This window comes from Lampris incognitus, chromosome 14 (genome assembly GCF_029633865.1).
Source record: "Lampris incognitus isolate fLamInc1 chromosome 14, fLamInc1.hap2, whole genome shotgun sequence".
NCBI classification, from domain to species: domain Eukaryota; kingdom Metazoa; phylum Chordata; class Actinopteri; order Lampriformes; family Lampridae; genus Lampris; species Lampris incognitus.
This window is the reverse complement of record NC_079224.1, coordinates 16,135,605-16,279,783: the sequence shown is the minus strand read 5'-3', so window position 1 is coordinate 16,279,783 and position 144,179 is coordinate 16,135,605. Positions and strand designations below refer to the sequence as shown.

The window sequence follows — 144,179 nt, the reverse complement described above, 5'->3', positions numbered from 1 at the left end:
CACCAGAGACATGGAGCCTAGATGAGGCAGATGAAGATGCCACAACGCATGAACCAGATGTGGAAGACGACACTGATCCAGATGTTGAGAACTTTATGCCTGGTTATCCTCATCTGATAACACAGCCAGAATTAAATGACCTGGCCAGGGACTTAGATTTGTCAAACGCTTAAGCAGAACTACTTGCTTCAAGATTGCAAGGATGGGGTTTGCGGTCACCAGGGAACAAAATTTTCTATCTTTCTGAACCATCAAGAACATTTGACAAACTTCTTTATGCTGATTGACAATCTCTGTTTCTGCACTGACATTGATGGATTGTTCATGGCTTTGGGTTGTGTGCATGACACACAAAATCCATCCATTATCCAAACTGCTTAACCTGATCTCACGGTCACAGGGATGCTGGAGCTTATCCCAGCAGTCATTGGGCGGCAGGCGCGGAGACACCCTGAACAGGCTGCCAGGCCATCACAGGGCCGACACACAATCACACATTCACACCTAGGGACAATTTAGTATAGCTGATTCATCTGACCTACATTTCTTTGGACTGTGGAAGGAAACTGGAGCAACCGGTGGAAACCCACACAGACACGGGGAGAACATGCAAACTCCACACAGAGGATGACCCGGGACGACCCCAAAGGATGGACTACCCCAGGGCTCGAACCCAGGACCTTCTTGCTGTGAGGCGACCGTGCTAACTACTGCACCACCGTGCCCCCTGACCCACAACAATGGCGTCTTTTTATAGATTCGTCAAAGTTAAGCCTGAAAGCGGTGCTGTTACACAGTGGCAAAGTCCACCCTTCACTACCCAGAGCTATGCAGTACACAAAAACCTACAATAACTTGGAACTGTTGTTGAAACACATACAGTAAAACAGTTACGACTGCAACATCTGTGGTGATTTAAAAGTAGTGGCACTGCTACTGGGAATGCAGCTCGGATATACAAAGTAGGGTCGTTCCCTTTGTGAAGGGGATAGCCGTGCTAAAGAGTCACACTACATTAAAAAGAACTGGCTGCTCCGTAAGCATTTAGTTCCAGGGCAGAGAAACGTGGCTTATAAACCACTGATCAACCCAACAAAGATATTTCTGCCACCTCGTCACACAAAACTCAGATTGATGAACATTTTTGTGAGAGCAACGAAGAAAGAAGGTGATAGATTTCACTATTTGAGATAGATGTTCCCAAGAATAACTGATGCTAAGATAAAGGAAGGCATTTTTGTTGGTCCACAAATCAGACAGGTCATCAACGACAGGAAGTTAGAAGATCTGCTGGTGGGGCCAGAGAAAATAGCATGGGAGGCATTTAAGGATGTTGCTGAGAATTTTCTTGGCAACTACAGAGCAGCAAAACTACACTGAGCTGCTTGACAACATGCTTAAAGCACACAAAACCATGAAGTGCAAACATGTCATTGAAAATCAATTTCCTGCATTCATACTTGGACTTCTTCCCTGCTGATCTTGGTGCGGTCAGTGAGGAACATGGGGGAAGGTTTCACCAGGACATTGGGACCGTGGGAAAGAGGTATCAGGGCAACTGGACTCCATCAATGCTGGCCGACTGTGGTTGGGACACTGACAGGAGAGCCGCCAGATGCTGAGCACAAAGGAAAATCAGCTGCAAAACATTTTAAGCTCAGTCGAACTAACACAATGTGTCAGCATCATTACGCGATTAAACGTGTCAAATCCAATAAAAGTTGTTTTAATGTCTCTCCAGATTCCTACGTGATACAGCAAATCTGGAGGGTTTTTTTTGTGTTCAGCTTGATATTGTCTATCATTAATCTCTAATTTTTTTTCCGGAAGCAAATTGTTTGAACGAATGTGTCGTCCAGTGACCTGCGTTGTACTATGTGGTACCCAACAATGTCTCATGCATAAAGTCTTGATGCATGCTCAATAATCCAGGTAAGGAAATCAAAGCCAGTTGAATCAGTTCATCTGGACAGAGAAACGTTGCATCACTCACCTACGTGACCTCTTCAGTGTAAACCGACTGCAGGTATCCCCACCCTTATAAACGATACAGTCGCACGATGACCGAAAACAACCACCAGTTTCACGTCCAAACCGCCATGACCATTAACTAGCGCTTCACTGGCCATGTGTACTATTCACGTAGGGCTGGGGAATCGTTGCAATGTACAAGTCATGGCAATCCTCCCGGCACTTAACAGCGTACACTATATTGCTCTGTTTGTGCCGGGGGGACCTGATCCTTGGGGCGGACCAACTTCTGGCGCAGCGTCTTTTGTGGTTTGAAAGCAACTGAGACGCGATGTTTGGAAAATACACATCTCAACCGTTCCAACACTCCCGCCAAGTGCCGGGAGGATTGCCGTGACTTGTGCATGGGGAAACTAAACAGATGCTGGTCAAGACGACGGCACAACACAGGAGAGCTAACACGCCAGGCCAGGACTCCACAGTCTACACCATCTACAGGCCAGGGGCCGCTCTTTCTTTCAAGGCCAAGGCTCCACAGTCTACACCCATCTACAGGCCAGGGGCCACTCTTTCTTTCAAGGCCAGGACTCCACAGTCTACACCATCTACAGGCCAGGGGCCGCTCTTTCTTTCAAGGCCAAGGCTCCACAGTCTACACCCATCTACAGGCCAGGGGCCGCTCTTTCTTTCAAGGCCAAGGCTCCACAGTCTACACCGATCTACAGGCCAGGGGCCACTCTTTCTTTCAAGGCCAGGGCTCCACAGTCTACACCCATCTACAGGCCAGGGGCCACTCTTTCTTTCAAGGCCAGGGCTCCACAGTCTACACCATCTACAGGCCAGGGGCCACTCTTTCTTTCAAGGCCAGGGCTCCACAGTCTACACCCATCTACAGGCCAGGGGCCGCTCTTTCTTTCAAGGCCAAGGCTCCACTGTCTACACCCATCTACAGGCCAGGGGCCACTCTTTCTTTCAAGGCCAGGGCTCCACAGTCTACACCATCTACAGGCCAGGGGCCTCTCTTTCTTTCAAGGCCAGGGCTCCACAGTCTACACCCATCTACAGGCCAGGGGCCACTCTTTCTTTCAAGGCCAGGGCTCCACAGTCTACACCATCTACAGGCCAGGGGCCGCTCTTTCTTTCAAGGCCAGGGCTCCACAGTCTACACCATCTACAGGCCAGGGGCCGCTCTTTCTTTCAAGGCCAGGGCTCCACAGTCTACACCCATCTACAGACCAGAGGCCTCTCTTTCTTTCAAGGCCAGGGCTCCACAGTCTACACCCATCTACAGACCAGGGGCCGCTCTTTCTTTCAAGGCCAAGGCTCCACAGTCTACACCCATCTACAGGCCAGGGGCCGCTCTTTCTTTCAAGGCCAGGGCTCCACAGTCTACACCCAGCTACAGACCAGGGGCCTCTCTTTCTTTCAAGGCCAGGGCTCCACAGTCTACACCCATCTACAGACCAGGGGCCGCTCTTTCTTTCAAGGCCAAGGCTCCACAGTCTACACCCATCTACAGACCAGGGGCCTCTCTTTCTTTCAAGGCCAGGGCTCCACAGTCTACACCCATCTACAGACCAGGGGCCGCTCTTTCTTTCAAGGCCAAGGCTCCACAGTCTACACCCATCTACAGGCCAGGGGCCACTCTTTCTTTCAAGGCCAGGGCTCCACAGTCTACACCCATCTACAGACCAGAGGCCTCTCTTTCTTTCAAGGCCAGGGCTCCACAGTCTACACCCATCTACAGGCCAGGGGCCGCTCTTTCTTTCAAGGCCAGGGCTCCACAGTCTACACCCATCTACAGGCCAGGGGCCGCTCTTTCTTTCAAGGCCAGGGCTCCACAGTCTACACCCATCTACAGACCAGAGGCCTCTCTTTCTTTCAAGGCCAGGGCTCCACAGTCTACACCCATCTACAGACCAGGGGCCGCTCTTTCTTTCAAGGCCAAGGCTCCACAGTCTACACCCATCTACAGGCCAGGAGCCATACTTTTTTTCAAGGCCAGGGCTCCACAGTCTACATCCATCTACAGACCAGGGGCCGCTTTTTCTTTCAAGGCCAGGGCTCCACAGTCTACACCCATCTACAGACCAGGGGCCTCTCTTTCTTTCAAGGCCAGGGCTCCACAGTCTACACCCATCTACAGACCAGGGGCCGCTCTTTCAAGGATGAGGATGTGCACCTCCTTGATAGGGAGGAATGCTGGTTTGAATGGGGGAGTCAAAGAGGCCATCTAAGTGAAGAGGGAACAACCATCCCTGAACCGGGGGGGGGGGGGGGGCTAAGAGCACATCTGTCGCCATCTTGCAATGCTGTGATTGCAAACATTCCCCAATCCTCTGTGAATAGTACACACGGCCATTGTATGTCTAGTTAATGGTCACGGCAATTTACATATGAAATCAATAATTGTTTTCGGTCATTATGCCACTGTATTGTTTATAAGGGTGGGGATACCTGCAGTCAGCTGACACCGAAGGGGTCACTTAGGTGAGCGATGAAGCGTTTCTCTCAATACTCCTCCCGATGTCCGGATGAACTGATTCACCTCTCTTTGACTCATGCATAAAGCTAATCTATGATAAAGTAGGATATTTGGCAGATGCTTTTGTCAACACCGCCTCGTTGCAGACTCAAATGCATCCATATTTACCGTAGCTGGCCACAGTGAGACAAGTAACGGCAAATCTGACGATGACAAGTCGCCATCCAACCACCGATGGAGAGTCATGTCGGACTGCCACTTTGGTTTATTCCTCCCTAACTACTCCCCTTCTGCACCATCTGCCACCTTCCTCTGCCCACATCATCCAAGGTAACTGACACGATGCCGTCCTCTACCTGTCCCACCCCTCAGTCTCTTCCTTTTTAGGTCATCTACACCCCCTTTTTGGCGACAACTTTCCCCCAAAAATTGGACCGGAGTGATTTTCAATAGCAGAGTGCATGACTAATGGCAGAAACATGTTAAAATCATTGCAGAAATGTCCTTGGGAAGACAAATGAATTTTCAGCAGAGTAATTAACTTAATTAACAAATTTGCATGCATATTCATCAGGGCCATTGAAGTCTTTCCAGCTCAGCTTGATGAACGTTGCTGTGTAATAACTAGCTCATTTACATTCTGCCATCCACCGCCGTTTCTGTGGATTACTGAGAAAAGGCAATGTGGGTGTCTGTGTGTGTGTGTGTGTGTGTGTGTGTGTGTGTGTGTGTGTGTGTGTGTGTGTGTGTGTGTGTGTGTGTGTGTGTGTGTGTGTGTAAGTGCAGGGGTACATATGCATGCACATTTTCTCCTATCCCATAACATGTTATAGAGCAGCCTTGATGAATTGATTTGACATGCAGGTATGTTGGGTATACACCCCAAGATTGGCCCCAGCTGCTAAACATTCTCCTTCCAGATACACACACACACACACACACACACACACACACACACACACACACACACACACACACACACACACACACACAGAGAGGCAGGTAAATACCTCCTCCTCCTATGAATGTGACCGGTAGGGGCCTTACTCTATATGTGCATGTTTACAAATCCAATTGTCTGTGTGTGTGTGTGTGTGTGTGTGTGTGTGTGTGTGTGTGTGTGTGTGTGTGTGTGTGTGTGTGTGTGTGTGTGTGGATGCATGCTACCCCCACCTCTCCTTGCGATCTCCATGTCCCATCCACCCCCATCCACCCCCACCCCCCCATTCTGTTGGGCAGTTGTTGGCAGTGATCCTGAGTCATAAACTCTCTTGGGTTTGCAGAATGCATGCTGTTAAAAACGGGAGGCCCTCCGTTACTAACCCCCCCACCCCCAACCCACCCCGTCTCTACAGGGCAATCTTTAAAAGCAGCAAGGTGTGACGGCACAGACTGGCAGCTTGGCAGCCATGCCCGAGGATACTGACGCTCTGTCAGCCGTGAACGGGCACCATCACATGGGTTTGCCTAACTAATGCACCCGCCGTACATGTGCCACTCTCGCGCCTCATCTGTGCCAGCTCAAGACAAAGGAATTCATTAAGAAACGTTACACGGGGGTTGTTTTGTGAATTTGCGGAGGTATACTTAATTGGGAATTTCATTAAAGCGAAGGTAACTAAAGGGGGCGATGTACAGATGGCTGCAGAGGAGCTGACCTGCTAGGTGTGTGTCCTGGATCTGCTCGGGAAGGCGAACAAAGACAACACCCCCCCCCCCACAGAAGCTTGTGGAGGATATTTCTCACTTGCTCTGGGAATACTGTTATTTTATTCCTCTTTATATGTTTTTCCCTCTCTCTCTCTCTCTCTCTCTCTCTCTCTCTCTCTCTCTCTCTCTCTCTCTCTCTCTCTCTCTCTCTCTCTCTCTCTCTCTCTCTCTCTCTCTCTCTCTCTCTCTCTCTCTCGTGAATAATCCTTGAGGATGCCCCGGATGCTGCGAGGGACCCATCCTCGACGGCTGCTCGCCAGCCTGTCAGGAAACCGCTGCACCAGCAATACCGGGTTAGCAAACGCATTTGCACCTCCTCCATATCCAATATGGTGCATTACCCCGAGATTTTGCAAGTTGCAATTATCACATCGATTCCAGATTAATAAACAGGTGTTTGAGGGGGGGGGGGAATCACCTGAGACATGAAACCTTCGATATTCAGCACCCCCCACCCAGCTCCCCACCCCCACCCCCCCGGTGATACTTTCTCCTGCGCTTTTTTTTAATGCAAACATAAGAAGTAAGTGTGACACTTGAAGTTCCAATCGCAGCTGGAAGTGTGAAGGGAAATTGTCGCAGTTATGCTCCGTTCCCGCGTGCTGTGACAGGAAAACGGCACTTCAAGTCTCTTCTGACAAGCGGCTCATTTGCCTTCTGCAGAGGGAGGGAGAGAGAGGGAGAGACGGAGGGAGAGAGAGGGAGAGGAGGCCCGGCGCGAGAAGCCTGCTCTGGAAAGCAAACCACCAGTCGCCGAGAGACGACAGTCTTGCGGGTGTAATTCGTGTCTATAAAAAGAATAAAGTTTGAATTGATAGCGGGGCGACCATCTTGTTTATGTGTTGTCCCGCCTCCTTTGTTTGGAAGCTGCCGCTGAACCGGGACGAGCACCCAAGCCCGCCGCTGTGGTCCATTACACCGACCTTCAAACGGGGCCCTATGAAAATCAAACGGCTGCCACCGCCGAGCGGGGGGACACCGACGAACAACCGCCGTGTTGTTTCTTTCTTCTGGTGAAGTATTGTGACGTGGTCAAATAATGGGCTTCTCAGCCAACACTTCAGAGTTAATTAGCAAGCTCTTAATAACCGCAAGCCAAGCCAGTCATAACAGACACAAGTTAGTATTGGTCTTAACTTAGCTACCTTTCTTGGCCACAGAAGCGACCTTATCTATGTGCCTCCTCTTTACCCTCATGGTGGGAAACGGCATGCTGTCTAATACAACTTCTCTCATAACGTCCCCATCACCTTCCACCACATCCCCGCTATCTGTAACACATATGCCCGTTTTTAACGTGTTCAATATCCCACAACACAACCAAAACATCGACACTTCAGTTGCATCATGGGCAATATGCAAATGAACCCCCTGACTTCGAACAGGAACGCTCCAGTAGAATTCGCCACAGTTTAAAGAGGTTGGGAGGAGACGCGCTCGACCTCTTTCCAGCCGTCACCTCTGAAATAACCACGAACCCCGCGCCGCTCATAGATGAGGCAGATAAACCTCTGCGAGCTTTCCCTGCGCGAAGGTCCACCAGAGAACACTGGGAGCGGGATCTGTGTGGACGCGAGCATGGGACTCTACCTTGAGGACTTGCTTTGTTGGCCTGTTGTTGTGATGGTGGCATTTTCTATATGCTACCGCAGCTCATTAGTGCTAAAACCAGTCCTCTGACCCTGGGCTAAGCCACCAAACAAACACACACACACACACACACACACACACACACACACATTAGCGCGGGAAGGGGGGGGCTGCACCCACCACTAAGGGGGGCTGCCCCCCCAGTAGTGGCAGGTGGCCGTGTAACATCTTAGACCCAGCAGTGTGCCTAACTTTTCCTAACGTACAAATGCAAAATGAATGAATAAACAAACTATCAAATAAATAAACAAATAAATAGACAAATAAATAAACAAACGTAAACTACTAATAAGACACGTTAGCCCCTAGCTAACGGGTCTGACCCTTTAGCCGAGCGGTTAGTAATGTCGCCTTGTGGTGTAGTACACCCCATATCGATTCCCGCGTCGGGCAAGAAAATAACCGGTTACACAAATAAATAGATAAAACAGCTTTATTTTAAGCAGTGGGCTGTGTGGAATGTACACGTTTTAATAATAAAGTGAGAAAACACTGCATTCCCAATCTGCTACACGCACGCCTAACAAACAGAACAGTGACGTCATACTGTCGCGTTGACCGTCGGCGGTTCTGCGCTGCGGGAGCGCAATGGCTGATGGGACTGTTAATGTTAGATTTAAAATTGTGTTTTCATGACGTGGTGTTCATGTTGTGGTTATTCTTGTGTTGTCGTTTTGGGGAGGTTCGACTCGGACTAAGTCGGAGACCGTTTACTGATTAGGACCGTGACTGGGACTGAAGCCGCCACTTGCGACATCGGGGGGGGGGGGGGGAGGGGTTACGTTGTTGTCAGTTCTGGTCCGGGGTCGGTCGTGCGGTGTATGGGGCACGGGAGTTGCCTCTTGACTCATTCTTCCACACCGGCTCGGCACAATACGTTTCGTTTTAGTTTGCCCCCCCCCCACACACACACACACACACACACACACTTAAAACATCTGCCCGCGCGCCTGCACACACACACACACACACACACACACACTTTTAATACACAAACATGAAGGCGTTTAAACGGACACTTGGATTTTGACTACCCGGTAAACTCCATCAGAAAACAGCAAACGTGCACATCTAACAGCACCGGAAGCCCCCCCCCCAACCCCCCACCGCACGCTCACTAAAGGCCCCACGCGCTGCTTAAATCGTTCCCATTAGGCGAGGACGCTGCTTTAGTCTATCGGGAAAGCAGTAGAAATGATAAACCTTGTAAGTTCCCTCTCTCCTTTCTTTTGCATGGGGGGTGGTGGTGGATGGGGGGAGGATGGGGGTGGGCCGTGTTCACGGATGCTACCGTTTGATGCTGCAATTGATGAGAAAGTTCTGAAGAAAGTCCCGAAGCCTCTGAGGAATTTGATTACCTCCATCCATTATCTGCACAGTGAGCGATCGCGAGGCTCGCCATCTGTCATCCGTTTCATTTGCATCGTCAACACCTGCCCTGCCTGTTTATGCCCTAAAATATTTTATAAGCTGCCTTTCATGGCCGGCGAAATGTTGACTTTTCAATCTAAACGCATTAATTCCGCGAGTTCAAAGAACATATTGATGGTGAACAACTTGCAAACTTTTGCTCTTTTATTGGCAGATGAAAATAACCCACAGCATAGTGATGATTAAAGACGGATAGATAGATAGATAGATAGATAGATAGATAGATAGATAGATAGATAGATAGATAGATAGATAGATAGATAGATAGATAGATAGATAGATAGATAGATAGAGACAGACAGACAGACAGACAGACAGACAGACAGACAGACAGATAGATAGATAGATAGATAGATAGATAGATAGATAGATAGATAGATAGATAGATAGATAGATAGATAGATAGATAGATAGATAGATAGATAGATAGATAGATAGATAGATAGATAGATAGATAGATAAACCGACAGACACACACACACACACACACACACCACTTACGGGCACAGTTACACACTCGCACATGCGACAGCCTCTTGTTTGTCACCAAAGCATGCTACATGCACCCCATCTTCTGTCTCTCCCTCCCCCCTCCCCCCATCCATCCGTCCCTTCTAGATATCCCCAGGTGGTGCCGACGGCTGCGGGGCCCATTAGCGACAGAATTCCTGCCTCCAGCAGGCCATGCATGTCCCGAGTGACACATTTTTGGATCGGCACCAAGAATATACCCCTCCGCAGGCAGCTCACTTCGCTCTCCAATCACAACAGTGTGTGTGTGTGTGTGTGTGTGTGTGTGTGTGTGTGTGTGTGTGTGTGTGTGTGTGTGTGTGTGTGTGTGTGTGTGTGTGTGTGTGTGTGTGTGTGTACGAGCGACAGAGAGAAGGAGAGCGAGTGAGTGGGAGGGAGGCCCCAAGAACACAGCATGGGTCTCATAGGAGATGGTTGAAAGGCAGTTGGGGACAGATTGGTGATGGTGCAGGATGGACCAGAATACTAAAGGGAAGAGCGGATACGTTCAGTAGCAGGGAGATCGTATATTGATTACACGAGCCGTCTGGTTGGAGGTTTTTGGTGCGGGGATATAGCCGTCAGCAGTCCGCCTTTACATATCCACCCATCAATAAGGCAGCAGTCACCACGTCTTAACGCAATAGATTCATTGTGACGTCAGACTTGTATTCACTCGCCTTTTTGCGCCTTCAACTCACATGTATCAAAATTAATTCTGAAATGAATCCTGTTTCTACAAACTGCTCGTCTTTGGGCAATAGTGCGTCACATGAGGCGTCCGTTGCAGTCTATTCCGCTGCCTACCAACACCGGGATCGCCGGTTCGAATCCCCGTGTTATTTCCGGCTTGGTCGGGCATCCCTACAGACAACAACTGGCCGTGTCTGCGGGTGGGAAGCCGGATGTGGGTATGTGTCCTGGTCGCTGCGCATGCGCCTCCTCTGGGCGCCTGTTCGGGGTGAAGGGGGAACTGGGGGTGGGGGGAATAGCGTGATCCTCCCACGCGCTACGTCCCCCTGGCGAAACTCCTCACTGTCAGGTGAAAAGAAGCGGCTGGCTACTCCACATTGTATGGGGGGAGGCATGTGGTAGTCTGCAACCCTCCCTGGATCAGCAGAGGGGGTGGAGCAGCGACCGGGACGGCTCGGAGGAGTGGGGTAATTGGCCTGATACAACTGGGGAGGAAAAAGGAGGAAAAATCCTCCCCCTCCCAAAAAAAGAAGAAATACTGCGTGACATCTGCAGGTACTATATGCTGCAAAAGGTGGGGTCTGTGTGAGGGCGGTGTGTGTGTGTGTGTGTGTGTGTGTGTGTGTGTGTGTGTGTGTGTGTGTGTGTGTGTGTGTGTGTGTGTGTGTGTGTGTGTGTGTGTCTGCGTGCCTGTGTATAGAAACATGTGACTCTCGGTGGTTGACCAGGATTCTCATTAATTGCAATGAGGAATGATAATGAAACAATACCAGGGCCTAAAAAAGGGCCAGTCTATCCTTTAAGTGTAGATATTAGAGATGAATTCTTGTGCCACGCTAATAGATAGTTAATTATGTACCTAATGACTCCTCACAATAAAGCACTATTTAATTAGTCTAAATGAGCCAAGAAAGTTCTTACACGTACTTACATGTTTAATAATGGCTATTTCTCATTTCCAAACGCAGCTCTGGGTGATGGCGGCGCAACATCCGTCTCCCCGGGCCGCTGACGGGTATTGATATGCGTTGCATGCGTATGCGGGGTACTTGTACACATGTAGATGTTCGCGCTGGTGTTGCCCCCTGTCGACTCACGTCAGGGTTATTTGTGTTGCCCTAAATCACGCTTACAGCCTCAGAGGGGACACACAGGGGAAAACAGGCAGATACAACAACTGTCAATGGGAAAACCTCCTCGACCCGCAGACCCCCGACCCCCCATCCCACCACTCATTTAAAGGCCTTTGCTTATCCCAGCAAGACCAACTGTGGACACTGTAGTCTATCTATCTATCTATCTATCTATCTATCTATCTATCTATCTATCTATCTATCTATCTATCTATCTATCTATCTATCTATCTATCTATCTATCTATCTATCTATCTATCTATCTATCTATCTATCTATCTATCTATCTATCTATCTATCTATCTATCTATCGATCGATCTATCGCTCTATCTATCGCTCTATCTATCTATCGATCTGTAAAACAATACAAGCTCAGTGAACTTAAAACTTTTGTGTAGACGTCATATTAACGTCTCGTGTTAGAATTAATTAGTTAATTGGAACTAATTGTTCTCGCGTCCTCATTAGTCTCCTCCCACACTGCATGGTTCTGTGCTGTTTAGTCAGCTTACAGTTTTAAGTCGAGCACGCTTATTTGTTATGATCCATCCATTCTTAGTTAAAAAGTGCCCGGTTGTTACTCTGTCCCGATGGAGGTGCTTGGGCCAAACGGAACAACGCATCCTCTCTGGGCCGGGTACCGGTGCTCTGCACGGTACCTATTGATTCACATGTACTGAATGCCCCGGCTCGGCTCACTTTGCTGTCTGCGTTCCCAGGATTCACATGCAGTGCTACCGGGGAACACTGAATGGGTCGGCCACAGAGGGCCAGTGGTCTCTTTGGGGGCGGTGGCATCAAACCTGCTGATATATTCTTTGCTATACACGTGCAGTTTATATAGCTCGGGTGACTTATTAGTAATGTTTTTAATTCAACAGAATGGGAGACTCGTTTTGCAGTCATAAAGAATCACAAAAATTGTGCTCAAGCCATCTTTTGCGGTCTGCTGTGCGATAGTTGAGGTCTTTGCAGAAAGCTCTGTGATGGGACAACGACGTGTCTGCAAACCAGCTCAGGCCCTGCACGTGTAAAGCTCCATGAACTGCAGCAACGCTGATCTGAGACCAGTAAGATGATCCTTCTTTTTCTATTTGATTTTGATGTACTCTACTGACCCCCGCCCGTAGGGAAATGATGCTCTGCGTTTCACCCATCCTAGCTGTGTAGCTAGGAGCAGTGGGCGGCCACCGTGCAGCTCCAGTCCAGTTCTTCTTGCAGCTCCAGTCTAGATCTTCTTGCAGCTCCAGTCTAGATCTTCTTGACATGCCTTGCTCAGAGGCACAGACAGGAGTATTAACCCTGACATGCATGTCTTTTTGATGGCGGGCCAAACTGGAGCACCTGGAGAAAACCCCACTGCATGACGACCCCCCCCCCAAGGTTGGACAACCCCGGGGGTTCGAACCCAGGACCTTCTTGCTGTGAGGCGGCAGCGCTAACCACTGCGCTTCCCGCACCGCCCATCATGAAGCGCTTACTATCAGGTGACCTGACCACTAACTCAAAATTAGCCTCTTTTCCCTTCTTCTTTTGGTTACTGCACACTGTGGGGTGACACCACCCCTGGCCCTCCGCTAGACCCGCCCTTGGATGGCATGTAGTGGACCTCAGCTGTTTTAAATCCCAACAGACAGGTCATGTATGGGCGCGACATCAAACATGCACACGCTGAGTAGAGGATGACCGAACTGAGTTACGGGTTCAGAAGTTAAAGGTTCATCGTGGAAAGTTGAACAGGTTCAAACTCTGGTTTCCGTCGCATCTTTCCCAGCGCTGTTCGGGAGTAGCTTACACCACCCTACCCCCCATTCCACTCTACTGTCTCCTATGTGTCTTAAACGCGTACCCACCCACATATCACAACTCAATGTTGAGTGACAGATGCTCAGAGGCATAGTCAGGCTAGCAGGATCTCCTCCACCCACTCTCATACATTCCTCCCCCTTCCCCTCCCCCCCTCTGCTGAAATAGGGTGTTGCTGGAGTGTCAGAGGATCACACCCCTGCATGCTTCCCACCTGCGCCAAAAGCCACAATACACCCTTCCCGTCACACACACGCACGCACACACACACACACACACACACACACTCAGTACCCCTAAACGGAGCGAGGCACAAAGGTGCTGCAGTGACAGATGCTCTGATCACACACTTACCATATTTCCACCATCAAAAATAGTGCCGTTTTTTTTTTACTCTATGAAATTCTAGCAAATCGCTCATCATACCTCTCACTTTAATCCAAGCGCTGCTATTTACTGTACAAATCCACCGCTTCCACGCACCGCGTCTAAACCGGGAGGAGCCACAGCAGCGCCACGGGGCAGGGTCCTTCATCAAAGCACAGCCCTTCGCCAACTTTTATGCAGTCTGACCAAATACTAGAATACATTTACCCCCACCCACCCCACCCCACCCTCCCTCTCTCCTCCAGCCCTTTAGGCCAAGGCTTCCCTCTCCCCCCCCCCCTCCCGTCACCCTCTCTAATATTTCGATGCCAAATTCATAGATAGAGAGAAAGTAGTTCCCGCGAGAGGCCGGGCGGTTTGCCAGGGCGACTGATCCACCAATCTGACATGTTAATGAGATCCTGGCCCGTAGTAGCAGGATGGGGTAGCGACGGGTCTGCTCCGCAGCAGCAACAGATCCACCGTGACCTGCAACACACATAGGCGTGAAAACACACACACACACACACACACGTGCACAAACGCGCGCGCGTGCACACACACAATACACAAAACATGCAGTTTTTTGCATACACATGGAGAAACACACATGCTGGCAGAAATGAATCTGTTATGTTGCAAGCACGCACGCACGCTTTCACTCGTGCACACACACACACACACACACACACACACACGCACACACACAAACACACACACACACACGCACTTACGTATGAGGAGGGGATGGTGTTGTTGGGTGGGGTTCAGCTCCTTAAATCTGTCTAATTAAAACACCAAATCCCTCTGCTTCCCTCACTTCCCCCACCACCCTTCTCAGCCCTATATAGGCTCGGGTGTGTGGGCGTGCGGGGTGGGGGTGGGGGGGGCACCATTCCAAAAGAGAAATTATTATTAGGAATTTAATGGGGAACGTTTCTCTTCCGACGCCATCTGGGGCTTGGGGATGGCATTAAAATTTGGGGACGCTTGCCAACAATGCTGGGAAACATCCATTCCCTTCTTCCTGCCTCGCGCTCGTTTTATAGCAGCCATAGAGGTACCACCAGCAATAACATCCTAATTACCATTATGTAATGACTTATTTTATATTGGTCTTTTGATCACTGAGGTATCGATTGCAGCGGGTGGTGGTGGTGGTGGTGAGGGGGGGGTTGCCTGCCGGCCCATCTGCGGCGGGTTCCTCGGCTCCCGAGAGCCAATCAGAACCGGTGCTGATGATGGCCCTGCAAACTTGTTCCTATAGGAGGTACTGTTTGTTTTCACGTTAATCATGGCGGCGAAGCCACGCGTCCACATGCGTCCAGCCGCACCAGCTCCGCATCAAGCTCCCACTCGTCCCTTTCACCTCCCACACAGAGCTCCACCATATGTTGTCTCCCTTCTCTCTCTCTCTCTCTCTCTCTCTCTCTCTCTCTCTCTCTCTCTCTCTCTCTCATCTCTCTCTCTCTCTCTCTCTCTCTCTCTCTCTCTCTCTCTCTCTCTCTCTCTCTCTCTCTCTCTCTCTCTCGTGTGTTTCTCTGTCAGGCCTAATGAGCTGCATGAAATGAAGGATAAGGGGAGGGGGTGGGTGCATGTTCACATCTGACCCCACCGCACGCCGCCTCGTGGTCGCTGGGCAACCCCTGTGGGTGCGAAATGGAACCCCACCCGTACCCCCTGGCCCCCCCTCTCCCCCTCTTTCCCACAACCACCCCAGAGGGGTTTGAAGCACTCCTTCCCCCCACCACCTCCCACCCCATACACACACACACACACGCGCGCCCGATGGCACCGTGCACCACCCAGCCCGGCAGACACGCGGTAACAAGAGTGACAAGATGAGAGGACGAGGTCAATGAATGGGGACAAATGAGGGGCTGGTGGTGGGCTGGCGGGTTAAGGAGTGGGCTTTTAGGGCTCCGGAGGGACCTCCCCGTGGCCCTGATGATGAGATGGACGGAGACGCCGGTCTGACAGAGACGGGGAAGGAAGCAAAGGAATGAAGGCTTGCAGGACCCCCCCCCCCCAGCGCCTCATGGCCTTCCCCACTGGGTGGAAAAAAAAACTGCCAGCCAAAGGGCCAAACGTGCAAAAACAGAAAGGTGGCCTTTCCGTTTCCGTTTCCGGTTTTCTTCTTTTTTTTTGCACGTTTGGCCCTCTGGTTCTGTGCCGGCATTGTGACAGAGTGCAGCAGTGGCGTGAGTTGAATTCCTGACGTGACTCCACCGCGGAGGGGCCGCCCCGCCCCCCCCCGCGCCCCCCGCTCGCTGCGACGTCCATGTCAGGAAGACACGCTGTTGTATCGAGGACACGACATCCGGGAGAGTAATGATCACGGTGCCAGCCGGCGATAAAAACGCATCACGCACAAACGCAACGCAAATGGCCATTTTAGCGGCTGTCATCGTGAAGTCCACCGTGCACTCGTTGTGTATTGGCTTGTCGAGCTTGCACACTTTTTTGTGTGTTACTGTGTTTTATCACGGGCAGATCGGTTTTCATTTGTGGGAGAGGTAGCTCCTCTAGCTGCGCATGTCTCAGTCGTGACTAAAAAGACCCTCCAAGTCCTCCAGTCCATACGACCACATGGGTCGTAGACCCTCTAATACGACCCACAGGAGCGTTTCCTAAATCAGCATCCCCTTCACTTTAAAACGTCACTATAGGTCGTCATAAGCTGCTTGTACAAACGAGGGGGGCGTTTTTGTTTATTTGGTGGAGGACGGTCTCAAAAGACCACTGTCAAGGGCCCGAATCTGACCGTGTCCGCGCCACTTTTCATTACAGCTTGTGGGAAATTTCTCTATTTTTTTAAATTTATTTTTGTTATTATTTTTGCTATGCTATGAAATAAAACGAGGCCAAGATGTGGTGATACCGACGGTCTCTTGTGGTTCATTTTTCTCCCTGGCTGCCTCCGTCGTTAAGGCCAAGAACAAAACGGAAACTCTGCAAGAAGGCCGAAGCGGAAGCCCCACATTAAGATATAATCCGGATCTGTCCAACACTTAAGTCCAGGGGGCAGCAATGGTGGGGGAAAAATATGACGTCATTGTGTAATCAAATGAACAATATTTCAACTTTTTTTGTGCATTTTCTTCCTTCAAATCTATTTGGTGGAAGAATATCACACACACACACACACACACACAGGCTGTCCATCTCTTGTGAGGAGGGGGGGGGGGTGAGAGCCCCTGGGAACCTGTAGGTGCATTTATCGGGCAGAATAAAAGGTCTTTCTGTAGAAAGGTTGTGTTTGCCAAATTTAAAAACAAAGACAACAACCATAGCAGCAAATAAACGAAATTGAAAAAAATAAATAAGTAGAATAATGCCTCTATAGGAGTTATTTTCTTCTTCTTCTTCTTCTTCTCGTGAATTCACTTGACATTCGTTTAAATCGAACCACCAGTGATGTCATAGTACAACTCGCCGACCTCGTGAAACTGATAAGACGTCATGTGTCGAGTGTGTGTACCTCTGTGGGGGTGTTATTACCTCCCGGGGGGGTTTATTTGGGTCTAGATAAAAATCCAGTCCGGGACTGCGGCGCTGCAGCGTGTTTCTATGAGGCGGCACAATGTTGGACATTTACCTTTTCTTTATTTCCAGGGAATTTTCCATTTATATCCCCGTTATTTATTTTAAATATGTAAATTCAAACCTTACTGATCAAACCTCTTAAAGCAGTAAATTATCAGTAAATGATGAGACTTTCTGATTGTCTGACCTTGTTTGATATTGTCGTGCAACGCTGTGACACGTGTGATGTTAAAACCGAGTTTTGTTGTTTTTGTTTAGTTTCGTTATGTGTATTCATATTACATGGCTGTAAACCGGAATGAAGTGTGTGTGAGTCTGTGTTAACAGAAACGCTGCCGTTCCCTTCCCTACAGGTTAGGCCTAAGCAAGCACGACTGGAAATGACGCAAAAAACCCCCCAAAATAATAATAATAATAATTAAATTGACTTTACCAAGGGTCAAAATATTCCCATGGTTCCTATCGTCTTCGAAGAAAGCTGATGGGCCAAATTAAAAACTCTTAATTGGCTCCTTCATAAGTGACAAACACCGGGCCCAAAACATGCCACACCTTTCCCCCTTCGATCAGTAACCACGCTGTTCAAAACCGCGCGCGCGCGTTTAGGAGGTGCGTCGCGCGCAATAACCGCAAAAGAAACGCATGAAATTATACAACATGACATTTCATTTATCGTTCGTGTTTCAAGTCAAGATACAAAAAAATCAACACAATTTAAGTGCACAATAACCACCGATGTGCAGAAAACAAACAAACAAACAAACAAACAAACAAACATTAAGCAGCCGAGCCTCGTCACGTGTCCCCGTGCACACTTCCTCAACACGTCTCATGAGCCGTTGCATAATTGCTGTTTGCCTTAATTAAGGCAGTTTGTCCGCAACCTGCTGACCCCGTCCAGAGGCGCAGAAGTGATGCTGTCCTCGGACCACGTTGACTCGCCCCCCCACCCCAAAAAAGGCTCGACACAAAGTCAGATGCACAGGGAAATAAATACACAACGATGCAAGTCGAACAAATCTGACAACGTGGGAGATTTTTTCTTTTTCCTTTTTTTTTTTACGACAAAGTTTGAGCTGCAACACCGTTATAATTTACACCGGTCACATTCTTATGTCATACATGATCCACACCCAAATTTATACGGAGGTATGAACAAATAAACAAACAAACAAACAAACAAATAAATAAATAAATAAATACAAGCATGGGTTATACATTTACCTCGTCAACACACCACTTACCCCAATTACAAATGATTTTTTTTTCTTTTTTCTTTTTTCGTTTTAGCTTGATATTCTTTTCTTTTTTTTCACAACAGGTTCACAAGATCGTAGTTCCGGAACCGGCTCAGACCACAGAGCACGTGCATGCTGCCGTTCGGACTGGAAGTTGGAAACCTCTGCTGCCGCTGTGTGAGGAGGGACTGCATCGGGCTGCTTTGCATAGCTACAGTAAAATATCACCTTTATTGCTAACAGACTGAAAGCCAATGGAAACACAACACACGCGTGGATGAGGTTCCCTGATAACGTGAAACGTCTTAAGATTCGTGTTTATATTTTGTTTTCTTCTCCTTAATAATAACGAGCCGTTTGACTTAACTTTGCTTGCGTCTTAGCGGCCCTGGGTCAACTTTTCACAAAAGAAAAAAAAATGTTTTTGACAAAATTCACATCTTTTCCTCCTCTTTCGTCACCGACCTCTAACAACACTGACGTCAGCAAAACAAAACATGGACGCTGGAAAGTAGATGATCACATCGAATGGCGTTATGAACCGGTAGAAACCTGCAAAACGAAATACATTCAGCGGAGACTTTTCTAGAATATGTTGATCCATCCTCGGTATACAGATGGAGAACGCATCCTTTTAACCCCCCTCCCCTCTTCCCCCCTTCCCCCCCTCCCCACCTCCAGTTAATTGTGGAAAGAGCCGTTCATTTCCCCCTGGGCTTGGTAGGACTGGCTGCGGAGGTGCAGCTCGTACGGGAAGCGGGTGTCGGGGGACATCCGGTACATTGAGTTTTGCCCCAGACCCGCGCGCGCCGGCACGCTGCAGTAGCGCACGCCGTAGTGACCGCCCTTGCCGTAGTCGGTCGGATCGTCATGTTTTAGGGAGAATATCCCGTTGAAGTTCATGGGGGGGCTGAGCTGGCCCTCGAAGTGCGGACTCCCCCCGTCGGGGGACGCGTTCTCGTAGTACGAAGGCTCATACGCGCCGCCGTAATTGTAGTGCCGGAAAGACTTGGCGCCGTCCAAGCCACTACCACCACCACCCCCACCGCCGCCACCGCCACCAGTACCGCTGCCGCTGCCGTGGCCGTGGGGGGTTGTGCTCAGGTCGGAGCCGGGGTACGAATACATGGCGTCATAGGGCGATCTGCCGGAGAACATGACCTCCCCGTTGTGATCCGTGAGGAAGTTCCTCGCGTTGAGCTGCAAGCAGCCGGCCACCAAGTTGGTGGTGGGCTGAGATAATCCTTTGCATAGAGTCTGCACGAAGGCGAGGAGGTCCGGTCTCTTCCCCGCGCTCAGCGTCTCCGACAGGGCCCAGATGTAGTTTTTCGCCAGTCTGAGAGTCTCGATTTTGGACAGTTTCTGGGTTTTGGAGTAGCACGGCACCACCTTGCGCAGGCTCTCCAGCGCCGCGTTCAAGCCGTGCATGCGGCTGCGCTCCCGAGCGTTGGCCTCCTGCCGCCGTACCCTGGCCCGGTCCACCCGGCCCTTGGACGGCTTCTTCTTCCGCGGGCCTCGCTTTTTGGGGAGGCCGCTGTCGTCCTGCTCCTCCTCTCGGTCCTCTTCGTCCTCCTCCTCCCTGTCGGAAGGGTCGTCCTCCGTCCCCGGCGCGTCCGAGTGGGCCATCTCGTCCACATGGCGCGGTCGGCCGTGCTCGTGCTCGCGGCTCTCAGGTACGGTGTAATTGGCACCGAGCCGCGGCTCGCGCATCATGTCCGGCTCCTCAAACGGCAGAGTCAACATTCTCCTGCAGGAATCAAACGAGGACAACGGGACAGTGAGGACAGAGTCGAGTTTTTTTTTCTCTCTTTTTTTCTTTTTTTTCCGGAAGGTTGTCAGTTAATTACCTCTTGAATGAGTCGTCCCAAGAGGAAAGGTAGCACTAATTGATAAGCGAGGCCAATGTCATAGGCAGCCTCATTTTCAAAGCCACTCAGCTTTTATTGTCTTTGGGTAAGATGCGCAACAACAAGACAGAAAAGAAGCCGGATAAAAGAAGAAGAAGACGAAGAAAACAAAACCCGAATTACCAGTTCATTAAAACAGACAACCAGCACCGACCAGTACGTCCTATCTGGGACGGTACTCACCTTTAGACGTGTCAGCGTGCAGCGTGCATGGCCCCAAACATCTCCACAAAAATCTGCGCCACGACGTCTTGGAAATAAAAACCAAAAGGAGCCGAGAGGAGAGAACAAAACCCTGCATGTGCTGCTGGAGAAGGTATTCCACTCTCCCCCCCTCTCTCTCTCTCTCTCTCCCTCTCTCTCTGTCTCTTCCCTCTCTCTTTGAGGAATGACACTCATGCCAACTGCCGGAGCGGGTACCCATGCCATCTGCCGCTGACGTCTCATGGCAGCGTGGATCACGTGCTCACCGTCCCGAGGGACACACACACTCCGTGCCGATCATCTGGCAGCTCCGGTAATGGGCACCGGGAGGCCCGCATTTACCGTCACAAACACGGATCCGAGAGGGGTAACAGCCAATACCTGCCCCCTGCAGGGGGAGGAAGACGTGTCCACGTCGCCTGCGTGGAAAAGACAAACTCGACAGGTACACGCGTGGCTGGCTGCTGCGTATGGATGTTTACATTATAGATAGATAGATAGATAGATAGATAGATAGATAGATAGATAGATAGATAGATAGATAGATAGATAGATAGATAGATGGATAGATAGATATATTGATTGATTGATTGATTGATTGATCATCCATCCACCCATCCATCCATCCATACATACATACAGACATGTAATAATAAGGAACAACTGAAACTATGCTGATTTTAATCATATTAGCATGAATTTTGCAGCCTGGCCGTGTGTTCGGGTTTCAATCATAAAGCAGGTGAAGAAATTCCAGAGTGCAGCTCTGTCTTGGAGGATGTTTGGAGAATACTAGAGGGGCTCGCAAAGCATCGGTGGCTCTACTACCTCCCGACCGCAGACATTAAGCACACCCCATGGAAAAGGCCCAATGGCAAGCTGCCAAATCCACACAGGGGCACAGCTGGCACTGGATATGGGTATATGCACTCCCCGGTTGGTGTTGAATACTAACACTCGCACCCACACGTGCGCGCGCGCGCGCACACACACACATACACAGACAGACAGAGGTATGCCTGTGAATGACCTTGGTGCAAGGAGAATCACTTACAGTGACTTATCAATCTCTCACTATTGGACAATACAAAGCATCGATTAGCCGAGCAGCACGCGCGCCACAGCTTCAACTGCAGCAGCATGTGATTGCATCTTGCTGCAGGTTCAGAGGACAAAAGACCTCACCATGGCGACGCCGCAAGCTTCCGGGTGACAATGGCAGCTTTTTACAACGGTGGACGTGCAAACATTTGGACTGATGTGCATCATCATGCGTGATGAAGACGCTTACACTAAATACGTGCACACACCAATACATGCTTGAATGTGGACAAATGCGTTGCAAATGTGCATTTACACACACGCACGCATGCACACGCGCGCGCGCACACACATACTCACACGTACGCACAAAAGATCTATCCCTTCATCATTGCCTTTCCCCCAAAATGCCTCAGCTGGTGTGCTGAGTGTTATGGTCCAGCACATCACATGCACATGCACAAATGCACGCATGCATGTGCATGTGAGAGCACACACACGCACGCACGCACACACACAGACTCGTAACCCAGCGTCTGATGAGTCAAACTCCCCATCTCAAACTAATCAGTTGACTGCACTAATTGCAAATGCAAATATGCAAATTTATATTAATTAATTACTCCACTAATTAGTTCTCTTGTCTTTTCAGGTAATAAATCATGGTATGGTTGAAAGAGAGAGGGAGAAAGAGAGATGGTGTTAATCTTTTGTCTACTAGAATATCTTGTTGTAATGCAGGAACTGAGCTTGTGACATTTTGTGATCGCGTTCTTCGTAAGAGCATTCACACACACACACCCAGTGACCCCCCCCACAACAATCCTCACCTAATTAATTATTATTGCTGATCCTTTATCGGTTGTGCCCCAAGAACTTCATAAGGCAGTTGGAGATTTACAGCAAATAGCAGAGGTTAGTAAATGCGGGTGTCTGATTTTAGATCCCCCCCCACACAGTTCTTGCCTGTCAACTCTTTTTAATTATCACATTATCAGCTTTTATAGACACGGCGCGAGGCGTCGAGCTGCAAATGAAGGTGCCACCGATCGCGCGCTGAGTCGCAAGTGTTTCTCAGTTGATGTCAGCGCTTCAGAAGCGTGGCTCCGCATGATGGGGGCGAGATGACGCGATGGAAGCGTAGGCTGCAGAGGACCTGGCCTCACTTCAGCACCACAGACCCGATCACTCGAGTTGAAATGTTTATTTTTGTATTGGCTTCAAATACGTGAGACTCTGCATTCTTTTTTCTTTTTTTTGGGGGGGGGCTTCATTTGCAATATGCTATAGGTACCCTAGAAGTCACGGCAAGGTTTCTGCTGTACGATGGCGGCTGGTGTTAAAATTTATATTTATTTTTTTGGGGGGGGGCGCAGTTTACCTTGGCGCAGCACACCTGACAGCTGCTTTAATGTCCACACAGTCACAGAGTCATTAAGAAGGACAATGCAGCCTATAGAGTTGATCAGGGTTCGTAGACGGTGGATGATTGACAGTCGAGACGAGGCGTCGTGGTGGGTGTGAACGTGATTGACAGCCAAGAAAATTGTCCAATCACACTAGATCAAAAAAACATTAAAACAACACCAATTCGCTGCCAATAAAAGTGGGCGTGTCTGGGGCGCCTCGTGGAAAATCTGAAGAAACCAATCAGACAGCAGCCTCGGGTCACCTGCTCGCCAAAAAGTTTGAGGGCTTACATTAGGTATCGTAGCGCGTGATCCTCCCTCGCGCTACGTCCCCCTGGGGAAACTCCTCACTGTCAGGTGAAAAGAAGCGACTGGCGACTCTATGTGTATCAGAGGAGGCATGTGGTAGTCTACAGGCCTTCCCGGATCGGCAGAGGGGGTGGAGCAGCGACCGGGACGGCTCGGAAGAGTGGGGTAATTGGCTGGATACAATTGGAGAGGGACCAAAAAAAGGGGGGGGGGGTAAAAAGAAAAAGAAAAAAACAATCCTCCTCTGGGAATTGGCTGCTTATCTACACAGAAATCTGTTCGCTCCACGTGTGAGGGTCTCTAGTCCAACACGGAATACCAGGCTTTACCCTCTCACTGACAGAATGGGTGCATTCTGCGTGACGGAGGTGATTCACATTCTGGGTTTAGGAAATATTTTGCTGTTCGATTCTGTGGACTTCAGGGGATGACGAGTGATCAACTTCAAGCGATGGTTTTATCCCATAAATGAAGACACAGCTGGAAAACAAAATCCCCTCACATAACGTCACGGTTAGAGGACTTATTTGTGATACTGGGCTAAACAAATAAAATTGACTTGACAGGAACCGGTCAATTTGTGGGACCCGCAGTGACGTTGGACATATTAGGCAACGGACGCTGGACCGCCCCCATTCGCATGTAGTATTTTCATTTTTGTTCCTAACCTGATAAATATCAATTTGCAACACAACAGCTGTCATATTTTAGTTGAATTATGGTTACAGTGAGTAAAGCTCACGCAGGCACTTCGGGCAGCTTAGGGGTCCTCTTGGGGAAGCTGCAAGTGGGCGTGTCCAAAAAGAGAGCGGAGGAACACAGCCGTGAGTGCGGCGGCCGTTAGCTGGCGTGGTTGTGTCTCTGTATCGCCCAGGAAGAGAAATAAAAGATCATTTTCTGTTTATTCACACCTGGAAGCACCTTATGTGTGTCCAAGTGTGCAACAAATATTGGAGGCGCCGCTGGGACGTCGCCCCCGTCACGTCCCCCCGAAACTCTGAAGTCTGCAAACAGGCGAGTGGCCTCCTTGTGTAAGGCCGGAGAGAGACTGGGTAAAACCTTGGCTCCAGCTGATCGCAGTACTCGCCTGAATCTTGCTTCTGTGTTCTGGTCAGTGTTCAGTATGACCGCCCAACCACCGAAGGCTCCTTCCTGGTCAGAGCGGCCTTGCGGGGCTTTTCTCCAGCGCATGGCAGCTGAGGCTAGTCTCGTCTGCTGGGAGCTGATGGTGGGCAGGGCATCCAGGGTGGAGCTATTGCCCCACTCATACTCATCCTCCTGGATGAAGCGACCCACGGAGCCATCGCTGCCAGGTACTTCTCATTACGCAGGGGGGGGGGGGCGACAATGACGTGGGAACAGCGGGGATCAGAAGACTGCTTGTGAAGGACTATAGCACCGAGCCTCCTCCTATGAGCTGCCTGAGAGAAGAGCGCTGGACTCCTGGTGGCCACTGACGCCTCCACTCAAAGGAGGACCCGTCTGAAACGAACAGCTCTTCGGTGCTCTGGGCGTGACCCTTCAAGCGAATTGTTTGACATTTCCTGTAAATAAGATTTTTATCACTTGTGCAAAATAAAAATACTACATGCAAATGGGGGGGGGGGGTCCAGTGTCCATTGCCTAATATGTCCGACATTACTGTGGGTCCCACAAATGGCTAGAGCCTGTACAGCTCGGCGGATGAAAAGGGTTGTGAACAGGCCGAAAAAAGGGAAAAAAGCATCTACGCACTAGTGGTACTTTAGGATACTTGAAATCCACTAAATCACATATAGCAGGTGGCATTGCGGGTCGTCTAGTAATCGGAAGGTCGCCGGTTCGATCCCCGGCTCCTCCAGAACTGAGCCACTAACTGCTCGAGGGTGGCGCCTTGCATGGCAGCCTCCTCCATCAGCATATGACTGTGTGTGTGAATGGGTGAATGTGAGGCGCGCTGTGAGTGGTCGGCAGACTAAGGCGTTAAATAGGAGCAGTCCATTTACCATATGTCGGGCCTGCCAGTTCTGCCCCCCCCCAAAGCATTGAGGGGGGCGACAGAAGCCTGAAGGTTGGTGCATTTGGACTCTTGACTTTTCAGACTGACTCTCCCGATCACCTGGAAAATTCTGGGTGGGGTAAGTCAACGAGTAAGTCTTTCCCAAATTTTAATGACCACCATCTATCTCCCAGGTGGGCGGGCGGGGGTTACATGCCAAGGGTGATAGACATAAATTTACTGAAAGAAGAAAAAAAATGAAGAAAATTAATGAAGAAAAACATAAAGAGCGAACGTCTCATTAGCACTTTTGGTTGACAAGCTTAGTGAGGGTTGACGTTGCACAGAGACAAATATATACACAGGTGTACACACACACACACACACACACACACACACACACACACACACACAGTAGAGGCACCGTGGACATGCAAAGGAGTGCTGAGGACCGTGGGACTGATAGGCCAGGTCTGGGAGTGGTGTCGTCCAGCTGTGCTGTTCTACCCAATTAGAAACTCCATATGTTGCCCCACTCAGCTGCCGAGTAGCCGCACCTCTCACCCACACAGGTGGGCATGGACCCTGTGTGTGCGTGCGTGCGCGCGCGTTTTTTTGCACGCGCGCCAGTGCGTGCGTGCGTGCGTGTTGTACTGGGTTTTGTCTTTGTCAGTCAACAGTCTTGTACAAACTCCTCTAATGAGAAGTTAATCTTTATCTCTCCGAGCGTCCGACTCCAGGATTCAGCAGCTTAAAGCAACCGCAGAAGAAGAACGAGGTCCTTTCACGTGGCGGAGCGCTGGCTGAAGACCTTCTGAAGTCAGCGTGTGTGCGTGGTTTACGCTCGAGCAGAGCAGAAGCTGTACGGCACCGCGCGCTCCACGGGACGAGAGTGAAGGACGGATCCGTGTGGGCGGCAGCCATTTGCCAGTATCATTAAAACACAGGCTTATGAATAATGGATGCCCGCTACTTTTCCCGGCAAAAGCGACGGGAGGCCAACATGACATGCTGCTGGAGGCACCTTCCGGTTTTCAAAAGGCGATCTGCTCGCGCACATTAAATACAATCTGTTGCTGCAAAAAGGCGACGCTTTCCACCGCAACACGGGTGGGATAAGCAGAAGGCGTCAGATATCGTGTTTATGTACGTCAAATCACAGCTTGGGTTTTGTGCAGCCACTGCAGGCCCATATCCTCACGTGTGTTAAACGGCGTGGATTATAGTGCAAAAACACGAACTAAGACAGACAGCAATAGCTCGTTATTACCGTGAAATATTCAAACTTCTGTCGGAAGTGATCTTCGTCAGGCCCGCTCAGCTCCTGTTGCAGGAAATGTGTATTTGTTCAGGTGCTGATGGTGGCAATATCGTCTGTCTTCGATGCATCTGTCAGAACAAATATGCAAAGTAAATGGAGGTGGATGAGCCCCTTGTCTCATTCCTTCTCATTCGAGTGAAGCTCGGGGCCACCTGACCTCACACTTTCCCACTGATGGCAACGAACAGGTGACACCGTGATCCGTCCTAGTTGGATCCAGCTAGAGTCGGTCTCCATCCCTCGGGGTGTCGGCGGTCTCAAACCCCCTCCCCCTCCGATTCATCTGCTGTGTGTCAGAATGGAGTGGGTGACAGGCCCACCTGAAGGTTTGGGTTTGGCAGCCGAGCCGCCCCTGCTGACAGATAGGCTCCCACTCGCCACAGATAGGCTCCCACTTCAGATAGGCTCCCACTCGCCAGCCAACGGGAAATAGCTCCTTCCTATTTGTGGGTCGGCCCCGAGTCAAGGAGGAGGGAAGCTTGGCTCTTTAGGAGTTGGGCCGATTCCCAGACTCATCTGCAGCTGATGCCATAAGGCTCTTTGATTCTGGGCGCTCGATCATTCACCCTTAATAGAGCTTGGTCCTGTTTCCAAAGGATAGACATGGTTTAATCCTTATTCTGCTTCTTGCCGTGAAAGGTCTTTGTACGTATGGCGAGACATGGGCAGAGTATAGAGTCCACACTGCCTCCGGATTACCACGGCATCACGGCACCGTTAATGGGACAACGTATGTGTCTGACTGAACACCCATAATGTATAACTAAATATTGTAGCGAATTAAGGGGGGCAGCCCGGAACCGCCACAGCCGGGACGCGAACCCGTATTTCCCACGCCGCAAGCGACAACGTTAACCAGTCGACTAAAGGGTCCGACCCGTTAGTCAAGGACCAACGTGTCTACTTATCCATGCACGTTACACTATACATAAATTCTAAGGGCGGCACGGTGGCGCAGTGGTTAGTGTGGTTACCTCACAGCAAGAAGGTCCTGGGTTCGAGCCCCGGGGTAGTCCAACCTTGAGGGTCGTCCCGGGTCGTCCTGTGTGTGGAGCTTGCATGTCCTCCCCGTGTCTGCGTGGGTTTCCTGCCGGTGCTCCGGTTTCCTCCCACAGTCCAAAGACGCCAGGTGGATCGGCCGTACCAAATTGTCCCCAGGTGTGAATGTGTGGGCCCTGCGATGGACTGGCGGCCTGTCCAGGGTGTCTCCCCGCCTCACCTGCCGCCCAATCACTGCTTGGAGAGGCTCCAGCATCCCGCGACCCGACTGCGGATAAGCGGCTCGGATAATAGATGGAGGGAACATGCACCTGTATGTACCAAGGATAGCAGTAACAGGGAGTTTTACATATGCAGGTGTGTGTTTCTTTGTCCGTGTGTGTGTACGTGTGCGCGTGTGCACATGGGACGTCTGCTGCATATTCCAACACCCACAGGTGTGGTGGCTTTTTCATTTGATGAAGGAAAGGCAAACTAATTAGTGGGCCCGGCTAACACCAGAAGAGTAGTTCCAGCGAGTGGCCCTCTAATTTAATCACACTGAGCCGGGCTCAGGGAGGCAATGAGGAGGCCCCCCCTCACACCTTCCTCCTCCTCCTCCTCTTCTACCCATCACTATTGGAGCTCTATACCCAGGGCCATGACATGAGGTGAAGCGGCGCTTCAGTAGCAACATATAGCAAACACAAAAGTGCATGCACACATGGCCTAAAGTGCTAACGACCAGACACACGTTACTCATAAGTCACCATTATTCTACACATAAGAGATGGTGCAAACACAAGCCCACGAAGACTTAGACAAACATGACACACACACACACACACACACACACACACACACACACACACACACACACACACACACACACACGGAATGTGAGCAACGTTTTATGCATTTGCAGATAAGCTCCCGTATGCCGAATTTATGGGCCAATTACCGCAGGACGCAGCGTCGTGTCAGCGCAACCAACCTTGACTGGAACGGATCCAAGGAAAAGACTCGTATGTGTGCGCTTAGCTTCCTAGCGGCTTGACTTTTTTTTTTAAATATCCCCCTAATGTCGAAAATGAGCTCGGTGCATCAGCAGCAAAACGAAACCACACTAACTATTGGCAGCCTCGCCAAATTCCTCCATCGAGCTGAAAATAAACATTAAAAACTCTTTGAAATACTGTTTATGGCGTTTAGTTAGAGGCCGTCTCCGTTCTCGGGCCCTGGCAATGGCTTGTTTTTATGGCAGGGGACCTAATATAAGATTTCTGTCCTAGTACAAACACGGTGGCCATGGGCACCAAGGAACAGCTGCCGTATAATTGAATTAACATCCGCCTTCTGCTGCGGCTCTCCACATTGTGCCGAGAAGCCGTACACACATCTCTGCGCGAGTTCATCAAACCTGCCCATGAATATTCATGCTTCGTGTTATAAATATGTGTTCTGTGTCTAACGTCGGTGGATTTGCCTATATGCTGGATGGAGAGCAATACAATGACTATCTTGGGAAATTGTCAGCGGTATTCATCAGCGCAAGTTGACGTGTCACTTTTAGTATCGGGGGGGGGGGGTCCTTCGGCGCGGAAGCCATTTGTGTTGGAGAGGCTATTATTCTGAGACTAACAGAGACCCCTGGTGGCTTTTATTTTCATTTCAAACCACTTAGGAGGCTCCATACATACACGACTCGGCCCGCTGAGTGCAATTTGTCCCTTATTGCTTTAAGGAATTAAGGAGATTTATACGTCTCAACGTGCTCCAGGGAGCTGTTCAGCTCGTATGGATGAACTCTGCGGGTCCGCGGCACGGGGGACATATGGTGGATTTGTTTTGCGCATGCGTGTACTTGCGTGACTGCTTCTTCCGTTTAATTGGACCGGTGACGTTGGTTTGACTGAAAACTGCTTTCCAAACTTGTGCGCGGACAAGAAATGTGGCGGCTAGGAATAAACTCACGCGCGTTTTTAAATACCCCCCCCCCCATTTCTCTCCCCAATTGTACTTGGCCAATTAATTACCCCGCTCTCCTTAGCCGTCCCGGTCTCTGCTCCACCCCCCTCTGCCGACCCGGGGAGGGCTGCCGACTACCACACGCCTCCTCCGATACATGTGGAGTCGCCAGTCGCTCCTTTTCATCTGACAGTGTGGAGTTTCGCCAGGGGGACGTAGCGCGTGGGAGGATCACGCTATTCCCCCCCCCCCCTCCCCCGTACAGGCGCCTCGACCGACCAGAGGAAGCGCTAGTGCAGCGACACACCCACACCCGGCTTCCCACCCACACAAACGGCCGATTGTGTCTGTAGGGACGCCCGACGAAGCCGGAGGTAACACGGGGATTCAAACCGGCGATCCCCGTGTTGGTAGACCGCTATGCTACCCGGATGCCCTTTTAAATATTTCCTTAATCCTCTAAGTGGTTAGTTACCATTGCAAACTCGTATTGGTGGGTCAGGGTCAAACAGTTAGTGAAGTGTCCCTGGAGAACGTATCAAGAATGATGCTCAAGAGAAGTAGGGTAGATACCCCCAATATGGGGGACGGGACCCCAGAGGCTTGGGTTCAGAAAGGATCTTACCGTCAGCTGTCATGCTGCTGAGATTATAGGTGACCCTAACCCCCGTCTGTAATTACTATGGATTAATAAAATGAGGCGGGGTTTTTCCTTCTCCTTCTGTCCGCCAGTCAAAATCTTTCATGCTGGTATTATTTACTAAGCAATCATCAGTGAATGAAGGTGCACATTGGTCAGAGACTCACACACGTCCGACAGCTGCTGGGCTGGTAAATAGATACTGCCTCTGAGATTGGCAAGTGGAATTATAATAGCGGGTGTTTACAGGTTGGTCTCCCGGGTCGGAACAAACGGATTAACACACTGGGCCGTTGTCTGAATTGGTCTTCTGTGTAAAAGCTCAGTCTGAAGGATGAGTAATGAACGGTTGCATAATAAGCCCACGTGTGGGTACATTGCTCTCACTATGTACAAGCCTTGATGAGCAAACCCCTAGACCGATTCCCTGCAGTCGCGGCCTTGCGGAAATGAAGACAGGAAGACATGATCTGAGCCCTTTGAGTCCAGATTTATTGATTACGGCTGTGCAGACGCGTAGCGTGATGGCGCACACACAGCCGCCCGGCCGGCATGGGGGGGGGGGGGGGACACACACACGCGTGCACGCACATTCACACGCACGCACGCGTGCACACAAACACTCTCATTTCCACTTCTCTCTTTCATATACACACTTACTCAGAAAGAGCAGGTCACAGTGAGATCAGAAACACACGCGCACACGCACACCCCCTTAACATCCATCTAACCTCGGGTCACCAAAACAACATGTCATCAACGGTGGGAGGGTGGGTTTGGACGAAACAAGCGTGTTAAACTAACAGTTGGGACCATGTTCCACGACAACCACGGCGACACACCGTGTTCAGAAGGCTGCAGGCGTCATCGATAAGCCGCATCTCACGTCGAGACTGGTAGGAAGTCCTTTTTGAAATGTTCACACAGTAGGCTATCACAGTGGCGAGTGAGGGATCAGAGGACGACAGGATCACTGTGCACACGTCGGTCCCTTAGCATGGAAAACCCGCTCCGCTCCCCACATCACTGATCCAGCAGGCTTGAAGATGTTCCAGTAACTTCCCCCATCAGGACCGCTGCACAACCCAGTTTCCCCCGATGTACATTAAAAGAGCTTTCAGCTGAATCTGAAACCAACCTTCTTTTGACATTCAAGTCGTTTGAGTAAAACACAGCCTCCAACACACACACGCACACACACGCACACACGCACACACGGAGAGCTTCAGCACAGGACGGACTGGATGAGAAGCCATGACATGATGCTGAAGGGCTCCGAAGACTTTTGCTGTTGTTGTTGTTGTTGTTATTAACCCTCCATCTTTTGAGTCACAAAAGGAAACGCAAAATAACAACATGGTATGCAACAGCAGAGAACCAATTAAGAAAATAAACAAGATTACATGAGTGCAAAAAGTTAAGTGAAAAATATACCGGTTTTAGTTCCCAAGTGCTGCTCTGCAAGATGGACGTATGCACAGCAAACCATTCCAGTGCAGTTTTGGAGTGAGTAAAATAAAATACGGGTAAAACGTGTCTTAAGATCATCAATTAACATTGTTTTCTAACTTATAATCAGACTAGTGCAGATATACTGTATGCCATGACAAGATATATTCGCCCCACAGCGAGGATGTGAAATGATAAATACATATGTAGGCACACGTTCAGCCACCTGGTTTGTCCACCGCTGACTGGCAGAAGGTGGCATGATGCGGCAAACTCCCATACGACTCATAAACATGAAGAGGCCGGATAAGACCCCCCCCCCTCCCAATTTGTATCCGGCCAATTACCCCACTCTTCTGAGCCGTCCCGGTCGCTGCTCCACCCCCTCTGCCGATCCGGAGAGGGCTGCAGACTACCACATGCCTCCTCCGACACATGTGGAGTCACCAGCCGCTTCTTTTCACCTGACAGTGAGGAGTTTCACCAGCGCGTGGGAGAATCACGCTATCCCCCCCCCCAATTTTCCCCTCCCCCGTGAACGAACACCCCGACCGACCAGAGGAGGCGCTAGTGCAGCGACCAGGACACATCCCAACACCCGGCTTCCCACCCGCAGACACGGGTCAATTGTGTCTGTAGGGACGCCCGACCGAGCCGGAGGTAACACGGGGATTCGAACTGGCGATCCCGGTGTTGGCAGGCAACGGAGTAGACCGCTACGCTACCCGGACGCCCCCTACATATTGTAGCGAATTCAGGGGGCAGGCGGGAAGCGAACCCGGGTCTCCCGCACCACGGGCGACAGCGCTAACCAGTCAACTAAAGGGTGCGACCCGTTAGCCGAGGGCTAGCAAGTCTAGCATCCGTGGTTGTTACGATATCATAGTTCTAACATGGTTTCATAAACTGTATATGTAAAATATTACCCCTCTTTTAGATGTGTTTTACATGCTAGCATCATTAGCTTACACCAGCACAACACAAGTTCCAGCCTCTTGATTTTTGACACCATCGAGGACATTTGCAGTTGAAAATATCGTAGAACTGACGGCTAAACATTTCTATCCGTCAAAAAAATAAATAAAAAGGGCACAATCTTTAAGAGGACACATATCCGCTGTTTTGGAAATACTGCCAAAATAACCGTCCTTTCCATATGACCGATACAGGGAAAGCTGAGCCAGCATGGCGGAAGTACAACATGTTACATACGTATGCACAGGAAGTAGCACAATGTTCGCCTCTTCGCTACACAACGTGTCTCACAAGACTTGCAAACAACCCGGCCGAAGCAGCCGAGTAGCGGCAGCTGCAGTTTGGACTCATAGCTTAAGGTGCACAGCCGTCTGCAGAAGCGTGACGCGTTCCTCTAGTTTAGGAGCTGCACACAAACAGGAAGACAACGAGACACAACGACCAGACATCACGCCGACAACCTAGAGGGTGAAGCCATTACAGGAGCGGGAGAACTGAACAGGGACAAACAAACAAACAAACAAACAAACAAACAAACAAACAAACAAACAAACAAACAAACAAGCAACTCCTCTAATGCAGCCACAATGTGGATTTTTGCTACAGCGTATGTACACGTCAGAAGGCGTCGAGAACACAGGTCTCGTCAGAGGAGTGCTGAGAGGAAACGTGACCTTGTCGAACACACACAACAGAAATAAATCTAGTGAGGGACAACAGAATACAGTGCAGCACGCATGCATGCACACGCACGCATGCACGCACACGCACACAAGCAAAGAAAAAACAACTTTGTATTACAAATAATAGCATTACAAAAACACAAAACTAAGTAAAAAGTGTGTGTGTGTGTGTGTGTGTTATAAAAGCTCTACATGGCTGAAATGCAATAGTCTGAACTTAAGTCTGAGAAACTTGATGACAGATTTTACATTACATCCAAAAATATACGTCGGTGGAATGTCGACTCATGATATTTGTACCCTACGAGATGTGTAGACGCACAGCCTTTCAATAAAAAACAAAAAGACAAACGCACAAAAACTGATGTAAACCATCACGTAAAACACAAAAGACACAAAGGAAATGGAAGTAAACTTGATGAGAGGACAACTGGGGCAAAAGCTGCGATCTGTGATAGAAACTATTTTTTTGGCATTATTTTTATCTTTATTAGATAGCGATGTGGAGGCAGACAGGAAGTGGGGGGGGGGGTGAGAGAGAGAGAGATGACATGTTAAAAAGGTCACTAGCTGGATTGAAACCAGCAACAGTTGCAAACTTGTGGCCAGTACTATGGAGACGCCTAATAGAAACCTTTTTATAGTGTAGTGTAGTGTAGTGTAGTGTAGTGTAGTGGGTTTTTTTCTGGGAAGAAGGGAGAGGAAACAGTGAGGGGTCCAACCCATAACACTACAGCATGACGTTTCTCCATGGAGCGCAGGGGCTCCTGGTCGGGACACACTAAGAAGCAAGAAAAGAAATGACAGGAACATGACCTGTACTTACTCTAAAGTCACATATTTTCTATATTTTGCAGTCTTTTGTGTGGCATGAACTGGTTTTCATGTTACACTGCTTGCTAGTTAAAGGCTGCACTGTAGAACTCTTGGTTGTTACACTCGCCATTGTGGAAGTCATCATGTGTTTATTAATTGTATGGCAACACAAGAAGGTCATTTGGATTACTTCGTATGTACCTGTCGTAACTGTAATGTCTAAACTGCAGAACCCAGATTTTAATTCCAGTGGACGGAAGTTACCGTCTCATTTACACAAAGGTACAGGTAACAGCAGCCACTCTAGAACTAGTCATTATGTGACATCATGTGTGTTTTGTGTGTGTGTGTGTGTATATATATATATATATATGTACATATTATATTATATCATATTATATATATCCAAGATAACTATAAGAAAAAAATTATTTACTTTCTTAAAATTTGGTTTGATAAGCTAAAATGTTCCGCATTTAACTAGTAACCAGACCACTTATTCTAACTTCCGACGTCAGCATGGCGCCAACAGTGCAGCGGTTGTTGAGTAAGCATGATGTAAAATGTGGCAGGTGCAGAAAAAGCCAAAAACAAACAAATGAAAGCGTAATTTTAACCATCAGAGGTTATAAAAGCCTCCCCCTTAACCTCTCGGGGTAACTGCTGTTATCTTCAGATACAGAAGTCCTCACTTGCTTGTAGTGTATTCACCACTGGGCAGGAAATGAGGAAAAGTGCAGGTGTGCATGCCGGGAGAGCTGGGCCAAAAGCTGCAGATATGTTCCCAAGAGCGTAAAACAAACTGGGAGCAGAAGTAAAATCAGCGAATCAAAGAGGGACGTTACAAGCGATGGTGGCAGTTTTCAAATCAGTCTGTAGAGGGCGACACAGTCCCAGTAACGGCCTCCCCTCTGGTGTGAGTCAGTCCTCCTCCGGGAGAGCAATGATGCAACAGTTAGGCCATCACCTCCACACCCCCTCAGTCCATCTCCACCTCTGCTGGGGGAACCAAAGAGGGAAGTGTTTTGCTCAAACGGTACCCCAACAGTGGAGGTTTGTGGTTGTAAACTACACACGCTGACGCAGTAACGTCACTTCCTCCCCCCAACATAGTCTGATACAAGGCCCACTGGTCCTGCTAAAAAGGGCCCTGAATTCACAAAGTATGCTTAAGAGAGTTCTTCCAAAATATACACTTATCTTAGGCTGAAATTTAATAAATAAATAAATAGATAACATTATATATATATATAATAGTTATATAATAGTTATATAATGCACACACACACACACAAACATGTATACGTATATAAAATTAAAGGTTGTATGTGCCAAATGTTTTTGTCATAAATCTTTTTCTTAACTTTTCACTTTTAATTTGATTTTATTGTCCTTTAATGACTAAATTTCTTTGCAAAAATAAACAGAAGGCTATTGCATTTGTTAACATTTTAATTATTGTGAACGTAGTACATTTTAGTAAATTTGAGGTGTGAAGAGCAAGTCCAGAAAGTCAAAGTGCTAATCATGTATTTGCTCCACCCATGTATTTACTTCACCCATGCACTACACAAACTGATTCTGACCAATACCAGTCTTAAGCAAGTTTGGGGGAACTGGTTTGTGAAATTGGCTGGTTTAGTGTAAGGACACAGCAAATACACAGTTATGACTTTTACTCTCTGGCCTGGCAAATTTGCTTTTAGATTTTAACAGCGATTGGATTTGCTCTAGATCACACTTCCACTTCTGTCAATCAGCGTTTGACTTATTGTGCCAAATGTGGACATGAACAGAAAATAACAGAGCAGATGGTCTTTGACCAGGCTATTTTTCAGTCTGCTCATTGCAATTTCTTTTCTTTTTTTGGATTTTTTCCCCCTTTTTCTCGCCAGATGTATCTGGCCAATTACCCCACTCTTCCAAGCTGTCATGGTCACTGCTCCACCCCCTCTGCCAATCCAGGGAGGGCTGCAGACTACCACATGCCTCCTCCGATACATGTGGAGTCGCCAGCCGCTTCTTTTCCCCTGACAGTGAGGAGTTTCGCCAGGGGGACGTAGCGCGTGGGAGGATCACGCTATTCTCCCCAGTTCCCCCTCCCCCCAAACAGGTGCCCCGACTGACCAGAGGAGGCGCTAGTGCAGCGACCAGGACACATACCCACATCCGGCTTCCCACCCGCAGACACGGCCAATTGTGTCTGTAGGGACGCCCGACCAAGCCGGAGGTAACACGGGGATTCGAAGTGGTGATCCCTGTGTTGGTAGGCAACGAAATAGACCGTTCTGATACCCGGAAAGCCCCTGCATTTTCTTTCTTAAGCATGTTAGATGCATTATATCTATTGTTATTATTGCTAACTGAACCGCTATGCCAGATTAAATGCTCTGTATATCTACTTATGAATAATAGGTCCACGGCTGTTTAACTGTACATAGATCATAGGAACAATGCTCTTGGTACTACTTTATCAGTCGGTTAAGCTTAATGACTATGTTGATCCGTACAACAGCAGACTGTTAATAAACGGTAGGTACATTATTTAACATTTATCAGTTTTCCATAAGCCCACTTTTGTACCAGATGACACCTACAACATGGCTCCATTTACGTTTTCTGTAAACATTCTTTAGAGGGCATTTAAGGAGTTCTTAAGATCATATTTGCAATGTTCTCAAGATATTCTGGAAGAACTGCAGTTAAGAAATATCGTACAAACACTTTCATTGTTAAAGAGAGATTATCAATTCAGACCCTGGCCCCAGTGTTTGCTCCACGGCCAGCAATCCCCCATACTGTTGTCATGCAAATGTGGCCTTTTTGCTATTGTTGTCCTAACCTAATTCAGTATGACGTGTAGACCAGTTTCCTCTGTTCCCCCTTGTTGGAGTCAACAGCACCTCTAAATACACATTTACAGAGACATGAAATCAAAAAATCAAATTGCAAATACAAAGCGATTCTGTTTCGATAGGCTAGCAGGTCCTCTTGGTAAAAGAGTGTGCAAACCACTTATTTGGTTGTAGGTTAACACTGGTCTACACAGACCTTGTGGTTTGTTTTCACATGACTGATGGTGGCGTCAGAACTTACCATCCAGCGTGTTATTTTTCTTGTCCTCAGTCTCAAGAGATTCTGCACCTTCTAAAAACTCCCCTGAAACATCAGATGAGTCATTTTCTTATAGTCATATTGACGCAGGTAAAGACAGTGACAACTAAGCCATGTATGACCAAAAATTAGAGAGGAAGGATTCGTGTATGTGATATGTACAGCGGATTAATGATATGTGTGACAGGATTGTATAATTAGCAAAAGAGACCTACCATTCTGCAAGGGCTGATTTTTGTGTGCGGCACTCTCAGGCTGTGCTTCCTGATTTGTTTCGTCTTTGTTACCATCTTGTGGTCCATTGACATCACTCGACTCTGGCTCTTCACCCTCCACTTTTTCCTCCTTCGGTTCAGGCTGTTCTGATTTTGTCTGGACCTCTTGAGGCTCCATAGCCTCTTCCTGCTGGGCCTGCTCCTCTGCTTCCTTCTTCGCTATCTCCATAGCCTCTGTAGTAAAAGACATGTTGTTTCAACATACGGCATTCAATCATAATATGCACTGGATAACTTGGCACAGATCATACACTTTCTATCCTCAAACATCAAGTGATATTTCTCTCTGTCACTTTTCAGTCTCACTAGTGACGATGACCTCCGGGTTTTGAAATGAAATGTCTTATCATTTCAACATTAGTCTATCTCCTCAATTTACTGCTGAATCCTCCCAAAGGGAAACACAGACAGTTTAAATTCTTCCTCCAGGGGTAAGCTGACAATAATAGGTGCCGCATCACTTTTGCAGATCATGACCCGTCTGCACGTCTCTGTAAATTCTGCTGTGCTTAGAAAATTTGATCCATTTCCCCTATAATGCTGTACGAGACAATTTTATACATAAGCAGACATCTTGTTCCTCATGTGGCCTTCCCATACAGATCCTTACAGAGGTCATGGACCTGGTGGGGCCTAACATATTAGCAATCAACAGCTAGCAATTGATTCGCAAATATCAATAGCCTGGTTGGCAGTGACTTTCCCCCTCCTTCATCAAATATGCTCTGGTTAATACTCTCATTTAAAAAAAAACATGTCTTAAAAATAGCATGTTGAAATCCCCTAGACCCATGGGTGGATTACTGAACGGGCCTGCCGGGCCTAAAGGCTCAGGGGACCCCTAAGCCAGAGCCTCCGCATGACATCGCTGTTATTAACTTTGCATTTCTTGTCGCATAGTCAAAGGTCTTAGTCATTCATGTCAATAACAGAGCCCCAGAAGTCCTACTGAAAAGCTGAAGGAAGCCGCAGGTTTCATTAACGCCGTTGGCGTATGTAGGTACACTATTAATCCTATTGAGGTACAGGTGAATTTACTTACTGTGCTGTTGGCTGCAAATCAGGGTATCTGCCCTGCTGGGGTGGGGTGAGGGGGCTTTATCTGTCCATGCCCAGGGGCCCATTATCTTCTAACCCACCTATGCCTAGACCCATCAACATGGGTCTAGGTAAAGGTTTTATTTTACATTTAAGTGAGTTTAACAAAAACAATTTTCAAATCAAACATCTCTTGCGAGCCAACATTTTGGGAAACACTAATCAGGTTATAAATGACCTCAAATACCAAATCTGCTCTTCCTTAAATTACAATTAACCCAAATTAGCAGAAATGGGGGATATTTCTGTTTTAATCCCTTTAAGATTGCAACTCAGCCATTGAAGCCATAGGCCACAAAATCCTGGTAAATCACGCCAAAAACAAGTGTTTTGATCATTGGAGGAACTTGTGACTGGTTCAAATGCTGTTTTACCCAAAAACCCCTAATCTTCACCTCCCTGTTCCCCCCCATGCTCCATTTAGCTTATGTCAGCTAAAAAAAAAGCACAATGTCACCTTTAACTGTGCTATGCTGATGATGTACCCCCTTCCGTACCAAAACACCTCCACCACCAGTCCACAAAAGCAGCTGGCAGTGCCTTTGAGTGTGCCGTACCTTTATCAGCCTGCGCCTTCCACCGCTCCCTGTTCTGGTGGACCTCTTCATTCCACAAGGCCTTGAAGTTCTTCAGGTCCACCGTCAGCAGGGAGCACTGAGCTGGCGAGTTGCCGTCTGACCCTGTGCTCTTCACACTGCCCCGCTTAGCATCGTCCTCTGAGCTAATACTGTTCAGACTGGAGGGCCGGTCGAGAGAGGGAAGACACCAAGAGGGTTTACAACGAGGGCTTTCAGAGCCAGAGTGTTACATATTCATTTATTTCTTTTTTAATCATGTGGGGATGGTGTTGGGGTGTGGGTGGGTGGGGGGGGGCAGAGAAGTAAGATGAGATGGACAGACACAGAGCAGGCATAATGAGACAGGTGATTAAAGAGGCAATAGATGCTGTCAAACAGCAGCCCAAATAAACCTATACACATCCAGGTGTGGTTGCAGACAAGGAAAAGAGATCACGCTGGAAGCTGACGGAGTCGCGTTAATGACTCCTGTGCTGAAGACCAGGGAGCCTGTTTATGAATGAGCAGCTGGAACGGGAGATGTAGAGTCTATCTTCCTCAGCAGCAGTTCGTTTTTTTCATCCACACAATCTGGGAGACAAACCCAAGTTTAAATGAAGGAGAAGCTAGAAGACAAACGATTGACGGTGTCTATGTAATGCTGAAAGTTAAACCATGCCATGGAAGAGAGAGCGACGTTTGCATTTAACATTGCCAACAGCGAGTGAAACGTTGGCTCTTCTTTGAAAACTCGGTATAGTGACGTGTCACAGAAGCTCGTTCCAGTGCACGACTTAAAGAAAACAGTTTGGCAACATTGTCGAACCACGGGAGACAGATCACCTCCTCGTCCATCGTAAGGATGATTATGCATGCTGAGCCAACGCTGAGGCCCATTCACAGATCATCACGCCCAGGCAGACCGGCAAACTAGAAAAGGGTAGCTCCCAAACATCAATTTCAAGGTGTGTGGCTCTGTCAGATGAGCGCTGGAGGCAGTTAAGTACGTAAAGTTGGACAACTTCATTATTTTGACGGCTGCACCCTGTTGTAGCAGCGGAGATGATGAGGTTCAGCCATGTCATCCAGCGCCAAGTGAGAAAGTGATGTGTATTTCTTTAATGGCTTGGAAAGGCAATCAGGAAACAGTTCTTCTTCTGAGCCGTGCTCAACCCCGCGCGGTGGTTATGAACTCATTCATCCCTACAGCAGCGGGCCAGACACAGGAGTGGCAGAGGTAGGACGAACCTGATTTCCCCAGTGGGTCTGAGTATTTCAAACTGGAAAAAGGAAGTAACCTCACCTGGAGCGTCGGAAGCTGGCAAGCCTCGAGTGGGAGGCTTCGTCGATGAGCGGCGTAACAATGCGCTCTGTCATGTCCGTCAGTACAGTGAAGGTGGGCACCACGATGAAGTCTATGAATCCTGGTGACGACAAAGGGGATTAGGGTGTTCTGACTGAGTATCATCACAATCATCCCCCCCCAACCCCCTTTTCTCCCCAATTGTATCTAGCCAATTACCCCACTCTTCCGCTCCACCCCCTCTGCCAGTCCACCACGTCCCCTCCGATACACGTGGAGTCGTCAGCCGCTTCTTTTCGCCTGACAGTGAGGAGTTTCACCAGGGGGACGTAGCGCGTGGGAGGATCACGCTATTCCCCCTAGTCCTCCCGCCCCCGAACAGGAGCCCCAACCAACCAGAGGAGGCGCTAGTGCAGTGACCAGGACACATATCCGGCTTCCCACCTGCAGACACGTCCAATTGTGTCTTTAGGGACACCTGACCAAGCCGGAGGTAACACGAGGGATTCAAACCGGGATCCCCGTGTTGGTAAGCAACAGAGTAGACCGCTACGCTACCCGGACGCCCACCATCATCTGTTTTAATATACATGTCCAAACTATGTCAGACTAATACTCAACAAACCTGTGACAGGTACAGTCTGAACATAAATATTGGAAGAGTTGATTTCAAAAGTATTAAAATTTGAGTTTTCATCATGGACGTTATCATTACATATATGATATACCATAGAGAGGATGCATTGTTATCGTTTTTTATTCAACCAATGAATTGTGTAAGCAAGATGCATACCTGAAATGCTTTTACTGTTCAAACACTTTGCCTTTTTAAGTATACATAGTTGACTGAGATAAGGGTGGAATGACTGCTGAAACCAGATATGGGTATGACTGCTGATATCATGTGTGTGTAGGCTTTTTATTCTGCAATGCAAGAGTTGCTTCAATTGGGGGAAGTTTAGGGTCACAAATTCAATCTCATAATCTCATGTACCTATACAGCTTCCACATGCAGTTGGAGAGTGTAAAAAAACGGTTGGCGTAGCGGTCTATTCCTTTGCCTACCAATATGGGGATCGCCGGTTCGAATCCCTTCCCTGTGTTACCTCCGGCTTGGTTGGGCGTCCCTACAGACACAGTTGGCCGTGTCTGCAGGTGGGAAACCGGATGTGGGCATGTGTCCTGGTTGCTGCACTAGCGCCTCCTCTGGTTGGTCGGGGCGCCTGTTCAGGCGGGAGGGGGAAGTGGGGGGAATAGCGTGATCCTCCCACGTGCCTTGTCCCCCTGGCGAAACTCCTCACTGTCAGGTGAAAAGAAGCAGCTGGCGACTCCACATGTACCAGAGGAGGCATGTGGTAGTCTGCAGCCCTCCCTGGATTGGCAGAGGGGGTGGAGCAGAAACCGGGATGGCTCGGAAGAGTCGGGTAATCGGGGGTGGAAAAATCCAAATGAAAAAAAAAAGGAAGACACACTTACCGATTTGGGACTGTGCCACCATCGTGGACTTGCGGTCACAAAGTGGTGAGAACGGCAGCCCAAGCTCTGCCTCCTTATCCCCCTGCAAGAGGAGACAGCCTGCTCAGCCGGTCACGTCCATGTTTACACAATGTTCATAAATACATGTACATGCACACAAAGACAACTGTAGATACACAAAAACCAACACTGATAAATGAAATGTCATAGCTCTCTCCGTTGCATCCCCCCCCCCCCCCGTGTCCTGTCCTGTCAGTCAAAAGGTGCTACAGCGCCCCACTGCTATCGACAGGTGTTGAACCGGGTCCCCCCTTCCCCTTTTCTCAGCCGCCTTTGGGCTGCGTTTTTGTTCCCGTTTCTCCGGGCAGATTCGCCATAAGATAACACGGGGAAGTCGAGTGTGAGCATTTTTTTTTTCCAAGGCAGCAATTTATCACACGCCGATCTCTACCGAGACACGAGCCCTGCAGAGGCAGCCTGTAGCAGTACAATAGCGCTGATCACAAGACCGACAACGATTAATAACGGGAGAGGGGAACGCAATATGCCGTCGCTTTAGCTGGTGTCCTCCTTACTGATGTTGGCAAAAATGCAATTTATTATTTATAGCCGCTCTTGTTTTGTCGAGCGGGCAATGTTCTACGTTCTAATCTCCCACGGCACTTGCTCTCGCAGTATTTAAAAAAAAAAAAAAAAAGAAAAGACAAAGGAGCAGAATGATTGCCAGTTAGCCTGTTGGGAAAATGACGCTCAGGACTGAATGGCCGACTAACCCCACTCACTAATGCAAATGCCTTCAGGGAAGAACCGCGATTAGGCATATTAAAACAATCAGTCACCATCATCATCATCACCCCTATTTTAACAGTGTCATTGTGTAGGATTCAGAGGATAGTCATGTGGGAAGATATGAAATTGGTTGTGGAGAACATAATGTCAGAGACGGGGCTAACAGTTAACTGATACGAGGGGAGGGCCTCGACATAGTGTGAGTGTTTCTGATGAACTGGGGAGGGCCGTAAAGCAGACAAGAGTGAATAAAGTCACCCCCCGAGTCCCTCCGACTCTGTCAGGGACACTTTGTTAGCTCTGGCCCAAAGCAACAACTAAAAGTATACAACAGTTCTGTAAGTGAGTCGAACGTTTTCACCCAAGCAGGCACACATAAATCCTAAACAGTCTCAAGAATAGGAAAAGAAAGAAAGCCACTTTATTTGACATCATACAGGTTATGATGAATTTGTCTTCTGCATTTAACCCATTCTGGGGCATCCCGGTAGCATAGCGGTCTATTCCGTTGCCTACCAACACGGGGATCGCCGGTTCGAATCCCCGCGTTACCTCCTGCTTGGTCGGGCGTCCCTACAGACACAATTGGCCATGTCGGCGGGTGGGATGCCAGATGTGGGTATGTGTCCTGGTCGCTGCACTAGCGCCTCCTCTGGTCGATCGGGGCGCCTGTTCAGGGTGGAGGGGGAACTGGGGAGAATAGCGTGATCCTCCCACGCGCTACATCCCCCTGGTGAAACTCCTCACCGTCAGGTGAAAAGAAGCGGCTGGCGACTCCACATGTATCAGAGGAGGCATGTGGTAGTCTGTAGCCCTTCCCCCTCCCCAGATCGGCAGAGGGGGTGGAGCAGTGACCGGGACGGCTCCAAAGAGTGGGGTAATTGGCCAAGTACGATTGGGGAGAAAAAGGGGGAAAAAGTCCCCCCCCCCTTAAAAATACTAATGTATAGGAACAATGGGCAGTTGCAGCACCCGGGGACCAACTCCAGTTCTTCTTTCCATTGCCTTGCTCGGGGGCACAAGCAGGAGTATTAACCCTAACATGCATGTCTTTTTGATGGTGGGAGGAAATCAGAGCACCTGGAGGAAACCCACACAGACACGGGGAGAACATGCCAACTCCACACAGAAAGGACCTGGGACGGCCTGGGGTTCAAACTCAGGACCTTCTTGCTGTGAGGCAACAGTGCTAACCACTGGACCAGCACACCATCCTCTTGTTTTCCAACACATGGTCCCATCTGACACAGTTTGAAAACTAGATAAATGGACAATATTTTCCAGTCTTGCTGAATTATTTACAATCCAGGCGAGCCCCATGGCTTCCAGCTGTCTGACATGCCCATCACCATGCCTGCCATGCCAGAGTTTCCTCCTAGAGGTGGGTTTTACGAGGTGGATTTGCTTGAAATGTTTCAGGCAACATTCAGAAAACATCAGCCTGAAATAATCTTTTATCTGGACTTGTTATCTGAAATTGCATATCTGTCTGAATGGACCCATCTGTTTGAATTGCATCACCATGACCCAATCCAAACGAGAAAAAAAGAAAAAAGAAAAAAGAAAGAAAGAAAGAAAACAATTGTTGAAAGTCATCTTTTATTTATTTATTTATTTTTACTTTGGAGGGGTGGTACCAAATGGATATACAGAGGTGTTATTGCAAGGAATGATGAAATGTTGCAGCTCAACTTGAGTTTTGGAAAGGAAAGTGTTTTGAAGTCAAACAATGACTTCTTTGTGTTTGCTTTAATTGTGCTGTCTGCAGTAAGGTGGCCCTCTGCACCGGGGTATTATGAGCAAAAAAGAGCGGGGGGGGAAAGACTCATTGTCAACGCTGAAGAAATCTACAGGCTCATTAAAGCGAAGCTGAAATACTCAGAGGAGAAGGCTGCTCTACTAAGAGGGACAGTTTCTCTATTGCCTGTAAGCTCTCGGCTCCTCACTCACTACCTTTACCCCTCCCCTTTTTTTTTCTCCCCAATTGTACTTGGCATATTATCCCACTCTTCTGAGCCATCCCGGTCACTGCCCCACCCCCTCTGTCAATCCAGGGAGGGCTGCAGACCACCACATGCCTCCTCTGATACATGTGCAGTCACCAGCTGCTTCTTTTCACCTGACAGTGAGGAGTTTCGCCAGGGGGACGTAGCGCGTGGGAGGATCCCGCTATTCCCCCCAGTTCCTCCTCTCCCTCGAACAGGCGCCCCGACCGACCAGAGGAGGCGCTAGTGCAGCAACCAGGACACACACCCACATCCAGCTTCCCACCGGAAGACACGGCCAACAGGGATACCCAACCGAGTCGGAGGTAACGCGGGGGACTAGAATTGGCGATCCCCATGTTGGTAGGCAACGGAATAGACCACTACGCTACCCGGACACCCTAAAGAACTCCTTTATCTTTAAGCATGTTTAATTGATCAAAAAAATTTCCATTTCAATACACTTTGTAAAACATTAATTAATAACACAACACAAAATGAATTGTTAAAGATGTCACAGTAAAGACCTGGGGTCTCATTTATAAAACAGTGCATAGGATCCTTACTAAAAGTGTACATGCACACAAAAGCCGAAAATGGCATGCGGCAAAAAAAAAAAAAAAAAAAATCGCACTTAAATGTGTGAGAGGCATCATTATACAATCTGGCTTCAATTCACCACCTCACCATCTGCGCTTACGTACCGGTGCACACATTCTCCCGTCAAATTTGTTTTTATAGATCACAACTTTTGTGTGGGAAGTGCCGTACGCCTCTTCCAGGCTCCATTTTGTGCGTATGCAACAGTTATAAATGAGACCCCTGGTCTTAATGCTGCTGTAGTCGTGGTTGTAACACCTGTAAACATTCCCATCCTATGTAAAGCATCAGTTAACACGCTGCTCCATGCTGTATGTACTGTGAAAGCTCCACGGGCGCTCCTGCATACCTGTCTGAAGAACTCCTCCAGGAGGGAGGTGGTCCAGCGGTGGTGGAGGTCCCAGTTTTTGGCCGGGTGGCTGATGTCCGCGGTGTGCAGCAGCAAAGACAGGGCCTTGGGCTTGTCAATGCTACAGGAGAGTAAAGACACAGTGTCATTTGCTGCCATGTTTACTCGAGCCATTGGTCAGCGTGCAGTAAACAATCCCAAAGGTTCATTTTCAATGATCCTGCACAGGCCCCGGCCAATCATGTCACAGCTGGAATCCTTCCAGTACTCAAGGTCTTGGTTGGATATGAGCAAGGCTCAGTGTTTTCGGTTTTTACCGATTTTCACGGAAAAATACCCAGATTTTTTTAAAAGAAGCAGATCGGATTTTATGTTTCCACGGATCCAAAAGTTGTTTCTGTTCGTGTGAGGTTATGTAACAGTGTCCTCTTGTGGTGAAATTCAGCATGCTGGATGGCCTTGAAAAATAAAAACTGAAAACGCTGAGCCTTGGATACGGGGGAAATTAAGTTGTCTAAATGAGCAGTGCCACTGCTATGAGGGAATGTCAGCGTGTTGTTGAGGCTTCAGTTGTCGTATGTGCATGCTATATCATGACGCCCAGCTGCACCTCTTGCACAATGGACTGAACAAACATGCTACCTTGTCCTGCACCACCATATGTGTATGTAGCCTACTCCCTTTACCATCTGCCGTCTGACTTCAACTTGCCTGACCGCTGCTATTTTTCTTCTGTGATCATTCTGATGCTTACTATGACCGCCAAGCTCACGCTCATTTATGTCCCTCTGTGTCCATCCTGAGTCAACCCAGCATGGCAAGGCGGCAAAAAGCTTCAATGGTACAGTTTGTCACTCTAAGTGTACATCATTAAAAGGCATTTCTAAATTTGTACTACTTGATCTTTTTTTATTTTTTTTATTTCCCCTTTTCTCCCAAATTGCTCTTGGCCAATTACTCCACTCTTCCGAACCGTCCCGGTTGCTGCTCCACCCCATCTGCTGATCTGGGGAGGGCTGCAGGCTACCACATGTCTCCTCCGTTACATGTGGAGTCACCAGCCGCTTCTTTTCACCTGACAGTGAGGAGTTTCTCCAGGGGGACGTAGTGCGTGGGAGGATCACGCTATTCTCCCCAGTCCCCCCCCCCAAACAGGTGCCCTGACCAACCAGAGGAGGCATTAGTGCAGCGACCAGGACACATACCCACATCCGGCTTCCCACCCGCAGACACAGCCAATTGTGTCTGTAGGGATGCCTGACCAAGCCTGAAGTAACACAAGGATTCGAACCAGGAACCCTGTGTTGGTAGGCAATGGAGTAGACCGCTACGCTACCCGGATGCCCCCGCTTGATCTTTTAAGAAATTTGGTAGTCACATCAGTGGCTATGCAGTTTCAACATCTCATCAGTGAGGCCTAATAAAAATGTTAAGAAGAGTGACATTGGGGGAAAAAAACCCCACAATAATTACAATGAGTGTTTGTTTTTTTTCTGATCAATCATCTCAGCCCTGGAGGTAAACTATGACACTAACACTGTCGGTGGGGAGGGGTTCGGTTCAGACTCCAGTCATCTTGGTAACAAGGACACAGTGTCATAGATGGGAAGTGCAGTTCCACCGTTATCGAGTCTGAGCCAGTAAGGACTTGCTGAACTTGCATTAGTAGTAGACCCGGACCGTGTGTCCACTGGAGACTTGTAAAAAAAAGCATTTCCTGTGTATATGTACTGTCTTCTATAGGATGGTTGTGCGTTGAGTGTGCATGACCCAGTGCAGGGACCTATTGTTAGAGCTATTTCTACAGTGGAAACAATACGACGTCCTGCTGAAAAGCACAGCTCATCAATATCACTTCCACTTCCACCAACCAATAAAAATGAAGGACGGCAGGACCAGAAGGAAATAACAGCTAGATGTACTTTTCAGAGGAGAGAGGAGAAAGGAAATTAAACAAATGAAAATGAATCAATTAACGGTACTGATAACCAGAGACCCCCATTTATGTTAAATTCTCTATGCATGTCATCACTCAGGGATAGAGATAAAGCAGGAGGAGGATTTCTTCAACTGTTAAACTTTTTCCCTGCATGGCATCAGCTACCAAGCAGCCCCCCCCAGCACTCACCACCCACACCATCCAAACGCTCACCTCTGGCGGTGGCAGTGTGTCTTTAACACTGCCACCACCAGAGGCATGGCGTAAGTGCAGGTAGCGTGTGTCCAAATCCTCTTTTGCTAGTTTAACGGCGGATAATCTGGGCGCAAAGTAAGGCGCATGGTCCAAAGGGTTTGTACTTAGTCTCTCAATTAATCAGAGGTATGTTTTGGGCATAACAGGAAATAAACCAGTGCCGTCATCAACAAAAACAACAACTTAATTTTGTATTCAAGGAACCCAAGGACACTTTACACTAGATAAGAAAAAAAAGAAGATTAAACCAAACATCAAAAGTCTACAGACCATAGGCCTTATTAAAAAGGTAGGTTTTCAGTAGTCTTTTAAAACTGTCCAACGAAGCAGTGTTGTGGATCTCTGCTGGAGCTGCTACAGTAAAGGCTCTGTCCCCTAAAGTCCGCAGGCTGGTGTGGGGGATGGAAAGCAAGCCCTTGTCTGTGGACCACAGATTCCGGGACAGAATATAGGGGTTGAGGAGGTCTAATAGGTAGTGGGGGGTATGGGCATGGAGGGGTTTATAGGTGAGGAGGAGGGTTTTATAAGAAATGCGGGACTTGACCGGGAGCCAGTGAAGGTGGACAAGGGCGGGAGTGATGTGTTGCCTGGGCTTGGTGTAGGTGAGCACCCTGGCAGCTGAATTCTGCACATACTGAAGCCTCTCTAGGGCTTTGCTAGGTACCCCAGACAGGACTCCGCTGCAATAATCCAGATGGGAGGCGACTCCCATATCCTTTACAAGCCAGGTGCGCTTGCACCTTGGTGGATTGCTGTTCTAATGACAGATTTGCCAAGTAGTAAGCACGTTCTGCACCCGCCTGTGTAGGTGCATGTCACTGTTTTAATAACGCGACCTTAAAATAACAGTAAAATACTGCGCCACTGACTTAAGACCCAGTTTTTGTTGGTCAATTCCACAATCGCTTTCCACTGCCTCAAGATAGTGATTTGCCAACAATGCACCTGACCACACCTCATTTTAAGACCAGCATGCCCATGGGCGCTCAGACGGGCACACGTACATTCGCTATTTAAACAATGTAGGTAGGAAAACGACAACTGTTTCAGTCTGAAACTAGACACTTCCACTGCGCGGCGTAAGCTAGAGCCCAGGTCTCTAGTGGACACAGGACCTTATTCTACACGTGTTCAGTAAGCGTTAGGCTCGGCAGGTCATATTTCTCTAGAGCAGCAACCAGTTCGTAGCAGCAGGAAAAACTGCATGAATAATTTAAGGGTGACTTTTAGGGTGCCGATACTGAGTACTGTCTTTTTGTGTCGAACTTGCAATTGTTCAATGTTTTTCATAATTTCTGCGTTTTCATCTTTTCAAGCTTGTTTTTCAAGCCTCACTGAGCGTGTTTTTACTTTGGTAATAACCCCATCCCACCCACCCTTAAAGAGACGGACGAGCTAATCGAAGGTGTGTGAAGTAAGCGAGCGAGTTCCTTGGACTGCGTCACATCTAAAAATAAACAGACTTCACAGAGCCTTGGAAGTGTCTTCTGAATGACACACGGTTATTTTAAAACAAATACTGTTTTTAGGAGACAGTGGATCCTTAGGTTCAACCCCATTAAAAGTCAAGTTCTCTGACAATCCGCTGTGGAAATTTCATCAGCTAGAAGACCAAAATGTCAACGTGATAAAAAAGGGTTGTTTCTAAGATCACGAGAGAGAGAGACAAGGTTAAAAGACATAAAGCAAAATACATGGGTTTTTTTTGCATCTTTTTTTTTTTAATTGAGAATAGGAAAAAAAAGGCTTACTGAGTCCAAATCTGAACCTATATCTTTATGAACTCATAGCTAAATGGGTGAGAAGAGAAAAGACACACACACACACACACACACACAGTGGGTACGGCACAGAGTGCAACCTCTGAGTGCTCCAAAAATACCCATTTTATGCACAAACATAAATCACTGACATGCACAAGGTTAAACACAGGTGAAAAGGATTTGCTCAAAATTTCCCCGTTTTCCATTTGTGGCAGACTTGTTCTGAAAGCGTGATGTAAGCACGCCTGGAGCGCAGGGACTTGAATTACATTATCGTACATTCAGTATCACGGTTTTCTGTAGACTCAGCAATTGTTTGTTTCTGTTTGTGAGCTGTGTGGCTATCTACGTTGTGTGTGTGTAAGCGCAGACATTCACGTCTACCCATTTGTGGAAGTGAAACATGGAGATTACCTCCTCCAGCTTGATGACTATGTTCTACTCACAGCTCCAGTCACTGAACGTTAACCTTGCTGCTGCTCCGCAACACCTTGCCTGGGGCTGGCTGTTCAGTGTCAACGTCAATTTGAGGCATACTATTTACAGACGCAGCCAGCGTAATACTGTCGAATGTCAACATCCATCCTCAGGAAGCAGCTTCTCTCCATATCGCTGCTTTCGGGGGAAATGTCTCAGGCAGGTGCTGTGCATTATCAGAGGGAAGACGGCTGGAATGAAGGTGAACAAGTTTCTCAAAGTCTGCTCTTGTCAGCGTCGCTGCTACGTCAGCAGGGACGATTTATCATCGCTGTCATTTGATCGCTTGATTGATAGCTTCTTCCCCAACGGTCCTAAAATCTGTACACACAGTGTCTGTCTGGGTCTAAATCTAGCTGTTAGCGGTTATCTTATTAAAGACCTACAGGAAACAGGGGCTGATATTGTCAGATGTGATATTATCAGATGTGATATTCGTCACTAACCAAGGGAGGAAAACTAAGGAGACCACAGGAAAGCAAACAGGACAGGTCCGCTCAAGCAATACAGAAACTGCTGGCCAAACCTAAGCCTCCCACCTTGGAGGCTAACTCAGCACTGGACTCACAGTGCACAATACCAAGAAGACATTTGCTTGGCTCATTTGTGCCTAACCCTTGAATTATTTTTGTGTTATACTTGATGAAGCCAAAGACAAAATGGGCCATTACTATCAAGCAATTAATGACCCGTTTCATGTAAATTTACTTAATGCTAAGTAAAAGACCAGAGAAATTAGTCTTCTCATTTGTTTAGATAACGCAAAATAAGCCTCTGTTACAAAACATTATCTCTAATTTCTCTTGAGCCCAGCCGCCAGGGCAGGATTAATGGCTAATTGGTTCATCATCGGCGGTCACTCAGGGTCGAGTATGACTGTCCTCCCTCTGGGTCCCTCTGGGTCCCTCTGGGTCCTCAGGTGGGTGTTGAGGCCGAGCTTGGAGCAGCATAATGGGAGGACGCCTGCGCATGACAGCTTTTTACGTGGAGTGGCTGATGCTCCTGCAGCCACCACATGGTCCTTGGCAGGGGGTGGCCAGAGTCCAATGGCACAGAGAAGCAAGACGACTGGGGACCACCCTCTGTTGCAGCCTTCATTCACCTTCACTGCCGTTGTGACCTGGAGACATCTTCTGCCAGTTCCGCTGTTGAGGTCTCTGTTGGATCGCGCTTCATCTGGAACCTCCCACTTGACCTGTCCGCCTGTGGTGACCCTACCAGGAGCCAAGATCCAGGTGGCAGCAAGCTTCTCTACCATGGCAAGATGGCGATCCAGGAGAAGAGGCTAATTGGTTAATTGAGTTGTGCTGGTCAAGTTAGTGAACGGTGGTGGTGGTGGTGGGGGGGTCAGTGTCAGTGTGGGGTTAATAGGGTCAAGAGCATGGACAAATAGACACAAAAATACAAAATGACCAGCCTCTCCTGCTGTTCAAGGGTTCAGTGAGTTTTATGTGTTAAGAGATTAAACAGTGTTGTTACTATGCAATTGGTTTCAAAAGATGTTTGGAAAACAAGTGGAAAAAGTGGAGAAAAGTGCCTATTACTGATAAGCTGGGGAATGATTTCTTGTGGCATATTGCGTTAGTTTTCACTATTTGATTCTGTCATGTCCACTGGCTGGAAATCTAAAATCCGTGCAAATACATCTATTGAGCACAGAAGTTTTACTTGCAAAATTTATTTTTTCTGCAGTTTTACTTGCAAAATTTATTTTTTCTGTGCTCAAAATTTCCCATTGGTCATTAAAAATCTCACATTGCTCACTCAGCAATGAGGCACAAATATAACGCCATAGTGGCAAAAGAGCATTAATATATGTTATGTGTTATATGGTAAAGATATAATTTTTTACTTAGTAGAATATGTTTTATTTTTTGAATGACTTCATCCAAGCCTCTCCTTGAGTGGGTGATTTTCATTTATCTATATGGCACTTAAACAACAACATACCGTATCACCATCAAGCCAATACATATTCAAAGGAAGGTCAGTTAGTCTAGAATTGTAATCCTTCTTTGGAAACCTAACTTTCAGTAATTGTGATTTGAAGTTTTGTATTTGTATTATTTGTAAAGTGCTTTGAGTGGCTGTTGCAGCTAGAAAAGCGCTATATAAAATACAACTTGATTGATTGATTGAAGAGCATGTAAATAATGGAGTAAGGACTGTAACCAACCCCTCAGGCTGCTGCAGGAAGTTCTTCATGGCCTTGACCTGCTGAAAGTGGCAGGACATGTCTGTAGCCAGCACCATCTCCACCACCAGGGCCCGCAGCTCTCTGGACAAAGACAAAGCAAAAAGTCCTCGAGCTGGAACTTTCTCATGAAGTGTGGGATGCTTAATGAATTCTTAATAGTGCCATAAATTCTCATATGCACAGTAAAAGGCTCTTAGTTTCTGAATCCAGTAAAGAAGACAAAGGCTGCTTGTGTTCATTCAGATTCAGTTTTGCCTTGAGCTATTTATAATATCTACTTTGTCGAGCCTTGGTGTACACCATGAGAAATCAGATTGACACTGGCTCATTTGATGTGGTGTCATATGTGTAACAGAACCACACAATAAAAATTTATTGGATTATTGAAGGCAATGCAAGACTTTAGCTCTCGATTGTTTTTACCACCGGCAGAGAACAGACATTTTGAGCGAATGAAACATGAGTTAAAGACGTGTGATGTGATCAACGTTGCATTACATGATTTTGATGCCTCTCTTTGCCTGCCTTTGTTTCTGCCTCTACCTCAAGTCTTTCTTAGAAATAAATTGCAGTCAGAAAGACTATAAATCAATGTTTTTTTTTCTGTCCGACTGCTTGGCGGCCTGTCGCTCCATCTCCCTTTTCCTCTACATCTCTTTCATTCCCTTTTGCTCTCCATAAGCTGCTTCATCATGTTTCCTGTCCCCCCCCCCTATTCACTTTCACTTTATCTCTGTCTTTCTCCCTCCCTTTCTACCTTATCTCTCTCCCGCTCACCTCCAGTCATCCTTGGAGAGGTTGTAGAGGATATTCATTTCATCATCATCTTGCAGTAGGCGGTACGCTGCGCTGACATGGTGACTCTCCAGCACCGAGCGGTCATTGTACAGAATTGCTGTGTCTGACCTGTCAATGAAGGCCAAACATGAGCAATTGCTTTTTCGTAAGATCCCAGATGTGAAAGAGACAGAAATCAATGGTTGACCCCCTTTACATTGCTACTACAGCATTTTATCCAATGTATTCTTTATTAATGGTATTGCTCACCATTGACATGAACTTGCTATGTTGTTAATACTGTGTACTATGCACATTAGGACAGGCTAAACTTACAAAGAAACTATTGTGCTGACAGCCCACAAGGTTTTATTTTCATGGAATAGTTTGCCCTTCAATCTGTAAAGAACATTATGTGTTTTCTTGTACCAAGGGTGCAGAGTTCATATAGACCACCTCTTGCCCACTGTCTGCATTGCAGGGCTAGCCTGATGTGGAGGTAAAACCACTGCCAGGTGCTCAACCCACCGGCTGTAGAGGAACATATTGATTGGGTGAGCCAGTGCCATGCATTTTTGATTGCATGATCCATTACCTTGTCTGAATGTGGAAGTTGTTTGTGGTCCCTGTGTGCTCATAGTCGTGTACTGCCGCTGCAAAGATCATGGCAAAGATCTCCAGCTCTGTCAACCAATGCTGGGGGAAGGAAGAGAGGAAGGAAGGAAGGAAGGAAGGAAGGAAGGAAGGAAGGAAGGAAGGAAGGAAGGAAGGAAGGAAGGAAGGAGGAAGAAGAAGAAGAAGAAGAAGAAGAAGAAGAAGAAGAAGAAGAAGAAGAAGAAAAGCAATGGGAGAGAGTTAGCAGAGGAATAGAGGAGGGGAAGACGGTTTGGAGGAGCAGTGGGGGATATGAAGGGGAGAAGACAGGAAAAGACAAGGATGTCGAAGGCAGCAGCGGGGAGGTCAAGACAGAGAGGGAGGAGAGGGAAGGGGATAATGAACAGGGGAAGAAAGAATGAAAGGAAAATGCAGGAAATGGAAGTTTAGTGGGCAAAAAAAATGTCAAACATTCTTACAACGGTGGCAAAAAATGGCACAAAGAATGCAGTCACAAGCGTTGTTTGCAGAAGGGTTACATAGCCACTGGGCAGATACTCAGAGAGGAGACTGCAGAGAAAAGGTCAGAGAGGCAGAGAGAAACCCTAAGATAAGTGAAGATATTCGAGAACCACATTTCATTCTGTCATGGTCACTCCCCGCCTGTTCATTTTTCCTGACTGACAGTGCTTTTGTTCTGTCATTGCTGCCCCCCCCCCCCAACAAGTGATGCTTCTATTTTGCATCACTCCCCTAACAAGGCAAGCCCAAAAGTCATACTTTGTCACTGTTAGGGTAATGAATGCAGTCTAATAAGTGTTTTCTCCTGTTTATTCATCGTGGGTCACAACTACTGCAAAATAAAGGAGGCTATTGTCAAAGATAGAATAGAATAGAATAGAATACCCTTTATTAGTCATTTTGTACATACATACATACAAATGAAATTTACTCTCTCCATTTAACCCATCCTAGCTGTGTAGCTAGGAGCAGTGGGCAGCCGCCGCGCAGCACCCGGGGATCAGCTCCAGTTCGTCTTGCCATGCCTCGGTCAGGGGCACAGCCAGGAGTATTAACCCTAACATGCACGTCGTTTTTGATGGTGGGAGGAAACCGGAGTACCCACAGGGGAAACCCACACAAACACAGGGAGAATGTGCAAACTGCACACAGAAAGGACCTGGGACGACCTTGGGTTCAAACCCAGGACTTTCGTGCTGTGAGGCAACAGTGCTAACCACTGGGCTAGCATGCCGCCCATATATAGGATCCTTCTATTTCACTTCTATCTTGTTAATTAAAAAAAAGCTTTAATTGTTTTATCATAAAATACACACCCTCCCACAAAATCAACTTAAATCTATCATCTATAAATTTAAGATCAAGTGATTGAGGACTGGAACTCTATGCACGTAACTTGGACCCGAATTTGTATGTCAGTATTGACTCATGTGTGTGTGTGAGTACGTACAGCATACAAGCACATTTGTGGGTGGTTAGTTTCCAGTGAGATATATACGCTCTGAGTGCAATCACCTACACACAGAGAGATTAGTGCTGGAGGCCCAATCGATAGCAGTGACTAATCAACAGCTGTCTAAGGGGTAGTCATTCAGAGCAGGGAGCAAGATGGCTGACACCCCACCCCACCGCTTCCCAGCACATTTTCTAGTGGGCCTGCTTTATGAATGACCTGTTGATTGCTGATTTAATGGAGTCTGCAGGGCCTGGAAATGATAGATGCCATGCTACTGCTCTCCCAGCAGCCTGGGGCTCAAGCCGTAATGCAGTTTACTCCACCAGGCACTGCCCTGCGAAACACACCATGTCAACAGCTGTCGCAGCCACCTTATTAAGATGATTAAATAAAAACACAAGGAGCAAGGAACGTCTGGCTGGCTAGTACTGAATAAGGCTTTGGTGAAGCAAATTTTGTTTTGGAACAAATGCCGCATCAGAAAAGCCCTAAAGTTACTGGTTTGGGTAATTATGACCTCTGGGTCACCAGATGGAGTGAATGAATTATGAAATATGGAGGAAAAGAACAAAGATTCAACTCTGATGTTATTGGGTAACTCTTAGATATGTAACAGCACGGGGAAATATCTGAACTCGGAGTGCAAATTCTGATATAGCAGTGGTCGACAATCACACCGCCACATTTTAAAAGATGCTCCTCTTCCCTTGAGCAAAACGAGGGTTAAGGTAGGATTCTCCTTGGACTTGTTTTTCTCCCTTCAAAAAGGATTACCCATTGATTCTCCCGAGGACAAAAGAAGCCACATTCAGAAGGCCCATGTCAGTCAAAGCTGCATTAAGGCAGCAATGCGGCAGATGACAGAGATGTTCTGAACACAAAGTGCATCAAACCCCACTTCCAACTTACCACCGTGTTCTTCTGCTGTTTCTCCACCCACTATATATACTGTACTCTCATATAGTTCCTTTTTTTTTTCTTTTTCATTTGTATTTACTTGGTATAATCAACTGTTGAGAACATCGTTTTTTTTTCTTTCAATACATTTTCCCCCTTTTTCTCCCCAATTGTACATGGCCAATTACCCCACTCTCCCAAGCTGTCCCGGTCAGGCTGCAGACTACCACATGCCTCCTCTGAAACATGTGGAGTCACCAGCCACTGATTTTCCCCTTAGAGTGAGGAGTTTCACCAGGGGGATGTAGCGCGTGGGAGGATCATGCTATTCCCCCCAGTCCCCCCCCCCCGAACAGGTGCCCTGACTGACCAGAGGAGGCGCTAGTGCAGCGACCAGGACACATACCCACACCCGGCTTCCCACCCGCAGACACGACCAATTGTGTCTGTAGGAACGCCCGACCAAACCGGAGGTTAACATGGGGATTCAAACAGGCGATCCCCGTGTTGGTAGGCAACGGAATAGACCGCTACGCTACCTGGACGCCCCACTTGTTTTCTTTTTTGTTGTATCCTATTTCTTTGGTGTGTGTGCTACTCACCACCATGCCAGTCTTGAGCAGAAGGTAGTGTACTGTCTGTGTGACATCGGCAGCATGCATCAGGTTGTGGTAGGGGTTTTTATGTTTGCTGTAGCCCACCTCCAGGGCTTCCACGAACGACACCACCGCAGAGATGGGGATCTGGAGGCAGTCAAAACACCCCAAAAATAATTACGAGTAAGACACAGGTAAGAGTTGGAATGGTCTTTGGTCAAGTGTTCGATTGAAAATCCTGCTGCAATTTGGATAAGTATACAGCTTCCTTCTGCATCTGTAACGGACATTGAAGGACCGCGAATCAAACATCATTCATGAATCTCAGTGGCTCTCAACAAGTGCCATGATTACACTTTAATGACACCTCAGTCGTCTGTGCTGTTTACCATGATACCGTTCTCAGATGCTTTCACGCTAAGTGAAGTGTCATCACCATGGAACAATACGGAAGAGAAGCTGCACTACAATGCACTGAAGGCTGAGCTCAGATGTGGAAACAGCCCAGCCAGACCTCTCTTGCAATATGCTCCAAATGTCAATGTTGAAACTTGAACTCACAATCTGACAGTCAAGAGTAATACCACGGACCCTCAAGGGGTTGGTGGTACCTCAAAATACTTACTTACATTCAGTACTAGAACGCCATCAGAGATTAAGAATAATGAAGTGGCACTGGAAATCTCTTCATAACAAGTGACGAATACTCTTGGGTTTGTCACTGATTAATGATCCGGAGAAAAGGCAAGACAGCGGACCAAGGAGATTTAACTTGTAGGTACTTTACCTTGTAGCGGCTAATGAGATCGTATCTTGTGAGCAGCTCATAGAATATGAATTTGAGAGCGTGGTCCCCGCTGGCCTCGTTCAAAGCAAACACATCGAATGACCACTTGTCCACATTCTGTTTTGGGGAAACACAGTTGAGACAGATGTGCATGCTTCATCAACAACATGCTGTTTAAGACAGTGTGGGAACACAGATGGTTACTGTTAGCATGCACATTCAGGAGTGTTTGCTGATTCCTATCTCTGTGAGCAAGCATGCCTGAGAGGCTTTGGTTAAGTTGGTTCTTCTCCTTAAAGTTCCATCCATCCATTATCCAAGCCATTTATCTGAGGTCCTGTCACAGGATGCTGGAGCCTATCCCAGCAGTCATTGGGTGGCAGGCGGGGAGACACCCTGGACAGGCTGCCAGTCCAGCACAGGGCCGGCACACACACACATTCACACCTAGGGACAATTTAGTATGGCTGATTCACCTGACCTACATGTCTTTGGACTGTGGGAGGAAACCGGAGCACCCGGAGGAAACCCACGCAGACACGGGGAGAACACGCAAACTCCACAGAGGACAACCCAGGACGTCGGACTACCCCGGGGTTTGAACCCAGGACCTTCTTGCTGTGAGGCGACCGTGCTAACCACTGTGCCACTGTGCCTCCTTAAAGTTGTTTTATTAAATTTTCCTCCCATTAGGAGAACTCAAAAGGAGGATTAAACATGCCTTGAGTTAAACGTTTGTGTGTGTGTGTCGGCATGCATGAATGACTATGTTGTTGTCACAATTATAGGGACAGAAGGAGCTCAAGTGGAATTTCATCGGTGTGTGTGTGTGAGTGTGTGCGCGTTCATGCTAATACCTTAAGCACAGATATGACTGAAGGAGGGTAACTGAGTCCCACCATGTTGGAGGTGCGTCTGTACATCCTGTTAGGATGAGATAAAAACATCAAATGGGGTGCACCGCTGAGTGTAAATGCCAGCATCACCAGGGGATGCCACACCAGCACCAAAACACAATCTTGATTGCAACCTGGAAAAGACTCGCTGCATCACCAGCCAACGAGCAAACCAGCAAAAACACCAGAATAAGAACATAACCCCACAGCAATTTGTTTTTAAACGAGAGAGCTTTAAAAAATACTGTAGCATCTGTATAGTAAAGAGTGATTTTTTTTTTCTGGAGGAAAATATTCACGTCGTTGTTAAAATAATGGCGCAAATACCAGATTCATATTAGCCATGACAAGGAAGGAGTAGATAGTTACAATTACAATTTAATTTAGCAGATGCTTTTATCCAAAGCGACGTCCATCTGAGAGTTAATAAAACACAAGCAAGGATCTGGTCAGGAGGCGACAATGCAAAGAAGTGTCAAAAAACTAGTTTCAAGTCCGATAGGACATAGGTGTCAACAGGCAGTGCACAAAGACAATGCATAGGGTGCATAGAAGCAAAATTTTAAAGATATTATTTCAATTATTATTTTATTATTTAAAGATATTATTTTAAAGACAGTGTTATTATAAATGATAAGTAGATTCAGTGGATTTTTTTTATTTTAGAATATAAAGGCTATCAAAGTGAGCTTTGCTCACTATTTTGGATTAATTTGATGAATACCATGCAGCCTCATATGATGCCATGCTTCACATGCACATTTCTGCACCTTATACTTCATCCCACATGGTCTCAGGAGTTTATCAACTTCTCCCCCCCTCTTATTTTGCAAAGTGAACACGTTGGAAGTAATTTTAAGATCAAACTGATTCTTATTTTGTCACACTGGAGATGTGTGCAAAATGATGGATGTAAGAGCATTGTCAAGATGCGGTCGTGTGGGTGTCTAGTGTGTTCGAATATCAGCCAAAACCAAGCAGTGGCATCCTCTTCTCCCAAATGTTGTCTTTGAAATGTCTATTCATTGTATAAAAGCCAATGCCATGTGGATGATGATGATGATGATGATGCACGGTGTGCAGCTCTGCATAATACAGACAGCTGACTCAGTGCACACAACATACAGAGATACTTGTAGGGCTGTGCGATATGACAATATATATCATGTGATGATAGAAAACGTCTATCATTTCATATTAAGCTCTATCGTTTATTTCGTTGTGTCGCAAATCGCACTCTTTACAGCAATATTTTTTGTCATTTGGACGACCCTTTCCGCTCTTTGCACAGCATGGACGCAGGCAGGAAATGTGCACGAAGGCAATACAAACAAACATGGAGGACGTCTGTGAATGTTCTCATTAATTCAGGTCATGGTTATCCAAAGGAGTTGAATCAAGTGCAACTGGATGGACTCCTTTGGATAACATGGAGGACAGTGAACGAAACGCAGGACGGGGAAATTCCCGAACAGAAGGACTCGGACCAGCGAGGACAAAACAAGGAGCTTGTACCTAAAAGAGGGGCCACTTCTATCATATGGACGTGGTTTGGGTGTGAAAAGTCTGACACGGACCAGAAAACGTATATCGTGATATGAGATTTTGGTCATATCGCACAGCCCTAGATACTTGTAACGCGAGTCTTGACGGGGATTTTAGACAATACAAGGGGAAAGTGAAGGCGGTGACGTGGGGTTTAGAGCGGCTCAGTACCACAGCGGTGACAGGTGGTAAACTGGCAGCAATACAGGAAGGTGATTACACCGTGGTGAAACAATATGAATTATTAAAGGTTGCAGGCATTCATTAACAGGCCGCGAATCGATGAGTATACGCACGGACGTCTGTGTGTGAGTTTATTTGTGTGTGTACGCCCACACGCGGTGGCTTTTGTTTGTTCGCGTCTATGACAAGCGACGTCATCCCAGTGACATTTAATGTGTCACAACCCTGGCTGTGATGTGGCGAAGCCGTCACCGCTCACACCTCTCAACAAAAATGCCGGCCTGCACGGCGTGGACAATGCTGCGAAAGCGGGGCTTTTCTTCCGTACGCCGCAGCATCAGTCCCATCTGGCGGGTGAAAGTCGACGCTAGCCAGTCCCGCACCTCTGACGGCACCGACTCTGACTGGATATCACTCAGCTCATCCTCTGTGTCCACCAAACGCCTGTGAGAGAGAGACAGAGAGAGAGAGAGAGACACACACACAACCTGAGAGACAGTGGGTGACGGCACCTATTGCTATTGTTGTTGTTGGATATCATAATCCTGTTGTTGTTGGTGTTATTATAATCATTGTTGTGTTGTGTTGTTTTACATGCTTTGGCAAGATGTACAAAATGTATGTCATGCCAATAAAGCAAATATTGAATTGAATTGAGAGAGAGAGAGAGAGAGAGAGAGAGAGAGAGAGAGAGAGAGAGAGAGAGAGAGAGAGAGAGAGAGAGAGAGAGAGAGAGCGAGCGAGCGAGAGAGAGAGAGTGAGTGAGCCAGAGATACAGAGAGACAGAGAGAGAGAGGGAGAGCAAGAGTGACAGACGGCGAGAGTGAGAGTGAGAGAGAGCGAGAGGAAATAGCTTAAACATGTATCATAAATTGCAGCTTGACTGTGACCGGGGATCAAAATCAAAAGCCAATGCTTCTCATCAAATAACAACTCCTCTTACATAACATGCAAACATGGCAAGCTTCTTGAAACACCAGGGTGCCGGGTTAAAATCCAATTGTGTGATGTAATGCCCCACAGCACCTCTGTTGTGCAGACACGTACGGCGGATCAGGCATAAGTCCCACTGCATCTCGCCCCCCGCACTAAACATGTGTTTATGACACACATATAGAGTAATGACACTGAATCGGCAGTAAGGACACTACGTGGATAGTCTATCGGATTGCTCATCATCCCAGATCCCGGAGTGGTCGGTGCCAATCTGGCTCAGTCGAGGGGAGTCTTACATAATTCCATAAGCCTGATCATATCTGGAACCACCGGACCTGAAGTAAACTACTTACACAGAACAAATGGACTTATTCACAAACACACTGAGGCATGTCCGCGCACAGGTACAGTACCATCTGCCTATAGTGGACAGACAGACATCACACCTTGACCTTTTTTGAATGTACACCCTGAGCCCCTATCACTCCTCATGAAAATGTAAGATTAGAGGGAAGAGAAGCAGTAATATTACACCGAAGGTACATTTCCAATGATGTTCCTAAATTTCATTTATTCTTCCTTTACTGATGCCGTTCAGTTACACTGTGTAAATGCACGCTGGTACAAGTTAACAGGTGTGAACTGGGCAGGGAGATACACGCCGGCACCCATACCAACATGTACCCTGCCTCTGCCAAATGACGGAAGCTCAGCAGGTACAGGCTTGGTTAGTACTTGGATGGGAGACCTCCTTGGAAAAACTGAGTTGCTGCCGGAAGTGGTGTTTGTGGGTCAGTAGGGGGCAGTCTTCCGTCTGGCCCTAATAAAAACAACAAATATCAAATCCCAATGCTGCAGTGACAGGGGACACTGTGCTGTAGGAGACGGCGTCCTTCAGATGAAACATTAAACCGAGGTCCTCACTCACTTTGGTCATTAAAGATCCCATGGCACTCATTGCAAAGAGTAGGGGGTTCCCTGGTGTCCTGGCAAAATTCCCAACCCGGCTCTCTCCATCTGGCCACCTAATCATCCCCCCATGTAACTGCTCAATGATTCCTCCCTGTCCACCTCAAGCGGATGTGGGGTGAGCATTCTGGCACAAAATGGCTGCCGTGTATCACCCAGGTGGATGCTACACATTGGCGGTGGTTGAAGTGAGTTACCCCCTTCAATGTGAAGTGCTTTGGGTGTCTAGAAAAAGTGATATATAAATTCAATGATTATTGTTATTATTATTACAGAGAATAATACATGGTGATTTTCTCACCTCGTCTCCTCAATGTACACCGATTCCAACACGGATGCTGCATACTCGAGGTTTTTCTTCAGGTCGACAAGGGATGCCTCTCCTCTTTCTAGCTGTTTCACTAGGCATCTTAACCTAGAAAAGAGACACATTAATCATTTAACAAAGTGGATTGCGCTGCTTTGCGCAAAAATAATAATAATAACAAAATAAAAATAAAAAATACATAATAAAAAAAATCGACAAGCGTAAATCTTAGTGGTGGATTTTCTTGGTTTGTATTTCAAAGCGTCAAAAAGATTAATTCCTTGCTTCAGGCATTTGGTGTACATTCACCTGAAGTTCAGCAGTAATGCATTAATTCTGCTTTTTAGCTTTGAGCAATAAATGTTGTGCATTTATTGATCCAAATGCAATAAAGCAACTCAATGAATCTCAATGAACAATGTATTTGTGTCACATCATTTTTTTCCCTACATCTTTATACGTTGCTTTTTCTTTTAAATGCTAACATATTCAATATGAATGCATAAAAACAAACTTGATTAGCTTCCCTCCAGACATGCACAAGCTGTGAAAAACTAACCAAAAATAGGACGAAGGCAAAAAGTAATTTTGCATCAATGGCTGTGTGCTGTAATTTATTACAATATGCCACCTGCTACTGATGTGAAGTTCGATTGGTCTTTTCACTGTAAATGCCCAGAGTTTAGCAGAATTCAGATTTATTCAGTGAGGCTGAACCCATCGTTGCACTGTACAGGAGGAAGGGGCTGGGGGGCCACAGAAGGCTCTGTCATGGCCCACCAATATATTCCTTACCAAATATTACCTAAAGGGCTATCAAGTTAAGTTTCCAAAATCTGTCACTGAACATAGCCATAGAACAATGTTATATATACATACCTACATAAACAACATAAATTATGCTTAGGCCATATAAAAATGGGACTAAATTGTTTTGATACAGCTGTGGAGTCCTGCCATTTATCTACTGTGTTTGTAATCTGGCGATTCATGTTGTGCACACCTTTGATTGCTGACAACTGATATGATACACTTTATTTGTCGCTGTGGGGAAACTGGGGTGTATGAACAAGTGCCAGCAAGTGCGCTAGTCACATTTCTAGTCATCTGAGGCGAATCAGCAATGGAAAAGGATCCGACGTTTATTTCCCTCAACGCCTCATGGGATCCAGGGAACGTAATATCATGAGTAATGTAACATAGCACAGCAGCAATTTCATCCTAATAAGGGGAAGGCCGCTTTCCATAGCTTTTTTGCTAAGTCCATACGTAGGCTACTTCACCAACAGTCTCCATTATAACAAAGAGCAGCGAGTGGCTGGATTTCACTGAGACAGTGGTAGTCACCAGTTGGCTTTTGCAGCAACTGTGTCTTTAAGTAGTAAAGCTCTTTGTACAGCTGATATTGCGCATAGGTTTCTGTGTAGATCTAATATGGGCGGGTGTCCGGGTGGTGTGGCGGTCTATTCCATTGCCTACCAACATGGGGATTGCCGGTTCGAATCCCCGTGTTACCTCCAGCTCGGTCGGGCACCCCTACAGACACATTTGGCCGTGTCTGTGGGTGGGAAGCTGGATGTGGGTGTGTGTCCTGGTCGCTGCACTAGCACCACCTCTGGTCGGTCGGGGCGCCTGTTCAGGGGAAGGGGGAACTGGGGGGAATAGTGTGAACCTCCCATGCGCTACGTTCCCCTGGCAAAACTCCTCACTGTCAGGTGAAAATAGGCAGCTGGTGACTCCACATTTATCAGAGGATGCATGTGGTAGTCTGCAGCCCTCCCAGGATCAGCAGAGGGGGTGGTGCAGCGACCAGGACGACTCGGAAGAGTGGGGTAATTGGCCTGATACAAATGGGGAGACAAAAAAAGGGGGGGGTCTAACATGGGCCAATGTATAGTACAATTATATAACAACTGTCATGTTTACCTTTTAATGAAAAAGAAAGGGTCAGCAATAGAGAGGATCCAATTAACGTCCATTTAAGGGTCATAAAACCCATTTTGAGAGGGTCTGAAAAATGCTGCAACCTAGTGCCCAACTTTTTCGTTGTGTTTGTTTGGATATTCTAGTTGTTTTCATGCTCACTGTTAAATGAGCAACAGCCTAAATTCACTCAAATGCAGTCTGATATACTACTATACTGACCCTCTTCCATTCTGTCAATCTTGATTTATTTACACAGTGAAGTTGAATGCACTGAATAGTAGTGGTGAGTATATGGTGGTTATAGGGTTGAGAGAAACTATATATATTTTTTCCTCTTCTAAAGCCCAGTTGTAGTGAAAAGGATATTTTTATAAAAGACTTTGCAGTCATTGCCACCGAACCGCTGCACTGTCACTGATAAAGAAATCGGCCATGCCGAGGTCAAAGACGTCTTGGATTGACAAGAGAACTCGATTACACTCGATTGGTTTTGGAAACACTTGAGAAAGCACAGGCACTCTTTAGGTGCTACCTTAGCACTACAACCCCTTTCGGCAACCCCCCCCCGCACAGCCGTACGTTTCCACATCGCCACATGTTTAAAAAGGTCTACTCGTCTTCTTCAGTTTAACAGTGTGGTGGTTAGATGTTCTTGGATGTACAGGCAGAACACGTGATCGTTTTTCCCTCCAAAATCCACATAATCAGCAAGCTAATACGTCTCACATAAGGGACTGGTGACTGAGAAATGAATGAATGAATGAATGAATAAAAAGAAACATGTTGATCAATTAAAGAAGACGGTGTGCGGAGCCACAACTCCATAGTCTCATTGAACATGTAATTTAGTTGGTGCATAGATTAATTATGATTATCAAGAACAGCTGTGTGCCTGCAGACTCCCCTGCTAGCATTTATGAGCAGACAAACCGCTCCCTCCCTTTGCAAGCCAGTTATCAGACGATTATTCGCCATAGCTTTTACATCTTCAATTCATAACACGGTTTTTATACAGCCAACGGATGGTGCCAGCGTGCAAATCTAGGAAATTGATGATCAATGGCGCCAAATGAAAGGCGCCTGAGAGGAACGTTTGCTTCTCCTGAATGCTTTTATAGAAAGCTTTGTCACATACTCACGCCTCTTGTTGGTCCAAAAATAGAAGTTAATGAACCATGAGAATCGAATTATCCTGGAAGTTTTTTATTTCTTTGCTTTTTTTTATTTTAGGTGGACCTGCAGCTTGATGGCAAGTTTCTTCCCTAGCTGTTGTCCACATAACATACCCCACAAGTTAACAGTTTTTCTCGACTGAACCAGCAAAAAACACATGGCATTATGCTTTCAACTTTACCCTTCTACTACATCTGAATGAATTTCACAACTCTTTCCGCACATGGAAATGTCACACAAATTATTGCATGTTTTATTACGTATTTGTGCAAAGGAAAAAAATCTGACACCATCCTCCATATTTCTGCAATCCAAAATGCTAAACTCAAAACACAATTATTCACGCCAAAAATGAACAGAAACAAAAAATATCCTTCAAATAATTCAACACTACAGCACAATTATTTCTCCTGTAATTGTGCCTTTCTCCTGCTACACTTGTTTCTTATTTTACCAGCACCTATACTAGGTCTGTAAGTTTGTTTCTTTACTGACTCATATATCCTTTAATCTTCTATTTTTTAGGACACTGACTACTGCTGAACCTACATGTGCTACAAGGACCTGGCCATCATGACCAACCTGACTACATTTCTACACTATTTGTGGTACAAATATGGCTGAGCTACACTTCATTTTCTTTCAATGGTATTGCATCGAGATGAAATTCAGATTTTGTCATGTTGTGTTACATGATTTTGTTGTCTAAATTAATAATAGCGAGGACTGAAAATATTTAAGGGCATGTTATGTGAAAACTAGTTTTGATTTGACATTATACTTTATATTGAACCAAACAGTTCAATGTGATCAATGTGATGAACCTCAGTTGGATTTCTTGGGAAATGTTACACAATATCGATCAGGATATTTGCCTGTCTATGCAAAAATACCAAGTTTATGAATGGCATGATAATGATATTTCCCATGTCACCCAGCACTAGATCTGCAATAAACCCATCATGAATGAGGACTTGTTGGCTCACTGCTACTGTCTTCCATGTGTCTTGGAACAGACTGGAAGAGGAAAACACACTCCAACATTGTGCAACTACAAAAAAAAGTTGTTAAACATCATGCACATAGTATATTTATCTAGAACTGAAATCTGAAATGTACATTTCCTTTGATATGTTTCAGAGTATGTCTTACGAAAACAGTTGAGTTCGATTACAGCATTATTCATTAATATACAAATTCCTGGGTCTTGTACAACAAAACGACTTTTCCTTTCTGTTCATTTTGCTCATTCATTGTGTCCCAATATGTGCTGTTATGCATTCATCTGATTATTGTTTTACCTGCCAAACATATGAGGCCTCATTCATCAATCGTTCGTTCCTATGTATAAATGTGTTCTTACACACCCATGGGATTTTTTTAGCCCTGAAGTTTTTTTTTTTTGGGGCCCCTTTTTTCTCCCCAATTGTACCTGTCCAATTACCTTACTCTTCCGATCTGGGGAGGGCTGCAGACTACCACGTGCCTCCTCCGATACATGTGGAGTCACCAGCTGCTTCTTTTCACCTGACAGTGAGGAGTTTCACCAGGGGCACGTAGTGTGTGGGAGGATCACGCTATTCCCTCCAGTTCCCTCTACCCCCCCCCCCCCAAACAAGGGCCCCGACCGACCAGAGGAGGCGCTAGTGCAGCGACCAGGACACATACCAGCATCCGGATTCCCACCAGCAGACTCGGTTGTGTCTGTAGGGATGCCCAACCAAGCTGGAGGTAACGCGGGGATTCAAACTGGCGATCCCCGTGTTGGTAGGCAGTGGAATAGACTGCCAAGCCACCCGCATGCCCTTAAGCCCAGAAGTTTGTCTCAGAGACCAGTGTAGAGCCTGGGTAACCCCTGAATTTAGACACCAGGTGGCTTTCGCTGATGTCCCTGCAAGCCTGGGTGATTGCTCATTACAAGAGGTGGACAATAGATGTTAGGGGGAAGGAATTACAAATAACCACCAGGCTTTGCTTCTGACTGTCAGACAATCTTGAGAGCTAAAAAAAAATTCTACGAGTGTGTAAGAACAAATTCGTACGCACGAACGACTGACGGATGAGACTTAATCAGCAGTCCCATGAGGGTGGGCGACCAAATCACACATCCTCAGCAACACGACCAGTTTGTACTCTCTTCTGTCAAGCTGTTACCAGGCAACACCTGGGGCCACATGCATTATATCCCACACATACACTGGTATTTATAAAAACAGAATGTGCCGTGAGAACGTGTGCACCTCACGCCCTCGTTAGACCATTTGTACACGTTTTTCTAGAAAGATCTGAGGGTGACATGATGCGATGGGGTGGAGATGAAATATAAGGAGAGACGAACCTTTGAGTAAAATATTATTTGTTTAGGTTGGAAACCAGCTGCACTGATAGTGTGAGTGCGTGTGTGTGCATGTGTGTGTGTGTATTTTCCGTTTACACAGAGGTTTGTAAAATGCCAATCAAAGGCACATTTATTAAGGCAACATTGATTAAGTACTTGTGTGATTTTTTCTTATCATTGTTTTAATGTACATTAAGGCAGAGTCAACATTTTATTTATCTGTTAATATTCTTTTTATCCTTAGTTGTGGCCCACCTTGTAAAGCGGTTTTAGGTATGAGCGCTACACACTAATCGGCGATTACGTTTCTGAGATATCACTGCTGATGGAGGTTCATGGTCATCAACGATTCCACACAAAGCCGTGTGGCCCAAAATGGAAGCGGTGCGTCGATCCACACCAGATGAAGCAGGGCTGTCCTGCCCGCCTCCTGTTGCCTTCACGCTTTCTGTGTAGATTGATGTGCTTTTTTGCCTCCCATTTATAATCCGACCATTTTTTTTAAAATTCTGTTGGGGTCCTTTGCTCGGAACATACGGGGCTGATGGTCTCTGTTACTTTCTATATACTATCTATACCATTCTATATGCTGGCTTCTGTTTGTGATCCCAGACATGAGATTGCCAAATAAAACACCTTTTCTTCTTTCAAGTTCTCCGACAAGCACCTGGGGAGTGCCTGTCTTACAGTGGGAGTGGAAATCAGGCTTGTGCATGTGCGTACAGTTACACAATGACTGAGATTTATAAAATAGAACCACGCGTGTACACGGCTTTATAATTATATGGCAGCACGAATTCATGTTTACAGCTGCCTCACCCAGTACCAGTGTGGGAAGATGGCGCCGCGAACTTATGTTTGTGGCGGCCTCACCCAGTACCGTCCATACAGTGTCTTTGTCTACGCCTGCGTCTAAGTTTGTGTCTTTGCTTGATTGGCTGGGAGAGCTGGTGCTGGGTCGGCTGGGGGAGCTTGGTCTGCTCCGTCCTGTGGGCCCAGGGACCACAGTCCTGTCTGGAGCTGCACCCGAACAGTAAAAACCGAGGACGGTCTGACAGGACACGGAAGCGGGGCAGGCTAAGCTAACTGCTAGCCCATGCAGACCGGCAGTTCCGACAGTCATCGGCTGGCGTTCCTTCTCCTGGACAGTACATTTTTAAAAATTTTTTTTAAAATAGTTTTGATATATGTGTTCTTGTAGTTTTTAGATATGTGCTTTTGTCTTTGTGCTGTACTGCTGTGAGCTGGGGAAAACGATATTTCGTTTCATTTCATGTACGCAAGTACATGAAAAGAAATGACAAGGTGTTCCTGACTCTTGATAAAGCTGATGTAAAGAATGTATATGCAAATTTCTGTCTTTGTGCACACATACAGTTTTAGTCATGAATCTACACAAGAGTTTGATGCATGTGGCTCCTGGTGTCTTGTTTTTATTACTACCAAGAATTTTTACAAAGTGGTTTCTTAAAATTAAAAAACGAATTTAAACATTTCAAATATTGCATATTGAAGGACAAACAACGAAAGTTTCTCAAAAATCAGCACAAAAACCGAGCTGACCAAGGCTTTTGAACAACCAGGTTTTTGTTATCCAAATTAAAAAAAAGTAGAGAGTTGTGGGGTGATAAGGCTAGTGAGAAGGGCTCTCAGATCGATCAATGTCTGTCAACTCAAACAAAATGTGTTCATTTAACCTGCTGTTATCGGCAAGAGGGGTGACAGGCCGGGTTAATAGCATAAGCCTGGCACGGGGATGCCCGGGCATCGGGCCAGCCAACTTCTCTTCTGTCCTGGGGAAAGGACTGTCTAATGTACCAGAGAGATGGCGGTGCATTCGCTATGGCTGCAAACTCAGCTCATGAAAAAGTCAAGAGATGTGAGAATTTTTGACTTCCCCTTTCAACTTCTCTTCACTTCCTTCTTAAAAACATCGATTTGGTCCATCAACACATGCCAAGTTCACAGTCAGCTTTCTAGACATGCTCAGGAGGTCAAGGCTTCAAATACACTTCTTACTAGCTGGTGTAATACAGAAGCCTGTTTGCCGTTAGAAATATTGGTTGGGATGCAAATGCCAGTTAAAACATTATGCATCTATTCTGATAAACAGGAAAAAAAATCCTTAAACATATACTATCAAATATTTGCAACTGGATTTCCTGCTATTATTCGCCTGCCAGCAGAGTATGTCATATTGACCATTTCCCACCATCGTTTTTTGTGCATCAACTGGCTCCATTAATGTTTCTTTGGTGATGGTGGTCACCGGGTTCAACAGACACGGTGAGAGGAGACCAAAAACAGCCACCAGCTGTCTGCCCACGTCTGCAAAGATGAGGGATTCATTTGTTTTGCCTCATAGGGTAAAAGAAGCGAGGAGATTTGCATGGAAATACAGTTTGAGAGTGTTTCGCTCCTCGGTCCTTATTGCCTCCATTTTGTTGGCTTTGCCTGGCCTGTCTGACTGCAAAAACAAAATACAAACAAACAGCAGGCCGACATGACTCAGTGTCAAACTAAAGCCAGCATCTGTGTACAGCAGTACTCCCAACAATGCTCGACTGCCCAGAAGCTGATTTGCAAGAAATGGGAAAAAAAGTGGCCATTTGTCCCTCCTTTTCCACCAGAACTTTACTGCCCTGCAGAAGTGAAAAGAATGAAATGAAAAGCGAACACATTAGAAGAATACCAAACAACGTCTATTTTCCACATCGGCAGAAAAGAGGAGGTGGTGGTATGGCTGAATGTTGGGTGGGGGTGACTGAACCAAAACCAAAGCCTCTCTTGGGCGCCATCTTGGAAGCTCTGCCAGGCAGCAAGATCTTGACCAATCTTTTACAATGGGAGTCATGTAAATCTCTAGTTCTGAGAGGCATATCATCATTTGCACTTCATATTTAGGAACACTGGCGAATTGCACACAACATGAGTGTTAGTGTTTATTTCAAACATGCCGTTTTCACAGGAAAAAAGGGTCTTTTTTCCACTTTACAGATGCTTGTACACTTGCTCTATCCACCACCTCTGGAATCATTAAAGCTGCATGTGATCTGTCGTAAATAACAGTACCACAGTTATGTGAACCTGAATGTATGATTGGTGGATTTTCTCTATGATATGCAAACAAACGTGCTTCGACTAGCCAGTTTTGCTGACAGCATGACCTCACACGGTCCTACGTCATCTGTGCCACCATTTTAGCGTATCAAATTGTCCAAATCTAAACTGTTTGAGTGCACCGCCTCCACTATAATTCAAACCGTTTCTGGTTGTACTCCGCTACGATGCAAAAACTGCATTCTGGCCTGGCCAAGTGTAATTAATGCTCCGGGTCAATGTAATCACCCCAGGAGATTAGTGTGCTTTTGGGGAACATACATGGGTCTGGGCTGATAAGGGAAAAACAGGCCCATTAAAACATGACAAAACTTAAGACCCAGGGCACGGCATACCCTGCTGTGCTTTGACCACGATTTCAAATGATGGCTTTATTTCCTGAGAAGGCTCAGAGCCTGCAATGTATGCATTACGATGGCTCACATGTTCCATAAGTCTGATGTGGCGAGCACCATCTTCTATGCTGTGGTGTGCTGGGGTGACAGCATCAAATTAAAGGACACCAACAGACTGAATAAACTCATAAAGAGGGCTGGGGCTATCAATGGATCCAAGCTGGCCACACTGGAGGAGGCGGTGGAAGACAGAATACTGGCTAAACTACTGGCAATCCTGGGCAACGCCTCCCACCCCCTACACACCATGCTAGTCAAGCTAAAGAGCACCTTTAGCTACACTCATTCAACCCTGATGTTTTAAGTAGCAATACAGGAGGTCATTCCTGCCGGGTGCTATCAGATTTTGTAATTTATCTCCCTGCCTTGCCAGGCCTGCTGACATTGAACTCCTCTTGGACTAACTTGCCTTTATGAGAACACTTGGAACTTATATTTTATTTTATTATGATCATTTATGAGTTTTATCTGTTGGCATTTGTCATCACATCTCATCACATATCTTTTTTTTTATCTAGCTGCTCTGATGTTTTAATTTCCCTCCGGGGATTAATAAAGTCATCTATCTATCTATCTATTGCTTAAGCTAGGGAGAGGTTGGTCAATAAAATATTAAAGGATGGGCACATCTACATTTCAGTATGACAGATTGACGGGTGGACAAAAATAACAGGCATTGGGTGTCCGGGTAGCGCAGCGGTCTATTCCATTGCCTACCAACACAGGGATCGCTGGTTCGAATCCTCCGGCTTGGTCAGGCGTCCCTACAGGCACAATTGGCCGTGTCTGTGGGTGGGAAGCCGGATGTGGGTATGTGTCCTGTTCACTGCACTAGCACCTCCTCTGGCAGTCGGGGCACCTGTTTGGAGGGGAGGAGGAACTGGGGGGAATAGCATGATCCACCCACATGCTACATCCCCCTGGTGAAGCTCCTCACTGTCAGGTGAAAAGAAGCGGCTGGTGACTCCGCATGTATCGGAGGGGCATGTGGTAGTCTACAGCCCGCCCCGGATCGGTAGAGGGGCTGGAGCAGCGACTGGGATGGCTTGGAAGAGTGGAGTAATTGACCGGGTACAATTGCGCAGAAAAAAAGGTGAGGGGGGGGGGGAATCACAGGCATGACATTGCTTGGAGTTTCCCTTTGGTATACATAAATGTCAGACCAGTTTTTCTACTGTTGATGGCCAACACAAAAGTTATAGCTCAAACACTGTGAAACAATGGTGCTAGCGCATTTCTTCACATCACCTGGATCATTTATCTTCTTTTATGTCTTCAAACCCATGAGCCCAGTAAATGGCATACTATTGTCATTTTAGTATTTGTATCTCAAAGGAAATATGATGCACTGCATATTTTCTGTGCAATTCAGATTTGGAATGACACTGATTTACCCTGCGGCATTAAAAAAAAACCCACTACAACTTGAAAAGAGTCCATCAGTGGAAAATGTTGGTGCTCGTGAACAGTGGGGTTGTTTCATGGTTCAAGAGGCATGCATATTGCAGACCTTGTTTTGAGCGATGGAGAATGGCCTCTGTTTACGTACAGCATTTGCATACCTGCACAGCTTGCACAGCCGTTTCATTTCTTTCTGGCTGTGATGTTTGGTGTATTGTTATCACTGTGTCTTTGTGATGAGTGCGAACCCTGGCGGCAAACCTAATTTCCCCCGGTGAGACAATAAAGAGCTGAAATTGAACGTGAACTCGAACTTTTCAGGTTGTCCTGAAACAGAAAGTTTACAGCTTTTCTCCCCTAAAAGCTGACACGTCCAGTAAAAAAAAAAAAGCCCTTGAGGAAAAACAACGAATAATGAACTTTTTCTTGCCCAAGAGTTACAAGCTAATTTAGATGGTTGCCATTAAAGCAAACCAAACACCTTGACTGCTGTTGATGCTACACATAAAACGTACAAACATTGATGAACTGCAAGAACCTTTGTGCCTGACTGTTTGGTAACTCCATCCCTTTATCTGCACTAAAAGCATTTCTCCCGTGGGAGGTTTAAATGACAGACGTGATAAGAATAGTGTGGGGACAGCAAGAGCCTTAAAAAAGATCAGTGGTTGATGGAAAGCAACCCACTCATGCCGAACTCTGCCAATCAAACAGGCCTGAAGGCGGAGCAGATCTGGGAGCTGAATTCTAATCAATCGCACACAGTTTTAATGTCGATATTCCACACCTCGCTCCCAAATTTCCAATTTCCATGACGTGATGGTGCAAAAGACATTTTGCTCTGGAAATATCTTAGCAACCAGCTCAAGTCGGAAAACAACCCTCCCAACAAAACCGCTGCCAAACGTATTTATCTATTTCTTTATTTATTTGGATGCCCATTAGCGGTCGCCACGGCAACAACAACTCTTCCTGGGGTCCACATAAAACATTGAGTAGATGTAGGGGAAAACACTGACATAATTATTTCACTATTTATATTGAATCAATTTTCAAAGTTTTCATGCCAGGTGGGGATTATTTCCACAAAATGGAGAGGATTTTTTTTTTCAATGCACTGCAGAAAAACCATCATAGTTAACAATCTCATTTACATTTACTTCTCCACAGCAGAAACGAATAACACAATATATGTTTTTATTAAATACCCAGAAGTAAGAGTACCGAACACTAGATAGAACATTTTAAAAGTATATAAGCTAGAAAATGTGTGGCTGAAGGTTTGGTAGTAATTATAGTTGTATGTGGCGGGTATTTAGTATGCGATGGTAGTTTCGAGATAATGCGAGGCTAGCTGATACCGCTGTCAAGCGTTGCTTTTGTGATTGAGTGTAGGGCAGAAAACTAAATAAGCGAACCGAAGAAGGTTGAATCAGTTCATCTGGATACCATTACTGACAGATACGTTTCATCACTCAACTAAGTGACTTCTTCAGTCTAAACTGACTGCAGGTATCCCCATCTCTTATAAACAATACAGTTGCCTATGACCGAAACCAACAACCAGTTTCATATGCAAATATGGGTTTGACCATTAACTAAAGTTTCAATGGCCATGTGTACTATTGATTGCAAACATTCCCAAATCCTCTGTGAATAGTACAGATGGTCATCAATACTCTAGTTAATTGTCACACCCATATTTGTGCATGAAACTGGTTGTTGGTTTCGGTCATTATGCATCTGTCGCCAGCTTACAATGCTGTGATTGCAAACATTTTCTAATCATCTGTGAATAATATACATGGCCACTGAAACTCTAGTTAATGGTCACACCTTTATTTGCATATGAAACTGGTCGTTGGTTTCGGTCATATGCAACTATATTGTTTATAAGGGGTGAGGATACCTGCAGTCAGTTTAGACTGAAGATGTCAATTAGTTGAGTGATGAAATGCATCTGTCAATAAACGTTGTATCCAGATGAACTGACTCATCCGTCTCTGATTTTCTTACCTGGATTACTGAGCATGCATCAAGACATAAATAAGATAACTGAAATCAGAAAACAAGTAAGTTAATACTAATCTTTTCATGCCGGCCCTTATAGCTTCATATGTACAACATGACTCAAGGGTAGCACCACCAGCATTATGTACTTGATTCCTGGCCTGATGTTGTTGTTTTTTAATGTGTACTTTTAGGTCCTCTGGGTACCAGTGGCCACTAAATGGAGAATTTGTGTCAGCGTACAATCTTTACTTGGCAATATATGTACAGCATTACATCATGCCAATAAAGCCATCTGAACTTTGCTTAAGATCTTATTTTCCAAACGCTTATGAATTCCTCACCTTAACCCCTTCCTTTTGATTAAAAGCTTACAGATGCGTCTCCTTTCTTAAATGGTAAAAGCAAAAGGTCACATTGAACCTTATCTATTGAGTTTTTCCAAGCAATCTGACGACTAAGCTATCATAAATAAGTAAATCACTTCTTTCTTTTTATCACTGGAAGCCAGGCCTTGGCTCGGGCCCAGTCCTTTCGGCTCACGATGCCATCGTGGAGGCCCAATAAAGACGTGGAGAAACCAACCTCAGCAAATTCCAGTCTGTCACTCCACGGGACGAGTGTGAGGCAATGGACCGCTTGGCAACTCTGAAGGGTGGGCGTATGATTTACCAACTGCCAAGTCATCATTTTAAACCCTCTCGGCATTCATCTTCCATATGGGCTTTTATGGTCCCGCTAGCCCGTGTGTGCATTACCAAGCTCTGTATAAGACAAAGCATCGTAAATTCAGACAGAGACACGGAGAATCATAATTCAAGAGAACCCCCTGCTTATTAAATGATAAGGTACACTTCCCAGCAGACATGACTCACTCCACAGTGGATGTGGATTATATCAGGGGCTCGAGTCTGAGAAACTTAAAAAAAAACGGGGGAACATTTTGGAGCTTCGACCAGAGATACGGAGGCTACCGAGCATGAGATGAATATAAATATTCCTTTGTGTGTGTCTGTCCTCCACTTTACACGCCTTAGTGTGACAATATGTTTATATACGAGTTGTGATGGCAGTGGACCAAAGCCTTCGTAAATCCTAAATATATTTCTTTTAATCCTGGTAACCCATTTTTCGCTTCTAGGAAGTAATTTGCATTGCAGAGAAATACAACAAACCCAACAGCTTAACACAGTACCGTAACCCAACGGGCAGACAAACACACAACAAACTGACATTCAGCACAACTGAATTACGTTTTAAACCTAGCTTTACAGATGGTGGAGACCCTCTTTTGAGGGTAGGCAGGGCCCACTAAAAAGGAACAGGGCACACAGTGTTTGTGATTTTGACTGCGTGAATGTGTGTTTTGGTGCTTATCCAACTTTTTTTCAAAAGAACTTGACCTTCGCCACCTGTGATGGGGCTACCGCGTGTAGCTACAGCACACTTTACCAAATTAATAATCTCTGGAGGGAAGCCAGCAGCGCTTAAAACTCTGAAGGCAAACCATCACTCTCTTCACATCATTCTCCAAAAATATACCTGTTTAACAAGCACTTACACAGTTTTTTTTTTGGGGGGGGGCTCACCCTTTTTCTTCCCAGTTGTACCTGTCCAATTACCCCACTCTTCCGAGCCGTCCCGCTCGCTGCTCCACCCCCTCTGCCAATCCGGGGAGGGCTGCAGACTACCACATGCCTCCTCCGATACATGTGGAGTCTCCAGCTGCTTCTTTTCACCTGACAGTGAGGAGTTTCGCCAGGGGGACGTATTGTGTGGGAGGATCACGCTATTCCCCCAGTTCCCCCTACCCCCGAGCAGGTGCCCCAACCGACCAGAGGAGGCGCTAGTGCAGCGACCAGGGCACATACCCACAGCCGGCTTCCCACCTGCAGACACAGCCAATTGTGTCTGTCGGGACGCCCGACCAAGCCAGAGGTAACACGGGGCTTTGCACTGGCGATCCCAGTGTTGGTAGGCAACGGAATAGACTGCTACACTACCCGGACGCCCCCACTTACCCAGTTTTAACACACACTCAAACCCCCTTGCCAACAAGCATCTCCCAGTTGAAGCGAGAGCTGCTGGGTCCCTGTCAGTTCTGGCGCTGTTCTGCAGCAGACCTCTAACTCATCTAAGAGCGACATGAGATGCAAAAACAGAATCTCCCTCCGCAGACTGATGAGGCGTCACATCATTACCTTTCACAAAAGCAGGGATGCGGCTGCCAACTGTCAGCCCTCACTCTCATTGTGAGATATTCAGTAAAGGGGACATCGAGCATAGGACATTAGTCACATACCATGAATGAAGTGAAGAAGAAAAAAAAAAGAAAGAAGACAACGGCGTATTAATGCCTTTTTTTCTGTGGCATGCGCTGGTAATTAGCCGGGGATGGTGGGCATGGAGCTAACGAGGAGGAGTGGGATGAAATGAACTCATTGTTAAAAACACAAGCTTGCTGGAATGTTGGTGCTGCCACATGATTGCGTATTCAAGGATTTAATGGACTCAATAATGGCTGTGACATTGTCCTCCATTCATTTTGGGACACTAATGAGGACATTGGGGGGAGGGTCTGAGTAGTGGATGAAAATAAAAAGGGTTAACCATATGTAAGCTTGCCACAAATGAACATATATTTTTCAAATCTCCATAGGTTTTGCCGGCCGCCCATTAAAGCGGCTTCCTCTGCAGGTTCACATGGTGGGTCACACCTGACCCCGTGGTCAACTTTGCCTTGAATGTTTGAGGTTTGGAAGTTGGAGGGGGGGGGGGGGGAGAAACGTTGTAAAGTGATGTATTTGAACGCACTTCTCTGCAACCAACAATTAAAATCTGCAGCTTAACTGAATTCAACTGTGTGAGCTCGCTTTCCTGTTAACAAAACTCCCTCTGTATGGTCCTGAAAGCTCAAAACTTATTTGCATAGCCTGCTGTGGAAAGAACAGCACTCAGCTCAGACTTCACCTCTAATCCCAGCTCTGAACAACCATTCGCTTCACCTTCGCATGAATTAAAAGATGGAAGAGCAATGGCACCACATAAATAATAGAAGTGCAATTTCCCCTTGGTTTTGCTCTATTAGCAGAACCAACAGCTTGCAGCAAACGCTCAACACCCAAGTGCAAAACTCACAACTCCATCTTTTCTTCTTTTTTTTAATGCATCAGACATAATTAAATATTTAATATTTGAAATATTCTGACATTCTTGGTGTGTTCACAATAGTCAGTGGCTTGATGCAAAATTACCCCACTGCACTAACTGCTATTAAACAGAATGGATCGCCATACTTCTTTTTTGTCAGCAAAAGCTTACAGTACACCTGTTACTCCATACAGCTATAACTGCAGAATTACTGATGTTCAATAATAAGTGGAGCTGAGCGCTATCTGTCCTTCTACAGGTGTCCTGTCGGTACTGAAAAACTGAAAACCGCAGATAGGAAATAATCCTGGGCATTAATTGTAACTACCAATTAAAAAAAAAAAGATTCCAACTTTCAGGAGGTTCAGAATTAAAATCAAATGCTAACACCCCCCCCCCCCAAAAATATCCATTATCCAAACTGCTTATCCTGCTCTCAGGGTCGCGGGGATGCTGGAGCCTAACCCAGCAGTCACTGGGCAGCAGGCGGGGAGACACCCTGGACAGGCCACCAGTCCATCAAAGGGCCATACTATATATATATACTATAAAACTACCAAAGTTGTTGCTTTTTTTCTGACATATCTCTGCCTTGATTATTGATTTCACCCTGGTGACCACACCTACTTGCTGTCCTGTCAAACGTGCTTGTTCCCATGTTGACATGTGTCAGTGCTGGACTATAATCCTTAACCCGCAGCAGTGTGCCCTTTGTCCTGTAATCCCTGCAGATTAAATATGCATCCTACAGGATGGGGGTAGGGGCTGGTCAATAGTAGTAAGATAAACACAGACGACAGAGAGAGACAAAGAGACAGAGAGCGACAGAGAGAGAGAGAGAGAGAGACAGTTGAGTGAAAAAAATGAAAAAAGAAAGAGATTATATGTGTTTGTGTGTACGTATGTGTCCTTTTACATGTATAACCAAGGGGAGCAGGTGGTACATAGGAGATAGTGACAACAAGGGTATATGAAGTGATGATATGTTGAGTAATATCCATAGCCAAGTTTGTATGGAGTCGATAGTAACTATTCACTTATAGAATTGACTAAATAGCAGGATCTTGAAAAAAAGCATCGTCTTTTTCTCAATCTGACTTCACTCATTTGAGTTTTTTGGGTTTTTTTTTTTAAGTGGTGACATACACAGTAGTCTTTTGAAATTTGTTAAAAGATGACATTTGTGGAAGAGAATATTAGTTGGTAACAGCCTTGTAAAAGCTTTACTTGATGATGAAAATAGATTTTGGTCTAACAGTAAGTAGGACAAGAAAATATATTCACAAACACACAAAAATACAGACAAATAAACCACCTCAGTGAACATTTCACGTCATCCATGCCGGGCCATGTTTTCACTGTGCACCGTAATGATTAGGGCACAAGGATTTTTCTGCATACACTCACTGAGAGTTTGTTGCAGCTGGCATGATCCGAATTCCTTTTTTTTTTCAATTGAATGCACAGATTGCACGTTTCGTCTGTTCATTTCAGAGCTTCCCACAATGCCGTGCCAGGGTTGTTAAAAGACAGTAATTCACTTACAACAATCTAATAAGGTGAAATCAGATTTTCAAAGCTCACTGAATTCCCATGTCAGATGAGTCACATGCAGTGGGCTGGAGAAAACAATAGGCCACATCCGTCGGTCCCAGGCTCAGCCACGAGCACGAGCACACACAGACATAGGCACACACCTATGGATGCATACTATAGCATACACACTCACACACAAACATATCAGAGAGAGACATATCCACATATAGATACAGTCTGATCAGGAGGACAACACTAGCCAGGATCTTAGAGAGGCAATCTTGCAGGGATACGTTTGTTAACTCCTACCTCCAGAATGGCAACACAAAATCCCAGTGGTGAAAGAAATGTTTCCCCTTACTAAAAACCTACAGATAGGATGCCTTTTGACACACGCCCTTAACCTAACACTGCTGCAGGAAGGCTGCACAGTGGCAAGCCATATATGTGGTGGCGATTGTACCAGGTAGCTCCTCAATTAGTGTACAAAATGTGATTGTATGAATGTGACATAAAATGAATGTGACCTAAGATGTTGTGAGAAATTATGTAAACTTGGCAGCTTCCTGGGGAAAAAATTATAAAGAGTGATAAACAGAAAGCAAAAAAGCTACTTACCCGCTGCCAAAAAAGACTGCAGTGTGTACTCCTGTTTAACAATTTCAACTTATTTCTCCCCCCTCCCACACGCTACGTCCCCAGGTGAAACTCCTCACTGTCAGGTGAAAAGAAGCAGCTGACGACTCCACATGTATCAGAGGATGCATGTGGTAGTCTGCAGCCGTCCCTGGATCGGCAGAGGGGGTGGAGCAGTGACCGGGATGGTTCGGAAGAGTGGGGTAATTGGCCGGATACAATTGAGGAGAAAATGGGAGGAAAAAAAACCTTGAGATGTGCCCTGCCCTGTGATGGCCTGGTGGCCTGTCTAGGGTGTCTCCCCACCTGCCGCCCAATGACTGCTGGGATAGGCTCCAGCATCCCCGCGACACTGAGAGCAGGATAAGCGGTTTGGATAATGGATGCATGGAACTTTTTTCTCAAAGCCTATGCTGACCAGCTAGCTGCAGTGTTCACAGACATAGAATTCAACATTTCTATGGCCCAATTTGTAGTCCCCACATGTTTCAAAAAGGCCACCAATATACCAGTTATCAAGAAAGCCCAGAAAACCTGCCTCAATGACTACTGCCGCGTAGCACTCACATCAGTCGTCATGAAGTGCTTCGAATGACTAATCAAGACCCACATCACCACCTGATATGCTGGACCCACTCCAGTTTTCCTACAGACCAAACTAATCTATCGCCACCATGCTGCACACTGCCGTTTCCTATCTGAACAAGAGGAACATGTACGTGAGAATGCTGTTCATTGACAACAGCTCAGCATTTAACACTATCATGCCCTAAGAGCTTGTCTCCAAGCTCAGGTACCTGGGACTCAACACCTCCTTTTGCAACTGGATCCTGGACTTGCTGACAGGCAGACCCAGGTGGTGAGGATAGGCAGCATCACTTCCTCATCATTGATCCTGAACACTGGTCTCCCAGGGCTGCATACTAAACCCGCTCCTGTACTCCCTTGTTCACCCATGACTGTGTGGCCCACCATAACTCCAATTCCATCATCAAGTTTGCTGATGATCGCCGTTCTTGGCCTCATCACAGACAGCGGACCAAACGGCCTACAGGGAAGAGGAGAAAGCCCTGGCAAGTTGATGTCAGGAAAACAATCTCTACCTCAAAATCAGCAAAACCAAAGATATGATCATGGACTTCAGGAGACAACAGGAAGGTGTACATGCTTCCATTCACATCAATGGATCAACAGCAGAAAGGGTCAGCAGCTTCAAGTTACTCAGTGTCCATATCACCATGGACTTATCTTGGTCCCTTCATACGGACACTGATCAAGCCAGCACGCCAACAACTATTCTTCCTCCGGAGGCTGAGGACATTTGGCATGGCCTTATGGACCCTTATTAACTTTTACGGATGAACTCTTGACTATAATTCCTGACTGCATCACTGCCTGACACAGCAGTTTTTTTTGCCCTCAATCGCAAAGCTCTGCAGAGGGAAGTGAAAACAGCAGAGTACATCACAGGCAGTGGTCTACCCACCATGCAGCACATTTATTCCTGGAGGTACCTGAAGAAGGCCCACAAAATAATACGGCACCCCAGCTACCCCACACACAAACTATTCTATCTACTTCCATCTGGCAATAGGTACAGGAGCATCAAGTCTTGGACCATCGGGTTTGGAGACAGCTTCTACCTCCAAGCCATAAGACTCTTAAACTGACCACTAAATCAAAGACTGCCCCTTCTATTGAAAATGCACACCTAAGCTGTTCATTATGGCTACTGATGACTGTAAAATCTGCCATTTGCACACGTTTATTTGTTTACAATACCTCACATAGTATGTCACCTTACTATTGTATAGCCATTCTCTACTGTAGCACGCTGTCCAACAAAGTACATCCAAAGTCTGCACTGACTGTATTTGTACATACATAACATTCTTGCACTTTGATTTCTCTATGCACTTTTATAAGCACTTATTTTCCACTTGTGGGTTAAGCCAGCAAAACAAGCATTTCCTTATGAGAATAAGTGTAAACTTACTTTTCCTATATGACAAATAAACTTTAAACTAGAAACATCCACAGTAAGTTTAGCCAAGTATTTATCCCAGGCACATTCTAGCATCTCAGTCAGAAGTTGTTTCAGGAAGGCTGCCAACACCAATTAGCTAGCATGACACCAGCAGCCAGCAGCAGGCGTTCACTGTGCCTATCACTGCTAGGCTAATGATTTTAATGTGGATTTTTTTTTCTTCCAAGCTGCCCGCCCATGCCTGTATGGCAAACTCAAATCAGCTAGTATTTTATTCAGGAAAGAAATTAGTTATGAAATGGTAAGAAGCGTTCTTCTACTGTCAAAAGTAAAGCAAAATTGGTGAATAAAAACAATTACATGTGAGGACCTGTCAGCAAATGTGCTAAGGAACGAACAATGCCAAAAGAGAATGTCAACCTAAACAAAGCTATCATGCAGTCAGTTTCAAGCCTGCAGACCCAAGAGAAGAGAGAGAGACAGACAGAGAGAGAGAGAGAGAGAGCGAGATAGGGAGAGAGAGAAAGGGGAAGGATATGGACAGAGGGAAAACCGAGATAGAGGTGTGGAGCATGTGGACTTTGGGAAATACTTGTTTGCACATCTGTTGGTCTATTAGCAGATGTGTTCACTTGTATGTGCGTATGTGCAGCCAGATGTGAAGATCTTATCTCTTTGTTGAAAGTTCAGTCTCCCTCCAGTTTTGTGGGCCTCCAGAGAGGACACAGCTAGGTGACTTTGACTGCCCTCTAAATTGGTAACTGGAGTCTGTGTTTCTAATCCCATTAAAGAGCAAATAGAAAGCGTGGAGACCCTGCAGATAGAGATGAGGTAACCTGTGGTTAAGGTTAGGAATAGGGTAGGGATACCAAGAAGTACTTAAGGGATTGGTGACTTGAGAGGGTGACACACACACACACACACACACACACACACACACACACACACACACACACACACACACACACACACACACACACACACACACACACACAAGAGACAAGCAAGCAAACTTGATGTAATGAGAGAGGTACAAAATAGTGCTTTCAATTAGATTATCCGGGTCAGTCTAAGCCAGAGCACAAATACATTACTGTCCAACGGTCAATACTCCCAAGTCTATCAGATGTTATTTCGGCACTGATCCAAGTAGTGTGACAGTCAAGTTATGGTTGGGTCACTCTATTTTACCACGGCTACGATTTGAACAAACGCATTTCTGTAAAAAAAGGCAAGTTTGAAAAATCCTCTTCTGTGCCCACCATCGTTAAGTTCACTGCATGAACACCTGTCAGGACACCCATCACTGAACTGAAACCACACCACAGGGAGCATTAAAGTCATGCATTAATTCTGAAACAAAAAGAAGAATTTATTTAACGGGAAGAAGAGAAAGACGATAAAACAGCTGCCTCAGACTCTCATACACAGAAAAACACAAAGACATGCAAAGCAAGATCAATAAAAACTGTGCACGGTGGTGCACTGGGACGAGCAAGGTCAACACTGGTGTGTTCTTCAACTCCCTGGACTAATGACATCAGAGTGCACTTTATTTGGCAGCGGTCTACTTCACACAAAAACACTTGAATGCCTGGGCATTCACTCACTCACTCACTCTCTCACACACACACACACACACACACACACACACACACACACACACACACACACACAACCTTGTATCTGCAGCTTTCATTGTCAATGGGCTCTACACTGACACGCAATAAAATTCAATAGTCTTTAAGAGCCACTCTTGCATGCACGCGAACAATTGTCAAGAGTTTAAATTAGTGTAAATCATTTGTTTGGAACTCACAACTGTTATTGGTAAAACATAAATCATTATCAAATATACAAGAAGAGTGACACGCTTTGCTCGCAAACTCACAAGAATTATAAGGAATAACCATCAATCTGAAAGTTGAAATTTGCTGCTTGTATATGTGATGTCAGTTATAAACTTAAAAAATAACCATTCAACATAGTTAAGTAACTGTTGGCTTGATTTCCAGTCACAACCTACGGAGACTAATTGTTTTTGGTCACAGATTATTACAAACCTGCCTTCGGCTCAAGGGTGATGTTAATTGGATTTTGATGCAAGTTTTGTTTCCCTTCAGTGTGAAATTACACAAAAATTATTTTTCATTGCATGAAAAATTCCACAATGTCCTCTTAATCCTCATAATTACAACATGACTTGGACTATGAATACATGGATGAATGAGACCAGTGGTGTCTCTGGAACGGAAAGCCTGGTGGGGAAAAACATACGACAACATATGAGCGGCATCTGACTCATCAGTGAAATTACACACAAACCTACTTGCTCAATGAATCCAAACACACACACATCTCATCAATGAATGAAATCACAAATGTATACATTAACGTGTCGTGGAGTAGGAGTTAATGGAACTGGAGACAGGGATATGAGTGACATCATCAATAATGGCCTGAAGTCTTTGCTCCTTTTACTGTAGAGACAGACTGTTGAAAATGTCACTAGTGACTTAAATGTGACCCTCTCTAGTCTCATTGATTCAGTTGCACCTCTCACTTACCAGAGCTAGCGGGTAATGAGGCCTACACCCTGGTTTAACGATGAGACACATGCTCTTAAGCGGGACTGCAGGAGACTGGAATGTAAATGGCAAAAATAAAAATAGGAAGTTTTTACCTATCCTGGTATGTGTTTATTGAAATAGAAGCATGCTTTATCTGCTTCGAAAGCAGTGTATCTCTCTTGCTTAATAAATATTAATAAACATAATCCCAGATTTCTCTGACACTGTAGCTAAATTTACTAAAAATCAGCCGTCTATTAGCTGCTCACCATTTATGGCCCATGAGTTTCTAGACTTTTTCTGCAATGAGGTTGATAAGATCAGAAACAATTTAGTTCTTCAACTCCGGCTACTCCTGCAGATCCTGTCTTACCAAATTCATATCTATACAATGAGTCACTGATGGTCTCTGTTATTACAGCTTTTGAGACTATCTTGCTTGATACTTTAACTAATCTCATGTCAGCTTCTAAACCAATCTCTTGCTTAATTGGCCCTTTGCCAGCAAAACTTTTGAAAGACCTCTGACCTTTCCTGAGACCTACAATGCTAGACATTGTTAATTTATCACTTACTACTGGCACTGTTCCCAGCAGTTTTAAGAGAGCTGTGGTCAAACCTTTACTTAAGAAACCGCACCTCAATCCAGGGTCTCGTAATATCTATCGACTAGTCTGCTTATCTTCCATTCTGACCACAGTGTTGAATGATTGTCTACTTGCTGTGGACTCTGATTCCTTCTCTGTGCTTCTGCTACTGGACCTCAGTTCAGCCTTTGACACCATTGATCACTGTATGCTATGCCTCAGGGCTTGGTTCTTCGCCCTCTACTTTTCTCTCTTTATATTTCACCTCTTGACCAAATTATACGCAGTCATGGAATAAATTTCCATTGCTATGTGGATGATACTCAGCTGTTCCTGCTTTTAAATTCAGATAAAACAGATGTTGGCTGTTGGCCCTGCTAGACACAGACACTTATTTGATCAAGTAACAATAACAACAACTCTGTGATTTCACCAAGTGTGGCAGCCAAAAATGTTGGTGTTATGTTTGATCCCAGCCTCCTTTGATAAGCACATTAAAGCAATCACCAAGATGCCTTTTTCACGTATGTAACGTAGCTGCAATTCAGTCTTTCCTCTCCATGGCTGATGCAGAGATTCTAATACATGCAATTGTTTCATCCAGACTTGATTACTGTAATGTTATTTTCAGGTCTGCCATATACCAGTACTAAAAGTCTTCAGATGGTTCAAAATGCTGCAGCTAGCATCCTAACTAAAACTAGAAAATTTGACCATATTTTTTGCCTCCCTTCATTAGCTTCCTATCCATGTTAGATCAGACTTCAAGGTGCTTCTACTGACTTATATCCTAAATGAGCTTGCTCCATTATATCTGTCTGATCTCCTTAAACTGTATATTCAATCTCGAGCCCTCCACTCTCAAATAGAGGGCTCCTTTGAGTACCCAAAGTTAAAAAGAAATCAGCCATGGCAGGGCCTTTTCGTATCGGGCACGGCTTTTGTGGAATAACCTGTCTGCTGCCGTCAGACAATCAGAGTCTGTTGAATCCTTTAAATCCAAACTTAAAACTCTTTTTTTCCCTTAACCTACAATTAGTTGCCTTTAAATTCTTCTTTCAATTTGACTCCTGTAATGGCGTCTTTGCAGGTCTTTCTAAAAAAATTGATCAAACAGCTGCAGCTGATTCAGAATGCTGCTGCTCAAGTCCTTACTAAGACCAAAAGAGTGGATCACATCACTCCAGTCCTGAGGTCGCTACATTGGCTCCCTGCACATCAGCGAATTGATTTTAAAACTCTGCTCTTGATTTATAAAGCACTGAATGGTTTAAGGCCAAAATACATTTCTGATCTACTGCTATACTATGCATCATGTCTGACATTCTTCTGTAAGAAGTCGGGTTGTTGTGAAGTGTCTAGTGAGTTCGTGTAGTGTCCTGTGCCTGTCACATCTCACTCTCAACCTTCACCGCTGGCTAGCAGAAATGTGAATAGGAGAGCCGAGCATGTAAGTCTCTCCCTGCCAGTACACAGCCTCTCCAAAAGCAAGCCCTATACAGTGTCTCCTCGTGGCGACACATGGTAACTGGGTACACATTGGACCCTGGCTGAACTACAAGGGACTCGGAGGAGGTCTGGCCCCTAGACGTGCGGTACGCAGGCCAACCGGTGTGTGGACAGTCCCTGATGCCCACAAACCAGACCCCCAGCTATGGGTTAAATATTGCCAAGTCAGGTCAACCTTTGCTGCCACCATTATGACAGTAGCTGGTACAATCTGCATCTGTTTCTACTGCCTTGTAGATTTGCCTCTTTAGGCAAAGGCTAGGAGAAGGTAACTCCAAATTCAAATCCAAGAAGGCGCTGGCAGTAAGGTGCTCAATGGTGTTTGCGGCAAAAGAGCCCAATAGGATGATGAGTCCTATCGGGCCAATGGCACAAACATCAGATGGCATGCAGAGGAGCCACTCTGTTGGTCAATGGAAGGCATCACTTGACAAGTAAGCTTTCCCTGCAGGGCAACCTCTTTATCTACTGAGCCCGTTGAACTACGGTCTACCGCTTAGGAATGGATTCTGAAGTCCAGAGAGACTGTTCGGTGGGGGCACGACACCAACTGTCTTAACTGCTGTGCAAGGCGTGATGTGAGGAGAGCCTGATCAACATTCGTTTGTGACAAATGTGGATGATATTGTCACTCTAATGCAGGCCTAATGGCCCACAGGCATGCTTGCCGAGCTTAAACTGCATCACAGTCATCATCGTTTTCGACGGACTGCCGAAGAGAAGATGAACCATCCAGACCGCTCAGATCATCTGGGACAGGTCTGCTTTCTGTCCCCAGAGAGAAAACTAAACACAGAGAGGCAGCTTTCAATTTTTATGCACCACATATCTGGAACAAACTCCCTGAAAACTGCAGGTCTGCCACAACTCTGTTCGGTTAAATCTAGGCTGAAGACTTTCCTCTTTGCCACTGCCTTTTATTAAATAAATCTTGAAGCTTTTGATTTTCATCTCACACTGCACTATAACTTTTACTTGTTTTTATTGCCTAATGTTGCTTCTCTTAATGCCTTTTATGTTTTATGTAAAGCCCTTTGAATTGCCTTGTAGCTAAAATGTGCTATATAAATAAATTTGTCTTGCCTTGGCTTTAAATTGAGTTTTTCATGGCCTGTACTGCACGGCAGGTCAGTTTCTGTCTCAATGAATTTACCAAGCACTGTTCTGCCGACAAGATTAAAGAGTATAGTTTATTGACAATTGCAAACTGTTTTCTCTCTCACGTCTTTTCTCTCTCTCTCTAAATGGTGTGATGCGAGTCTCCCCCATGTGCACATGTAGTCTGTCCTCCTCCCAGGTTTCCATGGTGATGGTGGTCACCACCTGGACACTGCTTGGCATCCTCATCACATTTTTTTTATATATATTATAAATCCATTTAATTTTGTTATCCTGTTTCAGTGTTATATCCTTCTCTCACTCTGTGTGATTAATGTTTTTTCTTGACATTTCTCGCATGTATGTGAACGGTGTGATCTGAGTCTTCCCTGGGTGCATGTGTAGGCTGTCCTCCTGTCAGGTCTACATGATGAGGGTGGTCGCGTGGCTCAGGTCCTAGGCTGTTCCAGTGGCATCTGGACACTGCTTGGCCTCCTCCTCATCCTATTCCTTTTTTTTTAATTTTCCCCTTTTTCTCCCCAATTGTATCCAGCCAATTACCCCATTCTTCCGAGCCATCCTGGTCGTTGCTCCATCCCCTCTGCCGATGCGGGGAGGGGTGCAGACTACCAGATCCTCCTCCAAAACATGTGGAGTTGCCAGCTGCTTCTTTTCACCTGACAGTGAGATGTTTCGCCAGGGAGACATATCGCATGGGAGGATCACACTATTACCCCCAGCCCCCCCGAACCGGTATGCTGACCAACCAGAGGAGGCACTAGTGCAGCAACCTGTACACATACCCACATCCATCTTCTCACCCGCAGACACGGACAATTGTGTCTGTAGGGATGTCCGACCAAGCCGGAGGTGAAACAGGGATTTGAACCGGCGAGCTCCGTGTTGGCAACCTCATCATATTCTACATATATCTTATAATTCCATTATAATTCTATTATCCTCTTTCAATGTTGTATTCTGTGAATTGTGTTTTATTCTGTACACACAACATCCGTTGTATACGTTGTCAGTCTTGGGAGAGAGATCCCTCCTCTGTTGCTCTTCCTATTTTTTCTCCCTGTTAAAGGTTGTTTTTTTCAGAGAGTTGTTCCTTATCCAATGTGAGGTCAAAGGATAGGATGTTGTATTGCTGTAAAGTCTACTGAGGCACATTTTTAATTTGTGATATTGGGCTATACAAATAAAATTGACTTGACTCTAAAGTGGAACCAAATTTCAAGTAAGGCCAAGTGTCTCTGTTGTACATTAAGGTTGATCAATGAAAATGCTCCTTCAGTGGACTGCCTTAATGACTCAATTTAGCCATATTGATTAGATACTCTACAGGAACAACCAGCAATGAGGAGAGGAGAGGAGAGGAGAGGAGAGGAGAGGAGAGGAGAGGAGAAGATCAGGCCTATTAAGTTCACTGGACACACTACTCTATCTTCATGTCTTTGCTGTCTCCCGTGTGGGCCCCTCATTAACCTGAGAAGGGTGCCCTGTCAGGGCATATCTTCATTAAGAGAGAACAGGTGAAATGAGCATCACCGCCAATGAGCTTTGTGCTCAGGCAAGCGGGAAGATGTTTTAAGTAGGGGGGCTGCCAACTAAAACGAAAAGTATTGTGGTGAGCTGGTGTAGAAGAATAAGTCAAGAGGCGGATAACTCCCATGCCCCATATACCGCACGACAATGGGAGTGCTCTTTTATTCACACCAGTCAGAAGGGACCAGAACTGACAACAATGTAACGAGACCCCCCCCCCCCCCCCATGTCCCAAGTGGCGGCATCAGTCCCAGTCATGGTCCTACAGTCAGTTAGTCAGAGTAAATGGTCTCCTACTTAGTCTGAGTCGAACCCCCAAAAGAACAACACAAGAATAACCACAACATCAACACCACATCATTAAACACAATTTTAAATCTAACATTAACAGTCCCATCAGCCATTGCGCTCCCCCAGCACAGAACCGTCGACAGTCAGAGTGACTGCCTCCCCCAGGTGCTACAGTATGACTTCATTGTTTTGTTTGTAAGGTGTGTGTGTGTAGCAGATTTGGAATGGAGTGTTTACTCACATTAGTATTAAAAATGTACATTCCACGCAGCCTAGCCCACTGCTTAAAATAAAGGTATGTTTTTTTTTTTGGTGCATTTGTACGTTGGGAAAAGTTAGCCATATTGTTGGGTCTAAGATGTTACACAGCCACCTGCCACTACTGGGGGGGGGGCAGCAATACTGTCAGCCAATCAGAGTAGTGGCTCATGAATAATGCTATGATTATGTTAATGCATCTCCAAACAGCTAGTTTCATGTTAGGTGCATGTGGAGCACTGGAAACCAAATGACTTCTGGTGAAACTGAACATCCGTCGCTAAACAGATGCATTGCAGATGTGTTTCACAGACATACAGTGGTTATGCTGTACCTGTACCAATTTGCATGTACAAAACGTTCTGTTAAAAACATCTGTAGTGGTTAATAACTCAGGGATGTTAGTATAACCAATTCAGGCTAAAACTCTATTGGATTGGTGATTAAAAAAAAGATAGCCTTAACAACTCAAATCCTTTTAAAACTGTCATGTAATTCATGAGTCATTCTGCCCTTGTAATGTCACATGAAGCATGCCAGCTCTATGAAACTCTTATCTCTTGGACTCTTGATGCTTAATATTAAAGAATATTAATTACACAAGTACATTATATCAGGAACACTTTGTCATTTCATTTCATGTACTTGTGTACATGAAATGAAATGAAACATTGTTTCCCCCAGCCCACAGCAGTGCAAAACAAAGACAAAAACACACCCAAAAACTACAAGAACACTGAACTCAAACTACAAAAAAAAAAAAAAAAAAAAACAAAAAAAAAAAATCACTGTCCGAGAGAATGAATGCCAGGATGACTGTTGGAACTGCTGGTCTACATGGGCTAGCAGTTAGCTTAACCTGCCCCGCCTCTGCGTCCTGTCAGACCACCCTCGCTGCTTCCCCTTTGAGTGCAGCTCCAGGCAGGGCCATGGTCCCTGGGCCCACCAGATCCAGCAGACCAGGCTCCCCCAGCCGATCCAACGCTAGCTCTCCCAGTCAGACACCGTCGACACACCTCCCTGCACGCCACACGACGACACCAAAAATGCAGTCAACACTAGGCGAGGTCGCCACCAGACCGCCCTTGGTGTTATCGAAACTGCTGGTCTAAATGAGCTAGCAGTTAGCTTAGCCTGCCCTGTTTCCACATCATGTCAGACCGCCCTTGGTGTTTCCTCTTCAGGCACAGCTCCAGGCAAGGCTGGGGTCCCTGGGCCCACAGGAGGCAGCAGACCAAGCTCTCCCAGCCAATCCAGTGCCAGCTCTCTGTTATCAAATGAAGACGTGGACAGATGTGGACAGACGTAGACAAAGACACTGCATGGACGGTACTGAATGAGGCCACAGCAAACGTGAATTTGTGCTGCCATATGATATTTCATATGATATATTGGTTCAGTCTAAAAAGAAAGAAAGAAATCACAGCTGTCAACTTTGTATATTCTTGAGTTAAATAATGTGAAGTACCTGTGAACCAAATGGAACTTGATCATTGTGGCAGTAGAATAGAATAAAATAGAGCAGTATTTACATTTCTCTTGTAGCAGAGCAGGTTTATTTATGCTCTGGAGAGGATGTTTAGTCCAGTCTGTGAAAAGCAGAAACTGAATAGAAATGGAAATCAAACTGCTAGATGCATCACTGGGGTGGTGCCAACCATTACTGTAGACCGTCTCAACGGACCACAGTATCATCAACTCGTGAATCATTTCTATTTTAGAGAGTCATATGTTAATGCACGCTTACATCAGTATCACACAAACACAGCTGCACCACACGCTGTATGCAGAAACAGAAGTGCACACAGCCAAGGAGGTTCATTAATCACAGTCCGACAGAAGAGCCCTCTGCCCTGTGACAAACAACAACATAATACAATTTACAACCCCAAATCCTTCACTGTCCAGTGTTTACATAACAGCTGGGCAGCAACAGGCTGTGAAGCATGACATCATCAGAGCACTACGTACTTGGCGAGCACCAGATCTGAACAAAGCGGTGGCTGCAACATGGCTTGAATGCATCAACAAGTTTGATTTCCCTTTAACCAATAAGTGATGTTCAGTGTAGCCAGCCACATCGGTTTAAGGTTACCAGTCCAATCCCATGCACAGACAGCGTGTGTTTTTGTGTGTGTGTGTATATATGTGTGTGCATCTGCGAGGTTATGTGAGTTTTTGCATCCATCTTTGGAAGACATCCATCCATCCATCCATCCATTATCCAAACTGCTTATCCTGCTCTCAGGGTCGTGGGGATGCTGGAACCTATCCCAGCAGTCACTGGGCGGGGAGACACCCTGGACAGGCCGCCAGGCCATCACAGGGCCGACACACATACAAACATTCACACCTAGGGACAACTTAGTATGGCTGATTCAACTGACTTACACGTCTTTGGACTTTGGAAGGAAACCAGAGCACCCAGAAGAAACCCACACAGACACGGGGAGAACATGCAAACTCCACACAGAGGACAACCCCCAAGGTTGGACTACCCTGGGGTTCGAACCCAGGACCTTATTGCTGGGGGTTGGCCGCACTAAACACTGGGTAGAGGCTAGTTCTCATCGGTGCAGAGAACGGTCAACTGAGCATGCACAAGTACTCGTTGCCTCCGTTGGTCGGGTAGGTTAAGGTTAAGGTTAGGGTTAAAGTTAGCTAATCAGACGCAGAGTTGGGGTGGGTCTTCCTAGAATCCTAGCGCCTGGATGCTACGTGGGGCATGTGGAGGCATGGTAGAGGCATTTCGCGCATGCTCAGTTGACCGTTCTCTACTCCATTTCCGTTCTCTGCATCGATGGGAACTAGCCTCTACCCTAACCACTGCGCCACCATGCCGCCATCCTTGGAAGACAAAGATAAATAAATAAATAAAAACGTACATAAACTGTAATCATAAATAGTGCCAAATGAAAGTGAAAGTCATCTAACAGAGTCTTAAATACTGTAATTTTAATGTAACCATCATTCAGGCAAGTTTTTGTTAAGGTGTGGCAAAACAGCTTGATCTTGGGTTTATTCGGCTGTTGACCTTTAGTTTATACTCTGTGTTGGCCTTTCATCCGAATTAAAGTCATATTGATGCGCGATCTCCCGCAGCCCCTCTTCGCTGTTATTGAAACGTCCATTTTCATATGGACCATTTTGTGAGCAGAGATAAAGCTAGGTACACTAAAAGCCCCCTTTGTGCGAATTTAATGCGTTTCTCCTGGCTTTTTCATCTCCAGCTTTAGTAAAAAAAAAAAAATCTCTTAGAAACATGACAGCCTGTCTATCATATTGGCTATGACAGAGACAGGCTGTGGACGGACCACGGTGTCTATGTGAGTGTGTCTTAGGTCCACCGCTCCCTCTGAGACCGAAATGGCTGAAGATGAATGAACCAGATAGTGTAATGCACCCACCGGAGATGATGGCTAAATAAAAATGTAGACTCTCTCTCTCTCACACACACACACACACACACAAAATCAACCCGCACCCAGATTTGTAAAAGGCTTACAGGGTCTCAAGCATCAACACCTACAGAAATATATAATGCTTTAGAAGGTGCATTCAAAAGCACACACATTTGCATTAACGCAAATCCCCTGCCTGTTTGCACACATGCACGCACACACACGCACACACACACACACACACACACATGTACGCACGCACGCACACACACAGTATGATCAGACCACATGCTATGTTTTCTGTTTCTGCCTCCACGTTCTCTATCACTCTCACTTTACTTCCCACCCTTTTTAGTATGTGTGTCTGGCCTGGGTCATTACCCTTTGGCGGAATAACAAACAGGGGCCATGGGAGAAGTGGCGTGGTGAGATAGGGGAATGGATAGATGATGGATATAAGGTGACAGATTAAAGAGGCGACCCGTGCTATAAATCTGCAATGTAGTCAAGTCTTCTGCAGTCAGATCAGGGAGGCCTCGCGAGTTGGCATCTAATGCCACAAGCCATGATTTTTACGACTGCAGTGCTGCAAAAGGGTCAGGCTTGTGATAAAAACCACTCACTGATGCTTTGGAGGTGCTCAGGGTTAACGATGCCCTTTTGGAATATGCAAAGAAAACAATCAATTTGGTCTTTATTTACACACCGCAGTCTGAAATATGGCTATGCCTTTTTTTCTTACCCCCCGTTTTCTACCCAGTTCTACTTGGCCAATTACCCCACTCTTCCGAGCCATCCTGTCGTTGCTCCACCCCCTCTGCCGATCGGGGGAGGGCTGCAGACTACCACATGTCTCCTTCGATACACGTGGAGTCGCCAGCCGCTTCTTTTCACCTGACAGTGAGGAGTTTCGCCAGGGGGACGTAGCACATGGGAGGATCACGTTATTGCCCCCAGTTCCCCCTCCCTCCTGAACAGGCGCCCCGACCGACCAGAGGAGGCGCTAGTGCAGCGACCAGGACCCATACCCACATCAGGCTTCTCACCCGCAGACAGAGCCAACTGTGTCTCTAGGGATGCCCGACCAAGCCGGAGGCAACACAGGATTCGAACTGGTGATCCCCGTATTGGTAGACAACGGAATAGACCGCCACGCCACCCAGACACTTGTGTCCTTTATTAACACTGTTGACACTGTATATATTTAAATGTACGATACAGGGGACCTATGTCAATGTTCAAATCAGTGTGCGTAGTTGTAGTTATACACGTTGGACTGCACTGGATTGCATTTTTATATACACTCACTGGCCACTTTATTAGGTACACCTTGCTAGTACCGGGTTGGACCCCCTTTTGCCTTCAGAACTGCCTTAATCCTTCGTGGCATAGATTCAACAAGATACTGGAAACATTCCTCAGAGAGTTTGGTCCATATTGACATGATAGCATCACGCAGTTGCTGCAGATTTGTCGGCTGCACATCCATGATGCGAATCTCCCGGTTCACCACATCCCAAAGGCGCTCTATTGGATTGAGATCTGGTGACTGTGGAGGCCATTTGAGTACAGTGAACTCATTGTCATGTTCAAGAAACCAGTCTGAGATGATTCGAGCTTTATGACATGGCGCGTTATCCTGCTGGAAGTAGCCATCAGAAGATGGGAACACTGTGGTCATAAAGGGATGGACATGGTCAGCAACAATACTCAGGTAGGCTGTGGCGTTGACACGATGCTCAATTGGTACTAAGGGGCCCAAAGTGTGCCAAGAAAATATCCCCCACACCATTACACCACCACCACCAGCCTGAACCGTTGATACAAGGCAGGATGGATGCATGCTTTCATGTTGTTGACGCCAAATTCTGACACTACCATCCGAACGTCGCAGCAGAAATCGAGACTCATCAGACCAGGCAACGTTTTTCCAATCTTCTGTTGTCCAATTTGGGTGAGCCTGTGCGAATTGTAGCCTCAGTTTCCTGTTCTTAGCTGACAGGAGTGGCACCCGGTGTGGTCTCCTGCTGCTGTAGCCCATCTGCCTCAAGGTTCAACGTGTTGTGCGTTCAGAGATGCTCTTTCTGCATACCTCGGTTGTAATGAGTGGGTATTTGAGTTACTGTTTCCTTTCTGTCAGCTCGAACCAGTCTGGCCATTCTCCTCTGACCTCTGGCATCAACAAGGCATTTTCGCCCACAGAACTGCCGCTCACTGGATATTTTCTCTTTTTTGGGCCATTCTCTGTAATCCCTAGGGGTGTTTGTGCGTGAAAATCCCAGTAGATCAGCAGTTTCTGAAATACTCAGACCAGCCCGTCTGGCACCAACAACCATGCCTCGTTCAAAGTCACTTAAATCACCTTTCTTCCCCATTCTGATGCTCGGTTTGAACTGCAGCAGATCGTCTTGACCATGTCTACATGCCTAAATGCATTGAGTTGCTGCCATGTGATTGGCTGATTAGAAATTTGCGTTAACGAGGAGTTGGACAGGTGTGCCTAATAAAGTGGCCGGTGAGTGTACATACAACATGTATAAAACATATATTACTATAAATCAATTTGTGCAAACCCAGAGGATAAGATATTGACCATTGGTTGGGAGGGGGGGGCTTTGCACCTGTTCGCTGTTGAAAAACTTGAGGAGGCATGCTTTGCACTAACCAAGGCAGACTTCCTGGGAAAGAAAGGAGCACCTGATTACACGAGGAGTGCAGCAGAGGGGGGGGGGGAGAAAAATGAAAAGGATCCGCTGAGAAGAACGTAATTAGCCCAGGCTTGGAGGTTCATTTAAACCGGGCAATTATCCCACTAATTATCAGGTGCAGGGAAAAGGAGAGAGAAGAGGGGAGCACGTGAAGAGAGGAGAGAGGGGGTCAGAGGGGGAGAATTAGGAAGGGTAAGAGAGGAGGCAAAGGAGGAAGAGAGAGCAAATCAACAGTATTTTTTCTTTGGCACACATTCTGCAGTGGACTGCCTGAACAGCAAGGAAACAAAAAAACAAAAGCCTAAATTTCCCCATGCTTCACTGCTGACCCAATGTTCACTTATAGCACGGTCATTGTCTCGATTAAGCAACCAAACAACAGTTTAGACCTCAAAAAATGGGAGCAATATGGGGGACAGATATGGAGCAAGGCTGAAAACCGCCCGCAAGCCTGATGGCAAAACAATTCCTGAAGAAGCGGAGTCATTATTTACTGAAAATGAGATCCTGAGATCTCAGCTGGAGTCATGTCCATCTTAGCCCCGCAGAGGAACACGGGCAATATCACACCACTGCTGTACTGCAAAAAAGGCTTGACTAAATGAGGCAGATTCCCAGTTTGGCTAGGATACCCCATGGATGATCAATAGATAGAGAGATGAGATAAGAGGTCCTGTAATTCATCCTCAGACCTGTAACCTTAGTGCAGCTACACTCAGTGTAAGATAAAACAGCGGAACCTCGCTCACTGCAAATGGCCTGCTGAGACTGTATTGAAGACTTGTAAGTGAAATGTGCTGATGTAGGAGTTATTTTAAAATAGTGGACAAAAATGTGATGGCTACATTAATGTGCATCTTAAAATTTCCCGTCAAGTTTGATATATAGTCAAGATGGTTTCTATTATATACACTATAGCAAGATATTGTGATAGTTGCAATTTATCAGCCCCCCCCCCCCCAATATTTCTAGTATGCTCATCCTTTTGTCCATTTTGTATTCAGGTTGGTCAATCCTACAGTGTGAGGTTCATGGTAAATGGGATTCTCAAATGGGATTATACTTCATCCGTGAGCAAATGTGAAGTGAGATCTGTGCTTTAAATCGTATTCTAAATTCAATTTCCCTGTAAATAATCACATCTTTATTGTTGATATCCTTTGTAATGCATCCCTGATTGCTTGAGAGGCAATTAAATTTTTAAATTTCCAAATGAAGCAAACTGTAGTGCCAATATGGTTATGACCTTTTCCGCCAAGCGGGAAACATCTCCATCTAGAAGAGTGCACTCAGTAGAGTGCATATCTCTGCCAAGGAAAATCTCCCCTTCTCCGGTACTCAGACTTGGCAACACACTACCCCTTTTTTTTGCCTACTGGGAGAAGGGGAAAATACTGTGGCGCTGCCTGCGTATCTCCCCTTATCCGGTGCTCGGACTTAGGCGAAAAACCAGCTGAGGTGTTAGCACTCAATTGCAGTATAAAACAGGTTTTTCAAAGGTTTTGAATCACCTCAACCACGAGGTCCTTGATCATACAGTCATAACTGTGCACAAATATCATTAGGCTGACAGACCTAGTAGTATGGGAGATGAGCAGTGGACAGATACATACACACTGACAGAAAAACCGGTGCATGGTAGTGGTGTGTGGTTTGGCCTCGGCTGTGGTGTGAGAGAGTGGGGCGTGGGTCGCGGGAAAGCCAATGCGCGATAGAGAGGCTGAATAGTCATAATCATCATTGGTGGTCACTCAGGATCGAGTATGACCATCCTCCTGGGTCCCTCTGGGTCCTCAGTTGGGTGTAGAACCTGATCCTGCAGCCTCATAATGGGAGGACGCCTGTGCGTGACAGCTTTTTACATGGAGTGGCTGATGTGCCTGTAGCCACCACACGGTCCTTGGCAGGGGGTAGCCAGAGTCCAATGGCATGGAGAACCAAGACGATTAGGGACCACCCTCTGTTGTAGCCTTCATTCGCCCTCACTGCCATTGTGACCTGAAGACATCCTCTGCCAGTTCTGCCGTTGAGGTCTTTGTTGGATCGCGCTTTGTCTGGAAGCTCCCACTTGACCTATTTGCCTTGGATGACCCTACCAGGAGCCAAGCTCCAGACAGCATAGCTCTGGGGATCACCAGTACATGCAAGTTCTCCACCACAGCAAGGTGGCAATCCAGCAGATGGGCTGATTAGTGATCAGCCTCAGGTGAATTAGTTAGCAAACTGCTCTTTATATTCTGCAGTGACGTTAGGTCCTGATCTGATGCTCACTGATCCGGGCGGAAACGTGAACACGGGTGGACATAACATGAGAGAGAGCAGGAGAAAGAGCCAGCCAGGTGCCGCTCTAGAGCAGAGAGAGTATGTGGCAGAAATGGCTACAGCATCCGAGCGCACCAGCCCATGTAAGTAAAAGACTTTTTGAATAGAGACAAAGTAAATAAAAGCCCGTGTTCACCACCTAACTTGTGTCCATCTCTCCATCCTGAACCATCCCACTGGCAAAACTCTTGCCACAGTGGTGGCCCATATGAGTGGGATGGAGAAACAGGAATCTCTGCTAAGGTGAGCCCTCCACTGTCTCACCAACATGCAGTATCAGCCGACACAAGTCAAGTCAAGTCCTACAGGAACTGGCCACCCAGCAGGCAGAAGACAGGGCACTGCTGAGGGAGCTGCTGCGCTCTCCTCTGACTACATCACCCTCCCCAAGATGACATCTGCCAATGACCCCGAAGCTTTTCTAGCCACCTTCGAGAACATGGCATCCACATGTGGGTGGCTGGAGAAGAAATGGGCTGTGCGCGTGCTCCATCTGTTCACCGGGCGCAAGGTGACCTCCCAGGGGAACTACTATTCTATCCGATGGGCTGTTCTGGACCGGGTGGGGCTCATGCCAGAGGGACATTGACGCTGGTTAAAAACGCTTGCCCTGGAAGACAATGGCAGACATCCCTTCATTGTAGCCCAGCAGCTCCACAACGCGGCGAGATGGCAGCGGCAACCAGGCCTGGACAACAGCGATGACATCATCCAGCTAGTGGCACTGGAGCAGTTCATCACCTGCCTCCCCCCTGCAACTGCCAACTGGGTTCAGTGCCACCGTCCAGATAACCTGGGGGGGACCGTAACCCTGGCGGAAGACCACCTCATCCTTCCAGTCCAGGACCACTAGCCAGAGCTGGCTGGTGGCCTGCCCAATCCCAGCCTCGCGGAGAACACCGGCCCGGAACTCACCCACTCGTACACTCACACACACCTCCACACAGCAGCCCATGCACCACGTCCCCACTCTTACCCCTCCCTCTCTCCTTCTCCAAAGGGCCCAGCTTCAGCCTCGGCTCTCCCAGACCCAGAGGAGGCTCCCTGAATATCAGGCCAGGAGTGTTGGTGCTGCGTGAAGTCATGACACTGGTGGAGGGCGTGTCCGTTAATGGAGGTGGGCCAGGTTGTCCGGGTTCTTGGGCCGACAGCCCCCTCACCTGTTCTGGAAGGGAGATACAGCGTGCTGGTACGTATGCAAGGGGATACATATCAGGCGTTGGTGGAAAAAAGATGCATGCAGACACTGATCCATTCAAGCTTGGTTCAGCCCGGGTCATTGGTAGAGGCATCATGGGTGGAAATTCAGCGTGTGCATGGGGATATTCACAAGTATCTGGTGGTGGCCGTTGACATAAAATATCGGGGGAAAAAGCAGAACGTACAGGCCGCGGTTGGTTCCTGCAGGTCATGGCTCCTTCTATTAGGCTCGAATTTTCCAGGGTTTAATAAGGTGATGAGGGAGACAGCAGGTCGCAAAAGCAACAGCCAGGGCTGTGTGAATGGTGGGCAGTGTTCAGTAGTGACGCAAACTCGTCCAAGTCAGGCGAGGGGGAGTCAACCATGGCTCCGGTGATCTGCCCAACAGAGGACTTCACAATCAAGCAGATGCGGGATGACACACTGCGCTTCACCTTTGACCGTGTGATGACTAAAGATGGTCAACAGGTGCACCCGAACACCACGCTCACTCCTCCATATTTTGTGCTTATCAGAAATCAGTTGTATAGAGTGAGTCACGACAATCAAACCAGGCAAGAAACCACTCAATTACTGGTACTGAAAGGCCACTGGGAACTGATCTTCCAGGTAACCCATCACAACCCCATGGCAGGTCACTTCGGTTACGATAAAACACTCGACCAAATAATGGCTCGAGTTTACTGGCCGTGTATTCACGGTGACATACGGTGTACATCTTGCTGGGAATGTAAATTGGTAAACCCGCTGGCCACCCCAAAAAGCACCACTATGCAGATTACCATTAATTGAGCATCTGTTTGACCATATTGGCCTGGACCTCATTGGGCCATTAGATCAGCCTGCACGGGCATATCACTTTGTGTTATTCAAAGTGGATTATGCATGCACTATCTTGAAGTGCTGCCGCTGCGCAACATTTCTGGTAAAAGCATTGCGTAGGCATTGTTTCATGTAATCTCCCTTGTTGGAATCCCAAAAGAGATTTTGATGGACCACAGAACATAATTTATGCCAAGAATACTTTGCAAACTATACAAATTATTGGGCTTAAAAAAAAATCCATCCGCATGAGCGTGTATCACCCCCAAACAGACTGGCTCGTGGAAAGTTTTAATAAAACACGCAAAACCATGATTTGGACATTTGTGCAAGAGGATAGGCCGTAATTGGGATAAATGGTTAGATCCTCTTATATGCAGTGTGGGAGGTGCCCTAGGCTTCCATGGGGTTTTCCCCCTTTGAACTGGTGTTTGGTAGAACATTGAGAGGTGTGCTGGACCTGATTAAAGAAAGCTAGGAGAGTGGTCCAAGCAACAATAAAAATAAAAGTACAGTACGTGCTGGATCTGAGCAAAACTCCATACACTTGGGTGGTTGTCTCGGGAGAATTTGCTCCAGGCCCAGGAACATCAGCAGTGCCTGTAGTATAACAGAGGAGCGCGACTGCTTCAATTTGCACCAGGAGACAAAATCCTCGTATTACTTCCATCATCCAACTCCAAATTACTCGCCAAGTGGCAAGGGCCCTTTGAGGTCACACAGTTGGTGGGGGATGTCAACTATTGGCTATGCACAATGAGAGGGGAGGTGCAACACAGATCTACCACCTCAGTCTCCTAAAAGCATTGCGAGAAGTGGTCCGTGTTTCTCTGGCCACGGTAGTATCGGAGAACGATGAGTTGGGGCCGGAGGTCCCAAAATCGAACAAGCCTGCCTCCCCCCTTCATTATGAAAACTATCTCTCGCCCTGCCAGAAAGCTCAGGTTGCTGCATTGCAACAGCAATTTGCTGATGTGTTCTCCCCCCTGCCAGGGCGTACAAACCTCATACAGTGCTTAGTGACATCTCCAGGTGTGAATGTGTGCTCATGTCTATACCGTCTGCCTTAACACAAAAAGAAAACTGTTCAGGCAAAAGTGAAGGCCATGCTGGAAATATGAGTAATAAAGGGGTCTATCCATGACTTGTGAATCCCCATCGTCCTTGTGTGCAAGTCTGATGGAGCTATACGGTTCTGTGTAGAGTACCGCAAGGTGAATGACATGTCCAAGTTTGCCGCATATCCAATGCTGTGGGTTGATGAACTCCTGGACTTGCACAACTCGGCTTTTTTATGACACTGGATTTAACCAAGGGCTACTGGCAGATTCCCTTGTCTCCAGAGTCTAAGGAAAAAATGTCTTTCTCTATGCTGTACGGTTTGTACCAGTTCGTGACATTTCCATTCAGGTTGTTTGAAATTCCAGTCATATTTCAGCACCTCATGGAACAGTTGCTGCAGCCACACACTGCATATACTGCAGCCATCTTGGATGACGCGATCACCCAGAGTAGCAGCTGGGACTAGCATATGTGGCAGGTGGGCATCATGGCCAACCAGAAAAAGTGCGCAGTCAGGTGGTGAGAGGTATGGTATCTTGGGTACAACTTAGGCGGCGGGCTGGTGCACCCCGATAGAGAAAACCACAGCAATCGCTGCCAACCCAAAGCCTGAGACGAAAAAGCAGATGAGGGCATTCCTGGGACTGGCCAGCTATTATTGATGGTTCATCCCCACCTTTACAGAACTGACCAGTCCCCTGACCGACCTCATGTGAAAGGCTGCCCCAGATCCAGTCCAGTGGACAGAGAAGTGTCGGGTGCCATTCGAGAGGGTTAAAAAAGCTCTACCTCCCGGGGTGTTCATTAACCCTCTGTTCGGACCATGCCAAACTCCAGTGGCTCCATCACATGAAGGATGCCAACGCATGGCTCACCTATTGGTATCTGGCCTTACAGTCTTTAGAGTTCAAGGTAGTTCATAGGCTGCGGATGCAGATAGTTGTGGCGGATTTCCTTTCTTACTCCGGATGTAGGCCCAGATTAAGTCCGGTAGTGGCGGTATGTGGTAGTGCGGTGTGATTTAGCCTCGGCTGCAGGCGGAGAGAGAGGGGGTGTGGGTCACGTGAGAGCCAACGCATGATAGCAAGGCTGATTAATGATCATCCTCAGGTATGCCAACTAACAAACTACTCTTTATATTCTGCAGTGAAGCTGGGTCCTGGTCTGACCCTGAATGACACAGACAGAAACATGAACACGGGCGGGCACAATGAGCGAGCGAGCGAGAGAGAGAGCGAGAGACCCCACTCTGAAGCAGAGGGAGAGAGCAAGGCAGAAACGGCTTCAGCACCCAAACAAGCAAAAGAATTTGTAAACATACACAGTAAATAAAAGCCTGTGTTCACCGCCTGGCTTGTGTCTGCCTCTCCATCCCGAACCCTCCCACCGGCAACAGTCTTGCCATACAGCGTTTTTCCTGCCATTATAAGACTTTTGCGCAGTGCCAAAGTTGATTGAATAGGAAATATGGGGAAAAAAAAGTTTTGATAAGCAGCGATCAAGCTAAAAAAAATCTATCAAACATTTTGCCTATCAGTCTGTGGATGTGCAGCCTCCTAGGGGACCCTCACGTGAATGCGACCAATATGAATTTGGACTTTAAAAAAGGAAAAGGTCTGATATGCGACCATTTTGGTCAAACTCTAACTCCGTTTTATTTTTATAATATAATAAAGCTGCATAAACCATTGACAGTCACATAAGCACAGCTCACATTTACGGTTGACTCAGATCGAGCAGCGACAGGAATATGCAACACTTCCTGTTTTGACTGCAACCTACAGGAGGTTATTCCTTTATAACTTCCGTATTTTTTTGGATTATCAAAATTATTTCAATAACTTGATCATATGGCTGTAATATGCATCAACTGTAGATGCGAGTTGCACACACGCACCGTTGACTTAGATCAGGCAGCAACAGAGAGCAGCGTTGGCCAAGCGAGCTAGAGTAAATGAAGAGGGGGAGCGGCGAAAAAGAAAGGTTTTTAATCACCGCAACGAGAGGATCTTCGTCATACACACATAACTATGGCCAACATTTTTAGACTGATAGGTCCAGTAGTTTGTGAGATTAGTCGCGGGCGGACACCCGTGCGCGAACAATGTAAGATCTCCTCCAAGTTATCGGGGATAACAAATAGCCCAATAGCATTAGTGAATGAGAAATAGCCCCCAACAGTAGAAAAAGAGAGAGAAGGAGTGTTGGGTAATGGCATCTAATGGGCTGCTCTTGAAATGCAGCCAATGCTTGGAACACTTGCTGCCTGATTACTGACATTAAACAAAGAGATCAATTTTCCCTTGTGGCTCTCAGCATGATTGTATCCGTCCTCCTCTTCGTTCCTTAGCTTCTCTTTCTTCGACAAAGCCATTTCTCTCTGTTAATTGTTCTCTCTATTCAGATCTTTAGGCTAATATTATCTCATGTAGTATTGTGATATTTCTGCCCCACTAACAGGAGGGGAAGGAGCTAGTAGTCACTTTGTAAGCATGTAAGATTATTTTAAGAAAATCTTCTTTCAGCTTTTTCCCTGTTTTTCAGGGGTCGCCACAGTGGATTTTACAGTTATTATTAATTATATTTATTTTTACTTATTCTATTTATTTATTTATTTTTATGTTATTAAGAAAATATCTGAATAAAAAAATATTCAATTCAGGATGTACAAAACAATTCAAAAACACACCCCGCAGGACACAAACGTGAGTGTGAAAGGTACAAAACACTCCACGGGTTCATATTGCTTGGAAAGGAAATGTTAAAAAAAAATGCAACTGCTTTGCAACCATTCCTCCGTACAAACACACTATACAGACACAGACATATGCATACAAACATAAGTACCGACACCTCCAACCTTAACCCCTCATGCCGTTTCCCGACACACAAAACATAGATTTAGACTCCGGAGACAAACATGACAAAGCGGAGTGATTTCGTCTAGGTGTTGGTCCTTACGCAGTGTGGTCTGGTCTGTAAACACTGGTGCAGCCGTAGTGAATCAGAGCAAGCCAGAACAGCCTAGGCAGTGGATACTCCAGCAGCCTGCGTCATTAAGGGCACCAATACACCTACTTTAGCCCTGCACGGCTTCCAGGACTGCAATCTGAACAAACACAGTCAGCCTTGGGAGACAAAGAGGCAGCAGACACAAAAACAGACACACACAGGCCCTCATGTGCATGCACACACACACACACACAACAGAGTTGGCAACTGTGTGGACTACAGAGGGCCATTTAAGGCTGGAAGCTTGCCTTGGATCAGATGGCAGAACACTTAAAACTTTTAAGAGCTGAGCTACACAGACTGACCAGTGTAGCAACTTTACAAGCTCGATTAAAAGCTCATGCCACTCTATGCTGCATACAATTACTTGTTGAAGGATATGACAGCACGCGCCACTAAGTATACCTTATACTTGTATCTTTAAAACAATTTTTTTTTAATTTGATGGAAAGCAAAAAAATTTTTCCTTTTCGTGTGATGGGAAAGACAAACACATTATTTACTGGTTTCACTCTATTCAGTTAAAAGACAAGGCAGCAATTTCCTTAAGTGGTAGCACATCCTCAACGAAGCTGTTTGAAGCAGACAGGCATAACCGATAGTGATTTTGCATTAGCTTCCAACACATTTGTAAGGTTATGTGGTTTATTCATGACCATGAGATCACATGAATGATGAAGAAAGTAGTGACAGGCGGGCCATTTTCTTCTCTCACTATTTCTCTCCGTCTTTTCCCGTTTCTCCATCCATCTATCTATCTATTCATTTATCTTTCTATCTGTCTCCCCTTTCTATATTTCACTTTCTAATACAGTCTTTCATTAAAAGAACACAACCTCTCTCTCGCTCTTTCTATTTCTCGCCAACCCTCCACTCCACCCCCCTCAGCGAAGAGGGCTATCTCTCCATCTGCATGTGAAAGAGAGGCTGTCCTGGGGTGTCAGTAATGACAAAGTCCCAGCGTTCCTCTCTGCCAATTAGCCCGACCATAATTACACAGACACATACCGAGCTGTCAATCATCTGGCTCCTCCGCAACAGGAACTCAGCCCACCCAATAAAGAATCTGAGTGAGAGAGAGAGAGAGCGAGCGTCCTACAGCTAGCTCTATAACACTGACAGATACCACACTGTGCCAATAAATCCCATAACAAGAATCCTGTTCAATCACAAACGGGCAGAAATCCCACAATGCATAGCAAAACGCCATGTAGAAGGGACTCGAGTGAAGCCACAACAAAAATCAAGGCTTGGTTTTTATTTTAACTGTTTGTGCTGATGATACTAAATTACAATGAACTATGCAATTTACTTTTTTTTTTTGTCACAATGCAATTCACAGATTACAGCCTTGAGTGAAAAGAAGAGGAGCATTGATTCAGACTTCTGCAGAGACAGGCACAAAAAGATGCGGGCCTCTTGGAAAAAGTATTCATCTTGTTCAAAGAGCTATTTCACTACTGCATCTTTTTTTTTCTTATTGATTTATTAGAATGGCAGAGACACAAAATAGGGAACAACAAAAACAACTTTTGTTAGGTCTCGGCAACAGCAGCTCGGGGTGGGGGTGGTGGGATGTGGTAAATATGGTTGATTCAAACGCTCCGTTTACTGATATAGACACCATTAAGCCTAAAAAAAACCTTGTAAACAGAATCCAAATCTAAATTGCTTTGTAAAAATATTAATGATCGTTTAAATTGTATCTGAACACTTGTTTTGTTTTTTTTTGTTTTTTTTTTGTCCCCTTTCATTGTGTGAAATCTTGCAGGGAAAAGAGCACTAGTTGAGATGAAAGACACTTTTTCTTTTTTCCCCACTGACAATGTGTTTCTAATTTTTCAGAAAGCAATTTCATAAAGTCTCTCTGGCTCTGGAAGACATAAAACACTCCTGGCATGAGGCAGGATTGCTTAATGAGAGAAATAAATAGGTAAGTTGAAGTGGATTGTACAGGATGCTGATGGCACATTACAGATCCAAAGAGAGACCTCCTAAAATAAATGATATTTGGATCTCCATTATCCACTCGTCCAGTACTGTTAAAGCTGCAGCAGGTAACATTGAACATTCCAGTGCAAATCCTTCTGCCTCTCTCTCTGCTGCCTCGTATTACTCCGCTAGGCCCCGCCCACCAAATGAGCTCCGCAGCCCCTTACACTCGTGCACAACCAGGAAATGTCAAAGTGAGAACTCGTGACACTTGAATTGTAGTTCAACCTATCCATGTAAAAAATATTTTTTTCAGCAAATCTCTTAGTTACACTAATATTGTTCATGTGAAGCAGTCATTAAAAGTTGGTCTTGTTGATTTTTAGGGTCAGAGTTACAGCCAATAGGAACGCCCTCTCAGGCCAATGACCTGTGATTGGCTAAAATCATCCGTCGTGAGCTAGATTTTTATTTTAAAGCCTGAACACAGAGCCAAGAGGTGGTGCAGAAGTCTAGTTTTCTCTCAGACCACTTGAATAATATGCTGCAAGGTTACTATGGAATTTTTGCCCAAAGATGCCATTGAAAAAGAACAACCTACCCCAGCTTTAATTAATCTCTTTCAGAGCATGTAAATAAATGCATTCAACCCAAAGTCAATGGAGGGCCTGATTTCCCCAGAGCACAACACGCCATCTCCAACAGAGCTAAACTAATGAAACTTTCATATTGGAATGAGTATGTCACGCGAGCCATTCATCACAGATACTTGTTTCGGGATCCAACTCAATCGTACTTCCATACCTTCAACCCAACAGGACACCAATTATCTGGTGATGAGGGTGAATCAACATGAAATTGGTCATCATTCTATAAGGTGTTGAGTGGGAAGTCTGTGTGTGTGTGTGTGGTGAGAGGGAGCAAGTGTGATGGAGAGAAAGAGAATGTGTGTTTTGCGTGATAAAGCGAGTGCAAGGGGAGGCATTTGTTTATGCATTCGAGAGTGAGCAGGCGTGTGTGTACATTTGTGCATTTCTCTATGTGTATTTATGTTTGTGTGTATGCATCAGTGTGTGGCAAGTATCACTCTATTTCAACTTGGGAGAAGAAAACGAAGGTGCAGGGTTCAGGTTTGGAGGAGAAGTCGGAGCTCCTGAGTCCCGGCTGCAGCAGCACTTACCTCTGGGAAGTCTTCTTGTACTTCCTCCTGTCAGAATGAGCAAACACAAGGGAGTAAAACACTCAACAAAACGCTATTTTCTTGTATTTTCAAAGTTGTTTAGTTAATCTCGATGTGAAAGGTCAATCAGAAAAAAGTATTGGAATCTTGCGACAGGCAGCATCTGAAAAAGGAGAGGAGTACAACCAGTGCAAAGGAACTCTGTTGTGTAGTATATACATTGGTGTGGATTTGTACTGTTGCAACACTTATGATATTTTGTGACTAATTAAAGCTGCAATCATGAGGATTTACATGCAAAAAAATGTCCTTTTTTATACTTTCTATCACTGGTTTTTGAAAGAGAATAACGAATACAATGATGAACACTTTTGTAGTCACTCATTTCAACGCTTACTGAAGTCCTATGGTGGTCTCCACTGAATGACTTTCCCCACAATAACACTTTCCCATAGGATTTTCAGTAGGACTTTCTCCACCATGACAGATGTTTTAGATCTCCAACATTGCAGCCAAATGAGGCAGAAGACAGAGGATAGCAGTGGTTTCAAAAGAGAAAGTTGTAGGGCGTCTGGGTGGCGTGGCGGTCTATTCCGTTGCCTACCAACACAGGGATCGCCAGTTCGAATCCCTGTGTTACCTCCGGCTTGGTCGGGTGTCCCTACAGACACAATTGGTCGTGTCTGCGGGTGGGGAGTCAGATGTGGGTATGTGTCCTGGTCGCTGCACTAGCGCCTCCTCTGGTTGGTCGGGGCGCCTGTTCGGGGGGGAGGGGGAACAGCGTGATCCTCCCACACGTTATGTCCCCCCTGGCAAAACGCCCCACTGTCAGGTGAAAAGAAGCAGCTGGCGACTCCACATGTATCAGAGGAGGCATGTGGTAGTCTGCAGCCCTCCCTTTTCAGCAAAGGGGGTGGAGCAGCGACTGGGATGGCTCGGAAGAGTGGGGTAATTGGCCGGATACAATTGGGGAGAAAAAGGGGAAAATCCCCCCCCCCCCCAAAAAAAGAGAAAGTGGTTATTGCAGCTAATATGCAAATATTGCAGAACAAGCTTGTAGATCTTTTAAACAGATGTTGAAACATCTGTTTAAAAGATCCTCTACTGGCTTGTTGAGAAGATGCTGACACAAGGGCACTGATGAGTCTTGCTTAATTTTCAATGGATCTCTGGTACTTGTAGTAGAGCTCAAACACCAATGATAGTAGCAGCATCACCGTACGTAAGTTATACAAAAACGCTGAATTTCAGGACTGTAGCTTTAAGCAAAGTTTTGCACTCTTCCCCCTTTTGAGATGTTGTCAGTCTCAACACTGCAAATTTGATTTATTCACACAGGTGCATTCAAAATAAAAAAAATGCAAATATCCACAATTAATCACATAGACAAAGGATTTAAGTGGCATATTGATATGCAAAAAAGTCACACACACACACACACACACTCCACCCCTGACACTCCAACCACCAAATCTACCACACACAATTAACAAAAATGCACCTCCACATATACACACACGTATCTACACAGTCACAGTCATATACACAAAAAGAAAAACACACACTCATTATCACTGACATCAAAATTTGACACAGCATAACACACCCACGGCTCCACGAAGAGATATCAGTACAGCCCCAAAAGCAGCTTTTGATGAAGTGAGAATCCTTCTCTTCTTCATAAACATGCACACATTCACACACACACAAACAAACACTTGCACATGCACACACACCAGAGGAATCTGCATTCGCAGGGTAGGGTAAAGGCTGCACACGGGGGAGTCCGGATAGCATAGCCGCCTATACCGTTGCCTACCAACATGGGGATAGCCAGTTCGAATCCCCATGTTACCTCTGGGTCGGTCAAACAGCCCTACAGACACAACTGGCCGTGTCTGTGGGTGGGAAGCCGGATGTGGGTATGTGTCCTGGTCACTGCACTAGCACCTCCTCTGGTCGGTTGGGGCGCCTGGTGGGGTGGGGTGGGGTGGGGTGGGGGGGCTGGGAGGGAATAGCGTGATCCTCCCACGCGCTATGTGCCCATGATGAAACTCCTCACTATCAGGTGAAAAGAAGCGGCTGGCAACTCCACATTTATTAAGGAGGCATGCGGTTGTCTGCAGCCCTCCCCGGATTGGCAGAGGGGGTGGAACAGCAACTGGGACGGCTCGGAAGAGTGGGGTAATTGGCCGAAAAAAAGGGGGGGGGAAAGAAAGGCTGCACGCAGTACGAGTCATGACCATGTTAACTGATTTACATTTCACTCAGGAAGCATTTGCAGCACTTAGCTTGATTTGGTCTTCACATGCATCAGTCTTTCCTGGTGTACTGTATCAAAACTGCACGCTGATAATATTCTCCTCTGAAAAGACGTGGTGCTCTGAAATCATCAAGAGGTCAGGAAATGTAAAAAAAAAAATGTAAAAAAAAAACTCATGCAAGAAAATTAATCATTTGGAGTCCATGAATGGCTTCAAATTAAATATACACGAGGTCCTGCAGTTAAGCAGCTATGGAGAGTGTTGGGGAGTCATTTCTGTCATAAAGTCAGAGTGAGTCATACCGCAGCAGCCGAAAGAGAGAAAGAGCGAGAGGACGGGAGATGGAAAACAAGAAATACATGACAAAGGAGAGGGGGAGCAAGACGGAGCCTGAACAGCAGACAGGAGAGACAGTTCAGACAGGGGGACGCATGAAAAGTGAGGAGGTCGAGCAGGAGATAGGAAATCTACAATTTTATCCTCCTCTTTATCCTTTCATTTTTTTCACCAACTTTTCCATCCATCGCCCCTCTCTCGTCGGAGGAGAAGCTCATGGAGCTTGTCTTCCGTCCGTTTGTGTCAGTCAACAACATGGAGCTCCTAATTCAGCATGGTTTGCTGATTTTTTTTCTTTGCTTAATGACGATATGGGTTGATGGGGGTCTCCAGCTGAACAGGATGAGAAGCGGGGCATTCATATTAATGTACTAACATGGATCAAAACACATAAATTACGCTATATTTAACTATTTTAAATCTTACTGAGGACCACTGATTGAATTACAGACTGGCTCGATGGTTGCAGCACATACCATAAATCAGTGGCTTTTATTTTCCTAATAAACTATGTACAACTTTTTTTTTACTTTGTTTTCCAATTGTCAAATTATTGGAACAAGTATACAGGATACACGAACAACCAAATAAAAGAAATGTACATGCAGAACCCCCCCCATGGCTCAAAAAGGGGGAAAAAAAGGGACTATGCGGGGACTTCTTATTCCAATTCCACATGATAACTATGTTTTTGAAGGCAGTATAACGGTGTACACACATATCTGTGTAAACATGGTAGTTACAACCAGGTAAAAAAAAAAAAAAAAGTACATTCATCCAGCCATCCATTATCCGAACCGCTCTCAGGGTCGCGGGGATGCTGGAGCCCATCCCAGCAGTCAAGTACATTCAATGAAAAGGAAAACCTTCAATAAAGTCTAAGAAAGGACTCCCGGTCAAAGCGACATTTTTGCAGGTTTTACATATTTTATATCAGAGCTTTTCTAAAGGTAGAAAGGACAGCACCTCTCTTAACCACTGCAAATATGACGTACAATATTTTTATGTACAATATTTTTAAATATAATTTTTGCCAAGTATACTACAAATCTGACATTGGACAACGTCATGATGATAATGCTGTAGGCTGGCCATCTTCAGGACATCGGGAGACGACCCTCTATCACGGTAACTCAATGGGGATGAGGTGATGATCAAATGATTCATCAATCCATTGATTTCAATTATTGGGTGAGAGAGAGGTCGGCGTATTGTACTGATCTAATTTGCTGAGGATAATCCACTGGAATCCATTTACCAAGACAAGAACACGAGGGGCAATTTGTCCGAGTCAACGTGCTACAAGCACAGCGTCTGGTTCGTGGATAAACCAATGAATATCAGCAAGATTACACCAAATCACAGGAGGCTAGGGTTGAGCAGAGGAAAATTGCAACTCTCTCAGCCTCTTTGTCTCTGTTTGTCACTGTCTCTCTGTCTTTCTTTGCCTTTCTCAGCCTTCATCAACCATTGTTGACGTTCTTGGTTCGTTGACTTAGAAAAAATTTGAGTTTTCTAACAGGAGAAATGGTTTCTTAGTTGACACAGTGACAACCGTGTAATTGGGAATGATTCACTGGGGCGTCCAAGTAGCGTAGTGGTCTATTACATTGCCTACCAACACAGGGATCGCCAGTTCAAATCCCCGCGTTACCTCCGGCTTGGTCGGGCGTCCCTGCAGACACAATTGGCCATGTCTGCGGGTGGGAAGCCGGATGTGGGTATGTGTCCTGGTCGCTGCACTAGCACCTCCTCTGGTCGTTCCAGGTGCTTGTTTGGGGGAGAGGGGGAAGTAGTGGGGAATAGCGTGATCCTCCCACGTGCTACGCCCCCTGGTGAAAGTCCTCACTGTCAGGTGAAAACAAGCGGCTAGCAACTCCACATGTATAGGAGGAGACATGTGGTGGTCTGCAGCCCTCTCCGGATCGGCAAAGGGGGGACGACTGGGAGGGCTTGGAAGAGTGGGGTAATTGGCCAGGTACAATTGGGGAGAAAAATGGGGGGGGATTGACAATATACATCAGAAGTGTTAGTGTGTGTTGTGTGTGTGTATGATCGTCAACGTGTACATATACTCTCTTACTCTGTATATACAGATGATTGATGTGGTTGATGGTTACGCTCACCACTTAGACCACTGTTACAGCTATTGAGCATAAAAACATGACACGCGCACACACACACACACACACACACACACACACACACACACACACACACACACACACACACACACACACACACACACACACACACAGATTACTGCATGCTGTCAATGTCTCCCTGCTATGCATACACTTTTGTTTGCGTGAGAGTGTGCGCACAGTCAACAGCTGTGGGGTCCGCCTGTCAGTCCGGGCTCTCTCTGTCTCCAGACAGAGGCTTTTTCAGAGATTAAAGGCTGATGTGATCTCTGACACGCAACAGGGTCCCCTCAGAGCACACGTTAAGACTGCAGAATGCGGCCCGGATGAAGAAAGGCCCGGCCCCCCTTTTCTATTCACCTGGCTATCCAGTCTGCAGACTGGAGAGCTGGGTCGGTATGAAAGATGACGAACAGGCGAGACAATGAAGTTCCTCAAGGAAACAGAATCTGGCTGAGGCTAACATCTGGTTCGCACAGTCAGGCACCCACACAGAGAAAAATACATATCAACAAACATGCATGTGCGCACAATCACACATATACACACACTCACAAATACTGACAGAACGACAAACCATCGCACAAAAGAAGTTACAAATAAATGAGAGTAAGGTGAACCAAACCGAAAGGAGAGAAAAGAGGAAGAAGAGGGGGTAAGAGGAGAGGCAAGCAGAGAAAGGGTGAGAAAACAGAGGAGGCAGGATGACAGCTGAAGTGCAGGAGAAACAAGGATGGCCCCGCGTTTTGTTCACTGCCTCCATCTCCCTCACTCTTTTCATCTTTGGCGCAGGAGGAAATTGAATTTCATTCAGACCTCCAGCTACAACAATAAAGTTTTTTTTTTCTTCTTTTTCTGTGGATCCCGACCGGAGGCACCACGACTGTCCTCCTCGTCTTCCTACTGAGGAAGAAGGAGGTGAACATGCAAATAATACCATACTTTTAATTTGCTTTCTCAGAGTGAGGGGCTGGGTTGGGGACGGAGGGGTTGATATTGTAGTACTGTGGTTAATAGAAAGTATCTGCCTGCAGAAAATGGGTGAAGTATGAAGCTGAAATTCAAGAAAAAATAAATAAAAAAAACAGATAAAGGAAATGCAAAGGACAGGAAACATAACCCCCCCCACACACACACACACGATGCTATAAACCACAGCACTAGACAGCTTAACAGGTGCTAATGTGTGACTTAGTGCCAGACCCAACAGGCAGGGAGAAACTGTCATTTCATTACATCCCTCGAAATACTGATGGACTGAAGTAAACAAGCCATCTGATGCTGTTTACTGCAGCTGTGATTCTTGGGGAAAGAATGTTGAGGCTAAAACACAACAAAAACACAACCCCCTCGACTGCAGCTATTTCTTGGTCTTTTTCATCCTCCCGACTTCCATCTTCAATTTATCACACACACACACACACACACACACACACACACACACACACACACGCGCGTCTGTACACAACAGTGTAAACAAAACCAGTGTGAGGTGAACAGAGCCAGTGTAAGGTGAGCTACCTTATGGGATTTCATCAAGTCTCCCGAAGCTGTTTACTGCCAAAACAACTGGCGTTTTGGAAGACTTGGTTCTGCCACACAGCCTTGCAGCAGAATTATTACAAACAACGCATATGAATGCTTGTGTGCGCACAAAAAAATATAATGAATACTGGGATCAATATGTACACTCAGTTCAAACTCACCAGTCTCACGAACGAGGCACGAGATCAGCCATTCACATAGGTACACATTCACAAAGCGTGTACAAATGAGTGGCCGTGCACGCACGCACGCACGCACACACACACACACACACACACACACACACACACACACACACACACACACACACACACACACACACACACACACACACACACACACGAGACACTTGTTGAAAATACTGCATCAGAAGGTACTCACAGTCCGCGGAGCCTGAGCCAAATCTTTTCGATCTGTTCCGGTTGGAGGTACTTTAGGGATGTGCTCTCAAACTCCTCGATGTCTTTGGTGGGAGACTCCATGTCTTAAGCTGGCGGAGAGGCGGATGTGCCGGCGAAAGGAAATAAAAAGTTTAACCTCTCAGAAGAGGGAGCAGCCGGGGAGACACGGCACCGGAGGAAGGTTTGCGAAGCAGCCGGACGTGGGACGCGGGACACAGCAGAGATACCCCCTGACTCCCTTCACATTTGCACCTGCAGCTGCGACAAACGGGCCGTCATACTCCGCTCCCCCTGTGTGTTCAAGTGTGTGTCAGTGAAACTCAATGCTACCCTGTCGGGTGATCCTGTGGCTGTGAAACTCGCAGAATCAATGCAACTGGATCTCATCCTCTATCTGTCTCTCTCTCGCACTCTCTCTCTTGCTCTCTTACTGTATGTTTCTCTGTCTCTCCTAGTCCCTCACTCCTCTCCCATGTGAGCGAAGGGGTCCTGGAAGCGTGCCATGCTCTCCCAGCAATGAAGGGATGTAGACGGCAGGGCAGCGCGACCCAGGATTAATGCTCGCTGCTGAGCTCTCTGGAGAAGCGGTAGGGAGGGGGGAGTGTGTGTGTGTGTGTGTGTGTGTGTGAGTGAGTGCGTGCTTGGCGGGGAGCGAGGGAGGGGGGAGGAGAGGAAACACCAGTCAAAAGAGGGGAGGAGCCTGGAATGAATGGAATGAAGAAAGAGGAGAAGAAGAGGAGGAGGAAAAGGGGAGAGAGACAATGAACAGGAATAGAGGGAAGAGGGACAAGAGAGTAAAGGATGGTGTGGAAGATGTTGGAAGAGGAGAAGTAGCTGTGGGGGACTTTGTCTTGGAAAGTAAACGATAGAGAAAATGTGAGTGAATGGAACTGGAGAGCTTCATCTAGTATCTAGTCTCACTCTCTCTCACACATGCACATGTGCATGCACACACACACTGCTTAAATGACAAGGTTTCTGTGGTGGCAAACTTTGTGATAAAAAAATAGACGTTCTTGTCTCTCTGAGTAGGTTTAATTCACAGAAAATTGCATGTATGTGGTCTCAGTCTCACCAAGGCCAGAAAGAGCCCTGAGCATGAGATACACGATTTTTTATAGGGTCAGACAAAAGACTTGCACATCAGGATGGAATGTGGTGTTCTGCTGACACCAGACAAAGGGAGCAGCACCCCCCCCCCCCAAATGCAAGTGCAAGCTACTTCCCCCTTCTGCCATGGGCAGGCCATGTATCAGCCATCTTTGCTGTGGAGAAGAGCACTTCTAGACAAATGCCCCCTTTCCACTACATGGTACCGGCTCGACTCGACTCGCTTCCGTGTCGTTTTCCATTACCATGACAGTACCCCCTCCGTGAAGCTGGTCGCCATTTTTTTCCATTTCAAAACATACCTTAAGATAACTGTGCTTCGGTATTTAAAATCACATGCGCACATTGATGACACAGGGATGCAAAATGACGCAGTGACGCGTTTCTCTGACCAATCTGACCAAGGTCTGCATTGATTTTGGTACCCGCTCCGGGTTTTTTTTCGGAACCTCGGCAAAAGTGGTACCAGAAAAGCGGTAACAGATATCAAAACGCCGGTACTTTCCAGTAATGTAAAACGAAAAAAGGGCGAGTCGAGTCGAGTCGAGCCAGTGGCATGTAGTGGAAAAGGGGCATAAGGTAAACATGGAGAAAGCACCAAGGCCATGCTGACAGCAGTGGAAGGGTCAGTTGTAGGCTAAACACAAGCCGTAGGCAAAAACATGCGAGTGGTACGTGACCTCTAACTAGAAACAAGTGGTTCCGTTTGTCTCGGTACAAAGGCTACAGCAGAACCTGTACCAGCTTGTCTTTTTCCATTACAATTTCTCACTCTTCTGGCGTCAGCCTCTCACATTTACATTCACACTACGCCATCAGGAATGTGATTGAGATTATCAGCTAGCAAAGACTCGCTTTTTCAGAGACGTGCGCTTGAGTTTGGAGTTACACAAACACAGGCTGCACTTGTACACATACTTTCCAAAAATGCCCATATTTTTGCTCCACAGCATATACTACCCAATGCCATGCCGGGGGATTAAACACACGCTGTGCAGACAACACATTGTCATTGATTTCGTCGAGATTATTCTGATCCTGTAAGAGTATTCTGGGTCATCCCCGTTTCAATCCCTCGAAATACCAGTACTGCTAAATACTTTGTTTAGATTTGTTGTTTTTTGTTTTGTTGGAGGATCAGTTCTGTGGTTGTTTAAAAGCTGCTGAGTAAGATTCTCTCTCTCTCTCTCTCTCTCTCTCAGACACACAACCTCTCTCTCCCTCTCATATACACACACACACTTTCTCTCTCTCATATACACACAATTATTCTCTCTCGCTCTCACTCTCTCTCTCTCACATATACACACACACACTCTCTCCCTCTCATATACACAATTACTCTAACATATACACACTCACTCTCCCTCTCTCCCTCTCATATACACACATATACACACAATCTCTCTCTCTCTCACACACACACACACACTCTCTAACATAAACACGCTCTCTCTCCCTCTCATATACACACACTTTCTCGCTCTCGCTCTCTCTCACACATATGCACTCTCTCTCTCACACATATACACACTCTCTCTCACATATACACACACACTCTCTCCCTCTCATATACACACTTTCTCGCTCTCTCATATGCACACACACTCACTCTTCTCTCTCTCTCTCACATATGCACACACTCTCTCCCTCTCATATACACTTTCTCTCTCTCGTTCTCTTGCTCTCTCACACATACACACACACACTCTCTCTCTCACACACACTCTCTCGCTCTCTCTAACATACACACTCTCTCTCCCTCTCATACAAACACACTTACTCTCGCTCTCATTCTCTCACACATGCACACACACTCACTCTCACACATATACACTCTCTCTCTCTCTCTCTCTCTCTCTCTCTCTCTCTCTCTCTCTCTCTCTCTCTCTCTCTCTCTCTCACATATGCACACACACACACTCTCCCTCTCATATACACACACTTTCTCTCTCGCTCTCTCTCACATACACACACACTCACTCTCTCACACATACACTCTATCACATATGCACACACACACACACTCTCTCTCACAGTCTCTCTCTCACACACACATACACACTCCCTCTCACAAATACATATATACACACTCACTCTCTCTCTCTCAAACACACACACACACACACCCTCTCTCTCATATACACACACACACACACACACACACACACATATATATATATATATATACACACACACACACACACACACACACACACATATATACATTAGCAGCTGATGAGTACGAGACACGAAACAGGCATGTACTGCAATGCATTAAAACTTTTTTCCTGTATCTGTGTTGGTACACACACACACACACACACACACACATATATATATATATATATACGCGCGTGTGTGTGTGTGTGTGTGTGTGTGTATATATAGATATATATATATATCTATCTATATAGATATATATATATATCATGTTTATGACCACTCTAAAAAGTGCATTTTCAGATTTTCAAGGCTCAATTCTTCAAGTCTCCCCTTATTTTAACTTTTCTTTCTTTTGTCATTTCCCTTCTCTTGCCGCCTCTGTGAACTGCCAATAAAAAACCCAGAGAACTTGGGGCTCTATCTTCCCATTTTATTTGAGGCCTGAGACTTACATGGATGACTCAGCCCTGCCCAACCTACTTCCCTAAGACCCCCCCTCCCACACACACACACACACACACACACACACACACACACACACACATACCACCACCACCACCACCACCACCACCATACCCTCAGGTCTTTCAATTACTTGATGCAAGAGGCAGGGATAATGCCAGGGCGCCGCCTCAAAGAAGTCCCTGCTTTCATCTGCCACGATGGGCCCGTCGTGAGGAGGAAAAAGAGGGTTTTGTCTGTGCACCAGCACGCCCGCCGACGTTCTCTTCAAAGGAACTCTAATCAACCCCGTCTCTTTCCCTTTTCCTTTCTTCCCCCTTCCAACTCTGCCTCACTCCAATCTACCCTTCGTGAGTGTTTTTCTTTTATTGTCTAATGTGAAGGTGTGCTGGCCATAGGGAGATCCCCCCCCCAACCCAGTGGCAGATTTGGTAGGCCAACCTGAGGGGGGAGATGCTCTCCAACCATCTTTTTTGTTCCTCCACTTCTCGACACAAGACACCAGTGGTCCCGATCACACTGGAGTTTCGAATCCCCACCAACAACAACCCCCCCCCTCCCCGGTACTCTCTACAAAAGTGTGATGTGTCACATTGTCCGTATGTGTGAGAGCGGCGCGAAGTAAGCGTCAGCTCCATGAAAATGCTCTTGTCAAAGACCTTGCAGTCACTTTGAAAGTCACACTGAGGTAGACTGGATTCCAACTGCATCGAGTCCGTTGGCTTTTTCAGTTGGCCCGTTTAGACCAAATGAAAAAGGCCGACAAATTTTGCATATTTAGTGAAATAAAATCTTATGGCTGCGTTACTGTATTACTGCATGAGCTGTACAGGCTGTATAGATTAGAGGCGCAGGACTGTCACTGGATGGGTACCAGTTACAATCCAGACATCAGCTGGTACAGTCCGGGTACAGAAAGTGAATACTGAACCCACAGCTGTATAAAATAACCACAGGTTCATGGTGTTGACTGCTCCTTCCAGCAGTTCCCATGATGCAGATGACTGTGACATTTGGCTCTATCAGGTGACCTTGATCATTATCATCATCGGCAGTCACTCCCTCTGGGTCCCTCTGGGTCCACAGGTGGGTGTAGAGGATGATCCTGGAGTCTCATAATGGGAGGACGCCTACGTGTGACAGCTTTTTATGAGGAATGGCTGATATGCCTGGAGCCACCCCACGGAGTGAACCAACCTCTGTTGCAGCCTTCATCCGCCTTCACTGCTGTTGCGACCTTTTTTTCTCTTTTTTTTTTGGGATTTTCACCTTTTTTTTTCTCCCTAAAGGTATCCAGCCAATTATACCACTCTTCTGAGCCATCCCGGTTGCTGTTCCACCCCCTCTGCCAATCTGGGGAGGGCTGCAGACTACCACAGGGCTCCTCCGATACATGTGGAGTCGGCAGCCACTTCTTTTCACCTGAAAGTGAGGCGTTTCACCGGGGGGACATCGCACATGGGAGAGTCATGCTCTTCCCCCCAGTTCTCACTCCCACTGAACAGGCACCCGACTGACCAGAGGAGGCACTAGTGCAGTGAGCAGGACACATACCCACATCCAGCTTCCCACTCGCAGACACGGCCAATTGTGTCTGCAGGGACGCCCGACCAAGCTGTGTTGGTAGGCAATGGAATAGACGGCTACGCTACCTGGACGCCCTGCCATTGAGGTCTTTGTTGGATCCTGCTTCGTCTGGAACCTCCCCCGTGACCAATCCACCTTGGGTGACCCTACCAGGAGCCAAGCGCCAGACAGCATAGCTCTTGGGATCATTGGTACATGCAAGCTTCTCCACCACGACAAGGTGAGGATCCAGGATTAGTGACCTTGATAGCAAGTCTTGATATTTGTAGAAATGGCTCACATGGAATACCAGAAACAGTAAAGGCTTAAAAAAAAAGAAAGAAAGAAAAGAGAACAAAGTATCCAGCATTTCGCTCTCTGCAGGCAGAATTCCTCCAAGGCCCAAAATAGGCAGATCAAAAATGTTTTCTTGCTGAAAAAGTGAGGCATAGGGCACCGAAGGAATTTTAGAAAATGTTAATTATATTACCAGATGATGAATTGACATTTTTGCAAAAGGCACTAATGCAGGGGCGCCTGAATGGTTACAGTGCTCACCACACTGCCACATGGTCGCAACCGTCGCCGGTTCGATTCCAGCCGGCGACCTTTGTTGCGTGTCATACCCCCCCCTCTCACCCCCCCCATTTCCTGTCTGCCTTCCTCTGTCTCTGTAAAAAATGCAAAAAAAAAATAAAAGCACTGGTGCAGGAATGTGGCTTCATTAGAGTACTGGGCGGTTAGACGGTGTAAGAGAGCAACACCCAATATCTGAGGAAATATTCGGAATAAGAAGAGGCCGTTTTAGTGCTGTTCTAGGCTAAATTTAATTGACCAACATACTGTTTCATAAGGAATCTGAACTCTTAAGATTAAGGGTACATGGTCTCTGAGGAACGAACTCATCTAGGAGAACATGGCACACAGCTATGGCTGCTGAGAAAAACGCAAAAAATATTCCTCACCCAGCCAACGCTTAAGACAGAGTTCAAAGAAGGAGAGGCAAATGTGGCAGAATGTATGTAAATTGGTGCAGCGACAAAAAGCGATATCGTTACCGGCTTCCCTCAGGCATTCCCGGGCAATAACATACAGTATGCCTGAAAGAGTGATCGCTTAATGATATGGAAATTGAAAGATAAACTTGTTATTCAATCTCAAGACTGATGTACCAACACATTGAATGAGAGTAAGTAAATGATTATGTTCTTTCATGGGATGATAATAACAACATAGGCTTGATTTAGTGCCATCACGGCAATTGCTCACGAAGAAGACCGAATGAATCAAGCCTTTCGAAATGAATTACACTCATGACTAAGACAAAGAAACCCGTTAGAAATTGTGTCCCGCCAAAGTATTCAAGCTCCCTTCGGCTCGCACATAAAAATCAACGGATTAACAACCCTGGCCATTTGGAGGTGCATGAAAAATTTAAATCTCATTTAAATTTTCCAGGCAGGTCGATACGGATATCTATGCATCAAAATAGCAATTGGCTTTGCAGTAATGACTACATTTTGGTGAACACCATCTATCACAATATATGATTCCTCATCTATACTTAATTTCTTTCTTGACAGTGTCGGATGTAGTCGAGATTTACGCCTGGGTGGGGGAAATTGAGGGCACTGTGCCATAAAGCTGGCTATATCAATTTGCAGAGAGATGGAGGTGAAAAAGAAACGCCCGAGAGAAGACATTTCCTATTACATGGTCCTCCATGGAGATTCCTGTAGGTCAAAGGTCATTTACACGCCGGAGCAGGGTAAAGAGGCAAGCAATCAGGTTTGAGTGTCTGTGAGCCAGTTGACTTGAAAAAACACCTCCGTTTCCCATCCTCTTGTAGTCTGAGAGCGTTACTCTGCAACCCATAGTAGCTTTCTTTACTTGGTGATTACAGGGTAAACAGAAAAATTTTCACACAATTTATGGCCTGTGCTCTGTGTTGGATGGCAGGTAAATGTGACGATCTAACAGGGCAGTTTTGTAAACACTGAGTTCAACCAACTGTTTATTTCTTAGTTGTAGAGAGGTTAGAAAAGTTGCTCTTCCAACTGCAAAATAGTCCTTTGAAAAACATACCCAGGTTTAGATGATAAAATGATAATCAGTTTGCCATAGAAAAAATAATTGATTAGAAATAGATGCTAATAGTGGCATCCAGGTGGCGTGGTGGTCTATTCCATTGCTTACCAACACGGGGCTCGTCGGTTCGAATTCCCGTGTTACCTCCGGCTTGGTCGGGGCATCCCTACAGACACAATTGGCCATGTTTGCGGGTGGGAAGCTGGATGTGGGTATGTGTCCTGGTCGCTGCACTAGCACCTCCTCTGGTCAGTCGGTGCGCATGTTCGGGGGGGGGATTGGGGGGGGAATAGCAGGATCCTCCCACATGCTATGTCCCCCTGGCGAAACTACTCACTGTCAAGTGAAAAGAAGCGGCTGGCAACTCCACATGTATCGGAGGAAGCGTGTGGTAGTCTGCAGCCCTCCCCGGATCGGCAGAGGGGGTGGGGCAGTGAGAGTGGAGTAATTGGCCAAGTACAATTGGGGAGAAAAAGGAGGAAAATCCCCCCCCCCAAAAAAAGAAATAGATGCCAATTTCCATTATTAGCCACCGCTGTCATTGTCATCAATATCTGTATATGGTTTTGTTACAAAAATAAATGTTAACGCCATCGTCTTTGACTTTTCCCTGCAAAGGTCCTGCCCTTAAATGAAAACATATGTGCATAAAACCAATTGGTTGCCATTTGCCTTGGAGGTCAATTACAGCATATGGATGGCGATATAATGTCTGTGTCCACCGAGGGGGTCAAGGCTCAGGAAAGGCTGCATTTACTGTCAGCCAACAAGCCCAATGTGACATGCATCATAATTGTGCATCAGAGTTGTGTGCTATGTAGAGAAGACAAATGCCAGTATTACATTTAAACGATTGAATCATTTAAGCACACCAACATTACTGACCAGAGAAGAAGAACAGGGCAAAGCACCAGACTGACAGACTAGAAATAGAGGGCTGCTAACAGTTATAGCAATCATAGCTGAGTGGTTTGCGTTCGCTCACTGTACTCATAGGCTGGTAAGTCAGCAGAGAAAATTCACTGACATTAAGTTAAGGTCAGGAGGTAGAAGGCAAGTGTGAGAGCAAATCTTATAAACTACCCCTAAGCTTTTTCCTGCCTCACATTTATCAGCACCATTAACAAAGAGGGCTCTATCACAGCAGATGTTGTTTGAGAGACGGATCTCTTCTTCCTCCTGGAAAGGATAATTGCATTGCAATGCAATTCTATGCTCAAATGTCAGATACCATCTCAGATAATGTTCTAGTATTCTCTGTTTATTTTGCTTATTTTCGGTTTAAAGTTAATGTCAAGTCACGAAATAAGATAAATTACAAAAAAAAAATTTCCACTTCACTGTATTCACATCACGATAAAATTTTTTTGATAAGGAATCAGGGACACTATTTGTCACTTCATTTCCCCCATCCCACAGCAGTGAAACACAAAGACAAAAACACATATCCAAAAACTACAAGAACACATATATCCAAGCTAACACATGTATCCAAACTAAAAAAAAAAGAATCACTGTCCAGGAGAAGGAACGCCAGCTGATGACTGTCAGAACTGCCGGTTTGCATGGGCTAGCAGTTAGCTTAGCCTGCCCTGTGTCCGCATCCTGTCAGACCGCCTTCAGTGTTTACTCTTCGGGCACAGCTCCGGGCAGGGTCATGGTCCCTGGGCCTACAGGACGCAGAAGACCAAGCTCTCCCATCCGATCCAGCGCCAGCTCTCTCAGCCATCAAACGAAGACACAAACTTAGAAACAGACCAGGACAAAGACACTGCATGGCCGGTACTGGGTGAGGCTGCCGCAAATGTGAATTCATGCCACCATCTTCCCACACCAATACTGGGTGAGGCCGCTGCAAACGTGAATTCGTGCCGCCATAATAACCAGGCTTGTGAAAAACTGGGTTATATGAAGAATTACATGTCCTCAGGAATCGTAGTGATTACAACCCATTTGGTGAGCTCGTGCCACAGACCAGAGTGATGGCAGACAAAAAGTTCAAACCTGCTGCAGAGCTGACACAAACAACATTGATAAAGTGTATTTCTACACCTGACATTTAATTTGATGATACAAGTGTGCTAACAACATTAACGTTAGAAAAGAGCACAAAGGGTAAAATTAACCAATGAATGAATCCAACAAACGCAAATGTAAAAGCAAACTGTAACTAAATTTGGTTAAAAGGTAACAGCAAAGGTGAATAGTGTTTCCAAAGAAAGATGCTATCATGTGAGAGACTGCAATATCACCTTCACAATATGTGCAGTACTTAATGTTTAAGTTCTATATCGTCATGGGGATTTCACTCTTTTAAAACTGCAAGCACATGACATCAACTCAGACAAGATAACAGAGCGCAACACTCTGAGCAACACTGGCAGGCGGTTACTTTTGGCATTGGTGCATGGGAAATTTTGTTTTGTTGGAAAACTTGGATACATGGTAATGCTGCCTCAGAATCTGCCTGCTTAACTGCATAACTGCTTTTTTCCCAAAGACCATCCAATGACATCAGACCACACAATATCATCATCTGACATTAACATGTGCCAGATAGAGATGATTTGAGTTTTGCAACATCAGGATCCCAGTGTGGTCATTGTGATGAATGGCTGTGCCATGTGCCCTTTGTAAGAAGTCATGATGGCCAGTGGAGCCTCATTAGCAGGTAAGTGAGGTGAGTGCAGGGGGTTCTTACTGCTCAGGGATGTCAGTGGGAGTCTGCTGACCTGTTACTGGACCAAAGGTCAGCCTCTGAAACCACAGGCTACCAAAAAAGAGACAGCCGCATTAATCAGCTGCAGGGTTCGCTGCCATGCAATGGCATCCAGTTAAAGCGGAGATAAATCACCGCCACCAACCACACCCTTGCAGGGTCCCCAAGCTTGGACTGCATGCTGGTGTTTCTCTGTGAGAGTGTATTTTTCTTTTATTATTTTGAGTTTGATATACTATATTAATCCCCGTGGGGGAATTCCTCTCTGCATTTAACCCATCTTATTGTATAGGAGCAGTGGGCGGTTGCCATGCAGCACCCGGGGACCAACTCCAGTTCTTCTTTCCGTTGCCTTGGTCAGGGGCACAGACAGGAGTATAAACCCTAACATGCATGTCTTTTCGATGGTGGGGAAACCAAAGCACCCACAGAAAACCCACCACAGACACGGGGAGAACATGCCAATTCCACACAGAGGACAACCTGGGATGATCCCCAAGGTTGGACAACCTCGGGGTTCGACCAAGGACCTTCTTGCTGTGAGGCGACAGCGCTAACCCCCAGTCTACCATGCCACTGTATATATGTATATATATGTTTCTGTGTGTTTCTTATTTGTTTGAGTAAACATTTCAAAGACGCAACTATGAGTGAAACAGTAAGAGAGCAAATAACACAAAAATGCTATTTGACAGCTAAGGAACATTAGTGACAGCGACCACAAGCTGTTAGATACAACCTCGGTATGAGTATGGCCCATTTATTAGCCAGGCAGTGCCTTTGGATTGTACATGCCACCTCAGATGAAAAACAAAACACAACAGCATGTGACCAGTCACACAGATGAGATAGTATGTGTTTATGCACTAATGGCTCCATATAATTTTCTGGCGCCTACTGGGGGAAGGATGCACTGGATTATGTTGCAGCTGGAGGCGAGAAGCATGTTTAGCTAATGAGGTCTTTGATAAGTACAACACTGAAAACTATTCGTGTTAAGGCTGGAGAAACGAGGATCATCCCGCTGATTTGGAAAAGATTGAAAAAGGTTAACAGCCAAACTCATCTGCTCTTTTTAAAATTTAGGGAAAGAAAAAAGCCAGTTAAGAACAGTCAATAAGCAATTTCAAAGTTGAGAGGGAAATAGATTGTTGAGTTATTGTGAAGTAGTGCAACCATTGAGACAAAAACAAGAAATCCAAAAATCACCTTCACTAAATCCTGATTATATTCACTATACACTGTCACTCATGTCAAACCTATTTATCTAATTATCGATTTAATTTCACCCTTTTTCAGCCCCAGTTCTCATATACGATACTCCCTCTCTCCCTGCCCCTGCCATAGGTTGTGTGAATCTCGTTCCATTCTCCAATAAAATCTAATTATCCTTGCCTATAGCAACCATCATTGGCTTGTGAAGTGACAAGGTGATTACATCATGTTATGGATGGCTGCTAGCTCTGTGGTCATTAAATCACCTCGTGCCATAATCCCACCATTTGTCATTCAGCTTTGGGTCCCTGGACCCTGTGGACATGGCCTCTATCAACTAACATGGGCCTCAGCGGGACTTCTTCAGTAGACAAATAAGACGGGAGATGGATGGCCATGCATGAGCTCAGCATTCCTCATATAAAACCTTGAAGGGAAACTAAATATTTCTTTTGTTCCACATACAAAAGTGGCTGATAGGGCGGCACGATGGCCCAGTGGTTAGCGCTGTCGCCTCACAGCAAGAAGGTCCTGGGTTTGAACTAGAGGTCATCCCAGGTTGTCCTCTGTGTGGAGTTTGCATATTCTCCCTGTGTCTGTGTAGGTTCCCTCTGGGTGCTCCGGTTTCCCCACCATCAAAAAGACATACTTGTTTGGGTTAGTACTCCTGTCTGTGCCCCTGAGCAAGGCAATGGAAAGAAGAACTGGAGTCGGTCCCTGGGTGCTGCACTAGCAGCTGCCCACTGCTCCTAGCTACACAGCTAGGATGGGTTAAATGCAGAAAAATAATTGGGATTAATAAAAGTAGTAAAAAAAATAAAAAAAATACAATAAAATAAAAACTCAACAGGCACTTCTGATTTAACCAGTCAGCAAGATTTGAGTTACTAGAAAAGACCTGCCTATAATGGTCAGATCCCTGTCAAAGTCAAGGGGGATTTTTGGGAAAACCTAATACAGCATTACAGTATACAGTTCTACAGTCACAAGTTTATCTCTGTGGCCAAATGAGGCTTCCCACTGTGGGATGGGGGGGGGGGGGAGTTTGGTATTCTTTTAGTCACCCTGCACTGGCCATGTTTTTCCTTTGATATCTTGGCTCTGCTTTTTACATAAACGAGCAGACTGTGTCCAGTCAAGTGGAAAATCACTTTCCTCTTGCACCCTCCTACAATGGAAAAAGAAAAGATTTCCTGGGGATAATGCAACAGAGAACAAAAGCTCAGACATGTGAGCGCAGAGAAACACCAGGACATCAAAATGTGCTACTGCAACTATAGTTTAGAAAGCAGAAAATTAAAGTAGACAAGAACAAGGGTCAAATCCGGTCGCTAAAGTTTCATAGTAAGCATACAAAAAAGGAACTCCTGAAATATGTACAGAATTTCTAATCGTAATAGCTCAATCTCCAAACAGCCTTGCAATTACCCTTGCAATTTACATATGTCCACCAGCCTGTTACTTTTCATTTTTGAGTATCACCTGACAAATGTTTTGCTTTAGTCACCTGTGGCATTTATAATGGTCTCACGAGTCACCCAGGTTAATTGGAACCAGGCGTTAAGTGACGCCCGATATTCTAAAAGTGACATCAAATTATGTTAATGTTGGTGTGAAGTCCTTGTTATCAAGCCGGAATGAATTATGCCCACATCTCTTGAGGTCAGATTGCCACAAAGCAGTTTTAACCTTCAGCACAGGTGTTTGCACACATGCATATGAATGTGCGTGGGTGCATGTATATGTATGTGTGACAGTTTGAGGTTGTCCATGCTTTTCTAACAAGAACACGATCGGACAGAGGATTCTTCTCCCCAGAAAGCAACCATATTCACTGGTTCTGCTTTAAAATTGCATTTCTGAAAATTTGCATGCAAATGTTAGTCCTTTTCGATAAAAAAAAATAAAATAAGAAGAAGGTTGATAACTGCCAAGTTTAAAGAAGAGGCAAAGTTGTTTCGGCTAGCAAGCAGATACAACAGAACAAACTTGCAGAAGACTTTTATCAAGAGACTATAACATCAACAACTAAAATCCAGTTTCAACCACGGTTTTAGGCAGCAGGGAGGGAGCTAATACAACAGCAATGGCAACTTGATTGTTGTTTTTTTTTCCAACAACTATCTTTGATTGTGTCAAATGTGTTGGAGATTACCGAAAGCAGAGCAGCAAAGACACACATCCTAAGCAGGCTAGGTTTCCCCCTTGATCTCAAGGGCTTCATATCAGGAAGTCTACTAATACGTGAGGTTGAGGAGTCTGCTTACAGATGGGAGGTTGACCGCCTGATTTCCTGGTGCAGCCAGAACATCCTGGATCGAAAACCCCTGAAAAAAGTAGAGATGGTGGTGGACTTCAGGAGAAGCCCAGCCCCGTGCCCCTACCCCACCCTCCACCCTGTGTGACTGTTACCACCGTGGAGTCATTGTGTTTCCTGGGCACTACCATTGCTAAGGACCTCAAGTGGGAGCTAAACATCAGCTCTCTCATCAATAAAGCACAGCAGAGGATGCACTTCCTGTGGCAGCTGAAGAAATTCAATCTGCCACAGACAATAATGGTGAATTTCTACACTCCATCATTGAGTCCATCTCCTCCATCACTGTCTGGCACCACCAGGGAACAGGGCAGGCTGCAACGCATCATTCACTTGGTGGAGAAGGTAATCGGCTGCCGCCTCCCATCCCCCCAGTACCTGCACGCCTCCAGGACCTTGAGGCGGGCAGGGGAGAATTTTTCTGACCGTTCTCACCCTGGACAACACCTTTTAGGGACTCTGCCCTCTGCCATGAGGCTGAGGTCCATCAGGACCAAAACCTCACATCAAAAGAACATTTTCTTCCCCGTTTCAGTTGGACTAATCAACAAGCACCCCGTCACCCCAGCCCCACAATAACAGATTTACCTCTTGCCATTTTTATTTTTTTCTTAGATGTTTATATATATATATATGTGTGTGTGTGTGTGTGTGTGTGTGTGTGTGTGTGTGTGCACATGCCTGTACATGCTCCCACTTGGCCATGTAATTCAGAACAACAACCTTGTCATAGTTATGCTGATGACACCTTGCTTTACCCAGCTCTCTCATCAAATGATTACAGTCCTATAGAGTCATGATGCAAATAAATAACTGGATGTCTTAAAACTTCTCGCAATTAAACAAAGAAAAGACCGAGGTAATTTAATTTGGCAATAAAGATGAGCAGCTCAGGGTTGCTGCTTATTTGAAGGACCAAGGCACTACAAACAAAAGAGGAGGCTAAGAACCTTGGCGTTTTAATTGACTTTGACCTAACTTTTAACAATCATGTAAAAGCAAAAAATAATATCAGTATCTTATCACCTTAAAAACATAGCCAACGTCAGGGAACTTATGGCACAACAAGATTTTGAGAAAGTGATTTGTGCATTTATCTCCAGGAAAATTAATTACTGCAATTGACTTCTGACAGGACTATCTAAAAAAGACCATCAGGCACCTGCAACATTCAAAATTCATCCACAAGAGTTCTGACCAACACCAAAAGGACAGCCCACATCACCTCAGTTCTTAAATCCCTACACTGGTTGCCAGTAAGCCACAGAATTGATTTTAAAATCTTGTTACTTATTTATAAATCTCTATACGGAGTTGGCGCCAAATATATAACTGATATGCTCGAGCAATATAACCCCGAAAGACCTACTAAATCACTAGGGAGTGGACTGCTAGTGGTGCCCAGGACAAAATCTGAACAAGGCGAAGTGGCTTTTAGTCATCATGCAGCACAGTGTCCTGATGCATGTTCAATAATCCAGGTAATAAAATCAAATAAGGTTGAATCAGTTTATCTGGATACAACATTTATTGACAGATACATTTCATCACTAAGATGTCATTTAGTTGAGTGATGAAACGTATCTGTCAATAAACGCTGTATCCAGATGAACTGATTCAACCTTCTTTGGCATGCAGCACAGTGCTGGACCTGACTACCTGATGGTCTGAGGAACGCCCCAACCCTTGCAGTTTTTAAATCCAGACTGAAAAACTTATTGTTCTCAAGCAATTTTAACTAAATATTTTTAAAACTCAAGGTCTTATTATTATGTATAATCATTTTATTTGTTTATTTTTATTCTTTTACTCTTTAGCTCATCTTTTAATTAAACTTTAATTACTTCTATATAGATTTTTTCTCTTTTATTTTGCCCCTTTTCAATTGTGTTGTTTTAACTTTGAATTGTGTTGTTTTAACTTTTAACTGTGTTGTTTTAACTTTGTATTGTAACTTCCCTGTACAGCACCTTGAATCTACCTCTCTTGTGTGTGAAATGGGCTTTATATAGATAAAACTGCCTTGTCTTGCCTTGCGTATATATATTTTTTCCACATACATATTTTTCATTATTTCTGGTTTATCTTATTTTATTCTCTGTACCAGCAATGCCAAGCTAAATTCCTAGGGCATATAATGCACATGGCAATACCATAATTTCTGATTCTGATTCTGAAAGTGACCAAACAATAATGGTTGAGAAAGCTTAGCAGCTCCAAACCTGATGGCTGTTTTCTCAGTGGCCTCGGGTCCGTCCCCTGCAGGCAGCTCATCTGCCAGAATCTCCTCAGGACTGCGCAGGTCACTGAGGTGGGCCTTCTGCCCTTTGCCTTTGATACCAATGCCTGCCGTGATGGCATTCCACAAGGCACTCTGGGACTTTGAACCTGAAATACCAAAAACTATTATCAGGTCTTTGTGTATGGATCCATGATGAATCATTCATCTGTTTTCCAGATGGTTCTGCTGTATGTGCCAATGAGCAAATGAGTTATCAAAGTTACTTCTTCCAGTGATGAATTGTGGCTCTCCCGCGAGTCAGAGGCCATGAGTTCCTTGCTGATGCTGCCACCTTGTGGGCTTATAATGTAAAAACTCCATTAATTTTCCCTTGAGACTTATTAGTGTGGTGAAACTGTCAGTCACATGACAGCCTGTATTAATTCATTTTGTTTCGTAATTTCATGTGAAGTTATTACTACATGTAATATTAAATGGATGGTAAATGGTTACAGTCCTTTAAACAATATTAAGTGAATGATAAACTTACGTTCAAAACTGGCCAATGGTTTTTGAGCTCTCTCCCCATCCTCATTTGCCACTGGGGGGAGAGAAAAAAATAAACATGCAATGTAACATTATTTTCTGTCTTTGAATGGGCAACAGAAGCTTTACATAGACATACAACCAAAATCAAGTAAAACTAGTCATATATAAAAATGCATGGTGAAAGCGTCATAATATGCCTTACAATAAATGCAACAAAAGCAAAACCCTAAATGTTCAGTACAACCACAGTACTTTGAAATGACTTAAGATTTCTCTCTTGCACGTTTCTGTATCCACTGCCTAGCTGAATGCTTTGATTTGAAATTGTTTTACCTCATAGTCCCGTAGTGCGTTTATGCTGATGAGTACGTGGACGATCCTACGCTTAAACACGAGCCATGTGTTTGAGTGGGTTGACTATTGGGCTTATCCAGTGAAGCTGTGCACTTAACAAACCACGTGTGCATGACTTTGCTTGGCTGTGCCTGACTTTAGACTTTCCTTCCAATGCTTGCACTTTTTGTCTAACCAGTACAGATATAAAGCCGTTTGCGTTTTTCGCCTACTGGGTATTTCTTTTGGAAACCATCAACAGCTGGCAAACGAAGATATTCATAGAATCCTTAAAATCAACACAAAAAATCCACTACATTACACCACGGCGGGGTCGCTGCAACTGTTACTTGAGTTAAATATTAGCATGGAACTGTGTTGGTAAGATTTTAAACATGGACATGGGGGTTCTACTTTTTCATATCCACGTTTATTTATAAAACACAGATTATGCATGTATAGTAACAGGAGTCCTGATTACTGTAAAATGATTAATCAAAGCACCTTCTATACCGATCAATCCTGGGAGAGTTTGAGGCATCGCCTTCAGATTGAATAAAAAATAATGAGATTTTAATTTATCCAGCATGCCCTCCATGAACGGTGACCGACTTACAACTCCCTACGCCCACCTCCTGGTTATATATTGTGTTGCATGCCTTGTTGTAGGCAATTAAGACTGGACATTTGACTCTGTAAACATGTAAACTAAGCTAAACCGTTCTTTAAACAGGTAAAGTCCAGCCTACCAACACGGGGATTGCCGGTCCAAATCCCCATGTTACCTCCGGCTTGGTCGGGCGTCCCTACAGACACAATTGGCCATGTCTGTGGGTGGGAAGCCGGATGTGGGTATGTGTCCTGGTCGCTGCACTAGCGCCTCCTCTGGTCGGTCGGGGCACCTGTTTGAGAGGGAGGGGAACCGGGGGGAATAGCATGATCCTCCCACATGCTACGTCCCCCTGGTGAAACTCCCCAATGTCAGGTGAAAAACATCAACTGGCGACTCCACATGTATCGGAAGAGACATGCAGTAGTCTGCAGCCTTCCCTGGATTGGCAGAGGGGGTGGAGCAGCGACCCGGACGGCTCCGAAGAGTGGGGTAATTGGCCAAGTACAATTGGAGAGAAAAAGGGGTGAGAAAACCCCCCCAGGTAAAGTCCTATTGAGATCCAGAAACTCATTCAAGGGACACCTGACAAAAAAATACCAGGATAAATTAGAGTTGCAGACAGGAATGTATATACAGCATACAACAAAACAAACTAAAATTAAAAGAGGCAAAGAGAGAAAAATGATCGACATGCGTAAGGAAGCGAAGGAGAGTGCGATATGGAGGGGGGCAGGGGTAAGAAGCAAAAACTTTACAGTATAACAGACATCACATTGAAAACACTGACAGGCTCTACTTGAGTCCAATTCCATAGACCTGCAAATTTCTTTGAAATCCCCAAAAGTTATTAAGGCCTTCAATTTTAAGTCCTTTCGTGAGGCATTACAAGCAGAGGGGGCACCCTATGTAAATGACTTTTTTTTTCCTAGTTCAGTCCAAGCTTTGGGGTACAACAAAGAAGTGTCTTGGGACCTCAGACTGTACAGAGCTCCAGAGATCATGTTGACACATAGGTATGATGGAAGCATCCCCAAAGTGGCCTTGTGAATAAATATGTCAGTGACTCGGTCTAAGCGTGTACAATGGTGAGTCAAAAATGTACAATTTGTCATAAGGGATTTAAGAGACTGTGTTGAAAATTTTAGAGAATATAGAATATTGTTACCAATGTAATACCTATATAGGTATTGACTTATCGCTGTAACACTGGAATTAATGGGAGCCATGCACCAAGTACAACAAAACTCGCCTTTTGGTTATGGTCATGTTTTGTGCCAGTTATGTTTTAAAATACTGTTTTATTGCTGTATTTTGTTCAATACAGCCATTTTTACTATCCAGCGCAGCATTACATTCTTTGACATTTTGACACTAGGTTTTGATTTGGCTCCAAAATGTTTGCCCTTTCCTTGCATCTGCCTCAGTACTCGTACCTCCTAACCTTGTGCTCACCCCAAAAGCCTCACGAGTGCTAGCGGTCGTTAGAAGCAACAGCTGCTTGTTCCAGCCCTCTGGTGGTCATCGCCTGTCTGTACCTCCTAACCTTGGTGGTCATCGCCTGTCTGTACCTCCTAACCTTGTGCTCACCCCAAAAGCCTCACAAGTGCTAGCAGTTGCTAGAAGCAACAGCTGCTTGTTCCAGCCCTCTGGTGGTCATCGCCTGTCTGAAGAAACCCCTTTCTGCAATTGATTGCTGCTCCAGTGTGTCACTGGTAGTTTGCATTACGTTACTTCTCCTGGATCGCCATCTTGCCGTGGTGGAGAAGCTTGTGTGTACCAACGATCCTAAAAACTATGCTGTCCGGAGCTTGGCTCCTGGTAGGGTCACCCAAGGCGGACAGGTCAAGGGGGAGGTTCCAGACGAAGCACGATCCAACAAAGACCTCAACAGCAGAACTGGCGGAAGATGTCTCCAGGTCACAACGGTAGTGACGATGGATGAAGGCTGCAACAGAGGGTGGTCCCCAATTGTCTTGGTTTTCCATGCCATTGGACTCTGGCCACTACCTGCCAAGGACCTTGTGGTGGCTGCAAGTGCATCAGCCACTCCATGTAAAAAACTGTCACGCACAGGCATCCTCCCATTATGCAGCTCTAGGATCAGCCTCTACGCCCACCTGAGGACCCAAAGGGACCCAGAGGGAGGATGGTCATACTCGACCCCAAGTGACCGCTGCTGCTGCTGATGATGACGACGATGCATAATGTTGACTTTGGCTCAACTTCAAATCATTGTTAGGGGGCACTACTGCTGCCACCGTGAGAAGGGTCTGTCTGCAGACTGCAAGACAGGGGTGGAAGGCGCAGGGGCGTAACTTGTAGCAGGGCTCCCATCACTTGCCCCCTATGCTGTACTGTGGGGGGCGTGTCTTGTACGTTACGCCCCTGTCTTGCAGTCTGCATACAGAGCTGGCCACGGCACCGGCTGCTCTTCTGGAAAATTGACTGTTGGCTGCGTTTGTCTTTTGGTAAGAGCACAGGGTAAGAGGCTGGGCAGATGACGGCCCACAGTTAAATCGTAGTTTCAGGTTTTTTTTTTAATATCGTTCTTTTGTTTAAGTTTTTACCAAAGTTTTTCCAGTTCTTAGAGCTCTCATATTAAATAAGTCAATTAAACATAAATAATACACTTAAAAGACACTGACAAAAGTTATATACATTCCAGTCATGAAACCCATTTACATGAAAACAGCAACAATAACAGACTCCACTATGTCGCTTTGAAACAGATTGTGCGGCATGTGTGTCAGATATGTTTTGATGCACACATTCTACAGCTCACCATTGCCACAGAAAATAAGCTTTTGTATTGCCTGCAAAACACTGGTATTAAAGCTTTTTTTTCTTTTCATTTTCACAACTCAACCTTTACAGTGATGTTCAACCTTTTATTTGAACGAAAACAGATTGTGTGAAGACAGTACGAGCAAGTGAAACTAGCTGGCCTTATCTAAAATACTTCAATCCATCCATCCATCCATCATCCAAGCCACTTATTCCAAGCAGGGTCGCGGGATGCTGGAGCCCATCCCAGCAGCCATTGGGTGGCAGGTGGGGAGACACCCTGGACAGGCCACCAGACCATCACAGGGCGCGCACACACACACACACACACACACACACACACACACACACACACACACACACACACACACCTAGGGACAATTTAGTCCAGCTAATTCACCTGACCTACATGTCTTTGGACTGTGGGAGGAAACCGGAGCACCCAGAGGAAACCCACGCAGACACAGGGAGAACACGCAAACTCCACACACCAAGGTTGGATAAACCTGGGACTCGAGGCCAGGACCTTCTTGCTGTGAGGCAACCCCTCTAATCACTGCGCCGCCCTCTAAAATACTTTGAAAAATGAATTAAATGAAGAAATAAATCCTGTCAACACTGAGCCTGCACCTTGCTCTATCGGGCAGAGACATACGCAGAGACATAGACGAGGCTGTTCAAAGGGGCCCAAAGCCGCTTATTTAGAAGCACACGATGTAAAAAAAAAAAAGCAGCTACCTGAAAACAGCAAAATGTGTGCAGAGTCTTTGGATGACAGCGAGCAGGAGCCACGGCTCTCCTGTCTGTCTGTCTGTCTGTCTGTCGGTGTGTGTGTGGACATGATTTAAGCCGCCCACGGCCAATTAGACTAATTCAGGGCAGCTGCACTTGCACCAGCTACCACAATATTGGCTTTATAACATCTCAAAACAAACTAATTATTTTAGACTAGCTATCACATCTCTAAGTCTCATTTTACCAGATATGCTTAGACGTCGCTCGAGAACATTTGATTGTATGGTTGACCGACTGATTGATTAATTAATCAATCATAAACATGCACATCTCATAATATTCTCTTTTGAGGCTGAGCCCTCTAAAGGTCAAATCTTACAATCTCGCCTTGTTGGGGGGAAAATGCCATGAAACATCTGAACTGGACAGACAGTTGTTCGTTTCTATGTTGTACCCGCAGTTGTGAAATGTTTTTCTTTTTTGTTTTTTACATTTATTTACATTTTCAAAGGCCTTCGACAATGCCTCCCTCCTTATCCTCACCTAAGCCCCCGCCCGAGGTTGCAAGCTGAGATACATGCGCACTGCATTTAGCGGGGAAGTGTGTGCACTGTCTCCAGCCAGGCAATAAGGTACCAACACTTAGGAGTCACGCTCCAGTGAAGCTGATTGGCAAAGCATTGCGCTCGATGAAGCCCGGGCTCAGTGAGCAATCGAAAACTGTGACTCTTGTGGGTTTCCATGACAACTGCAACGTTTCCTGTGAGTATGGATTTTACGTGAGCTTAAAGTAAGGATAGTAGAAGAAACAGGATGTCAATGGAAGAGTCAATGTGTAAAGTCAAATGCTGTTTTTCTGCGTGTGATTGTATTATGTTCACTGAAACCTGTCTGGATGAGACCGGTAACAAAGAGTTGATAGAAACATCACCTTAAAATATCAATTTTGTACATTGCACAAGATACAATAGGAAAGGTTGGGGGGGGGGGTGCTGCTGCCCTCTATGTTGAACATTTAATAATGTTTCTTTTGGCACTTTCTCATCCTTTGAATATGTTGCTGTCATTTCTAAATCGGTATCCCCTACCCTATTTGTTACACTGTATCACCCTCCTAAGCTTAAGCATGGCTTCTTAGAGGAATTTAGTGAGCTACTATCCAACATTTCAATTGCATTTGACGGCATTGTGATCTCAGGGGACTTCAACATCCATACTGATAACCTCAATAATCCAGATACTAAACAGTTTAATGATTTGTTAAGAGTTATTTGAATTCTCACAACACGATACGGAGCCTACTCACAAAAATGGATGGGAGACCTCTCGGGAAAACTGAGTTGCTGCCTGAAGTGGTTTTAGTGGGCCAGTGGGGGGCAGTCTTCCCTCTGGTCCTAATAAAACAACAAAAATCCCAATGCCCCAGTGCGGTGATGGGGACGCTGTACTGTAGGAGATGCCATCCTTCGGATGAGATGTTAAACCGAGGTCCTGACTCACTGTGATCAATTACCACAAAGAGTAGGGGGTCCCCCGGTGTCCGGGCAAAATTCTCGACCTGGCTCTTTCCATCTGGCCACCTAATCATCCCCCCGTGTAATTCGCTCAGTGATTCTTACCTCTCCACCTCAAGCTGATGTGCGGTGAGCGTTCTGGCACACAATGGCTGCCATGCATCACCCAAATGGGTGCTACACATTGGTGGTGGTTGAGGTGAGTTTCTCCCCTTCACTGTGATGCACGTTGGGTGTCAAGATAAAGCACTATATAAATCTAATCCATTATTATTTTAATATTATTAAAAAAAGGCCACACGCTTGACCTGGTTATCTCAAAGGGTCTGAATATTACAGTCACAGCCATCCTAGATGTTGCTATCTCTGACCACTTCTGTATATTTTTTAGTATGACCTGGCTCCCTGAGCATGACATCGCAGTCAGAACCATGAAAAAAAAAAAGTGTTTTATCGATGAAAATGCAATAGGTATGTTTATCAGTCAGTATGCTGACATGGTGCCACCCACCATGGCTTCATGCGATGCCATGGTGGATAATTTCAACTTTGTTCTTGGTCAAATTACTGACAGCATTGCTCTCATAAAAACCAAAAAGGTATCTGTAACACCAAAAGCTCCTTGGAGAAATGGGGTAAGAATAAGAATGCTAGACAGCCGGCAGGAAGGCTAAGCATAAGTGGTGGAAGACCAAGCTGCTGGTTTACCACAAAATATTTATATTTACTTATTTTCTCCCCCCCTCCCCCTTCCCCCATACAGATAAAAATTTCTCAGATTATACATGACAGCCAAAAAAAAAGAAAAGCACAATTTCTTTTTTTCACAATTGACAAACTGCTAAACCCAAGAAGATCAATTCCCACTGAGCCTCCCTCATCAATCAAATGTCATGAATTTGCCACCTTCTTCCAGGAAACAAGTTTCTGATATTAGAAAAAATCTAACAATTTCATACACTAATGGATCAGGCCTATCACTGCTTCTATATGATCATACCAGCATGGATATAATGCAGTTTTTCAGCTATTACCCTTAATGATCTAGAAGAGGTGATACAGCAGCTTAACTACTCCACCTGCTCCCTTAACCCAGTTCCCCCAAAAGTTTTCAAATGTGTATTCCACTGCCTGTCATATGCTGTATTGAATATTGTAGTTATTCCAATCAGACATCTTCCTCTCTCCCCTAAAGTATGCTATTATTACTCCAATACTGAAAAAGAAGAACTTAGACCCAACTGTTAAAAGCAACTACAGACCAATCTCCAATACCCCTTTTCTTAGTGAAATACTTGAAAAGGTTGTCTACAAACAGCTGCATAGTTACCTGTCACTCCACAATCTGTATGATATACTATATATAAGTCTGGCTTCAGGACTAAACACAGTACTGAAACAGCTCTTACAAAAGTAGTTAATGATCTAAAGATCAACAGTGCTGTAAACAAACCCTCCATTTTAGTATCGTTAGACCTAACTGCAGCCTTTGACATCTTACTCAGTAGACTACAAAACTCAGTTTGTCACAACCCCTCTCCCTTGACACCTGCTCACTCCCCGCCTCCTCCTTCACTCTGGCACACCTGTCCATGGTTTCAATCAACACACCTGCTGGCCATCAAGCAATCACCCTCACCTTTAAGAAGCCTCCACTGTGGACCAGTCTTTGCTGGAATGTTGCCATGCATGGTTTGTTGCCTAAAGGTTATTGCACGTCCAGTCCTAGCCTGCATTCTCTGATGTTCATAGTTTTTGCATTTTTGACTGCCTGTCTGATTTTTTGCTCTTCGGGACTTCAGCCTGCCAGTCTCCCTGCCACTGAGCCAACTCCTGCTCTACTCCTGGGATCTGCCACTTCTATAAAGACTTGATTTCTTCCTTACCTGATTGTCCCGTCTGCTTTTGGGTTTTTCCAGATACGTGACACAATTGGTCTATCCGGACATGTTATCAATTGGCTCTCTTCCTATATAAAGGGCAGGACACACTGTGTCTCGTGATAACTTTAAATCCGGCAATTTTAACATTTGATATTGGGTCCCACAAGGCTGAGTTTTTGGCCCACCGTGATTTAATCTATATATGTTGCCACTTGGTTCCATCATACAGAAGCACAAAGTATCTTACGATTCATATGCTGATGATACATTACTGTATATTTCCCTTTGACATGATAACCTCAGCCCTATAAATAACCTTGTCAACTGTATCCGTGATATTAAACACTGGATGACCCAAAACTTCCTGCAGTTAGACAGAATCAAGATCCTTGTGGTAGGCGCTAGAGTTCAGAGACAGGAGATCCACTCCAAACGGATCTCGCTGTCTCTGAAACCCATTGAGCAGGTTAGAACTCAACTTTACAAGCCACATTACAAGTATAACTAAGACAGCATTCTACCACCTAAAAATATCTCCAAAGTTAAACCCATCTTGTCTCGGTCAGATGCTGAAAAACTTGTTCATGCATTCATCGCATTTAGGCTATACTACTGTAATGCACCTTTTACCTGACTTCCCAAAAGACTGCAGGATGGCTCCAGCTCATTCAAAATGCTGTAGCCAGAGTACTCACTGGGACAAGAAAAACTGAACCTATTACTCCAATACTTAGTCACTTCACTGGCTTCCCATAAAATACAGAATACATTTCAAAATATTGCTCACTGTTTACAAATCATGAAATGGTCTAGCTCCTAAATACATCGCTGACCTGCTCACTGCTTACAAACCCTCCAAAACCCACAGATCATCACACACTGGTCTCCTAAATGTACCAATAATCAGAAGTAAATTTGTTGAAGGTGTATTCAGTTATTATGCGCCCACTCCCTGGAAAAAACTGCCCGATGATATAAGATGTACTATAACTGTGTCATCTTTTAAATGCAAGCTTAAGACCTAACTGTTCTCTCAGGCCTATGGCTAGCTCATGCCTTGATTTCTCTGGCTGGCTGGCTGTCTGTCTGTCGTCTCTCTCTCACTCTCTCTTCCTCTCTCACTCTCTTTTTGACTTTACGAGAATCCTCTTGGGCTGCTGCTGCAGAGGAAAACCTGGAACAGTATTTTGAGAGTTATTTCACTTCTCACTTTCTCATGGAGTCAAGTTTATTTGTGTAGCTGAAAATCACAGGTAAAGTCTCAGGGCTTTACACTCACACAGTCACTGACCCCCATAACTGAAGTGGGGATCAGTGGAGCAATGGGAAATGAAAAGTGTTTTGTACTGCCAACATTTAACAAAATAGCCTCACCTTTCTGTTCAGTTAATTCATTGTGGTGCTTTTACCATTATTGCATTCAGACGAATATCAGTTTACTTACTAAACAAATTCTTTAACAGCATTCCCATCAGGGTAGCCTACACGTTATTCTCAACCACAATACACGTGCTTAACATAGCAACACAACCAGTTTTACTCCCTTTGATCAGTCATTCCAAAACAAAACATGGTTCTGGTTTTATTATTATTGGTGCACTTAACTCTTACCTCTCCTGCTACCGTATAAATAATAAATGAATTCTGCACTAAATCATATCTAACAACAGAAATTTTCATATAAAACCTTATCAAATGGGAGTGACTTAGTGCGCCTGTGCACCCCGGAACCTCTTGCTTTTCATTTGGGCTCCCATGTTAACTGGGTAGAGTAGCCACACAGCCCATGTTAGCGCACGGCTCAAAGATAATACACAACTCTAGAGAATGGAATTCCGTGCAAACATTTGCAAAAAAGAAAGAAAATGGAGACATGACATCTACCAAATAAATTAAGGTAGCAATGGGTTGGCGTTTAGTTATATGCTGGGTACACACACACATCCACACATATACACACTATAGGGACAAAGGCACATAGTTTGAAGGTATTAGTGGTGGTTCAAGTAATTGGAGAACGTTTTTTCAACTGACTGTGCATATATTGACAAAACATTCTCCTATTACTAACCCCTACAACCATCCTCCCCACTGTGTGCCTTTGTCCCTCGGTGGGATCATTAATGTCCCTCTGTGTCTTCAGGTCTCCCTATAGATGTATGGATCTCCCTCATCAGGTACCTCAGGCCGAGCTCAGGGTCAGCAACATCACCACTACCAATCCAAACACCAACTGTCCCAAATAATCAACTTTTTTTTGTACATTTTAAAGCCTTATCCCCCCCCCATGCAGATTAAAACTGTAAAAAATGGACTGAAATGGTATCAAAATGATTTTTGTTGAGAATTACAGCAGTGAGCCACAATTTGATTTTTTTTCAGTATTTCTAGCAATACAATCAATTCCCTTGCAAGTGTTCAGCATCACAGATTTGGGCGAATATGTTGATCCAACCCTAGACTAGCTGATATCTGGATCTCCTCATTTTCATTCTCTCCCAGAAATCTTTATTTGCAAAAGAAAGTATTATGGGAAAAGTCATAAGGACATTTTCAATTCTTTTATTTCATAACTTCATAATATCTGACTTTCATGCTTGAACAAGGCTATCGCAGCAGCATTCATTCTCTTTCTTATCATCCCCAACATGCAGTGCACAACAATGCTTGCAATGAGGAAATGATAAAAAAAAAACCACATTAAGGAACCACGTCATCATTCGCATACCCAGAACCATATCTTCAGCAAGCTGCAGCACAGATCACTTCCACACAACACCACCCAGCTTTTTTGTTTGTTTTGTTTTTGTTTTTTTCTCCTCATCGTTCCAGAACCTGCCCCACTCTCTGAGGGGCTCTCAGAAGCACGGCAACAAAACAAGGCAAGTACCACAAGTTCATCAACATTCTTTGGTTGTCAAGACAATGGAGCAAAAGTGGTGACGTCACCAGCACACAGCTTAGTCCCCTGGTTTCCATGGTGTAGTGGCATTAGAGACACGGACCAACTTCAGCGGAATGGACTGATGTGCCAGGCTATGCAGGGAGGTGGAGATGTGCAACAATGTCACCATGCCAGAGCCAACACGCGCAACAACTTATGATCATCAACCTTGTCTACAGTCCCCTCTCTCTCTCATGCATGCACTCTCTCTCACTGTCTCTCTCGCTCGCTCTCTCCCTCATGCACACATTTACACACATTCTTCCTGTTACTCGCTCTTTTGCATCCAGTTCCTATGCAGTCAGACCGACCATCTCATCTGCCACTCTCTCTCCTTCCCTTACCTATAGTGATGTTGAAGCCGTCAATGCTGAAGGTGGCACTCCGACCCTTCTTGAACTGCTTTTTCTTGGCACTAGCCTCCATTGCTTTCATGCCTTTTATTCCCACCCTGTGCCTTTAATTTGTTTGTTTGTTTTTTTTCCTTGTTCTGTTGCTTGTTTTAGTTGCAGCTCCTCATTTCAGCTTCAGCGAGGAAGTCCCCTTGTGGAGTAAAAATTGTATTTTGCAGACTCTTCTTAGTCTCAGTGCCGGTAGAGAACTGTCAGAGACTTGCCAGCTCTCGTGACAGACTCCGAGCTGGAGAATTTCTCTCATTTTCTGAGTCTTTCTCCACCCCCTTGCTCTGGTTGTACACCTTCTCTCTCGCTGGCTCTCTCTCTCTCTCTCTCTCTCTCTCTCTCTCTCTCTCTCTCTCTCTCTCTCGCTCTCTCTCTCTCTCTCTCTCTCTCTCTCTCTCTCTCTAGTTACACCCGCCGAGACAGGGTATTACTGTTGTTCCTGTTTATTTCTGTTTTTGTGTGTTTTAGCATGTTAGCAGAACTACAGATCACTTAGCTAAAATGACAGACAGTAAGAGATGCCAGCCATGAAGGTTCCAATTAAATCTTCGACTAAATTAGGACAAAATAATGGTCATGGTTACCAAATAAGTGATTTTCCTTTTGTTTTGCCATTGCTTGGTTTTCAAACATTCTTAAATGTATTTCAAACTGGGGTCAAAATGTTTCTTTTTCTATTTCCATGATATTATTCAATCCATTATTATAGGAAATACAGTTTGGATCAATAGGGTCCGAAGTTTAGCGAGTAAAATCATCAGACAAATTTACATATATTCTGACACAACTGATAAACAGCTACAGAAGGGCACTCAATTATTATTACTGGCAGAAAGGAAATCACTTCCATGCTTTCCTCTGGCATCACAACCTTTCACTTGGCGTGACCTTCAAGAGGTGATGTTTGTCGAGTTTGGAAAAACTCGTTCTCTCCTTTTCTCACACGTACCATCAGCTAACAGCTCTGGATTCATTTCTCTTCTGTCCTCTTTTGTCAGCGCTCTCTCTCTCTCTCCCTATCTCTCTCTCTATCCCTCCTCACATCCCATTACTTCCCAAGAGGTGTATGTATTGTGGAGGGGTGGGGGAGGTATCGCTAGGGTGCTGTGAGCGAACGTGACCTCTCATGCTATCAAGCATTAAAAGCAGTAAAAGCAGTCGTTCACTGATGCAGCCAGAACATCTATCTACAAACTGTCCTCTATGGATATGTGAACGTCTCACAGTAAAATTAAACCACACACACACACAAAAAAACACTCACGCATGGATGCACGCATGCATCCACGCATGCACGCACACACACACACACACATTACATTTCAAATGCAACACTGTTGGAAGGAGAGGGGGAGAGACAGATAGACAGAGATAAAGCAGATGAATAGAGGAACAGAATGTCTTTGAATCAATGCTGCTGCTTGCCATTTCACTGGAGTTGATATAACTGCTTTTTCCACTTCCACAAAGAATTGCAGTGTACTGACAGCATGCATAGCGATGTTTTAGACCAAAGGTTGAGATAATTTTTCAGGCTCTCAAACTGCTCCTCCTTTTAATGAATGTGTCAGCTGATCGGGAAAGTAACCGGCAGCAATCTATTTTCTTATGGGCCCACGAAGTGCTTCAAACCTATTTACCTCACCGCCTTTTAAATGGAGGTTTATTCAGTTTAAGACTGTTGTCTGCAGAGGGGCTGCTGTTTTCACATCAATTTGAGTGCTTAGTCTTTGATACTGGGTTGTCATCTGTTGGTTGTGTGCTCGTTCACGTCTTGCCCACACACATTTCTGCCCGTGAACACACACACACACACACACACACAGATCACATCTACAGTAGATTACAAAGAAAATTCCACCTTATTAGCACCGTGTGACATTTAGCTATGACATTTTTCAAGTTTCATGTTCCCCACTGATTGGTGTCTGTGATGCTTCTCCTCAAAGGCCTCTGGCTCAATTTGCAAATTTCCATCGTAGTGAAAAGTACCAGGAATAAAATAGTATATTGCTGCTAATAATGTCTCTCAAACTCTATTGTTTTTGTGCTGGTTTATTAATTACTGATTATTATTATTATCATTATTATTTCTTTCATGTTTCCTGTTTTACATCCTGTAGAGCCGGGTCCAAACTATGGACCTGAGGCACTATAGCATTATTATTATTATTATAATTTTTCCTCATCAGAAATATCTGCACAAATTCCCGTGAGATGGTAAATGGTAGAGACATGAGATTTTGTCCATTGATCGGAAGTTTGATGCAAGTGCTGCCCAACAAATATGACCCCAATCTGCCTGATGGGGGAGCTTTAATTAAAGGTCAAAATGTTT

General features: G+C 45.8%; 2 protein-coding genes across 2 annotated transcripts; both read right to left on the bottom strand.

The window, feature by feature from the left end:
• Positions 1-19,221: 19,221 nt before the first annotated feature.
• On the bottom strand, positions 19,222-20,283 carry LOC130124237 (neurogenic differentiation factor 6-B-like). Its single transcript, XM_056293692.1, has one exon. It carries the CDS (start codon positions 20,281-20,283, stop codon positions 19,222-19,224), a length of 1,062 nt encoding a protein of 353 aa, XP_056149667.1.
• Positions 20,284-37,482: 17,199 nt separating this feature from the next.
• pde1cb (phosphodiesterase 1C, calmodulin-dependent b) lies at positions 37,483-141,866 on the bottom strand. Its single transcript, XM_056293103.1, has 17 exons — positions 141,785-141,866; positions 130,636-130,686; positions 130,087-130,252; positions 62,354-62,467; positions 61,497-61,499; positions 60,409-60,591; positions 58,381-58,447; positions 57,524-57,640; positions 56,743-56,883; positions 53,768-53,868; positions 53,173-53,301; positions 52,375-52,476; positions 45,765-45,885; positions 42,042-42,123; positions 40,566-40,686; positions 39,263-39,441; positions 37,483-37,781 (listed from the first exon to the last, which is right to left on the bottom strand). Exons 1-17 carry the CDS (start codon positions 141,864-141,866, stop codon positions 37,501-37,503), a joined length of 2,040 nt encoding a protein of 679 aa, XP_056149078.1. The 3' UTR covers positions 37,483-37,500.
• Positions 141,867-144,179: the final 2,313 nt, after the last annotated feature.

What these genes read in the sequence shown, in the direction of transcription:
- LOC130124237 (XM_056293692.1), bottom strand. Translation starts at nt 20,283, where the DNA reads ATGTTGACTCTGCCGTTTGAGGAGCCGGACATGATGCGCGAGCCGCGG.
- pde1cb (XM_056293103.1), bottom strand. Translation starts at nt 141,866, where the DNA reads ATGGAGGCTAGTGCCAAGAAAAAGCAGTTCAAGAAGGGTCGGAGTGCC. An exon ending in ACTGAGAAAACAGCCATCAG is followed by an intron (nt 62,468 to 130,086) that starts GTTTGGAGCTGC and finishes TCTCTTTTCTAG; the next exon opens with GTTAAGATGCCTAGTGAAAC. An exon ending in GAAGGCGCAGGCTGATAAAG is followed by an intron (nt 37,782 to 39,262) that starts GTACGGCACACT and finishes CTTTTACTACAG; the next exon opens with AGGCTATGGAGATAGCGAAG.